Source organism: Rhinolophus sinicus, chromosome 1 (genome assembly GCF_057876585.1).
Source record: "Rhinolophus sinicus isolate RSI-liver-muscle chromosome 1, RSI-T2T, whole genome shotgun sequence".
NCBI lineage: Eukaryota > Metazoa > Chordata > Mammalia > Chiroptera > Rhinolophidae > Rhinolophus > Rhinolophus sinicus.
In genome coordinates, this window is record NC_142501.1 from 205,850,046 (window position 1) to 205,983,203 (window position 133,158).

Consider the following 133,158-nt stretch of genomic DNA (forward strand, 5'->3'; position numbering starts at 1 on the left):
AGAAATACAAAGAATCATCCAAGAATACTATGAAGGACTATATGCCACCAAATTCAATAACCTAGAAGAAATGGACAAATTCTTCTTAGAAACATATAGCCTTCCTAGGCTGAATTATGAAGAACTGGAAAATCTAAATAGACCAATAAACAGTAAGGAAATTGAATCAGTCATTCAAAACCTTCCAAAAAGCAAAAGTCCGGGACAAGATGGCTTCACTAGTGAATTCTACCAAACACTCAAAGAGGATCTAATACCGGTCCTACTCAAACTCTTCCAAAAAATTGAAGAAGAGACAATACTCCCTAACACATTTTACGAGGCCAACATTACCCTGATACCAAAACCTGGTAAGGATAACACACAAAAAAGAAAATTACAGATCAGTATCTCTGACAAATACAGATGCAAAAATCCTAAACAAAATTCTAGTAAATCGACTGCAACAATGCATTAAGAAGATTATATATCACGACCAAGTAAGGTTCATCCCACGGGCACAAGGATGGTTCAACATATGCAAATCAATCAATGTGATATACCACACAAACAAAATAAAGGACAAAAATCATATGATTATATCGGTTGATGCAGAAAAAGCATTTGACAAGATACAACATCCATTTATGATTAAAACACTTAATAAAATAGGTATAGAAGGAAAATACCTTAACATAATAAAGGCCATATATGACAAACCCTCAGCTAATATTATAATTAATGGTGAAAAACTGAAGCCCTTTGCTCTACTTTCAGGAACACAACAGGGCTGTCTCCTGTCACCTCTGCTTTTCAACATAGAATTGGAAGTCCTAGCCAGAGCAATCAGGCAAGAGAAAGAAATAGAAGGCATCCAAATTGGGAATGAAGAAGTTAAATTGTCACTTTTTGCAGATGACATGTTGCTATATACAGAAAACCCTAAAGATGTCACAAAAAAAACACTATTAGAAACAATAAACAAATACAGTAAAGTTGCCATCTACAAAATCAACGTACAAAAGTCCATTGCATTCCTATATACTAACAATGAAATCTCAGAAAAAGAAATTAAAAAAAATTCCTTTTGCAATCGTAAGAAAAAGAATAAAATATCTAGGACTAAACTTAACCAGATATGTGAAAGTTCTATATACTGAAAACTATAAGACATTTTTAAAAGAAATTGAAGAAGACACAAAGAAATGGAGAGACATTCTATGTTCATGGATTGGAAGAATCAACATAGTTAAAATGGCCATGTTACCCAAAGCGATATACAGATTTAATGCAATCCCCAACAAAATCCCAATGACATTTCTTAAAGAAATACAACAAAAAATCATCAGAGTTGTATGGAACCACAAAAAACCCCCAAATAGCCAAAGCAATTCTAAGAGAAAAGAATGATTGCTGGAGGTATCACACTCCCTGACTTCAGCTTGCACTACAGGGCAACAATAATCAAAACAGTATGGTTTTGGTATTGGCAGGAAAAAAAGACACACAGACCAATAGAATATAACTGAGAACCCAGAAATAAACCCACATAAATATGGACAGATAATTTTTGACAAAGGAGTCCAAAACACACAATGGAGAAAAGACAGCCTCTTCAATAAATGGTCCTGGGAGAATTGGAAAGCCATGTGCAAAAGAATGAAACTAGATTGCTATCTGTCATCTTGTACCAAGTTAACTCAAAATGGATCAAAGACCTAAACATAAGACCTGAAACAATAAACTGAATAGAAGAAAACATAGGTATTAAAATTATGGACCTTGAGTTCAAAGAGCATTTTATGAATTTGACTCCAAAGGCAAGGGAAGTAAAAGCTAAAATAAATGAATGGGACTATATCAAGCTTAAAAGCTTCTGCACAGCAAAAGAAACCATCGACAAAATAAAGAGACAAACAACCAAATGGGAGAAAATTTTTGCAAACAGTGCCAGATAAGGGGCTAATATCCAAAATATACAAGGAACTCATACAACTCAACAACAACAAAATACAATTCAAATAAAAAATGGGCAGAGGACTTGAAGAGACATTTCTCCAAAGAGGATATACAAATGGCCAATAGACATATGAAAAAATGCTCAACATTACTAATCATCAAAGAAATGCAAATAAAACCACAATGAGATATCACCTCACACCAGTTAGAATGGCTATTACCAACAAGACAAATAGTAACAAGTGTTGGAGAGACTGTGGAGAAAAAGGAACCCTCATACACTGTTGGTGGGAACACAGATTGTTGCAGCTGCGAAGGAAGGCAGTAGGGAGGTTCCTCAAAAAATTAAGAAAAGAATTACCATACGAGCCAGCAATCCCTCTCCTGGGTATCTACCCAAAAAAACTGAAAACATTTATCCATAGAAACATATGTGCTCCAATGTTCATTGCAGGTTTATTTATGGTGGCCAAGACATGGAAACACCCAAAGTATCCTTCGATAGATGAATGGGTAAAGAAGTTGTGGTATATATACACAATGGAATACTATTCTGCCATAAGAAAAGATGAAACAGTACCATTTGTGACAACGTGGGTAGATCTTGAGAGTATAATGCTAAGCGAAATAAGTCAGACAGAAAAAGTTGAGAACCATATGATTTCACTGATATGTGGTATATAAAACTAAAAACAACAAAAGAACAAGACAAACAAATGAAGAAACAAAAACTCATAGACACAGACAACAGTTTAGCGATGACCAGAGAGTATGGGGGGAGGGTGTTGGTAGATGAGGGTAAAGGGGATCAAATATATGGTGATGGAAGGAGAACTGACTCTGGGTGGTGAACACACAATGTGATATACAGATGATGTATTACAGAATTGTACACTTGAAACCTATGTAACTTTACTAACAATTGTCACCCCAATAAACTTTAATTAAAAAAAAAAAAGAAGCACTTGGAGGAAAATTTATACTACTAAAATATATGTATAAGAAAGGGAAATGGGCTGAAAAACCAGTGATCTGAGCTTCCATTTCAAGAAGCTGAATTTAAAAATCCAAATAAATTATAAGGCATTTCTATATCTCTAATAATAAAAGGAACAACAAAAAAGATAAAAATAAAAAGAGAAAATCAACAAAACTAAAGGTTGGTTCTTTGAGAGAGTAACAAAAGTGATAAACCTTGAGCAGGAATGACCAAGAAAAAAAGGGCAAATGAACAAACTGAACTGTCAGTATCAGGAACAACTACATATGGTAACTGCCTATTACATATGCAAGACACTGAACATGAGGAATAGAAGGAAGAGAAAGAGGAGGAAAAAAATGTATCCGTTTTGAAGCCATCCAAAAAATCACATTCCAGATTCTATTGTATTCAATTTAATCCAACATGCATTTATTGGAAGCGAACACAAGGCACTGACAGTTTGGTATTACAGGCCTAGAAAGAGAGAGCACATACACTTTGGAGTCAGACAGAGCTGAGTTCAAATTCAGCCTCACCTTGAACTAAATGTATGACCTTAGGTGAATTATATAACCTCTCTGAACTTCCACTTTCTCATCTAACAAATGAGAGATAATAATATCAACAACATAGAGTTGTTACAAAGGTTCTTAGAGGTAAAGTATCAAGTATATGGGTAGTTTATATCCTACAGAACATTTTCCCCAACATGACCCATAACCATGACATTACAGTTTATCTGTAGGAAAGGTTCAAAAATATATCCTGAGACAATGTCATTCATTTGCAAATGTAACGTTTTCTGAAAAGCTTGGACATCTACCTTTCTTTACCTTTCTTGCCTGTTCCAATAAGAGATTTTAGTGTGGTCATTCTTCGATAGAAAGAATGTTACCAACATATAAACTACATAAAAGCATCACATGAAAATGAAAATGAAATAATTTAATATAAAATTTTCTCTTTAATTTTATACAGCAATTTTTTCTTAAGTATTAGGAGATGAAAATAAAACATATGTAAATAACATGTTATTTTAAGACTTTGGGGGGGGGGGGGAAGAATTCCATCTCCAGTGTTGACATGATGACAGAGGAAAGGTACGTCAGGAAGTAGGCCTTCTACCAGCGTGTCTCCTGAGTCAGGCACAGTGATGTATATCAGAAGGGCTCCAAGCTCTGAAACTGCCGTGTCTATTGGCTCATATTAAAGAACTGCAGGATGAATGCTCAGGGTTTTTCACACACTGAAGAAACTTGATAGGCCTATGAGAAGAAAACAAAAATGATACCTTGAGGCAGAAAGTATATCTATGGTTCAAGACACGAGTGAGAGAAGACGCTTCATTAGCTACAAAAGCATGTGTGGATCACTAAGCATCCACACACGTTCTCTCCTACAGCGGCAACATAGAGAAAGGTCAAGTCCAGGAGTGAATGACTTAAAGTGGGGCCCCGTTTAGGTTCATTTCTCGTGTAAAGCCATAAAAATAAATACTGAGAAGGGATGTCTGATGATAATATGTGGAGATGAAAAGGAATGTCTGGCTCTAACATCGCACAGTTATGGACTATGAATGTCAGTTGATGATCAAGAAACAGCAGAAGCAGCAACCTGAAATGAGGGATCCCCGTATTTTCTTCAGAAGGCCAGGACCCTCTGGGTTAGGCTGGGGGCAGAAACAGAGATCACCATAGGTCACCATCCCAGTCCACCATCAAAGCCCAAGGGAAAATGCCTGTACATAGCAAGATGACCATTTCTTTCTCAAGAAGAAATCAATTACCTATAGTTATCGTGGCAGGTAAATTTAATATTCCTGTTGCTTAAAATCAATTTCAGATCATTGATGGAGGAACTTGAGCATGAGACACTGGGAAAGAAAGAAGAAAGTGTTAAAATAAGAAGATCACGCAAACATTTCTTGAGTTTCTTAGTTTCTTGTGTGCAAAGCCTTGAAATAAGAGGTGAAGCAGAGTCTCCACTAAGAGTTCACAGGTCAGCAGGGGAGCTGAAGGTGTAAACTAGGGAGACACCCATTGTGGTGATAAAATTGGGAGGTTGTTGGGTTGGGCTGAATGCAGAGTGAGGCCCCATTCATATCCTGAGCCAGTCTTTCTTTCCTCAATGCTTTCTTGTGACTGTAGATTCTTGGGTGGACAAAATAACTCTGAGAATATATGAGTACAAAGTAGTAGCATATACCTGCTATCTCCAATGTCATGCATCACCCAGGCTTGCAGTGTAGGAACCTTCTCTGGACGCAAATTATAGATTTCCACACGTCCAAAAGTGCTAAGGTAGAAGAGACAAAGAACATCATCAACCCCAAACTAAATCATTCAGGCACCCAGAGCTCAGAGCTGCTGTGAAAAGCCAGCAGGTGGGGTGCCATTGGTTAGAACCTACCCTTTTGAACTGACCCATGATTTTCATTAGAAATAGACACTTTTACTCTTTCAGTGTGACCATTGATACCTAAGATCCTCAAAATAAGATTCTTAATCTGTACATTGATGTTCATTCTTTAAGGACTTGCTATTCCAAGATCGGGTCTTAGACCAACATAATGACATCACCTGGGAGCTGTTAGCAGTGCAGCAGCTCAGGCCATGGCCACCTGCTGAACCAGAACCTGCAGCTGAGCAATGCCCAGGTGATCCACACTCTCAGGCAAGTTGGGACACTGCTCGGAAAGACACTGATGTCCTAAACTCTTCCCCATTACTCTCTGACAGCTGCCACTCCTACTGCAAGTAATTAGATCCCTAATATCAGAATATACAATTCTGGATTATTAGGACTTTACCCAAAAGGCCATGAGGTTGAGTCAGAAGACAAAAGAAAAAAACGCTTCTTCATAGAACTAAATATTCAAAAAGGAGAGAAGGAAATTTAATTTGGAGCACCTAGAGTGTCCAGGGCACATTACTATGTGCTCCCTTCTCTCAATCCAGACTTAGACCCAAAGAACAAAGAACTAAAAAGGTAACCCATGTGGTAAAAGCTGTAAGTATAGAAGGCAGTGAGAGAAGGAAGGCATTAGTGTGGCCAGATTGAGTGGTGTGGATTCAATGAGAGACTAAGATGAGCTCTGACAACAAAGTTCGCGAACTACTTGCAACGGTGTTGCTAAGCTTTTTTGATATCAGAGGGATTATTCATTATGAATTTGTACCAACTGGACAAACAGTTAACCAAGTTTACGATGTGGAAGTGTTGAAAAGGCTGCGTGAAAGAGTCAGACGACCTGAACTTTCTCCAACAATTCATGGCTCTTGCATCACGACAATGCACCAGCTCACATGGCTCTGTCTGTGAGGGAGATTTTAGACAGTATACAAAAAACTGTATTGGAACTGTCTCCTTACTCACCAGATCTGGCCCCAATGACTTCTTTCTTTTCCTAAAGATAGAGGAAATGTTGAAAAGAAGACATTTTGATGACATTTAGAACTTTAAGGGTAATAGCACAACAGTTCTGACGGCCATTCCAGAAAAAGAGTTCCAAAAATACTTTGAAAGTGGACTACGCACTGGCATCAGTGCATAGCTTCCCAAGGGGAGTACTTTGAAGGTGACCATAGTGATAGTAAGCAATGAGGTATGTAGCACTTTTTGTAGGATGAGTTCGTGAATTTAATTGTCAGGTCTCATATATAATATGTAACGACCCCTAAAATCCCGCTTTTACCCACGACACTAAGTTGCTGACAATGCCTGCAAAGAGATGATGAAAGTCAAGAGCACACAGCACAGTTCCTGATGTCCCCAGTGGTAGTTTCACTGCTGAGTTGGGACTCACAGGGGCATGGAGGACAGAGGAGGAAGGACAGATCTTCAAAGATGGCAGGATGTAGATAAGCAGCGGAGGGAGGAGGCAGGTCTGATGGGGGAACAGTGTGAACAGAGGCAGGAATTGGGCATGGTGGAGTGTACTGGGAGACAGAGCTGAGAAAATCCCACCAGGCTTTGAAAAGTCAAGAGGGGAGCTGGACACAGTGCAAGGACTGTTACCACCTTTAAGGATTTTACACAACAGAGAAACCAGTCTAAGGTGTTGACTTAGAAAGCCGAACCTCTCGATAGAATACAAAAATTTTACCTTTTCAGCCCAAAGCTTCGTACTGACTTTAAACATGAAAACTATATATTTCTATAGATGAAATATCTAATAGGAGGCTATGCTAACCCTTGCAAACAGAATGTAAAGAAAGAAGTACCTGTTTTTATTAAAGGCATTACTGATGGACCCATTGAGCACCACCTGGACCACACCGCAGGCATTTTCTGCAAACTTAAAAAAAAAAAAAAAGGCTTCAGCCTGCAAACTTAGTCACCACACCCCAGCCTATCCAACCCTACCAGCTCTCAGCATTAGCCTGCATGGTTCTAGCTCAGGAATGCCAGGTCTAGGTAATATTCATCCCAAACTATTGGAGGGATTATGTTTCACATGAGAGTTCTGGAAGCAGTCGCTTCAATCTGTGCTTAAACAATGAAGTTCAATGTCATTGTTGCTAAATTGGACATTCAGAAGTCAGAATTCCGAAGAGTAAGAGGAAGATGACTGGAGCAGGAAGATGAAAGTGCTTTCTTGGTGCCACGTACTGTAGACACTGCCGATTTCATTTAGGGAGCAGGGTAGCTGAGTCAGCGGTAAGGGAAATGAGGTCACCAACAAAGGGGAAACTGGGAGAGAAGGTGACACTGAGGCCTGCACAGGCACAAAGAGAAATGAGGAATGAATGAACATTATTTAGCAAAGAGCTTTTTTTCCTTATGCAACAAACATTCAGTTGGATTCCCTGCTAGGCACTGGGGGAAACCAAAGTGAGCAAAACAAAGCAATCGGCATGTTTCCTCCAGGAGGCCCATGGACTGGGACTAGCTCAGGTCCCTTCTCATGTTACCCAACTATCTCACACTGTGAAAAGCTCAGGTGGGCTTAGTGCTGGTGCTGAAAAGTCTGAGAGCTGTGAGCCCGTCCATCCTGCTTGTCACTCAGCCCTGGAGCCTCGAGGATAATGTATGGCACAGAGTGGGGGTTCGGTGAAAATCTGTGGAAGGAGGAAGAGAGGAAAGGGAAAGCAAGAAGTACAAACACTCTGTGATGAGATTAGGAAAGAAATACAAAAAGTATAAAGAGGGCAACAAAGCTAGGTCTTGAAGGATGAATAGGATTTCACCTGGTAAAGGCTGAGGCAGCTGTTGACAGAAAAGCAAGGGGTTTGGGAGAACAGAGGGGCTTGGGGGGAAAACTTCAGTGGATTCTGAAGTGGGGTAGATAAGATAGTTCATGGAGGACCACGAACGCTTGGCCAAGAAATCTGGCCTTTAGTCTGCAGGGGATAAACAGCACTGAACAATTTGAAGCAGAATTGTGAAAATCCAGTGCGGTTTCTGTCTCTCTACAGGGAGCGATGAGTAGAGGACAGAGGCCCAATAATTATCGGTTAAGTGCTAACTACAGGGAGCCAAGTACGGACCCTACAACACTATGTCATTCTCAAGAGGCCCAGCAAAGTAAGTATTGGGTCACATCACTTGGAAGCGAGGACGTGAAACCCCAAGCAACACTGCCTCTATTATCAGGAAAAGAAAGTGTCTAGTCTGATAAAAGAAGTCTGTGTACATGCATCCGAGAGTGAGTGATCAGCCTGTAACACGGAGATGCCGTCCCTGGGTCGCTCACGATGGTAGAGCGCCTGTGATCACTGTCGCCACTGAGCTCCTAGCTCCAAGGACAGTCTGGAGAACATATCAAATGAGACTTGGCTTTAAAAGATGTTAGCAATAGCATTGCCCTAAAACATATCACAGAGCATACAGTAAATAGAAACTTTTCTCAGAGAAAGCAAAGAAACAAACAGAAAAACTATACAGTGCCTCTGATTTTTCAAAGCACAGAGTAAGTTCTCAACAACTATTTGTGGAAGGAATGCGTTGTGAGTGAGTTGATGGGACAGTGCTTTCTGTTTAAACACTGCAATAACCCTGTGGGACAGACATTATTTTTATCCCCATTTGACATATGGGACCTGAGGGTCAGGCGCATGGTTCAAGAATCTGTCCAAGTTTAAACGATCTCCTAATGCAAACCCCTGGTTACCTCCTTGTCCATCCCAGGGTTTACCTGAATCTCCTTAGCAGGGATTGGGCTCTCCCTCATTACTAGACCATTGACTTGGAGGAGTCGCTTAACCTCTGAGTCTTTTTTTCCTCACTTGTTGTCACACAGCAGCCTAGCCGACTGCCCCCGTGTCTTTCCTTGAGGAAAGAAAAGTCTGTGAGACTGTGCCTTTTTGGGACTTTGCTTATCTCATTGTTTTACACCTTATGTCTCTCTGTTTGGTCCCCAAAAGATGGTTTGCAGCCAAAGACTGGTAAGATATCTCACGTGAGATACAACTTAAGCCAGGTGGAACCGAGTGGGGACCCCCAATGAGCTGCCTTAGAAGATCTGGGAAGGAGCCTTGTCTCCGCTTCCCCCCTGCCTGGGAAAAGCCATTGCTGACTCTGGCTTTCCTCTCTCACCTGATTGTGAGAGAATTCACGAGGGCAATAAAGATTAGCTCTCTCCACTTAACTCAGCGAAATGGTTACAACATGAGAGACTTGCCCCCCAGGGAGGTGCATGCCTCACCTAAGTCATCACAAGACTTTCTGCTCCAGCTGCTTGGGGACAAAAATAATTGGTTTGATTCACTTTTGTGACATGATGGATGAGTCTCACAGACCATGGAAAAGATAATGCTACTTCCTTGTATGATTATCAATAAAAGCCACCAGTTGGCCTGATTCGGGGCTTCAGTCTCTGGTGACTGCGAGACCCCCTGGCCTTCTGAGATTTAACTGCATTAAGTCTCTTTTTCTTTCTTTCTTAAAACCTAACCCAACGCCGCCCCTTCTCACACCCTCACTGCCCGTGTTGCACTGGACGCGACACTCACCTGTAATGTGGGGATTTGTGCCTTCTCGCACCACCTAGTTTGAGGACTAAATGGGATGATATATAGGTAGGCACCTGGCCCAGAACTTACTATAGATATGCACTTAAACATGAGTTCCCACATGCCTGAGCTCCTCAGATGTTTAAATTTAATTTTGGAGAACTAGAAGTAGTCTAGTTTTATTTTCACCCTCTTTTTCTTCCCTTCACTTCTTCCCTTTCCCTTTTTTCCTAGTCCACTTACAAAGAAGCAACTGACTAGAAAAGAAATATGCACAAAGGCAGCTTAGAATAAAGTGAGAAATAGAGGGGAGGGTGTGAAGGGAACAATGGAGTGTAATTCCCAGCCTGGATTCTGCATCTGGAGTCAAACACCTTGGGGTAAACTCCCAGATGTGTCACTTCCTGTGTACGTTTAGTAGATTGCTTATTTACCTGCACCTCTATTCTGTCATCTGTAAAGTGGGTGTGATACTCATGGTACCTACTTCATAGGGTTCTTGTGCGATTGTAAAGTTTTAATCCATGTAAAATCCTAAGGACAGTGCCTAGTACGAAGGAAGTGGTCTGTAAATGTAGATTGTTAAGACTGTTCCAGGAATCTGATATTGGCCAACACCTGGATCAGAGGATTAAACCAAGACAGATATTCCTGGCAGCCAAAGCCAAGACATGGATAAGAGCAGGGGTTCTTCAACTGGAGCCCATGGACCATCCAAAATGTCCTAAAATTACATGTGAAAAATCTGGCATGTGCTTACAATAATTTAGTCGGGAAAGATTTCAAAACTTTTGCTTCTAAAAGGATCTGTGATCCAAAAAATAATCGAAACCAACTGCTGATTGGATGACCTTTTAAGTTGTTTCGTCTCCAAAATTCTAGAATTTCACGTTCAGTACTTACCCTTTTAGACACGGTGTTCCAGAATACAAAAACTGTGTCGTTGCATTGTTCCCCCATCTTTGGACAAGAGCCATAGTTTATTTCTAAAAGGCATAGTTTATAAAAAATAATTAAAGTGGAAAAGTAAGGGTGTAATTAAGCTCTGCTCTTCCATAGCTATCAGATCAGAGTAGAGCCTTTTTCCAGTGGTATCACTGCCAAAATGGAGGATGGAAAATGGACACATCTCAATCCAATTTAACTAAGTGCCCCCCGAACCCCATCCAAGTCCTTACCTTACCCTCCAAATTCCAGACAGGAACACAGTCACCAGCTTTGAGTCATCCTTCTGGGAATTGCAGCAAAAGCTCCTCTGACAGGGACAAGCCCCTCATTATCCCCGTGTCCAGGAAAAATCAGAGGAAAACCTGGGCTCTCTGGGGCCAATCTCACCAACCACAACTCTGCTTCCTTCCAGCTCTCTCCCGTTGACAGCTTTCCCCTTCTCCTCCCTCAGTCCCCACACCCATAAGCTCAGTTGGCCTCTGAGTCTTTCTACACTTTCCCCATCAAGACAGGCTGTGAGTACAACAGGCATAGAGTACGAATACATAGTTTCTGTGTCACTTCTCCAAAGGATGTCTGCCTTAATGGACAGACAGTTTTGTAATTCATTTTTTGACCTATAATTGACAAATAAGATTGTAAGATATTTAAAGTATACAATGTGATGATTTTATATATATATATATATATATATATATATATATATATATATATATATATTTATACACACATTGTGAAAAGGCTTCCCCAAAAGGAGCTAATTAACACATTCATCGCCTTACATATTTATGTTTGTGTGTGTGTGTCTGTGAGAGAACATATAGGTTCCACTCTTTTAACAAATTTCAATTATACAATACCATGTTATCAACTATAATCACCGTGTCACATTAGATCCTGAGATCTTATCATATTATAACTGAAAATTATACCCTTTACCAACCTCTCCCTATTTACTCCACCCCCAGCCCCTGGCTATCACTTTTCTATACTGTTTCTATGAGTTTAACTGTTTTTTCAGATTCCTCATATAAGTGACACCATGCGGTGATTGTCTTTCTCTGGCTTATTTCACTTAGTATAATGCCCTGGAGATTATTCATCCATGTTGTTGAAAATGACAGAATTTCCTCTTTTAAGGAGGAATGATATTCCAGTGTGTGTGTGTGTGTGTGTGTGTGTGTCACATTTTCTTCCTCTGTTGCACTTGACTACACAAACGTTTGAACATTTGAGAGTCAGATCCTGGGGATAAAGAGATGAATTAGACAGAAGACCTGCCTTCAGAGACCTCATGATCTAACATAATCAAATAAATCACAGAAAGGTTAACGTGGGCTGTGGTGGTATGCAGCACCCTTAGGGAAGGCTGATGTTGAACTTGGTTTTGAAGGATGACTAGGAGTCTTGAGACAGACGAGATAGAAGAAGGTGCTCCATGCAGAGAGAACATGTGCAAAGGGAAAGAGCTGTGCGACCACGTCATGGATTTAGACTAGTACCACCTGGTCACAAGGAGAAGGAACAAGGAAGGGAGAGCTGGAAGATGAAAGGCAGAGGCCAGGCCACACTAAGGAATTTAGACTTCATCCTAGAGGCAAAAGAGAGCTTTTTAGGTTTTAGATGAGAGACAGAAGCTGTCCCACTGTGCTGCCCGAATGGTGGCTGACCTAAAGGTGGAAGGAGTGAGTGAGCAGTGAGACTTACAACAGACCCAGCAACAAAGAAGACGTATTCCTGGGCTGGACTCAGGCAGTGGTAAGAGGGATAGAAAAGAAAGGATGGAAACATGAGTTGATCTAAAGAATGCAGTTTTGCATCAGCGTGAGTTGTTTGAAGGGCATAGGTGGTGGGTACCTAGGGTTCCTCCTTCTGCATTGCCCTTTCAGGGTCCCTAGCAGAGATCAGGGCACTTTCACCCCACACGTCCCTGGATGATTCCAAATGGCCCAGATCCTCACCAGAAGTGTCAGCATCTCCGCACCACTTGAGACCGTCGGCTATGTAACCCAAGAGTGTGTTCTCCAGTGTGAACATCTCCTGCTGGACTCTTGTGTACTGATGCGCCAGCTCACTTGATTTGCTCCAAAAGAGGGTCTAAGAAAGAATAAACACAACCTACTACTGAGATCAATTTAGTTAAATAAAAAACAAAAACAAAAACAAAAACAAATTCACATCTTTTTAAAGGAAAAACAAACATAGAAACTATGAGAATACATCACATATGGTCAGGGTAAGTATTACTGAGTGCATCGCTGCTTTTTGTGTGTCAGTGAGAGAGTGTGTGTATGTGTGCGTGTGTCCATGTGTACGTTCCAGCGCGCATAGGTGTGTGTGTGTGTGTGTGTGTCCTAGGTCACAATGTAACATGAGCTTATTATTCTGGGTTGCAGTGAAAAATATCTGGGACCCACTGGTCAAAATCTTATACTAAACTTAGGATCAGAACATATCTAGAGGAGACATTGGGAAGTTATGGAATTCCTAAAGTTTTCTGCAAAACAATTTTCTCTATGTGCTATTGTAAGGGTGACACTGTATTTTCTGTTTTCAAGATATAATACACTAGTTTACTTTGAGTTAACAATGTAATTTAATTTAAAACTCTTTTTCCTTTTCTTTGCTTCCCTCCCCTCCTACGGGATTTAGTGACCCTGTTTTCTCATGGCCGCATGCATACCTCGTTAATCTATTTAACTTCCAGAACAAGGACTTGAAAGAAACTATTTCAGCCCTCAGACATCTGCTTCACAGCAACCAGGCTGAGATTCACTCTGACTACAGAGTCCGAGATGACTTTATCTTGGAACAAACTGGACTATGGGAAGCCATGTTTTTGTTTTTATTTGGACACCAGTGCCCAGGAATCACCTAACTCCCATTTCCTCAGCGCCCAGGAATCGCCTGTCTAACTCCCTCTTTCTTTTGTTGTGCTTCTTCCTGTGTTCCTATAAAACCTTCTGGCCAGTCTCAGAAGGGGGAAGGTGGTCTTTAAGATAATCTTCCCAGAATGCCACCATTTTGAATAAACCTACTTTTCTTTCCACCAACCTTGTTCCTCCATCATTGGCTGATGAGCAGCAAGCAGCAGAACCCGAGTTCAGTAACACTATTTTTGGGAGAAGTGCTCTTTGATTCTTAAAGAGGTCCATAGCCCTGCTTTCTTTCTCAAATCTCCCCTATCCAGCCCCCCCCACCCACATATAAAAAAAAAATTAAAAGGAAAAGAAAAGAACAATATGGTGAGTTTTTTCAGGGTCTCCTGTAAAAGTAGAAAAACTGAAATTTCAGAACACTCGTCTGCTCCATGGCTCTATTCATTCTGAATCACAGACCATGGAGGGTGGGGTTTGAAGCCTGGACCCTGGAATCACACTGTTTTATGAAGCCCAGCATCACTGCTTATTAGATGCCTGACCTGGGGAACCAAAGCATCACTAAGACTCACTTTCCCCATCTATAAAATGGTAACAAGAATCACTGTAAGGAGCTCCTAGGATGCTGAGGAGATTAAATGAGACAATGCAAATAAATGTTTAGTCCACTGTCAGGGGCATAGTCACTCATTCAGCAATGTCACCGGGTGTTTATTTAACGAGCACTTTTCTGTGTAGGGCCTTGTTCTTGGTGCGCCAAGCAGGAACTCAAAGTAGCTCCAGTTCTAATGATGGGATGAGAGGCTGTAATCTGGCTTAAAAGCTTCACAAAGATGAGTTGGGACACACTAAATATTCACCTTAAATGCTGACTTTAGAAAAGATGCACTCCATAACAGACTTTTTCCAGGACTCTTTGGCTCCAAATCTTGTGCCATGAACATTTGAACTAGTCACTTTCAGAACCATCAAACTTGAGCAATCCCTGGTCACCTAAACTCAGCAAGCCCTGGATTTTTCATTGGTGAAATGGGGATGCTGACACCCGACCTGTTTATTCCATAGGATGGCTTTGAAGACCTAATAGGATAAGGTCAAGAGAGTCCTTTGTAAGCAATAAGGCACTCTGTAATGCAAACTGGCTTCTTGGTGTTGTTGTGCTGTTGTGGTTGTTGTTACCGTCGTCATCACATCAGAGGTCAGGGGAGAGCTTTGGAAGTATATAAGGTGGGGTTATTTTTGTTTGGCTTGGATTGCGTTTCATGTTAGGGTTACTTTGCTGATTTTTAACTAAGTGTCCTTTCCTGTTACTGTGCCCCATTCTCTTTCCTGCGTCCCTTTTCCGGATGTCCTAATCCTAGTGACATCCTTGTCACCCAAGAATGCCACAAACTCCATCTCTATCAACACACTACATGTTAATGTCCAGAATTTTCCCTTTCCCTCATCCTGGTTAAAATTTGGTCCTGTGACCGCCTCCCTCTGGCTTTCAGGCTCCATTTGAAAATCAATAACTTGACCCAGTTACCTTGTTGCAAGGTACAGTTTGATGTGTCAACTCCAGCAGTGGTAGGTAGTCTTGTTCTGTACTGCTACAAGGGTCCTTGTAAAGGAATGCATCCATGAATGCTTTCCCTATCTTTCGGCAGTCTTTATGACTATGAGATAAAACATGAAAAATAAAATAAAACATGGATAATTATATTTCAAACATGTTTTTGAAGCATAATTACTTCCAAAAAAATCTCTTGTAGGAAGCATTTACTGAGTGCCAAGTAGTTTATGCACATCATCTCGTCCAAGTGCTACAACATTTTTATGGGTGAGCATTATACCCCCTGCCCTACAAGTTCCTTGCCCTCATGGAGCTTAGTCTCAGGTTAGAGAGTTGATAGTACACAAAAAAGCAAAACGGTTAACAAAGTAAGTACAGATGATTATAAGTATGCAGGAAATCAAAGGGGAGGGACGAAAGCAGAATACTGAAGCAATGATCTCTTTAAGGAGGCTGGTCAGGAGAGGTCTCCCTGACAGGGCATTTAAGCTGAGACTAAACAATGACAAGGATTGCATTCCAGACTGAGGGTACTGCAAGTGCAAAGGCCCTGAGGAAGGAAAGAACTTACTGATTTTGAGGGACTGAGAGAACAACAGCATAACAGCAGTGTATAGGAAGAAGTGGGAGCATGGTGAGAAATCAAGTCAGAAAAATAATCAAGAGGCACATCTCTTAGGCCTTTTGGACCAAAGAAAAGATTGCAAATTTTACTCTAATTACAGTGGGATGCCATTGGATGGCTTTAAGCATGGAAGTGGCCTCATCTGATTTTTGTTTTAGAAAAATCACTTTGGAAAACTCTGACCTGGCCCCAAAAAGGAGATAATTCTTTGAAATAGAAATTCCAACTCCAGGTCCCCTCCAAACAGCCCTTCCAGTGGGAAAGCAGGCAGGCCAGGAAGAACAGATGGTGCTGGGAAAGACAGCAGGTGGAACTTTCTCCGTGTATTTGTGTTAACAAATGCACATACACCATCATTTCCTCGGGTCAGAGAAGTGGGTTTCCACTGGGAGAGCTCAGTTATCAATATCAGTACAAGCTTCAGCCTTTGGAGCAGGATCCTAGGTACAGTGCCAGGTCGGACAGCTTGACCTGGAGACGTAAAGACAAGACCCCTATTTTCTATTCCCTTCTGAACCTGCTCTCCTGCAGAGTATAAGCAAAGTAGGTCATCCAGAGGGTCTCCTGCCTTCCCAACTCAGACTAGCCTGCCCCCATAAGCCAAGGAATCAGAGAGTATTAGCATGGCACAGGTCCTTCCACAGAAGATATCCTGCCCACCTGCTGTTTTAGGGACAGGAAATAGGGAAAAGCCCTTTTGGTTAGGGTCGGGATGAAGGCCCTTGAGGTGAGTTGCCTGTCTGAACTCTGGCTCTGTCCATTATGCTGTGTGTCCTTGGGAAAGTCACTCAACCTCTCTCTGCCTCTGTTTCCTCATCTGTAAAGTATCCCAATACAGATGTTCTGGGATTAAATATGAGAAATATTTTTGAAACATTGCTCAGTACAGAATAGAGGTTCAGTCAATATCAGCATTACATTTCCCACGTTTCTTTTTGTGTCCCTTGTTCAGACTTACTCAGCTATGAGCAATCATGCCCAGTGAGCAGAGGCAGGCGTGGCCCATGCCTCATGGGCTAACATGAGAACTCATGGGCTGACATGGGTTATCCTCACAGGGCCCTGAAGACAGTCAGATGTCCCATGCCTGGGGTGGTGAGAACACACTGATGCTCCATGTCAGATCTAGAGCACAAACCCAGGCTGGAGGGTGACACCCCAGCTTATCTCCTTGTACACAGGCAATCTGAGTTTCTCCTTGCTCTCTGTTTTGGATGGGCACACACGCTCACCTTAGTAAGAATCAGCCTAGAAAATATAACAGCTTTGATATAAAACAGCCACAAAACAAAATTTCAGATCATTCACTATAGCTTGGTGGGCTAGAGTAATAATAATTATAATAACAACAATAATAATATTAACAATAACAAGTAGCAGTTATTGAGGGCTTAATTTTTGCCTCACACACATGTCTCATTTAACCTCATAACACTTCTATACACAAGTACATCAGGATTTGATTTGCGCTAGTAAGACTTCAAATTGCAGTGACTTAAACTGGACAGAATTTAATTTCCCGCTTATACGTCACTCTGGAGGCCAGTATCTGGGACAGGTATGATTCCACATGTCAGAGACCCATATGCTCAGTCCAAAACGGCTGCTATAGTTCCAGCCATCATGACTACACTGCAAACTGCAGAAAAGATTAGGGAAAAGAAAAATGAAGAGGAAGAAGAAGAAAGAAGATAAGGAAAAAGAAGCAACAGCAAAGGGCTGCCTTTTAACTACAGGCACTAGAAGATGTTCTCACTATTTGCTCTTATCACATTTGCTAAAATGAAGTCACGTGGTCGCACTTAACTGCAAAGGAAGATGAGAAATGCAACTTCAGTCTTGATGGCATTGCACATACAAAATCATCACTGTTTTAATTCTAGAGAAGAGAGGGCCAGCCTGCAGGTAGCTGCCACCATTTTCTTGTATTACCAAAGAGGAGGAAACTTTAAGGCTATGCATTTTAGCAACGTGCATGAGGTCACCCAATCAGAGCACGCTAAAGCAGGACTGGATCCCAAATCTGTGTGAGCCTGAGGTCAGGCTTCCACCAGACAGCTACTAGACCAGCAATTCAACATCTGCAGCCTCGATTTCTTCATCTACAAAAGGGAGATAACAACACTTCACTCATGGCAGGTTTGGGATAATTCAATGAGGTAACATGACCTGTGCCTGGCTCCCGGACGGTTCTCTGCATGGACGCCCTTCCACTTCTCTAATCTGCACAGGACATTTCACCTGCACCCTGCCTGACTTCAAAATCTTCACTGTACCCTGTGCCAGGAAACCATTACCTACCTGGCTTTCTACAAACATTATATATAGATATAGATATCTATCTATCTATCTATCTATCTATCTATCTATCTATCTATCTATCTATATATATATTTAAAGAAAAAAAATTATTCCATTATATACTCTTGTGTCAGTCAAATTCATGGGGCACCATCATGGGACCTTCAGAGAAAAGGGTTTGGTGGAATTTACACTTTAAAGGTTCAGATTTTAATTCCATTTCTTTCATGCAGTGTTCATCTCAGGAAGTTCCGTCCCAGACTCCAGCTTCCTTACAAAATTCTTCTACTTCAGTCCTCAGCATGTTCTACGAGACATGAAGTGAACAAGGTGTGGAAGAGAGCCATCTCTCTGAGATGGAAGAACAAGAGAATTTTCCACAACAAAAGATCTGGCAGGAAAGAGAAACTAACGTGCACTGACACTGACCATAGACCAGATGCTTTCATGAGCATATTCTCATGTAACCACCAAAACTTGATCGAGTCTCATAGAGAACTCACATTATGTTTATGCTTTGTAGTTCAAGAAACATTACCTTAAGAGTTCTGGAATCCCAGGCTAAAAAGGTAACAGGGTCCTGCTTTAGAAGAAGCAGAGTTACAGAACATTAGAGTTGACACAGACTTTGGAAGAGTTTATAACTCAGCTGTCTTTCCTTTCTCTATTTTAGAGACCAGTGCCTCCTATGTACCCCACAAATAAGAGAACATGGGGAGGGGCAATGGGAAGTTTGGGGCAGTCTTCAAAAAGCTCTTTTTTATCCTTACAATCAAAAGTAAAAATTTCAGGCCAGCCCGGTGGCTCAGGCGGTTAGAGCTCCATGCTCCTAACTCTGAAGGCTGCCGGTTCGATTCCCACATGGGCCAGTGGGCTCCCAACCACAAGATTGCCGGTTCAATTCCTCGAGTCCCGCAAAAGATGGTGGGTAGCAACTCCTGCAACTAAAATATTGAACATGGCACCTTGAGCTGAGCTGCCGCTGAGCTCCCGGATGGCTCAGTTGGTTGGAGCACATCCTCTCAACCACAAGGTTGCCGGTTCGACTCCTGCAAGGGATGGTGGGCTGTGCCCCCTGCAACTAGAAATGGCAACTGGACCTGGAGCTGAGCTGCACCCTCCACAACTAAGACTGAAAGGACAATAACTTGAAGCTGAACGGCACCCTCCACAACTAAGATTGAAAGGACAACAACTTGACTTGGAAAAAAGTCCTGGAAGTACACACTGTTCCCCAATAAAGTCCTGCTCCCCTTCCCCAATAAAATCTTTAAAAAATAAAAAAGTAAACATTTCACCCTTTATATACATATATATACATATATATATATGTATATATATATATAAAGAAATTAGGATGATGGTGTAGAGAGATGTCTGTAGTACTCATTCATACATGTCATCATAGAAATGGGCCTCAACTTCACAAGTTTGGCTCTAAAAAGGAGAGCCCTTGATTTAGTTACTTGCAAATATTCATTTTTTTTGCCCCCCAGGTAGAGCACAGTTGCATCAAATCAAATGGTAGCCAAGCCAAAGCTGTTTTGAGTGTGTGGGGTGGTTTAGAGAAAACGCAGGGCTGCAGGACTTCCTGTGTCCAGCAGAGATGGACGCAGGGCTCTCTGAGTGAAGAAGCAGCATGGAAGAAGTTAAGACTTATTTCTGGAAGTTCAGTATATTCTTTCCCTTCAATGGTACCTCCATTCCAAAATTAGAGTCCTTAGTTGTACTGCTTCCAAGGGGACCTGCCACTTGGGACAAGAACATTGAAGAGATTGTTAGCCCAGGCCTATGCCCCAGAGCTCAGTCTATGCTGGTGGCCCCTCCTCATGGACCTCCTGAACCAGAAGGGCTCTTGGATGTCATCTGGTCCTGTGGTTCTCAGTTCTGCCACACTTGAGAATGACCTTGAGAGCTTGGAGAGATACAGTTAGAATGGGGACAGAGGAAAGACAGCAGAACCTGGAAATTTTCAAAAGGTTCCATGCCCACCTCCTCCCGGCCCCTGGACACCACCTTTCCACTTTCTGTCTCAATGAACTTGGCTATTGTAGGTACTTCAAGTCAGTGGAATCAAACAGTAGTTTTCTTTTTATGACTGGTTTATCTCATTTAGCATAAAGTCCTCTGGGTTCTTCCACGTTGTGGCAAGTGCCAGAATGTCCTTCCTTTTTAAGGCTGAATTACATTCCATTGTAGGTATCGACCACATTTGTTTATCCATTCATCCATCATGGATGCTTGGGTTGCTTCCCCTACCCATTCTTTCATTCCACATACACAAATTTACCCAGGGCCCACTATGAGCCTCACAACATGTACAAGTCAATATAGATAAATACATACTATTTCTATTCTGAAGGCACTCTTATCATGCTACAGAGGAGGAAGAGAACAAAATAATTACAATTAGAGCACGAGTGACTTGCCCAAGGCACTAAAACTTGAAAACACAATAAATAGGTGGACATTTTCTAATTTTCTACTATGGAGGATACAAACAGCATTAAAAACAAAACAAAACAAAACAAACAAAAAAAAAAACGTGACTAAATGTCAACCAGTATCCTCATTATGAAAATGATTTTTTTTCTGTTTTCTTCCCCCAGTTATTGTTGCACCTAAAATCTATCTATATGTATAACCACTGTAGGTTTCTATTTGACTACTTTGTGGTCTGCTCCCTTCAATGGGTTCCAGATTAGACATGTGCAGCCAGCAAGAAGGGGAGGCCTCATCCAAATAGAATATGAAGCAGACTTTGAATGATGTTTATACAGAGCTTGGAATAGCTTGGAGAATGTTTATTTTACATTAAGTGAGACAAGTAGATCAGAACTTATGAAAAAAAGAAAAACGATGAGCAACACTGGTAACAGGTTATCTCTGGGAAAAAGAATAAAGGGGAATTTCTACATTTGCGTTATATTTTTCTGTGTTATTGGTTTACAACAAATAAGCATTCACCTATTATCCAAGTAATCTAAAGAAAGGAAGAGGGGTAAAATTTTAAATTAAATATATAGTACGATCACAGACAATTTTTAAAATTGAACGAAAAAACCCACTGTAATCAAACCATGTTACAAAAATTGTTCTATCTGGCCGCTAGGAGTATAAGAATTGCTTTGTGAGTTTCTCTCCATTCATTTTGAATTTTTCTATAATAAGCATATAATACATTGGGACCATAACAAAACTTTTTTTTCCTTATTAAGTTGCTTGAGCAGTTAGACCAAATATTTGAGAATGTTGGAAGGAATGTTTTAGAACATGGAAGCACCTCAGGCCAAGACTCTTAGTTGCCACCTGTTATTTTTGTGTTGTCCCCCATGTGCCTTGGCTACAAGGTGTGTTATCTCACCCCTCATCCCGTTAAAGATAATAACCAGACAAGACCTGGGTTGGTGTCCCTGCCCCACTTCTCAAGATCTAATGATGTGAAATAAGGGGTGAGATGGGGGCTAGGGCTGCAGACTTCTTCCAGAGAAGCTTTCTCTCCATTTTGAAGACTTCCTTGATCCTTAAGCAAGATTGCATTGTCAAATCGCACTTCACAAATTATAGATCGTACCCAGAATCAAACGTTATGAAAAATGTCAAGGAGACAGGTAATTGAGAGTCTAAGACAAAGCCAGCAAAGGACAGCACATCCTGTGTAGCCCAGCCCCACCCCCACCCCGACTCCCACACCTGGGTCCTGCCTGCCTTCCTGCATGGGACACACTCTTTCTGGCCCAGAATAATAAGTAAGATTACTAAGTGAAGTTTTGTAGGGTTGCTCACACAGCTGGAAGGATTAGTATGATGAAATATCTCCATTTTCTTCCCTAGAGATCTTTACCGTTTACATGAGTTTCCAGGGACTCATGTTTCACACATTCTGAATTTATTTTCTGTATTAATCCTTTAACCAAGGATCTTCTGCTATGGATACTCAAGAGACAGATCATTTCATTCTAGCAAATATCATTAGTCAATCTGCGAGGAGGTCCATTTGACTGGGAGACTGGACCAGCTCACTTGCCTTCCTCTCTTTCCCCAGGATCACCCCTCTTACGAAATTAAATAAAGCCATTGCAGGCCAGCTGATTTTTGGCCCCTCCCCACTGGGACCTAGAGTGCACAGGTGGTAAGTGGAGGTGTTTGTGGTGATAAAGGGAAACACAGCCCCTGACACTCTGGAGCTGGCCTGCGCCTCACAGGGAGGCCCTAGAGTTCTTCTATTGAACAAAATTCAAGGACACCAGCATCAGGAAAAGCCACTGTGTGACCACAGTCCACCACGATGTGAACAGACTAAAACAATGTCCAAACCACGAAAAGAAATGACCAAACATCCTTGTACCATAGCCAATATGTGTCACTGTGACTTCTGTTCCAATTCTAGCTTCAGCTTTGCTTCATTCCTCCAGCCTAGTGGATGTGATTTGTTAAGATACCTTCTTATAGAGTTATCCCCATCCCCTCTGCTTCCTGGGAGCATCCACCCAAACCCAGCCTCCTTCAACCTTCCCCCAGGTCTCCTGCAAGGCTTTTCTAACATCCTTGAACTGAACGCTCCCCTGCCCCGATGGGTCTCCATAGTGAATGCCTCAACTTCGTACAAAGAGCCATATTTTGCAACTACATTGTGTTCCTGGTGGTCTTGCATTGAGGGGCATTGAGGGTAACTGGCAATCTTGGATGGAATAGTAAAGACTCAAAGGCCTGTGGATGTCAGCATGCCTTAATCAGTGTTTATGCTTGGCGGACGCTCCAGGAGCAGCTTCTGAAAGACTAGATTTGTGAACAAGAAAGTTTTCATGTTGAGCTGGAGTCTTGGTCTGATAGCAGCTTTCTGCTTGCAGTGTGGGCTGAGCGCAAATGTCAGGATTCAAGGTCAATGACATGTCCACCCACTTCCTACCAAAGACCCCAACGGTTCCCTATTCCCCATGAGTTATTCCCTCTTGCTCACTTCTCACCCCTTCTCCCTACCTCTGGCCTACCCAGGTAGGTTGTCTGCAGGGGCCAGAGGCAGGAAGCCGTAACAGGAGGAAGGGAGAGTGCTCGCCAACTGCAGAGATTGTGCTAAGCGCTTAACTTGCACAGATCCTTTTTAAATCCCACACTAGTCCTATGGGGAGGGCGCTATCATTACCCCTGTTTTACAGCTACTGGAGCTCACAATGTTTCCTGACTTGCTCAAAGCCAATTAGCAAGTGGCAGAGCAAGCTTACATTCCAAACTGTGCTCTTTCTACTAAACAACGCTGCCTCCCACGGGACATTTCAAATCATGGGCCATAGCCCCAGAACGACTTTGTTCCTAACAGAGAAATGAGGACCTCAGACCTCAGAGGGGCTGGCATTTCCCTAAGTCGCATGAGAAGCTGACGACCAGAGTAGGGCACAGTCATCCGCAGGGGACCGGATAGAGTCAGTGGGGTAAGAGATGATGGGACAGAAAGGGTTAAAGTCTTATGCTATAAAGTCTTAGGCTCAGGTGAAAAAGCAGATATATTTGGTGATTAAATGCATTTTGCGTGTCGTCAGCCTACTTCTGGGCTTACAACTATGCTGTCGCCTCTCTCTAAACCTCCAGCCTTCCCACAAGTAACGATATTTCAAACCCCCTCAGTAAAGCATCAGCAGCGTCATAATGCGTTGCTCTCCAGGGAAAGCAATCACACCCTGAATCCTCACTCCTAAAAGCACTTAGATCTGAAGAGGTAATTACACTCATTCTATGAATTTTCCTGCCGTTGAGTCCTGCAGGGCAGGTTGTGTTGTTTCAAAGAAAACAAACAGGTGAACTCAGTTATTCTATTTCTCAAATTTGAGGCTACTGGAGGAAGTATTGAAGGTGAAGACTGCCAACTTGTGGGAGAAGTGAGCTCTTGGTGACTTTCGCTGAGGCAGTTAGGATTTTCAAAGCAATCTTAAAATCACCAGTCTTCAGGCCAATGGGAAGCTTAGAAACCATAAATTCACTAATCTTGCAAATATTTATTGAGAATCTACTATGTGCTAGGTACATTTATGAACATACAGGATATACTAGTAAACAAAACAGACAAAGGTTCCTTTCCTTGTGGGAGTTTACATTCTATCAGAGCAAGACTGACAATAAACAATTGACATAATAAATAAGTTCTAGTGTATCCCAGAAATTGTTAAGTTCTATGGAAAAAAGATAAAAATAGAGTAGGATAAGGGCCAGGAGTGATAAACAAGGACGTGGCCGTATTCCGCATTAAACAAGATGGACAGTGCCTGACATTTGAGCAAAGAATTGAAGGAAGCGAGGGACTGAGTCAAAGAGACATCCAAGGGATCAGCATTCTGGGCAGAGGGAACAGCCACAAAGGCCCTAATGCCTGGTATGTTCATGAAACAGTGTGGCTGGAGCAGATGGAAAGGAGGCCAGAAGATAATGATGTCAGACTGCTCAGGGCTTCATACTCCACCGTTGTAAGGATTTTGCCTTTTACTCATGGCCACTGAGCTGCTATAGAGGATTTTGAGCACAGGAGGGATGCGCTGTTACTTAAGTTTCAAAGGATTTCTCTGGTTGCTTTGTAGAGTATAGTCTGAAAGAGGGAAAGGGCAGAAGCAGGCAGACCAGTCATCTGGGCAAGTGCTGATAGTGATTTGGAGCAGAATGGTAGCAGTGGAGATGGTGAGAAGTGACTGATTCTGGATTCACTGTAAATTTCCAAGTGGGTTGGATGTGGGGTTTTAGAGAAATAGGCCTCAATGATAATTCCAAGGTTTGGGGCCTGAGACACTGGAAGGATGGAGTTGTCATTAACTGGGGTGGAGAAGGCTTTGAGGGATGTGGCATCGATCAAGAGGTCGGTCTGGGGCGTATTGAGATCACAATGTCTATGAAACAGGCGAGTGAGTGCAGCTGTGGAATACACAGATGGGTATACTATCTGAAGTTCAGGAGAAATGAAGTCAGAGAGACTATCTGAGATCAGCATGCAAAGACAAAGAAGAGAAGATGACCGAGGACGGAGCCTTGAGTCACTCCGACATAAGAGGTCAGAGAAGAAACAGCAAAGGCTGGATAAGTGCAAGCAGGGACGTAGGACAAAAAGCAGAAGAGAGGGCTCTGCTGGAAGCCAAGTGAAGGAAGTATATTAACGCAGGAGGAAGTGATCAACTGTGTCAGATGCTCTCGATGGTCAAGGTCTGTTCAGACTGAGAACTGAGCATCTGAACTGTCACCAAGAAGTCATGTCAAGGCTTGTTTTCATTTCCAAACGCAACGGGGGAGCCAGGGTTGCCTATTTTTTGTTATTGATCCCTAGGTTTCTTTTTTCTTTTATCTCAGATAATGTATTTTGTGAATTTATTTGGGGAAAGATCTTGAGAAATATTGCCTATATTTAAACATACTGTAAATAGATCAAGAGAGAACTATCCCGGAGTGTATCCTTTCACGCCCTCATCTTTCACCCCCAGTTCAAGCTTGAGCTGAGCATGTCTTCTCTTAGCACATCAAGCAAGCCACTTCCCTAATAATTATCATTTAAACGAAAATTATCCGAAACTCTAAAGCAAAACAAATTAGGGAAAGAAATTTAATATTGAGGTTGAATTATTCTGTGAAAGTTACTTGTAACCCCTTACTTCTTGCACTCATTAGAATCTATTAATCATTATTAGAATAGCCAACTGTTATCAGCACGAATTTGCAAAGTATATTTATAATAAAATACAACTTTATGTGTTATATTTTCATTATTTTGTTCAATACATACAGAGTGCTTGCTATGTGCTGGGCAGAGTATAGGTATACTCAGAGGATGCAGCAATTCACAAGAAACACAGCCCCTGCCTTCCAAAGCTCTCAGTCCCTAGGGAATCAGTTCTTAACTAGGAGGTAACAATAAAGTGAACTAAGACCACATAGTTGCTAACAGAATGTTTCACATTGGGACCCACTCTTATTAAGGTTGGATTTTTTTAGAACTACATGTAAAAAAATTTTAATGCCTGTGACTTGATGATCATGTGATCCCTGGCCATCTCTGACCACTAATTGTTCTCTGCTTCCCACCAGCTATGTGACAAGTATATCATTCTATCCATTTCTCAAACATACAGAGCTTGTTTCTAAGATTTATGGATACAAATTCAACATTCAAAATTTAAAACATGCCTATATACCAGCAACAATTTAAAAATACTTTTCTTAATTTTTAAGAAATTTTATATATATATATATAGCCTACTTTGACATAATAGTAATAAAACTCTAGAAATTGCAAAATATTGAGCCATCAATTTAACAAAACATATGCAAGACTTGTACTCTAAAAGCAAAAGACTGCTGAGAGAAATTTTACATTACCTCAAGAAACAGAGAAGTATACCATATCATCAGTTGGAAGGTACAATATTAAGATGGTAAATACCACTAAGATGTGTCTATAGATCCAACAGATCACAAATCAAAATTTCAGCATGCTTTGTTAAAAGTATGACATGATTCTAAAATTTATGTGAAAATACAACTTAGCCAAAGCAACTAAAAGAGAACAAGCTGGAAGACTTACATCGTTTGACTTCAAGACTTACTAAAGAGCATCACTGATTTTGTCATGTGGTGGTGGTGAAAGAGTAGACATAAATTAAGGGAATCAAACAATGAGTTCAAAAAGAAATCCATGTTTATACGGTGTCATAGACTGAATGTCTGTGTCCCCCCAGAATTCATATGTTGAAACCTATTCCCCATTGTGATGGTATTAGGAGGTGGGGCTTTGGAGAAGTGATTAGGTCATAAGGATTCCCCTGACCTAATGGAGTTAGTGCTCCTATAAAACAGACCCCAGACAGAGGTCTCTCCTCCTGTTCCCTGTGTGAGGACACAGTGAGAGGATGGCCATCTATGAACCAGGAAGCAGACCCTCATCAGACACCGAATCTGCCAACATCTTAATCTTGGACTTCCCATCGACGAGAACTGCAAGAAATCAACGTCTGCTGTCTATGGCATGCTACTGTAGAAGCCTGAACAGACTAAGGCATATGGTCAATTTTTACCAAAGGTGTCGAAGCAATTTGTCAGGAAAGGAAAGTTCTTTCAGTAAAAAATGCTACAGCAAATACATTTTCATATGTGAAAAAAAAAAATCAACCTTAATTCACAACATTCATAAACATTAACCAGAAATGGATCAGAGACCTAGAGCACAAACTATATAAGCTGCTGAACCAAACCTAGGACCACGCCACTTCTAATGTATTTTTATGTGTGTCTATAAATATCTCTTGTTTTAAACCACTTTTACTTGAGTATTCTTTTATCTGCTGCCAAAAACATCCTAACTTGTACACCCAGTGTTATGTTATGGGCTGAATTGTATCCCCTGAAAACACATTAAAATCCCAACCCCAGTACCTCAGAATGTGACCTTATTTGGGATAAGATCTTTGCAGATGACCCAGTTAAGGTGAGGATAAGGGTGGGCTCTAATCTAATATGACTAGGGCTCGGGTACATATAAACAGGGAAATTTTGACACAGAGACAGACACTTGTAGAAGGAAGGCAAGGAATGCCGGAGGCTTCCAGGAGCTAGGAAAGAGGCATGGAACAGATTCTTCCTCACAGCCCTCAGAAAGAACCAATCCTCTGACACCTTGATTCCAGAGTTCTGCTCTCCAGAATTGTGAGACAATAAATTTCTACTTTTTCAGCTTTGTTATGGCAGCCGTAGCAAACTAATACACCCAGTAAACGTGCAGATAGCTTACTCCATGACTTTTAATTCTATCTTTAACTAAATACCTTAGAAAAGAAATCATATGCACAAGTAGACATACATGTTCCTCGCCTTGTTAATGCCAGCAAAGACTGAGAATAAGGGAATAGACTAATAAATGTAGGATGTGGTCATTCCATAGGATGCTACACAACAGTTAAAATTAATGCACTAGAGATTATATATCAACATGGATGAATCTCTAGAACAATGTAATTTAAATCACCAAACTATACTGGTAAGTGGCAAAAACAAAGTTTATTCCAAAGGGCAAAAACACAAAATGAAGACAAATTAAAATTAAACTGCATTAACATCCTCCCTATCAGATTGATAAAAATCAAAAAGTCAGAAAACCTGAAAAAATTGAAAACAACGTATGTTTTGAAGGTATTGGGAAATAGAAACTCTTGTTGCCTCAAGAGAATTTCCTCAGAAAGAGAAATTTGGCGATGTTTACAAAATTAAAAATGATATATCCTTTTCTTCATGATTCCCTTATAGGATTCTATCTAAATGTCCACCAATACAAATCTAGAATATGGTAAATCCATAAAATGGAATACTATGTAACTGTCAGAAGAACTACACTGATTAATCCCGATACATTGTTGGGGGGGGGGGAACATAGAAGAGAGGATCTATGTGGAAAAAATACATATGAATATATGCTTATATATTCAGAGAAAATTTCTAGAAAGATACAGAAGGACCAAATAGCATTATTTGCCTCTGAGAAAGAAGAAAAGGAAATTGGGAATAAAAGGTGTTATATTTTTTATTTTTTTCTGTAACATGTTATTTCTTGAAAAACTAGAAAAAGGATAGAAAGCAAATATAGCAAAACTGTATTATCTATTACCATTGCCTAATGAAAAAATAGATATTTGTAATATTATCCCATGGGCATTTCAGCATGTTTAACATTTTCATAACTGGACATTTTTAATTTTAAAAAGAAAAAATGAGAGGATATATTCACTGGGGAATAAGTAAAAAAAGGTCCCTTGACTGGAAAGAATGAGGACAACTAGACCTGGTGAAAACAAAAGTACAGTTCTCAGCTGGAAATGGACATGTTCATATCCTGGGGATCAAAAGCACCTTTCAAAAATTTTACTCAGAAGTATTAAAACATGACAGCAGGTTCCCAAAATGTGATCAATTGATCAACTGGTCTTTAAGCCTCAAACATTCCTTTGGAGTTTTAAATCTCTCTCAGTTTCAATTGCATCTTTTCAGTCTTTCTTTGCTCTTGAGGAATCCCCAAGGAAATTTAATTACTGCCAACACTGACACGACTTTAGATAAATTAATGCATAAATAAACTCTTACTCCTAGAAACCAAGATAATGAAGGAACGAATTTCATAATATTGAAACTATGAGGTGTCAAAGATAGAAATGACTTTATATATGCTTGATAATCATAACCAGAGAAAAGAAACATTTGGGCAATATCTAGGTAAATACAGATCACAGCCAAGTAAAATATGCCTTGGGGGAATTTCTAATGTCCCTTCAAAAGCTTTACTAACTGCTTCAAAATATCCAAACACCAAAGATGTGGTGCTTTCTACCATGTGGATGTATCATGTTTGATACATTCTATTAGGAAATGGAAAACTGAATTTAGCAATTTTTTTAAAGGTCAGATTATAGAAGAAATTTGAATTCTCTCTAGAAAACTATTTATACTGAGGCCAGCACTTTGAGTGGGTATATATCTTCCTTTTGTAGATCTCCTTATTTTATTTTTTAATTGTGACATTCCCCACTATTTAGAATTCCACTTTAGTGGTAAGTGATTTTGTATTCTTTTCTATGTTTCTGTGTTTTTTCCCAGTATTCTACATGGGCATGTTTTACTTTTATAATTAGAAAAAAATGGAAGTCATTGAGAGGAAAAAGAATGCTGTTCTCTTGCTCCATTTCTACTTCAAATTTATGTCCTCAGTTTTCACTTTTATTTTTATCTTCAAAAACAAGATTCTCATTATCCCTTGTTCCAGAGTGGATATTTACCAGTGATATTTTGTTGAAAAAGATAATCCCCTATTTGCCACTCAGATCAGCTACAAAAATTTGTGAATATAATCACTACTTCTTTTCCAATCCCTTAGTCTTTGAAACACACACACACACACACACACACACACAAAATCAATTCTAGATTTCATTTATTATTCAGTTTCCTGTTTTGTTCTCATCACCCTGTATCCATTCTTTCTACCATCCTTTATTTAAAGAAAACTTTATCTCGAAAAGTTCTGATGTTTCTAAAGAGTTCCTTTAATGTCAAGAAAAAAAAATTCCTGAGCACCTCTAAATTCACGTATTGTAAAAATCTCTTAACTGGCCCCTATTTAACTGACTTACTATATAAACCAACATTCCCAGTCTCTCGGTACGTTTGCCTGTCTTCTACATAATTAACAGGCTACTCTCTAGCAACCCAAGAAGTTTCGTTTCTGCTAACTTGGTTGTTATTTACCTATTTATAAATATGCTTATGCTTGTTTTTAAAATTATATAATTTAATTGTACAAAAATAAATTAGATAAGTGGAAAAAGAAAAACCAGTTTCACTAAGTTGAATGTCTTGTAAAATTGACCACAGGTGAGTTAGTTAAAAAGTGTTACTGAATCTGATATTGGTAAACCAATTGTGAAAGAGAATAGGAAATTGTAGAAATCTAGAGGTATTCTTTATTTAGATGACTCCTCAGCCAACTTTAAAGAAACTGCCTCTCAAACAAGCCCCGGTTTCTTCCATCTTGAACCCCTCCTTATCCAACCAGCCACTATCCCATTTCTGTTCTCCTTTCCAGCAAAACCCTTTGTACGAGTTGTCTATGTACACAGTCTCCAATTCCTCTTTTCCTATTTTTTTTTCCTTGAATCTATTTTGCACAGCCTTTCATTGCTACCCCTCCTCCCAGGCTTATGTTGTCAGAGACATCCATCCCTTGGTCAACTTTCAGTCTTCATCTTCCTTGACTAGTTGAAATCACTTGAAAGAGCTGATTATCCTTTTCCCTCTAAAACACCTTCCCTTGCATTTCTACACACTGTGGACTCCACGTTTTTGTCTCCAGCCCAGTTCTCTCCCTAGAACTCGAGACTCACATGACCCAACTTCCTGTTCAACATCCCCAACTGGCAGGCAGTGGACATTGCAAAACTGATACAAACGAAACCAAACTATTAATTTATTTCCCAACTTGCTTCACCCCGGTCTTTCCCTTGTTCATAAATGGCAATGCACTTTTCCAGTAGCTAACTGAGCCCCCAAACCTTGGAGTCATTGTTTCTTCTATTTCTTCCACATCCTATTTACAAGTCCAGAACAAATGATATGGGATCTAATTGCAAAGTGTATCCGGAACCCATCCACCTCTCAGCAGCACCATCATTATCCAAATCACAATCAGCTCTCATCTGAATTCCTACAAGAGCCTCTAAATCCCTCCCACACTTCTTTCCTTCCCCTATTTTTAAGAAAATCATGAAAAACTGAATACAGGGTGGATATTGGACAATATTAAAGGATTACTCTTAATTCTGTTAAGCATGATAATGGTATTTTAGCTATGTTTATAATCTTTTTGTTGTTGTTAGAGATATAAAGTATGTACAGACAAAATGATATGAAGTCTGAAATTTGCTTTAAAGTACTTTAAGAAAAAGTGAGGAGACATATGAAATAAGGATAGCAGAATGCTGGGTTATCGGTAAATTGGTAAATAGGTAAATGGGGATTGATTATTATTTTATATTTTAGTCTTACATGTTTTAAATTTTCCATAACAGAAAATTTTGACTTTTCTAGGTTTTGCTCTCCCTCTTCTTTCAGCTTTCAGTGAAGTCTTCCTTATTTTATTACGATACTTAAAACTGGAAACACTCTCCCCCACCAGCATTCTTGTCAGCACTTTCCACCAACTGCCAGACTACATTTTCCTGCTTCCTTTACTGCTGTGCCCCACCCCCAACTAGAATATCAGTTACACCTGAGCAAGAATTTAGTCTATATTGTTCACTACTGTATCCCCAAGATCTAGAAGAGTTTGTGGGACATGACAGGAGCTCGATAATAATTACTGAACAAATGGGTTCCACAAATATTTAAAACTTGGAAATAAGGTGAAAAAGTGGGCAGCACATCCTTTAATGGCATACTGGGGCATTATTGGACTAGTTTATCCAAGAATTAATTACTTAGTAGATTGTATCTTTCTTTGTCTTTGCTACTTACGGCAAACCTTAGTTGGATGGTAACTTGTAGATCTTGTCTGTTAGAGATACAAATAATTTCCGTCTGATAGAAAGACATCCCAAAATGTTGTGGCTTTTTATGGCCTTGTAAAACATTAGCCAGTTTTATCTTTAACCTATCAACATAATTCTAATATTCCTTTTTAAATACTTATAAATACTCAGCACCTCCAAATGTTCTTTGAACTGACTTTATCATTTATTGACTCATAAATCTTTGATGTGCTGATTCTGCATAAAAGTCACACTCTTAACTTTACCTGCAGAGATTTCTAATATTTCCCTGAGAACTAAGACAAAGCACTGAACTCTCGGAACCTTGCTTCCCTAAAAGGAGCCCAGTGACCCCGCAATGCAGCCTCCAAACTCACCACTGAGATGGACACAAAAAGTACCAGATGCCTCCCTCTGGAAATGCTAGGATGTTGGAATGGGTTGCCCCAGGCTTTAGGAGCTGCATAGAGCCTACTCTTTTGAAAGCCATATGATGCGATGACTCAGGCTGTGCAGTCAGTTAGAAAACCTGCCCTACCACTTACCAGCTCTGGACCTTGGGAAATCACTCCAAGCCTTAGTTCTCTCATCGGCCTAATGGGTCTGATGTGTACAAGGATAGAACGAGACGAGTTCCAATCCCCACTCTGCCATGAGCTAACGATAAGACTGACATCATGGACATATGGCTCATGTAGTCACACAGGCCCTGGGCTCAGACAGGTCTCGTGCTTGGCGTTTAATGCTCAACAGTTGCTGGTTGGAAATTCTTAGTAATTTTATCTTTGCTTTTGTGCTTTGTCAGAAATATCCAATGGGAGTGTGCACCAAGGGCTTGAAACCTTGGCTCACACATGGTCCCACTTTCCTGGGAAAGGTTCTTGGCCACCTAATGACATCTGCCACCCTCTGCCACCAGCAGGAGCCTGGGTGAAGGAGGGTCTGGGACAGGCACACGTTCCCCATGTGCCAAGCTGTGAGGTGCAGACCCAGGTGCCTGTCAGGGTCTGCTCTGTCCCTGTGACCGAGGGAACTCAACATTAAATAGGAAGTAAAAACACCTGGCAGGTGGAGCAAAAGACCTCAGAAGGAAGGGAAAGCATTCTCCTGCTTTTTGAACAGTGAGCTCTGCATTTTCCTTCTGCACGGGCCCCAGAGAATACCTCACCAGCTCTAATTAACTATAAATATAGCCAAGTCTTTAAACCTCTCTCAGCCTCCATTTTCCACCCATGTGGATCCTGAGACTTTCCTGACAGGAACTTGAAAAAGTTTAAAAATAACCAACTCTATAAAGTGCCTACACATTGTAGACAACCCACAACAATTTCTCCCTTCAAACTTTCTCAATGAACTTTGCCAGTATGTTTTCCAAGGGTTTTCTCCCAAAGAGGAAAGGAGGAAGCAGAGAAGCCACGAGTGCTCATTTTTGATAAAGAACAAAAGTTTTCTCAGGGGTCGGGGGAAACTCACCACTTCCTTCAGCTATTAATAATGATACCAGAGCAAGGAGTGGGGGCCAACTTCAGCAGGGAGCACCACTGACCTTTCTAGTAAAAACACCTGAAGCAAAACGCTAAGCCAAGGAGCACAGAAGCAGCATCTCTCCTGCTTTTCCTCTCATCTCCGCCATCGCTCATTCAGCCATTTAATGTGCTCCCTGCTGGGCCCTCCTACTAGCCCTCCATCTAAAAGATTCTATCCCCAGAGCTACATTCTCCCACATGTCCTGGTAGCACCCCAAGTCCCACAGGCCCCAAACTCAGTTGCTTTGCACATACATTCCACTCCACACTTCCTTCTACAGATAACTCGCGTAGGGCTGACTTCCCTGTTTGTAACCACAGCTGCACATCTTAGAGTCCTGTTTCACTTGCCCTGTTTCACCTTCCCCATTCAGTCAGGTGCATCTAAGACTCTGTGGACACAGGTCTCCGTCTTAGAATCCCAGAATGACAGGTGGGCTCGAAGGAAGGCAGGTGACCTGAGCATTGAGGATACATAGGTGAGCACAAGGCCTTGTGATGCGCTAATGAATTTCAGGGTCTAACTGGGAATTGACATCAAGGAGCTGGACATTCCATCTCTCAACACGGAAACAATGCTGGCATTCTGTCCTGTGCAAGTACAGTCATCCTCACGTCCTTCGTGTGCTGGGAAAGTCCAGGCTGTGAACGGGCCAACAAAGGTTCCAGTGGGCGACCTCCCTCCGGTGGGATCTTCCCAAGGTCCCACAACCTTTAAAGAGTTTTGGTCCATCAAGTCTCCGGTCTTCCCCCAACAATAGCATCTTATGTGTCTCCCGGGCTTCATGCAACAAGGTAACACACACTCTTCAGAAACAGACCTCTTGCTTGAAATTCTACTCTAAAAGGAAGAACCTCACATGCTTCTGCTTTCATAAAGTCCTTCCTGACTCTGCCCTAAGCTGGTGATGCTCATTTCTGAATCGCTGTGGCATTGTGCTGGCACTTGGCTCATAGCAGTTCACATATTTTCTGGTTTGAAAGGTACCTGAGTACATCTGACTCACCCTAGCAGAATCTAGCAAAGGGCTGACAGCACAGAAGCCCCACCTTCTCAGGACCCCCTTTCATCCATGTACAAACCTGTCACAGACCACGCTGTCCTGCAGTACTCTGCTTCCAGGCCAGTCCTCCCCCCACCTTCCCTGCAAGACCCTGGAGAGCAACACCTGTGTTTTCTTCCTCTCTGAACCCCCCATGACCAGCCCCAGCACCATGCACTCAATAGCTTTTCAGTAAGTGTTTGCTATTTTTTACATTTTGTACTAATAAATTGTATTGAGTTAGAAGTTAGTAAAATACTAAAGTCATGAAAATGAGAGGCACAGGGAAGTAAAAATGAGGAATTGGCCCGAATAAATCTTCTTATAAATTTTAAAGAGGAAATAGAAATGGAAGGAAGTTGTGAAATGAAGATAAAGCAATCAGAAAAGACAGTCAGTGTGGGCATAGAAATGATCATGAGAAGCAGGGTAAGAGGGATGAAATATTTTCTCGGATTAACACGTATGTTGGGACCAGCATGATGTGGATTTGAGTTCAACTGAGCAGGCATCTATTAAGACTACAATGTGATGAGCAATGTGTCAAACAAAAGGGGACACAGAGGCGAATAAATCAGTCCCTGTTCTCCAGGACCCTAGCTTGTCTTGGGGGAGGGATGCAGAGAGCTGTTGTAGAAGGGTCTGATCCCATCCCTGGACAGCCAGCAGCTGTCATGGATGCCTGCAATTCATGGGGAGGGCTGGTTTCCCTAAAGCTGAGAAGATTCGTGGAATGGAAGCCACACCATCTAGGTGCCTCCCTAACGGCCCACATTACACTGGGTGCTGGCTCTCCATTTCTTCCTGCAGACTCTGCCCCACCCTTCCACCTTCCCTGGGTCCTGACTAAGTCTCGGTTCTCTCCCACAGTATCAACATGTCCCATTGTCAGTACTAACAATTCGCTAACACTTTGGTGGGTCTTGGCCACATGTTTCTTGGGTTGCATATGCCCAGGGCCATCTTGGTCACAAGGAAGTTCCTGTGGGTGAACCTTGAGGTGGGATAGCCAGGTATGATCTGTTCAGGAATTTTCTCACTTAATGTTCCCGTTTCAATTCAAAAAAGACCCAGCTTGATAACCAGAGACAAGTTTCAATACTAAAAGGCTGGCAGACAGGAAGTTCTGTGGGATTAAGAGATTCTGGAAAAGGAAAACCAAGGAAAAAGAACAGGTAAAGAAGATAAAGTCCTACGACCGACAAAGAAATACCCAGAAGCTATTAACACAAAAGAACAAACAATCCATATGCCCAAAATAGAAACTGATGGTATTGCAAAATTCACTGAGGAGATATATTAATTCTGCCTTTGTTTATTTCTATTATTTACAATACACTAGCTTGTATACCATTCCTTGAACTCAACTAAATATTTCTGCTTATTATATTCCATGCACTATTTTAGGTCCTCAAGATATATCACGAGACAAAACATCCCTCGACTCAAGGAGCTTACATTCTAGGAGGCATATATTAGATTTTTTGTCACTGTTTAATCTGGTTAATAAAAGATAACAAAATAGAAAGAGCAATAGATGTTAACAGAAAAAAAAAGACAAGAAGGAAATGAAAATCAAAATATACATGAAGATATATGAAGGGTTAAAGCTGTCCACAAAATGTAGGTTGCTCCTTCCATTCGGGGGTGGTGCTTGTTTCCCTGCCTTTGGAATCTGGGCTGAACTGGTGACTGTTTTAACCAATGGAATGCGGTAGAAGTGATGCTGTGCCAGTTATGGGTCTAAACCTTTAAGAAGCCCTGCCAGGCTCCATGTTTAAGAGTCTGAGAACTCTGAGAAATGCAGCTACACAATGGAGACATCATGTGGAGAGGCCACAGTGGAAGGAGAGCCCCTGAGATGATACAAAGAGAAAGAGAGGTCCAACCACCCTGGCTGAGCCCAGGCACCATGGCCCCATCATGGATGTACAACAGTTTGGATATTCCAGCCAAGTCAGTCCCCCAGATGACCACAGCTGCAGCTCATATTGTGTGAAGCTGACCATCCAGCTGATCCCTATTAACACGTTGCGTACGGATCACGAGAATCTTCGTTTTTTTCTGAGCCATGTGTTAAGGACAGATAACGAGAATTCTCGTTTTTACTGTTGACTCTTTTTACTTTGCATATTTTATCGAATTATTTGTGTTTCGTTAATATCTAATGGGCCAATGTCGTTAATGAATAAAGTCTGCATCATATGTACACTTTTTAGAATTCGTATTATTTTTTTTTTCTAAAAAAATAGTGATTTTGAATAGGATACATTTTTTCACCCATGAGTCACTTCACATGTTACATTCACAACAGTGGATGTATGAATAAACAGAGTTTTCCAGAACTGTAGTGATTTGTTTATAACATTTGGAACCTTAGTATCCCTTAGGCGATTTTGAATTATGTTATTTTTGGAAAAACACCGAATTATTTTATTTAACTCTTCGGTGATACCTCATGAAATACATATTGTCCCACTGCACAAAGGAAGCTGCTTTCGGCAGTATCACACCAGGAGGGATTACTAACATCATAGGTGAGTAAATCCTAAAAAATTCCATAGAAAAATAATAAATGACATAGAAGTATTTACGCTTTAAAGAGAAGAGTGCATTTTAAAGTAGTTTCTTTTAAAAACCTGCCGGAACAGAGGGGTATGAGGGATTTAAACCCTGCTGTATGCAACATGTTAACCCACAGAATCATGACAGATAATAAATGGTTGCTGGTTTAAGTCACTACATTTCAGGGTAGCTAATAATGCAACAATGCAACCACAACAGGAAGTGGTAGCTGGAAGTGAGGTTCTGTGTTACAGAAACCTAAAAATGTACATGTTGGTTCATTTTATGTGTCAACTTCCTAGGTCATGGTACCCATGTGTTGGATATTTGGTCAAATGCATCTGGATATCGCTGTGAAGGTATTTTTTAGATGAGCGTCACATTTAAGTCAGTAGACTTTGACTAAAGCAGATTACTCTCCATAATGTGGATGGGCCTCATTCAGTCAGCTGGAGGCCAACATCCCCTGAAGAAAAAGGAATTCTGCAAGCAGACTGCCTTCAGACTTGAGCTGTAACATCAGCTTTTCCCTGGGTCTCCAGCCTGATTGCCTACCCTGCAGATTTTGGACTCATCAGCCTCCACAATCACGTGATCCAAGTGATCCAATTCCTTAAAATCTCTCTCTCTCTCTCTCTCTCTCTCTCTCTCTCTCTCTCTCTCTCTCTCTTTCATTCTCATTCTGGGCGACCCTACTACTACAATGTGGCATTAGCCCTGGAGAGCAGCCATAAGTAAGTAAGGTCTCAAGGACACTATTCATGAAGGCTGGATGGACAGAGAGGAAATTGTTATTGGAGGCTATGAAAAAGGTGACCCACATTATATAATGGTGGAAAGTTTAGTAATGTGTCACCTGCACTAATGGAGCTAACAGGAATATACCAAACAACTTATATATATGGCTAAAGGGATTTCCAGGCAGAATATTGGAAGTGCCAAGTCATTTGTTTTAGCTGTGTACCATAAGGTACAGAAAGAAGGGGGGAAAAAGAACTAGAAGAGGAAGAAAAAGAAGGAGAGCTGCTCATGTTTAAGAAGAATATTTAAGTCAGATATTTCCAAGTGAGGTATTGCTGGGTTTGAGAATAAAACTGTTTGTCATTCCCCATCTTTCCTGGTAAAAGAATGTCAAAGTAAGAAATGGCCTCAAGGTGATGATCACATCCAGGGTACTGACAATAAAACATGTTCACAGAGTCAAGATTTCAGGGGTGTGACTGTAAGGCACTAAGACATCACGGAGAAAGAGAGAGACCCAGTCTTTCCAGCATCCCAGGTGACACCAGCCTTTCCACTGACCCCTCCAAGCTGCCATTCATGTGACTGATATCAGACCTATTTTGGATATTCCAGCTTAATTGAGGGCCCAGATGATTTCAGCCCTAGTCATGATCACAAGAAGCAGAAGAACCGACTAGCTAAGCCCAATCAATCCACAGTCATGTATAACATTATAATAAAATGGTTTCCGTTTTGAGCCACTAAGTTTTGGGGTGGTTTATTATGTAGTACTGATAAGCAAAATGCCAATTACAGATCATTTGAAACTGAACAATAACAAGGAAAGAAGCCTACAATAATTCTATCATTAACCATGCAGTGCCATATTTTGCTATCTTTTTTCTTTACATTCAGTTTCACTATACATAGTTACAATTATTACATGCATAATTTTTATGCTGGTTTTCTTTTGCTTAGTATTACATATCACATTTTTATATTTTATTACCTATTTTAATAAAGACCTGCAGAGGTTAAAAGAATTGGGTCAAAACAGAAACACCAGGTTAAATAGTTGACATAAATTGCTGCTTTGACCCAATTAAAAGAACAAGGCAGGAGACACTAACCTGGCAACATATGTATGTGAGAAGAGGATCACAGGAACGATTTTAGAATTCATCAGAGGAAAGATTGTTGATGTTAAGAGGGTATGACTACAAGGAAAATAGCCAGTGTGCCAAACTTTCAACAACATAGAAAGAAGGAGGAAATTATTAATCAGTTATGACCTTGAGGTTAAAGTCCCTGGGGAGCCAACAGAAATTAGATACAAGGACGGCTGGCAGAGAGAAAGAAAACATTATATCACTATATATATAATGTACGTACAATATATAAATAACTACCATAAAAAGAAATAAACAAGCAACTCAGCAGAAGTTTGCAAGGATCTGAACAGAAAATTCACAGAACAAAATATAAATGACCAATAAATGTATAGAACATGCTAAGACTCACTAATAACCAGGGAACAATTAGGTGTTATTTTTTTCTCATAAACAGTTGATACTATTCAGCAATGAAGGGACTGTGGGAAAGCGTGCCCTCTGATAAATGGTGATGGGAGTATAAAATGCTACCGTTATTTTTGAAAGGAATTTAGAAATAGTTATCAAAATTTAAAATATGCATAATTCTCCCCTTGTTAAGGGACTAAATGATTTGATTTTTTTAAGTGCCTGGCACATACTAAGTACCATGTTAATTACTAGCCCATTTATATAAACTGTGCATGTGCATGTCAGAAATCTGGATGTTCAAAAAATATTAACAGAAGCTTTCCCCTGCTAATATTTTAAATGTGTACACGCACACATATGCATATGTTGAACATATGTATATATACATACGTATACAAACCTGTGTGTTTCCCGCTGAGAAGCCATCCTGACAACCATTAAAAAGCACGTGGTGTCTATGGTACATCCTACTTGCTGTATGGATGAGCTCATCTAACCAATAGGATGTGGTAATCCAACCATAGCGTGACCATACCAAACATGACTGAACAGCAAATATTTGAAACTGTTAAATTAAGGTGAAAATAAAAGATCACACTTATCCGTACTAATTCAGATGGAATATCCCTTGATTTAATTGGTACTAAGTGCAACAACTTGAAGGAACGCTACCACTTCTAGTTTACCTGTAAACTATCAAGTTAATTACTTGTAAACAAAACTTAAGGGACCCTGGCAATCTCTGGACTTGAGCGATTTGCCATGTAGACCTCTGGTATCTGCCTTAGAACCCAACTCTTTTTTTCGTTGTTTTCAAACTTTATTTATTTATTTATTTATTTTATAACCGCAAACTAATCAGAAACAGTCTCAGACATAGAGGAAAAACAGGGTTGCTAGACTGGAGGGGGGGTGAGGATAAGGGGGAAAGTGAGGGGATTAGATAGACCCCAATTCTTGAGCTCCGAGGCAACTAAAAGCTCGGTGACCAGGACTGCAGGGGTCATGGAGGCCGAGTTGTGCAACCTCCACCCACCGCAGGAAATCGCAGCTCCCCTGCCCCTTTAGGCAGCCTGAGAAGCAGCTTTTTACTTCCCAGCCTGTTCCACTTCGTGTACAACTTCAAAATGAGTTCTCCTGGTGAAATGAAACCCTGGGAATAGCACTGAAGAAAGCGGTTCAGTGTGGGGACAGATTAGTAACTAGCTGGGAGGGGGCTCGGGGAACCTTCTGGAAAGGTCCCATAGCCCGATGTGGGTGGTGTTTCCAGGGGGTGCCCAGATTCATCGAGCTGATGCACCTTACCAGATAAGCTGTATCTCAAGGTTTAAAGTTGTTATTGTTTTGTTTTGTCAGTGAGTTCCCTAGTCATTCGTGTCACACACGCAAGAGGACTCAGAGAGCTGTTTTCTATTAATGAATGAAACTCATTTCAGAGGTCTGGCCCTTCTGACACCATCCCGCCACCTCAGGCTCCGCAAGCCACTTCAGCCGGTGTTGTCCGTAACCCACAGGGCATTTTCGGGTTACACGCGGCGAAAGGAAACCCCATGCAAAGTAGAAAATGCCCCCAACACCTACCCCATCCCTCGCTGCCCCCCAACCGCCACTGCCAGATCCGCGCCTGCAGATGTTATAGGTCGCTGCAGCCAGGTGGTAAGCTTGGAGGTGGGCTGCGGCTCTGGGCTGCCCAGGTCAGCCCAAGGGCGGGCTTGCCGGAAGGGCGGGCAGCTCTGCCAAGTGTTCTCAGCTGGAGGGGCCAGGCCTGAGAGCAGCGCATTCTGCTCCGCACGCCCGGTGCCACTTCCAGGGGCTCCTGTGAGAGGCGCGTGGAATCTTAAGCCGGGGACTCCGACCTCAGCACTGTCCAGCGGGCTCTCATTTGACCCAGACAGAAGATGCTTTGTTTCAGGCAATCCACACAGCTCCTCCGCCTAGTGCCCTGCTATGCCCTGCTTTGCCCCCTGCCGCCCGCAGTAAGTACCGCACGATGCCCCAGCCGTGCACCAGAGGCGCCAACTCACCTCAGCTCAGGCCGCAGGACTTTAGTGTAGGTATAACATCGCCCCAGGACAATCTCGGGAAAATTCAGTGTGGTGCCATTCCCGTCCCACTCCTTGAGCTTGGGCACCAGGCGACCCCACAGGACACCCACCACCACTGCGATGGTCGCCAACACAACCAGGACACAGAGGATGGCGAGAAAGATCTTGGCTTTCTTGGAGAGGTTGCAGCATGGTTCCTCCTCAGACATGGGGCTGAATCTGTGGTTGGGCATGGGTTCCACTTCAGGATCAGTCCTGAGAAGTCGGAGGAGACGGTTTGAGGCTGGGCAGGAAGATTTGAGAGCTAACTGCTTAGGAAACTGCAACCTCCCCCTCGGTCTTCACTTGTCTTTTCATGGCTTCCTTCCCCACCCCACCCCCTCCTTCAAAGTTCCCTGGCTGGCTGGACCAATAAAGATTTAAAGGACTTAGCACAAACAGGACATATAACCCATTAAAGGACTCTCTGCTCATCACGCAGAACAGCTAAGAGACTCGTTCAAGGATTACTTGCAGGGCCCAGCTTAAGAGGCACAAGATCCAACACACCCAGAGGCCAACTCCAGACGAAACCAGAGCACTACTCGGTTTGACCTACAAGTGACACACCCAGAGGGAACTCTGCAGGCACAAGAGCCCATAGAGGCCAAACCACATTTAAGTGGTCAACCCTCACGCAGCAGTACACCCTGCGGTGGGCAGAGCCAAGTCTCACAACTAGTCAGCCTAGGAGTTAACCCCACCTACTCCAAGTGAAAAACAATTAAAGATCTTCTTTAACAATGTACACAACACAAGAGTCACCTTTGGAGCACACGCAGAGGAGAAGGACGAAGTAGTGCAAGTCAAATATAAAGGACACATACTACATAAGATAACCCAGCAAGAACTAAGAACTCTAGGGGAACTACCTAGTACATCGAAGCAAACACAGAGAGTCAGCCAGAATGGGGAAACAAAGAAACAAGTCCCAAATAAAAGAACAGAAGAAACCTCCAGAAATGGAACCAAATGAAACAGAGGTAACCAACCTATCAGAGACAGAGTTCAGAACACTGATGATAAGAATGTTTAAGTGCTTAGAGATGACACAAAGAAGGATGTGGAAATCATAATGAACTACCAGTTAGAACTAAAGAACACAATTACCGAAATAAAGAACTCACTTGAAGGAATTAACACCAGGTTAGATGAAGCAGAGGATCGAATCAGTGACTTAGAAGACCAGTTAGCAGGGATCACCCAAACAGAACAACAGAAAGAAAAAAGAATAAAAAACAATGAAGATGGTTTAAGAGACCTCTGGGATAACATCAAGCACAACAACATGTGCATCATAGGAATACCAGAAGGTGAAGAGAGGAAGCAAGGGATTGAGAACATATTTGAAGTAATAATGTCCAAAAACTTCCCTAACCTGATGAAGGAAACCAACATACAAGCCCAGGAAGTGCAGAGAGTTCCAACCAGGATAAACCCAAACAGGTCCACACCAAGACACATTATAGTTAAAATGGCAAAGGTTAAAGACAAAGAGAGAATCCTAAAAGCAGCAAGAGAAAGACAGAGGGTTACATACAAGGGAACTCCCATAAGACTATCAAATGACTTTTCTACAGAAACATTGAAGGCCAGGAAGGAGTGGCAGGAGATACTCAAAGTGATGGAAAACAAAGGCCTACAACCTAGATTGCTTTATCCAGCAAGGCTCTCATTTAAAGTTGATGGAGAGATAAAGAGCTTCCCAGAAAAGAAAAAGCTAAAGGAATTTATTACCACCATGCCAGCATTGCAAGAAATACTAAAAGGACTTCTGTAAATAGAAGAAAGATGAAAACAATCTAACTGCAAATTTAAAAATGGCAATAACTATGTACCTATCAATAACCACTTTAAATGTAAATGGATTAAATGCTCCAATCAAGAGACATGGGGTGGCTCAGTGGATAAGAAAGCAAGACCCTTGTATATGCTGTATACAAGAGACTCACCTCAGATCAAAAGACACACACAGGCTGAAACTGAAGGGTTGGAGTAAGATATTTCATGCAAATGGAAATGAGAAAAAACCTGGAGTTGCAATACTTATATCTGACAAAATAGACTTTAAAATGAAGAACATATTAAAAGACAAAGATGGGCACTATATAATAATAAAGGGATTGATCCAATAAGAGGACATAACCCTAGTAAACATCTATGCACCCAACGTAGGAGCACCTAAATATATAAAACAGATATTGACTGACATAAAGACAGAGATCAGCAGTAACACTATCATAGTAGGGGACTTCAACACACCTCTGACAACAAGGGACAGGTCTTCCAGACAGAAAATCAATATGGAAACAACAGCCTTAAATGATACATTGGACCACTTGGGTTTAATCGATATTTTCAGAGCATTTCACCCCAATGCTGCAAAATACACGTTCTTCTCAAGCGCACATGGAACATTTTCCAAGATAGACCATATGTTAGGCCACAAAACAAGTCTTGATAAATTTAAGAAAATTGAAATCATACCATTGTCTTCTCTGACCACAGTTCTATGAAATTAGAAATGAACTACAGGAAAAAAACTGGAAGACACACAAATTCATGGAGGCTGAATAACATGTTACTAAATAATGAATGGGTCAAGCAGGAGATCAAGGAAGAAATCAACAGATATCTCGAGACAAACGAAAATGAAAACATGACGACCCAAAAATCTATGGGATGCCGCGAAAGCAGTCCTAAGAGGGAAATTCATAGCATTGCAGGCCTACCTAAAGAAACAAGAAACATCACTAATCAACAGTTTATCTTTACACTTAAGGGATCTGGAAAAAGAACAGCAAAATAAGCCCAAAGGGAGTATAAGGAAGGAGATAATAAAGATCAGAGTGGAAATAAATGAAATAGAAACCAGAAAAACAATACAAAAGATCAATGAATCCAAGAGTTGGTTCTTAGAGAAGGTAAACAAAATTGACAAACCATTAGCCAGACTCATTAAAAAAGAGAGAGAGAGGACCCAAATTAATAGAATCAGAAATGAAAGAGGAGAAGTGACAACAGACACCGCAGAAATACAAAAAATTTTAAGAAATTGCTATGAGCAGCTATATGCCAACAAATTTGACAATCTGGAAGAAATGGACAATTTTCTAGAGGAGTACAACCTTCCAAGGCTAACTCAAGAAGAAACAGAAAACCTGAATAGACTGATCACCACCAGGGAAATTGAATCAGTAATCAACAATCTCCCAACAAACAAAAGCCCTGGACCAGATAGCTTTACAGGTGAATTTTACAAAACGTTCAAAAAAGAATTATCACCTATTCTCCTCAAGCTCTTCCAAAAAATCCAGGAGGGAAGACTCCCAAACACTTTTTAGAGAGCCTCTATCACCCTGATCCCAAAATCAGACAAAGACACCACAAAAAAGAAAACTACAGGCCGATATCACTAATGAACATAGATGCAAAAATCCTCAACAAAATATTAACGAACAGAATTCAGCAATACATTAAAAAGATCATAAACCATGATCAAGTGGGATTCATCCCTGGTATGCAAGGGTGGTTCAACATCCACAAATCAATTAATGTGATACACCACATTAATAAAATGAAAAATAAAAATCACATGATCATATCAATAGATGCAGAAAAAGCATTTGATAAAGTCCAGCAGCCATTTATGATAAAAACCCTTAAGAAAGTGGGAATAAAGGGATCATATTTCAACATAATAAAGGCCATATATGATAAACCCACAGCTAACATCATACTCAATGGGGAAAAGCTAAAACCATTCCCCTTAAGATCAGGAACAAGGCAAGGTTGCCCACTTTCTCCACTCCTATTCAACATATTTCTGGAAGTTCTAGCCACAGCAATCAGACAAGAAAAAGAAATAAAAGGCATCCAAATTGGTAAGGAGGAAGTAAAATTGTCATTATATGCAGATGATATGATACTATATATAGAGAACCCTAAAGACTCCACCAAGAAACTATTAGAGCTGATAGATGAATTTAGTAAAGTAGCAGGATACAAAATTAATATTCAGAAATCAGTTGCATTTGTATATACCAATAATAAAACATCAGAAGGAGAAATTAAAAAAGCAATCCCATTTACAATTGCTCCAAAGACTATAAAATACCTGGGAATAAATTTAACCAAAGAAGTAAAAGATCTGTACTCAGAAAATTATAAGACACTGAAGAAAGAAATGAAAGAAGATACAAATAGATGGGAACACATACCATGTTCATGGATAGGAAGAATTAATATAGTTAAACTATCCATACTGCCTAAGGCAATATACATATTCAACGCAATTCCTATCAAACTGCCAATGACGTTTTTCACAGAAATAGAACATATAATCCTAAAATTTATATGGGACCATAAAAGATCCCAGATAGCCTCAGCAATCTTGAGAAATAAGAACAAAGTGGGAGGTATAACAATACCTGACATCAAATTATACTACAAGGCTACAGTAATCAAAACAGCATTTTACTGGCATAAAAACAGAGACATAGATCAATGGAACAGAATAGAGAGTCCAGAAATAAATCCATGCCTATATGGCCATTTAATCTACGACAATGGAAGCAAGAATGTACGGTAGGGTAAAGACAGTCTATTCAATAAATGGTGCTGGGAAACTTGGACAGACACATGCAAAATAATGAAGCTGGACCACCTCCTTACACCATATACAAAAATAAATTCAAAATGGCTTAAAGATTTAAATGTAAGATCTGAATCCATAAAATTCCTAGAAGAAAATATAGGAAGAAACTTCACAGAGATTACCCGGAGTAAGATTTTTACTGATATATCCCCTCGCGCGAGGGAAGTAAGAGAAAAAATAAACATGTGGGATTACATCAAACTAAAAAGTTTTTTCACAGCAAAGGAAACCATCAATAAAACAAAAAGGGATCCTACTGAATGGGAAAAGATATTTGACAATGATATATCTGATAAGGGGTTAATATCACAAATTTATAAAAAACTCACTCAACTTAACTCCAAAAAAACAAACAACCCAATTAAAAAATGGGCAGAGGACATGAAGAGACATTTTTCTAAAAAGGACATACAGGTGGCAAACAGACATATGAAGAAATGCTCAACCTCACTAACCATCAGAGAAATGCAAATAAAAACCACAATGAGATACCACCTCACCCCAGTCAGGATGGCTATCATCAATAAATCAACAAACAACAAGTGCTGGCGGGGATGTGTAGAAAAGGGAACACTTGTGCACTGTTGGTGGGATTGCAGATTGGTGCAGCCACTATGGAAAACAGTATGGAGGTATCTCAAAAATCTGAAAATGGAACTACCGTGTGATCCAGCAATCCCACTCCTAGGTATCTATCCGGAGAAATCCAAAACTCCAATTCAAAAATCTTTATGCACTCCTATGTTTATTGCAGCGCTATACACAATAGCCAAGACCTGGAAACAACCGAAATGCCCATCAGTAGATGACTGGATTAAGAAACTAGTACATTTATATAATAGAGTATTACACAGCCATAAAGAAGAAAGAAATCTTATCATTTGCAACAACATGGATGGACTTAAAGAACATTATGCTAAGTGAAATAAGTCAGACAGAGAAAGACAAATGCCATATGATCTGACTTATATGAGGAATCTAAAGAAAAGAATAAGTGAATGAACTAATCAGAAACAGTTTTGGAGACATAGAGGAAAAGCTGAGGGTTGCTAGATGGGTCGGGGGATGGGGATAAGGGGGAAGGTGAGGGGATTAGAAAACAGTCGGTAACCACAAGATGGCCACGGGGTTTTAAAAATTAATTTGGGGAACGTAATCAATAATGTTGTAAAGATTTTGTAGGGTATCCGATGGATACATGTCTCGTTAGGGAGACCACCTCAGGGATGATGTAGATGCCTGATCACTGCAGTGTACACCTGAAGCTGAACAATAATGAATGCCAAATATAATTTTATATGTATATATACATATATATATGTATGTATATATATATATGTATGTATATACATACAGGAAGCAGAGTACAGTATTAGGAATAGAGACAGTGGAAATGTAATGGCTCTGGGCGATGTCAGAGGGATAGTGGATGGGGTGAGGGGGGTTCACACAGTATGAGGGATATACATGTTAAACGTCTAAGGATTAATATATCTTGTGCACCTGAAACTAATAAAAAAAAATAAAGATTTAAAGGACTTAAAAACTTCAACAACAGCAGAGAAGCAGCCACCTTAACCTTACTCTGCAGATGCCTCAATAACACACAGTATATCCTTGAACCTTTCTGCCTGCTCCCTTTGTCAGCTTTGCACTTAGCCACACTGCGGCCTGGAAAATAGAAAGGCTGGCTACCCGTCTTTGAACCTCTGTGCAAGAAATGCCTTTCACCTGCAAAGAAATGCTCTGCCTCTACTACTTAGTGTTGAAAAATGCCAGCTCAACCCCCTTTTAAGGCTCCACCTAGCCTTACCCCTTCTCTCAAGTGGCATCATGATTAAGTCTGGGTTCAAACCCAGCTCCACTACCCACTGGCTGGGCAACGTGACCTCTCTGTGCTTCAGATGTAAAGTGGGGACAATACTAGTACCCACTTCACTGGGTTGTTATGAGGATTAAGTGAATTCACCCTTATGACCTGTTTAGCAAAAAGCCTGAAACATGGTAAGCACTCGATAAATGTCAGCTATTCCTACCTGCTCTGTGAGCACGTGGAGTGGAAACAATTCTATAATCCACGGGTTGTGCTTAGAAAAGCATCTGCCATGCAGTAAGCACTCCAAGTGGTGGTTCAATACATAACTGAGTGGCTTTTCCCAGACATCCCTTGCCTCGCCTCTCTCAAGTTCTCTTAGCACTGGGAATCCCAGACATGGGGTGTGGGTAACAGCTCTGCCTCCTGACCTAGGGAAAGAGGTGAACGTGACTTTAGGGCTACCAAGGTTAGTATACATGCTGCTGGTGACATGTGGGCATTCTCTTTTGATTTCTTCTCAGTGAATGAGAAGGTCACCTACTGAGAGTGGGTGGGGTGCTGGGCGAGCTGCAGGACCCCGGGAGAGTGGAAGGCGTGGGAAATGAGAGAGGTTCCCAGGGTGTCATCAAGTGGTCAGGAAGGTGAAAAAAAGGCCAGTTAGTGAGGGTACGTTTTATCCAGCCACCTGCTTCTGCTTAGAGCAAACAGCAGAAGTAGGCAGAGTTGGATTTGATGGGGTTGGGGTTTGCCTGTGTGTCGGTTTGCCAGGGCTGCCATGATAAAGCAACAGAAACGATATTCTCACAGTCCTGGAGACTAGAAGTCTGAGATCCAGATGTCAGCGGGTTGATTTCCCGGCAGGCCCCTCTCTCCTCTGTTAATAGATAGCTGCCTTCTTGCTGTGTCCTTATGTGGACATTCCCTTGTGTGTCCACACATCTGTGTTGACATTTTCTCCTTTTATAATGATACCAGTTATATTGGATTAGGGCCCACCATAATGACCTCGTTGTAACTTGATTACCTCTTTAAAGTTCCCATCTCCAAATACAGTCACAATCTGTGGTCCTAGGGGTTAGGACTTCAGCATATGAACTTGGGGGTGGGGACACCATGCAGCCTATAACATCAGGGAAGAGAAAGGCAAGGAGATTGAAAGTGTAAGTAAAGATGGGATTTTAGTAATGGAACAGAGCACCTAAGTCTCACAGGGACTCCATGGCTGGGAGGTCATGAAGGGGACAAAAAGTTGATAGAGGAAGGGTTATCTCTACTTGTAAATTACTCCATCCAAAACTGAAATGTTCATCTTTCTCCTTCAAAGGAGATCTTTCTCTGGACTTTCAAATTGTAATAAAAAAATTCCCATCCTCCAGATGCCCAAGCTAGAAACTTCCAAGTCTTTGACGCTTCCTTCTCCCTCATCCCACACATCCACCCACAAGTTGGTTCCTTCTGCCTGAAAATCATTTATCAAATCTCCACTTCATGCATCTCCTCTGCCACCAGCTAGTTCAAGAGAAAGCCCACCCTCTTTCTCACCTCGGAAGAGCTTCCCATCCATTCTCCCCAAATCCTGTCTCCCCAACCTCTGCCATCCATTTTCTCCACCACAGCCAGGCTGGTGGCTTTCTTTTAAGCCACACTTTGTAGATATGTAACCTTTGAAACTTCACTCTGACTCCTCACACCTCCACTAGTTGTAGACACAGCAAGCGAGCATACAAGCCCCTAACTCCTCCTCCAGCCTCCACAGGCGCCTCTCTCCCCAGCCCCCAAGGCACTCAGTCCTGTGGGGCTTCTCTTGACCCCAACCAGACCAGCCTCTTCCCTGTCACCAGGCCATCCTGCCTCCCCGCTGTCCACCAACTCCTACTCATCTATTACATCCCCTACTCATTGACTGCTAGGTCACTTTCACTGCGACTTCCTCTGGAAGCTTTTCTCGACCCCATGCAGCTCCCAAAGTGGTTACGTCTCCAAGTTTGACACTTTCTAGCTTAATATCACAGATGCCAGTAGATCTCTTAGGACAATACAAATCTCAAAGGCTCTGGTCTGGACCACCCAGGCCAAAAACGCATCCCCTGAGAATTTCATTGAGGTTCCTTTCCCAACCAAACCAGGATTTGCTCAGGCCGAGGTTGGCAGAAAATGAAGTTATTCTCTTAGTACTCCAAGACTTGAGATTTGGGGCTCAAGTGCTGTTGAAGAAGTAAATGACTGAATGACCGGCCAGAGTCTTACTTCTGGCACCCACATTCCACACTTTCCAAACTGGATTTATAGGGCTGTTCTCACAATGCCAGATCTAAGCGAAATAATGAGGAAAATGGGATGAGAAATGGCTTTTCCTTGGGGTTCATTTCCTTGATCTCTGACTTGCTGTGTTCCCTGCCTTCTTCCACCCCTCTCATCCTCGGTCTGAACTTTATTTTGTATTGAAAAATGTGCAAAGCACAAAATCAGTTAATGTGTAACGAATCTTGCCACCTCTCCTTATTGAACTGAGCCATCTGATATTAATAGTTTTCTAGTGTGTCTAAAAAAACAATTAAGAACTGCCACAGACACAACCCCTTTAAAAAGGGTATTTGTTGTTTGAGAATAAATATATTAGGTTGGTGAAAAAGTAGTTGTGGTTTAAACGGTTAAAAATAATTGCAAAAACCGCAATAACCTTTGCACCAAGCTAATAATAAATATACATGGAGTAAAAGTCAAATAGAATAACCCGCTCATAGCAAGTTTGGCAAAGTTTATATATTGTTTATTTCATATATACATTTCAAATCACCCAGAACATCCCCACAATTCATGCCAAAATTTTCTAACCAGCTTTTCTTATAAGATGTTTACTTGATTCCCTAGGAGACTTATGTTATCCATTCCTATACTGCAACACAAAGAGGCTAAAGGTCAAATATCTCAGCTGGGGGGAGGAACACATACTTGAGTCTCTAGGAGGCAACTGTGCAATGTGTTCCCAAACTTACCAGAGCAGCTAAACACAAAACAAAAAACTCAAACGAAAGCCACAAGTGGAATTCACTGAAAGTAAGGTTACTGAATATCATTCACTGATTTTATTTTGTTTTTTAAAAAAATAAACTTAAGTTTTAGAGCAGTTTTAGGCTCATAGCAAAACTGAACAGAAAGTTGAGTTCTCACACCTCTTTCCCACACACATGCACCACCTCCCTCACTATCAGCTTCTCCACCAGAGTGGAGGGGCATGTGTTACAATCAATGAATGTGCATTGACACATCATCACCCAAAGTCCATACTTTCCCTCAGGGTCACCCTTGGCTTTGTACATTGTATGGGCTTTGACAAATGTAGAATGACATATCCCACCATCATAGTTTCATACAGAATAGTTGCACTGCTCTAAATATTCTTTGTGCTCTCTCATTTATCATTCCCGTGCCCCCAACTTCTGGCAACCACTGATCTTTTTACTCCCTACCCAAGTTTGGTTTTCCACAATGTCATATAGTTAGAATCATATAGCCCTTTCAGAGTGGCTTTTTTCACTTAGTAATATGCATTTAAGTTTTCTCCATATCTTTTCATGGCTTGATAGCTCATTTTAGCACTGAGTAATATTCTCTTGTCTAAATGTACCACCTTTTACTTATCCATTCACTTGCTGAAAGACATTTTGGACATTTTGTTTTGTTTTCTGAAACTAAATTTTTTTCAACCTGATAAATTTTAGTATTCTTACATTGCTAATTAATTAGTAGTCAAAGCAAAGTTCAAATTTATATTTTACAAAAATAACCCTTTTGCTCTACAAAAGTAACAGCTCTGCCAATAACTTTTCAAGTTACAATAGCAATATTGTGCTCATATGTAACACTGAAAATTAACAGAGCACAAAGAAGAAAATAAAATTACTTGTAACTTCATCACTCAAAAATAAATGTCATTAATAGTAATAATTGTATGTATAAATGATTTTCCAAGAATTTATTCCTAAGATTTTAATTATACATTATATGATAGATATTTTACCTGTCTTTAAATATCCTCCATAAATAATATTTTAATAATACATAATCTTCCATAGTATTGTTACTCCACAGTTATTTGGTCATTATTCTGATTTCAAATATTTCCTCCCTTATGATTTTCTTACAATAAATTTTTAGAATTTGAATGAAAAGATTTTTGATGTTAGAAGAAAAGGACAAAAATCAAAAGAAACTGGAAATTGAAACATATTCTAAAGCTGGCTGCAGACGTTTCTCTCTGTTACCCTCCATTTCTCTGCAGCATTAACCTCAACAATGTCTTGCCTACATCCCGCTTGTTTGTGGCCTAGATTGATATGTCCATTTAATCCTAGAAAATTGACACTGAGCAGCCAGAGGGTATGTTCCACAACACCAAAACCAATGATGACTTTGGTAAACAATCTGCAGAAGACATGGAAGAGGAACGAGGTTTTAAAAGATCTAGAAACACTGATGAGATGGTTGAATTACAAATTCGGCTTCAGAGCAAGAATGCTGGGGCAGTGACTGGAAAAGGAGGCAAGGATATCATGGCTTTGCCTACAGACTACAATGCCAGTGTTTCAGTCCCAGACAGCAGTGGACCAAGTGCCTATTGAGTATCAGTGCTGATATGGAAACAATTGGAGAAATTCTGGAGAAAATCATCCCTACCTTGGAAGAGGGCCTGCAGTTGCCATCACCCGCTGCTACCAGCCAGCTGCCACTCAAATGTGATGCTGTGGAAGGCTTAAATTACCAACACTATATAAAGGAAGTGTCGACTTTGAATGCCAGCTGAGACTGTTGATTCAACAGAGTCTGGCAGGAGGAATTATTGGGGTCAAAGGTGTTATAATCAAAGAACTTTGAGAGAACACTCAGACAACAATCAAGCTTTTCCTCATTCTACTGACAGAGTGGTTCTTACTGGAGGAAAACCTCATTGGATTGTAGAATGCATGAAGGTCATCCTTGATCTTGTATCAGAGTCTCCCATCAAAGGGCGTGCACAGCCTTACATTCCGAGAATGGAGGACCTATTATTGCTACACAAGAAGCTATTCCCAAGGATTAGGATGGATCTATTATTGGCAAATGTGGTCAGCGGATTAAACAGATTCATCATGAGTCAGGAGCTTCGATCAAAACTGATGAACCCTTAGAAGGATCCGAAGATCAGATCATTACCCTTACAGGACCACAGGACCAGACACAGAATGCACAGTGTTTGTTGCAGAACAGTGTGAAGCAGTATGCAGATATTGAAGGATTCTAATGCAAGATATTTTTTTTTTCTCCATTTTTATTGGGTGAAGCAGTACTCTGGAAAGTTTTTCTAAGTCTAGCAAACAACTGAAGGAGTCATACATCTTTTTTTTTTTTTTTTTTTTTTGTCTCCGCTTCTGTTAAAAAGCCGACATTTCTCTGCTTCCTAGGTGTTCTACATTTGAGGTGTAATGAAATCTTTGCTGTTCACTAGATGTAATCTTTTAGTTCCTTACAAATAGGCTGGGGTAGGAGGGTATGCAAAAACTGACATTGAAATTTTGAAACAGCAGCAGAGTGAGTGAATTTTAATTTTTTTCATTGTTGGTTAAAAAAGAAAATTCCCACTATGTAATTATTTGAACACTTTGCTTTGTGGTCACTGTAACATTTGGGGGTGGGGGAGACAGGGAGGAAAAGTAACAATAGTCCTTATGTCCCTGGTAACTATTCAGCTCACTATGCAGAATGCAATGCTCTTTTGTAAGAAACATTTTATGATTTTTAAGATAAATGTACTGAACCTGTCTTTGGTGGTCATTATCTTTAAAATGGCCATTTTTCAAATGGCCGAATTCCCCAACCCACACCAAATTAAACACTAAATTTGATTTTTCCATCTCCTCTGTTGGAATAAATAAATGTAGCTCTTGGACAGAGGCAAAATATCTTGGCAAATTCAGTTCTGGTGACTTCTTAATGGTTTGAAAGATCATTGCTTGTGAAAAAATTCCATCATATACATTGACGCTTATAATAAGCTGGGGATTTTTTTTGCAAATGCTTGCTCCTACTTTGCAACAGTTTTCTATGTTAATAATTGTGAAAAGAACCAAGGTGGGCAGTAGCACTATAAATTGTGTCATGGAATAAGTATATACCAGAAGCATAATGGCTACAAGTTTTATTAATCAGAATAATACTTGGTTATGGATGCAACTGATGCAAAATAAATTCTGATTATTTTTATCAGATAATTTCTCACCTATAGACTTAAACTATGAGCCTTTCTAGTGCCTACTAGTCAAGCTTTTTTAAAAAACAAAAGCTATGTTTATATATGTGTATATATATACGTATATATTCTTATTTTTCCATTGTATGCAAATTGAAAAGAAAAGATACACCATATCTTTGTTTTATGTTGGATAATGTAGGAAATGTTTGTGAACAATTAAAAAAAAAGATGATGAATTTCCTGTGGATGTTTTGTATAGCATCCTGACATTTGTATTAATAGTTAAAAGTTCACTTCCAAATAAAACTCCCATAATGCTGAAATTGATGTTTGCGCAATTTGAACAAGGGTTACTTGACACCTGTAAAATTGTTAAAATGCTCCTCTTGTAAGGAAATACAGTCATTCTAAATTATATATTCTAAAGCTATAGTCATTAAATTTCATGCAGAAAAAGAGCAGTTCAGCTCTCCATGTTACATTAGTTATGAAGTTACATTAGTTGATCATCAAGAATTTATAAGTTACTCTTTTCTTTTTAAAAATTGCATTTAGTCTGGAGATCGAAGATGGCAGAGTAGATAAATGCCTCATGCCGTAAACACATCAAAATTACAACTATAGTATAGAACAATCAACCTGGAGAACCATCTGAAGTCTAGCTGAATGGAAGTTTTATAATTAAAAGTATAAATAAGAAGCCAGTTGACTCTGGTAAAAGGGGCAGACACGAAATGGCCTTGTCCCACACTCACATGTGACAGCTTAATATACGGAGTATATATGGATACCACAGAAGGAGTGAGGGACCCCAGTCCCCCACACCAGGTTGCCCAGCCCAGAGTACTCTGCTGGGAAAAGGAACCCCACAACTTCTCACTGCGAAAAACAATAGGGATTCCCACCATCCAGGTGGGAGGGAAGGATGCAGAAAACCCAGACATGCCATTAAAGGGCCCACACAGCACTTACCCTGGACTCCGGCAGAGGGATGGTGTGGGGGCAGAGCCCCAGAAAGTAGTTTCCAGGCTCTCAGTCTCACATAGACAGGTGCTGGCTCAGGTAGTAAATGGCCATCAACTGTGATGGGATGGCCATCAGCTGTGGCTAGTTGGCCGTCAGCTGTAACCAGTGAGCCATTGGCCACTAATATAACTGCTGTGGCTACACTAGCAGAGAGAGAAAGATGGGGGCTAGCAAGAAGATGGCGGCTGGGCTGGCAAGCGTGGATGGCGGTTGCGGACAGTGTGGATCCAGCCTCCAGTGAGACTATAGTGGTATGACTCCCCTACCTATGGCTCCGTGGGTGTTCCTTTTTAGCCTCACCATGTCCTGCATTCTTGTATGGGGAGCAGGAGCAGAGACCCTGCCTGGCACCCTGCACGACAGATGGTGACTCTGGGCGTGTCAGAGACATATGAGGAGAGACTGAGTTATGGAACTTCAGGGCAAGGACTGGAGGGACAGTCCCCATTACCCTGAGTGGGGCCTTTCTCCCATTCAGCCAGCGGGTGGGCGCCATCTTTCCTGTGTTGAGCCCTCCCCCACAGGCCAAATCTGAATCTGATTGGCCTGGTGAGCTCACCAGCTCAAATCTGCGGACTCATTGAGACCCTGCCTCATCCAACTTGCATAGTGCAGGAGGCTTTATCAGTGGTTGAGGCTTCCGTGAGCCAGTAGGTGGCAGCAGGCCTCGGAGTGTCTGCTTTTTGTGGAGCTACCCCAAACCCTGTACTGGTGGCAGCAGTTCTCAATTTGCAGTGTGGCCTCTCCATTACATCTCCAGGTACAGCACAGGCAGCGACCAACTATGGCTCACTTTGTGCTTCCCTGCCGGTCACAGGCAGTGGCTAACCTGGGCCTGCACCACAGCCCCTCCCAAGAGGCCCCAGACCAATACTTGGAGGTTGGCTACAGACACAGCAGAGCACTGCCTAATTAGCCCCACAAGCAGCACACACAAAGTGCAGTGTCAACAGGCACCAGAGCCTGCTGCAGCGAATCCTGCTCCATGAGCTGTGGATGTGCCCAAACCCCACACCCAGTCAGCCTGAGGGTCAATACCACCTACGAACATGCCAACAGCAACCAAGTGTCAATTATAACAGGAGGGCATACATAACCCAGACAATGGACACTCCTGGAACACCCGGCTCAGGTGACCAGGGAGGCTGTGCCACTGAGCCCCACAGGACACCTACTATATAAGGCCACCCGGCAAGACTGGGAGACATAGCAGATCTACCTAATACATAGAAACAAACACAGAGAGGCAGCCAAAATGAGGAAACAAAGGAATATGTCCCAAATGAAAGAACAGGAGAAAACTCCAGAAAAAGAACTACATTAAATGGAGACAAGCAACCAACCAGATACAGAGCTCAAAACAATGGCTATCAGGATGCTCAAGGAACTTAGTGTGAACTTCGACAGAGAGAAAGCAAGCATAAAAACAGGCATAGAAACCGTAAAAAGAGAACCAGTCACAAGTGAAGAATACAAAAACTGAAATGAAGTATACCCCAGAAGAAATCACCAGCAGACCAGTTGAAGCAGAGGATTGAATCAGCTATTTGGAAGATAAGGTAGCAGAAAACACCCAATAGAAACAGCAGAAAGGAAAAAAGAATCCAAAAAAATTAGGAGAGTTTAAGAGACCTCTGGGACAACATCAAGCATAACAACATTCACACCATAGGGCTACCAGGAGGAGAAGAGAGAAAGCAAGGGATTGAGAATCTATTTGAAGAAATAAAGACTGAACACTTTTCTAACCTGACAAAGGAAATAGACATACAAGCCTAGAAAGCACAGAGAGACTTCTAAGAAACGAACCCAAACAGACCCCCACCAAGACACATTATAATTAAAATGGCAAATGTTAGAGTCAAAGAGAGAATGCTAAAAGCAGCTAGAGAAAAGTGGTTAGTTATCTAAAGGGAGCTCTCGTGACACTATCAGCTGATTTCTCAACAGAAATTTGCAGGCTAGAAGGGATTTGCACGAAATATTCAAAGTGATAAAAAGCAAGACCTACAACTAAGATTATCCTACCCAGCAAGTCTATCACTTAAAATCAAAGAACAGATAAAGAGCTTCCCAGACAAGAACAAGCTAAAGGAGTTCATCACCACCAAGCCAGTATTACAGAAACTATCAAGGGGACTTCTTTAAGATGGGGGTTAAAAAAAATATATAAAAAAATATAAATAATGAAATAGCAATAACTACATATCTATCAACAATTGCTTTCAATGTAAGTGGATTAAATGCTCCAATCAAAAACACAGGGTGGATGAATGGATAAGAAAACAAAACCTTCACATATGCTGCTTGCAAGAGACTCACTTCAGATTGAAAGACACACACAGGTTGAAAGTAAAGAGATGGAAAAAGTTATTTTGTGAAAATGGAAACAAACAAACAAACGAAAGCTGGGATAGCAGTACTTACACCAAACAAAATAAACTTTAAAACAAGACACAAAGAAGGATCCAGTATTTATCCAAAGAAACCCAAAACGCTATTTCCAGGGAGCATGTGCATCCATATGTTCACTGCAGCATTGTTTACAATGGCCAAGATGTGGGGACAACCTGGGTGTCTGTCGGTGGATGATGGATAAAGAGGAGGTGGTACATATATACAATGGAATATTGCTAGGCCATGGAAGGAAATGGGCTCTTGTTGTCTGCAGTGGCATGGATGGACCTGGAGGGTATTGTGCTGAGTGGAGTATGTCAGACAGAGAAAGACAGAAAGACAAACGCAATGTGATTTCACTTATATGTTCTTTATTTTTCTAAAGAACAAAATAAACAAAAAAGAAACAGACTCATAGATACAGAGAACATTTTGATGGTTGCCAGATGGGAGGGGGATTGGGGTGGTGGGTGAAAAAGGTGAAGGGGTTAAGAAGTAGAAATTGGTTGTTACACAGTAGCCGTGGGGATGTAGGGTATAGGATAAGGAATATAGTCAATAATATTGTAATAAGTACATATAGTGTCAGATGGGTACTAGATTTATCAGGGTGATAGATGGGAGGGGGTTGAAAAAAGGTGAAGGGATTAAGAAGTACAAATTTGTAGTTAAAATAATCCTACGGATGTAGAGTAAAGCACAGGGAATATGCTCAATAATATGGTAATAATTGTATAGTGCCAAGTGGGTACTAAACTAGTCAGGGGGATCACTTCTTAGATTATACAAATGTCTAACCATTATACTGTACACCTAAAATTAACATAAAGTGATATTGAATATCAACTGTCATTCAAAATTTTCAAAAAGGGGGAAGGTGATGGGGAAAAAGAGTTCCACTTTTCCAGGTATAAAACAAATAAGTCATGAGGATATAATGTACAGCAATAGAGAATATAGTCAATAATATTGTGATAGCATGGTATGGTGTCAGATCACTTAGGTATATAAATGTTGAATAATTATTGTTTTCCCTCTGAAATGAATATAATATTATATGCTTAATATATTTTAATAAAAGTTTTTTAAATATTGCATTTAGTGTATTGTTTTTTCCTGATCAAAAGTGTAATTCAGGTCTTTAGAAAAACATTTTGTAACTATATAAAATTACAAATATACAAAATTTACAAATTTGTACTTGTATTGATCCTTCCAATCACATATATACATACATACATGTATACGAGTAAGAGGTTGATGAGCAATCAGTAATTCAGTACTGATGTCACTTTTACGAAGGATATGGAGGATTTATTTATATATGTAGGTCAGAGTGGCCTTAGGGCTAAAGACGACCACATGGCTAATGGCAAAGGTACCCAAGTTGGAACTGCAGAGAGAGAAGAGGCAGGAACGGGGTGGCACGGTAATAAAGATTCAGACGTGGTGCAAGGAGAAAAGAGCACCCCCACCCCAGCCACTTCCAGGGCTCCCAGGGTCCTCCGAGGCACGGTGTAAAAACTATGGGATCAGTCTCCTATTAGTCTTCACTGGTTTTTGAACTTGAACACTCAAATGGTTTTCTTGGGAGAAGCCTCTTGCAAATTGATTTCTACTCTATCCGTTTCATCTTTGGGACAACTGTAAAGAACATTCTTTTCCTGGCACAGGCAGCCACTTCCAGGGGTATCCTGGTGAACAAGGAAGGTACATTTACAGAGTCCAGAAATCAGCAAGCAAGGGCAACATTAAGTCAGAAACTGTCCGGAGTGGGAAACAGCCAGGTCACCCAGTAGATTAGCAGACATTCTGCAAATAGAGTTCATTGAAACTTGGGGCAAGTCTGCATCTTGATCACAACTGGTCCCAAGCACCTTGCCTCATGTCCTGCCAAAATTAAGTCCCGTGAGGATGTGCTTAAGTGAAGGAGGAGCCAGTGAGATTCCGTGGACTGACCACAGTGACTTAGCTGCAAGGGCTCCTGAAAAAAAACTGAATTGCCCACCAGTGGCAGGCAGAAAGGAGCCAACCTTGGTTGAGTACTTGTTTACATACAAGGCAATATGCGTCATCAATGTTGTCATTTCTTTAGTTCTAACCACACGTTAGTGGGAGTAAGTTTATAATCCTTATTTGAGTAGCAAGGAAATTGAAGTTCAGAGAGGTTAGGTATTTCATTCAAGATCACAGAGTAACACTAAAATATGAACCCAGAAATGCCTAACTCTGAAATTTATGCATTTTCAACAAATCTCTGGGTTCAAAGAAAACTAGAAATCAACAGACATTTGAAAATTAAACAACACATTTCTAAATAACAAGTAAATTAGAAACTATTTTTAACTGAATGATAATGAAAAAGACAGATCAAAACGTAAGCGTCCCAGCTAAAGAAGCACTTGGAGGAAAATTTATACTACTAAAATATATGCATAAGAAAAGAAAATGGGCTGAAAAATCAGTGATCTGAGTTTCCATTTCAAGGTGCTGAATTTTAAAACCCAAAGAAATTATAAGGCGTTTCTATATATCTAATAATGAAAAGAACAAAAAAATAATAAAAATAAAAGAGAAAAACAAGAAAGCTGAAGGTTGGTTCTTTGAGAGAGTAGCAAAAGTGATAAACCTTGAGCAGGAATGACCAAGAAAAAAAGGACAAATGAACAAACTGAACTGTCAGTATCTAGAACCACTACATATGTTAACTGCCTATTAACATATGCAAGAAACTGAACATGAGGAATAGAAAGAAGAGAAAGAGGAGGAAAATAGTGTATCTGTTTGAAGCCATCCAAAAAATCACATTCCAGATTCTATTGTATTCAATTTAATCCAACATGCATTTATTGGAAGCAAAAACAAGGCACTGACAGTTTGGTATTACAGGCCTAGAAAGAGAGAGCACATATACTTTGGAGTCAGACAGAGCTGAGTTCAAATTCAGCCTCTACCTTGAACTAAATGTATGACCTTAGGCAAATTATATAACCTCTCTGAACTTCCATTTTCTCATCTAACAAATGAGAGATAATAATATAAATATCATAGAGTTGTTACAAAGGTTCTTAGAGGTAAAGTATCAAGTATATGGGTAGTTTATATCCTACAGAATATTTTCCCCAACATGACCCATAACCATGGTATTACTGTTTATCTGTAGGAAGGGTACAAAAATATATCCTGAGACAAGATCATTCATTTCCAAATGTAACGTTTTCTGAAAAGCTTGGACATCTACCTTTCTTTACCTTTCTTGCCTATTAAATAAGAGATTTTGGTGTGGTCACTCTTCGATAGAAAGAATGTTACCAACATATAAACTACATAATAGCATGACATGAAAATTAAAATGAAATAATTTAATACAAAATTTTCATTTTTATTTTATATAATTTTTCTTAAATGTTAGGACTTGAAAATAACACTATGTAAATAACGTAAGTTATTTTGAGACATTGGGGGGAAAGAATTCCATCTCCAGTGTTGACATGATGACCGAGAAAGGGGATGTCAGGAAGTAGGCCTTCCACCAGCGTGTCTCCTGAGTCAGGCACAGTGATGTATAACAGAAGGGCTCCAAGCTCTGAAACTGCCGTGTCTATTGGCTCATATTAAAGAACTGCAGGATGAATGCTCAGGGTTTTTCACACACTGAAGAAACTTGATAGGCCTATGAGAAGAAAACAAAAATGATACCTTGAGGCAGAAAGTATATCTATGGTTCCAGACATGAGTGAGAGAAGACGCTTCATTAGCTACAAAAGCATGTGTGGACCACTAAGCATCCACACACGTTCTCTCCTACAGCGGCAACATAGAGAAAGGTCAAGTCCAGGAGTGAATGACTTAAAGTGGGGCCCCGTTTAGGTTCATTTCCCGTGTAAAGCCATAAAAATAAATACTGAGAAGGGATGTCTGATGATAATATGTGGAGATGAAAAGGAATGTCTGGCTCTAACATGGCACAGTTATGGACTATGAATGTCAGTTGATGATCAAGAAACAGCAGAAGCAGCAACCTGAAATGAGGAATCCCCATATTTTCTTCAGAAGGCTAGGACCCTCTGGGTTAGGCTGGGGGAAGAAACAGAGATCACCATAGGTCACCATCCCAGTCCACCATTAAGGCCCAAGGGAAAACGCCAGTACATAGCAAGATGACCATTTCTTTCTCAAGAAGAAATCAATTACCTGTAGTTATCGTGGCAGGTAAATTTAATATTCCTGTTGCTTAAAATCAATTTCAGATCATTGATGGAGGAACTTGAGCATGAGACACTGGGAAAGAAAGAAGAAAGTGTTAAAATAAGAAGGTCGCGCAAACATTTCTTGAGTCTCTTAGTTTCTTCTAGGTAGCAGGTGTGCAAAGCCTTGAGATAAAAAGGTGAAGCAGAGTCTCCACTAAGAGTTCACAGGTCAGCAGCGGAGCCGAAGGTGTAAACTAGGGAGACACCCATTGTGGTGATAAAATTGGGAGGTTGTTGGGATGGGCTGAATGCAGAGTGAGGCCCCATTCATTTCCTGAGCCAGTCTTTCTTTCCTCAATGCTTTCTTGTGACTGTAGATTCTTGGGTGGACAAAATAACTCTGAGAATATATGAGTACAAAGTAGTAGCATATACCTGCTATCTCCAATGTCATGCATCACCCAGGCTTGCAGTGTAGGAACCTTCTCTGGACGCAAATTATAGATTTCCACACGTCCAAAAGTGCTAAGGTAGAAGAGACAAAGAACATCGTCAACCCCAAACTAAATCATTCAGGCACCCAGAGCTCAGAGCTGCTGTGAAAAGCCAGCAGGTGGGGTGCCATTGGTTAGAACCTACCCTTTTGAACTGACCCATGATTTTCATTAGAAATAGACACTTTTACTCTTTCAGTGTGACCATTGATACCTAAGATCCTCAAAATAAGATTCTTAATCTGTACATTGATGTTCATTCTTTAAGGACTTGCTATTCCAAGATCGGGTCTTAGACCAACATAATGACGTCACTTGGGAGCTGTTAGCAGTGCAGCAGCTCAGGCCATGGCCACCTGCTGAACCAGAACCTGCAGCTGAGCAATGCCCAGGTGATCCACACTCTCAGGCAAGTTGGGACATTGCTCGGAAAGACCCTGATGTCCTAAACTCTTCCCCATTACTCTCTGACAGCTGCCACTCCTACTGCAAGTAATTAGATCCCTAATATCAGAATATACAATTCTGGATTATTAGGACTTTACCCAAAAGGCCATGAGGTTGAGTCAGAAGACAAAAGAAAAAAACGCTTCTTCATAGAACTAAATATTCAAAAAGGAGAGAAGGAAATTTAATTTGGAGCACCTAGAGTGTCCAAGGCACATTACTATGTGCTCCCTTCTCTCAATCCAGCCTTATGCAGGGAAAACCCGGAGAACAAAGAACTAAAAAGGTAATCCATGTGGTAAAAGCTGTAAGTATAGAAGGCAGTGAGAGAAGGAAGGCATTATTGTGGCCAGATTAATGGTATGGATTAAATGAGAGAATAATAGCTGATACTTGGTGAGCACTTTCTGTCTGTCAGGAACAGAGCTCAGCATTTTCATACATTATCTCAGTCAATCTTCATATCACTATCATCTCTGCAGGTACCTACTACAGGGGCTCAAAGAGGTTACATGCCCTGCCTAAAGTCACGTTTGTAGTATGTAACGACCCCTAAAATCCCACTTTTACCCACGACACTAAGTTGCTGACAATGCCTGCAAAGAGATGACGACAGTCAAGAGCACACAGCACAGTTCCTGATGTCCCCAGTGGTGGTTTCACTGCTGAGTTGGGACTCACAGGGGCATGGAGGACAGAGGAGGAAGGACAGACCTTCAAAGATGGCAGGATGTAGATAAGCAGCGGAGGGAGGAGGCAGGTCTGATGGGGGAACAGTGTGAACAGAGGCAGGAATTGGGCATGGTGGAGTGTACTGGGAGACAGAGCTGAGAAAATCCCACCAGGCTTTGAAAAGTCAAGAGGGGAGCTGGACACAGTGCAAAGACTGTTACCACCTTTAAGGATTTTACACAACAGAGAAACCAGTCTAAGGCGTTGACTTAGAAACCCAAACCTTTCGATAGAATACACAAATTTTACCTTTTTTAGCACAAATCTTCAGTACTGACTTTAAACATGAAAAGTATATATTTCTATAGATGAAATATCAAATAGGAAGCTATGCTAACCCTTGCAAACAGAATGTAAAGAAAGAAGTACCTGTTTTTATTAAAGGAATTACTGATGGACCCATTGAGCACCACCTGGACCACACCGCAGGCATTTTCTGCAAACTTGAAAAAAAAAAAGGCCCACAATTCCTCAGCATGCAAACTTAATCGCCACACCCCAGCCTTTCCAATTCTACCAGCTCTCAGCGTTAGCCTGCATGGTTCTAGCTCAGGAATGCCAGGTCTAGGTAATATTCATCCCAAACTATCGGAGGGATTATGTTTCACATGAGAGTTCTGAAAGCAGTCGCTTCAATCTGTGCTTAAACAATGAAGTTCAATGTCATTGTTGCTAAATTGGACATTCAGAAGTCAGAATTCCGAAGAGTAAGAGGAAGATCACTGGAGCAGGAAGATGAAAGTGCTTTCTTGGTGCCATGTACTGTAGACACTGCTGATTTCATTTAGGGAGCAGGGTAGCTGAGTCAGCGGTAAGGGAAATGAGGTCACCAACAAAGGGGAAACTGGGAGAGAAGGTGACACTGAGGCCTGCACAGGCACAAAGAGAAATGAGGAATGAATGAATGAATGAATGAATGAACATTATTTAGCAAAGAGCTTTTTTTCCTTATGCAACAAACATTCAGTTGGATTCCCTGCTAGGCACTGGGGAAAACCAAAGTGAGCAAAACAAAGCAATCGGCATGTTTCCTCCAGGAGGCCCATGGACTGGGACTAGCTCAGGTCCCTTCTCATGTTACCCAACTATCTCACACTGTGAAAAGCTCAGGTGGGCTTAGTACTGGTGCTGAAAAGTCTGAGAGCTGTGAGCCCAGCCGTCCTGCTTGTCACTCAGCCCTGGAGCCTCGAGGCTAATGTATGGCCCAGAGTGGGGGTTCGGTGAAAATCTGTGGAAGGAGGAAGAGAGGAAAGGGAAAGCAAGAAGTCCAAATACTCAGTGATGAGATTAGGAAAGAAATACAAAAAGTATAAAGAGGGCAACAAAGCTAGGTCTTGAAGGATGAATAGGGTTTCACCTGGTAAAGGCTGAGGCAGCTGTTGACAGAAAAGCAAGGGGTTTGGGAGAACAGAGGGGCTTGGGGGGAAAACTTCAGTGGATTCTGAAGTGGGGTAGATAAGATAGTTCATGGAGGACCACGAAAGCTTGGCCAAGAAATCTGGCCTTTAGTCCGCAGGGGATAAACAGCACTGAACAATTTGAAGCGGAATTGTGAAAATCCAGTGCGGTTTCTGTCTCTCTACAGGGAGCGATGAGTAGAGGACAGAGGCCCAATAATTATCAGTCAAGTGCTAACTACAGGGAGCCAAGTACAGACCCTACAACACTATGTCATTCTCAAGAGGACCAGCAAAGTAAGTATTGGGTCACATCACTTGGAAGCGAGGACGTGAAACCCCAAGCAACACTGCCTCTATTATCAGGAAAAGAAAGTGTCTAGTCTGATCAAAGAAGGCTGTGTACATGCATCCGAGAGTGAGTGATCAGCCTGTAACACGGAGATGCCGTCCCTGGGTTGCTCACGATGGTAGAGCGCCTGTGATCACTGTCGCCACTGAGCTCCTAGCTCCAAGGGCAGTCTGGAGAACATATCAAATGTGACTTGGCTTTAAAAGATGTTAGCAATAGCATTGCCCTAAAACATATCACAGAGCATACAGTAAATAGAAACTTTTCTCAGAGAAAGCAAAGAAACAAACAGAAAAACTATACAGTGCCTCTGATTTTTCAAAGCACAGAGTAAGTTCTCAACAACTATTTGTGGAAGGAATGCGTTGTGAATGAGTTGATGGGACAGTGCTTTCTGTTTAAACACTGCAATAACCCTGTGGGACAGACATTATTTTTATCCCCATTTGACATATGGGACCTGAAGGTCAGGCACATGGTTCAAGAATCTGTCCAAGTGTAAACGATCTCCTAATGCAAACCCCTGGTTACCTCCTTGTCCATCCCAGGGTTTACCTGAATCTCCTTAGCATGGGTTGGGCTCTCCCTCATTACTAGACCATTGACTTGGAGGAGTCGCTTAAACTCTGAGTCTTTGTTTCTCACCTTTAATGTGGAGATGTGTACCTTCTCACACCACCTAGTTTGAGGACTAACTGAGGTGATATATAGGTAGGCACTTGGCCCAGAACTTACTATAGATATGCACTTAAACATGAGTTCCCACATGCCCTAACTCCTCAGATGTTTAAATTTAATTTTGGAGAACTAGAAGTAGTCTAGTTTTATTTTCTCCCTCTTTTTCTTCCCTTCACTTCTTCCCTTTCCCTTTTTTCCTAGTCCACTTACAAAGAAGCAACTTACTAGAAAAGAAATATGCACAAAGGCAGCTTTGAATAAAGTCAGAAATAGAGAGGAGGGTGTGAAGGGAACAATGGAGTGTAATTCCCAGCCTGGATTCTGCATCTGTAGTCAAACACCTTGGGGTAAACTCCCAGATGTGTCACTTCCTGTGTACGTTTAGTAGATTGCTTATTTACCTACACCTCTATTCTGTCATCTGTAAAGTGGGTGTGATACTCATGGTACCTACTTCATAGGGTTCTTGTGCGATTGTAAAGTTTTAATCCATGTAAAATCCTAAGGACAGTGCCTAGCACGAAGGAAGTGGTCTGTAAATGTAGATTGTTAAGACTGTTCCAGGAATCTGATATTGGCCAACACCTGGATCAGAGGATTAAACCAAGACAGATATTCCTGGCAGCCAAAGCCAAGACATGGATAAGAGCAGGGGTTCTACAACTGGAGCCCATGTGCCCTCCATGAATGTCTTCAAATTGTATGTAAAAAATCTTATGGCATGTGCTTTGAATCATTTTTCTCAGGAAAGATTCCTACACTTTTGCTCCTAAAAGGATCTGAGTTAAAAAAAAATTGTAAAACTAACCACTGACTGGATGATCTTTTGGTCTCCAAAATTCTAGAATTTCACTTTCGGTACTTACCCTTTTAGACACCGTGTTCCAGAATACAGAAAAAGTGTTGTTGATGCATTTCCCCCGCCAGGTTGGACAAGAGTCATAGTTTATTTCTAAAAGACATAGTTAATAGAAAAATAATTAAAGTGGAAAAGTAAGGGTGTAATTAAGCTCTGCTCTTCCATAGCTATCAGATCACAGTGGAGCCTTTTCCAGTGGTATCACTGCCAAAATGGAGGATGGAAAATGGACACATCTCAATCCAATTTAACTAAGTGCCCCCCGAATCCCATCCAAGTCCTTACCTTACCCTCCAAATTCCAGACAGGAACACAGTCACCAGCTTTGAGTCATCCTTCTGGGAATTGCAGCAAAAGCTCCTCTGACAGGGACAAGCCCCTCATTATCCCCGTGTCCAGGAAAAATCAGAGGAAAACCTGGGCTCTCTGGGGCCAATCTCACCAACCACAACTCTGCTTCCTGCCAGCTCTCTCCCGTTGACAGCTTTCCCCTTCTCCTCCCTCAGTCCCCACACCCATAAGCTCAGTTGGACTCTGAGTCTTTCTACACTTTCCCCATCAAGATAGGCTGTGAGTACAACAGGCATAGAGTACGAATACATAGTTTCTGTGTCACTTCTCCAAAGGATGTCTGCCTTAATGGACAGACAGTTTTGTAATTCATTTTTTGACCTATAATTGACAAATAAGATTGTAAGATATTTAAAGTATACAATGTGATGATTTGATATATCTATATATATCTATACATATCTATATCTATAGATATAGATATGTATAGATATATATACAGACATTGTGAAAAGGCTTCCCCAAAAGGAGCTAATTAACACATTCATCGCCTCACATATTTATGTTTGTGTGTGTGTGTCTGTGAGAGAACATATAGGTTCCACTCTTTTAACAAATTTCAATTATACAATACCATGTTATCAACTATAATCACCATGTCACATTAGATCCTGAGATCTTATCATATTATAACTGAAAATTATACCTTTTACCAACCTCTCCCTATTTACTCCACCCCCAGCCCCTGGCTATCACTTTTCTATACTGTTTCTATGAGTTTAACTGTTTTTTCAGATTCCTCATATAAGTGACACCATGCGGTGATTGTCTTTCTCTGGCTTATTTCACTTAGTATAATGCCCTGGAGATTATTCATCCATGTTGTTGAAAATGACAGAATTTCCTCTTTTAAGGAGAAATGATATTCCAGTGTGTGTGTGTGTGTGTGTGTGTGTGTGTGTGTGTGTGTGTCACATTTTCTTCCTCTGTTGCAGTTGACTACACAAACGTTTGAACGTTTGAGAGTTAGATCCTGGGGATAAAGAGATGAATTAGACAGAAGACCTGCCTTCAGAGACCTCATGATCTAACATAATCAAATAAATCACAGAAAGGTTAACGTGGGCTGTGGTGGTATGCAGCACCCTTAGGGAAGGCTGATGTTGAACTTGGTTTTGAAGGATGACTAGGAGTCTTGAGACAGACGAGATAGAAGAAGGTGCTCCATGCAGAGAGAACATGTGCAAAGGGAAAGGGCTGTGCGACCACGTCATGGATTTAGACTAGTACCACCTGGTCACAAGGAGAAGGAACAAGGAAGGGAGAGCTGGAAGATGAAAGGCAGAGGCCAGGCCACCTAAGGAATTTAGACTTCATCCTAGAGGCAAAAGAGAGCTTTCTAGATTTTAGATGAGAGACAGAAGCTGTCCCACTGTGCTGCCCGGATGGTGGCTGACCTAAAGGGGGAAGGAGTGAGTGAGCAGTAAGTCTTACAACAGACTAAGCAACAAAGAGGTCGTGTTCGTGGGCTGGACTCAGGCAGTGGTAAGAGGGATAGAAAAGAAAGGATGGAAACATGAGTTGATCTAAAGAATGCAGTTTTGCATCAGCGTGAGTTGTTTTGAAGGGCATAGGTGGTGGGTACCTAGGGTTCCTCCTTCTGCATTGCCCTTTCAGGGTCCCTAGCAGAGCTCAGGGCTCTTTCACCCCGACGTCCCTGGATGATTCCAAATGGCCCAGATCCTCACCAGAAGTGTCAGCATCTCCGCACCACTTGAGACCGTCGGCTATGTAACCCAAGAGTGTGTTCTCCAGTGTGAACATCTCCTGCTGGACTCTTGTGTACTGATGCGCCAGCTCACTTGATTTGCTCCAAAAGAGGGTCTAAGAAAGAATAAACACAACCTACTACTGAGATCAATTTAGTTAAATAAAAAAAAAAAAATCACATCTTTTTAAAGGAAAAACAAACATAGAAACTATGAGAATAAATCACATGTGGTCGGGGTAAGTATTACTGAGTGCATCGCTGCTTTCTGATGTCAGTGAGAGAGCGTGTGTATGTGTGCGTGTGTCCACGTGTACGTTCCAGCGCGCATAGGTGTGTGTGTGTGTGTGTGTGTGTGTGTGTGTGTGTGTCCTAGGTCACAATGTAACATGAGCTTATTATTCTGGGTTGCAGTAAAAAATAGCTGACAGCCACTGATCAAAATCTTATACTAAACATAGGATCAGAACATATCTGGAGGAGACATTGGGAAGTTATGGAATTCCTAAAATTTTCTGCAAAACAATTTTCTCTATGTGCTATTGTAAGGGTGACACTGTATTTTCAAGATTTAACACACTAGTTTACTTTGATTTAACAATGTAATTTAGTTTAAAACTCTTTTTCCTTTTCTTTGCTTCCCTCCCCTCCTACAGGATTTAGTGACCCTGTTTTCTCATGGCCGCATGCACACCTCGTTAATCTATTTAACCTTCAGAACACTGACTCCAAAGAAACTATTTCAGCCCTCAGGCATCTGCTTCACAGCAACCAGGCTGAGATTCACTCTGACTACAGAGTCTGAGATGACTTTATCTTGGAACAAACTGGACTACGGGAAGCCATTTTTTTGTTTTTATTTGGACATCAGTGCCCAGGAATCACCTAACTCCCATTTCCTCAGTGCTCAGGAATCGCCTGTTTAACTCCCTTTTTCTTTTGTTGTGCTTTTTCCTGTGTTCCTATAAAACCTTCTGGCCAGTCTCAGAAGGGGGAAGGTGGTCTTTGAGATAATCTTCCCAGAATGCCACCATTTTGAATAAACCTACTTTTCTTTTCACCAACCTTGTCCCTCAATCATTGGCTAATGAGCAGGAAGCAGCAGAACCCGAGTTCAGTAACACTATTTTTGGGAGAAGTGCTCTTTGATTCTTAAAGAGGTGCATATGCCCTGCTTTCTTTCTCAAATCTCCCGAATCCCCACAAAAAAAAAAAAAAAAGAAAATGAAAAGAACAAATATGGTGAGGTTTTTCAGGGTCCCTTGTAAAAATACAAAAACTCAAATTTCAGAACACTCGTCTGCTCCATGGCTCTATTCATTCTGAATCACAGACCATGGAGGGTGGGGTTTGAAGCCTGGACCCTGGAATCACACTGTTTTATGAAGCCCAGCATCACTGCTTATTAGATGCCTGACCTGGGGAACCAAAGCATCACTAAGACTCACTTTCCCCATCTGTAAAATGGTAACGAGAATCACTGTAAGGAGCTCCTAGGATGCTGAGGAGAGTAAATGAGACAATGCAAATAAATGCTTAGTCCCCTGTAAAGGGCACAGTCACTCATTCAGCAATGTCACCTGGTGTTTATTTAATGAGCACTTTTCTGTGTAGGGCCTTGTTCTTGGTGCGCCAAGCAGGAGCTCAAAGTAGCTCCAGCTCTAACGATGGGATGAAAGGCTGTAATCTGGCTTAAAAGCTTCACAAAGATGAGTTGGGACACACTAAATATTCACCTTAAATACTGACTTTAGAAAAGAACACTGCATAACAGACTTTTTCCAGGACTCTTTGGCTCCAAATCTTGTGCCGTTAACATTTGAACTAGTCACTTTCAGAACCATCAAACTTGAGCAATCACTGGTCACCTAAACTCAGCAAGCCCTGGATTTTTCATTGGTGAAATGGGGATGCTGACACCCAACCTGCTTATTCCACAGGATGGCTGTGAAGACCTAATAGGATAAGGTCGAGAGAGTCCTTTGTAAGCAATAAGGCACTCTGTAATGCTAATCATCATCATCAGAGGTCAGGGGAGAGCTTTGGAAGTATATAAGGTGGGGTTATTTTTGTTTGGCTTGGATTGCGTTTCATGTTAGGGTTACTTTGCTGATTTTTAACTGAGTGTCCTTTCTTCTTTATGTGATATCCTGGTCTCCCTAGAGCACCACAAAATCCATCGCCTCAACAAACTAGATGCTAATGTTCAGATTTTTCCTCATCCATAATCCCGGTCAAAATTTGGTCCTGTGACTGCCTCCCTCTGGCTTTCAGGCTCCATTTGAAAATCAATAACTTGATTCAGTTACCTTGTTGCAAGGTACAGTTTGATTTGTCAGCTCCAGCAGTGGTAGGTAGTCTTCTTCTGTACTGCTACAAGGGTCCTTGTAAAGGAATGCATCCATGAATGCTTTCCCTATCTTTCGGCAGTCTTTATGACTATGAGATAAAACATGAAAAATAAAATAAAACATGGATAATTAGATTTCAAACATATTTTTGAAGCATAATTCCTTCCAAAAAAAATCTCTCATAGGAAGCATTTACTGAGTGCCAAGTAGTTTACGCACATCATCTCGTCCAAGTGCTACAACATTTTTATGGGTGAGCATTACACCGCTTGCCCTACAAGTTCTTTGCCCTCATGGAGCTTACTGTCAGGTTAGAGAGTCGACAGTATACAAAAAAGCAAAAAGGTTAACAAAATAAGTACAGATGATTATAAGTATGCTGGAAATCAATGGGGAGGGACGAAAGCAGAATACTGAAGCAATGATCTCTTTAAGGAGGTTGGTCAGGAGAGGTCTCCCTGACAGGGCATTTAAGCTGAGACTAAACAATGACAAGGATTGCATTCCAGACTGAGGGTACTGCAAGTGCAAAGGCCCTGAGGAAGGAAAGAACTTACTGGTTTTGAGGGACTGAGGGAACAACAGCATAACAGCAGTGAAAAGGAAGAAATGGGAGCATGGTGAGAAATCAAGTCAGAAAAATAATCAAGAGGCACATCTCTTAGGCCTTTTGGACCAAAGAAAAGATTGCAAATTTTACTCTAATTACAGTGGGAAGCCATTGGATGGCTTTAAGCATGGAAGTGGCCTCATCTGATTTTCGTTTTAGACAAATCACTTTGGAAAACACTGACCTGGCCCCACAAGGGAGATAATTCTTTGAAATAGAAATTCCAACTCCAGGTCCCCTCCAAACAGCCCCTCCAGTGGGAGAGCAGGCAGGTCAGGAAGAATAGATGGGGAGGGTGCTGGAAAAGACAGCAGGTGGAACTTTCTTCGTGTGTTTGTGTTAACAAATGCACATATGCCATCATTTCCTCGGGTCAGAGAAGTGGGTTTCCACTGGGAGAGCTCAGTTATCAATATCAGTACAAGCTTCAGCCTTTGGAGCGGGATCCTAGGTACAGTGCCAGGTCTGGCAGCTTGACCTGGAGACGTAAAGAAAGACCCCTATTTTCTATTCCCTTCTGAACCTGCTCTCCTCCTGCAGAGTATAAGCAAAGTAGGTCATCCAGAGGGTCTCCCGCCTTCCCAGGTTTGGGATGATTTAATGAGGTAACATGACATGTGCCTGGCTCCCAGGACGGTTCTCTGCATGGACGCCCCTCCACTTCTCTAATCTGCACAGGACATTTCACCTGCACCCTGTCTGACTTCAAAAGCTTCACTCTACCCTGTGCCAGAAAACCGTTATCTACCTGGCTTTCTCCAAACATTATATATATATATATATATATATATATATATATATATATATATATATTTATATTTATATTTATATTTATATTTATATTTATATATATATATATATATATATATATATATATATATATATATATTTAAAGAAAAAAATTATTCCATTATATACTCTTGTGTCAGTCAAATTCATGGGACACCATCATGGGACCTTCAGAGAAAAGGGTTTGGTGGAATTTACACTTTAAGGGTTCAGATTTTAATTCCATGTCTTTCATGCAGTGTTCTTCTCAGGAAGTTCCGGTCCCAGACTCCAGCTTCCTTACAAAATTCTTCTACTTCAATCCTCAGCATGTTCTATGAGACATGAAGTGAACAAGGTGTGGAAGAGAGCTTTCTCTCTGAGATGGAAGAACAAGAGAATTTTCCACAACAAAAGATCTGGCAGGAAAGAGAAACTAACGTGCACTGACACTGACCATAGACCAGATGCTTTCATGAGCATATTCTCATGTAACCACCAAAACTTGATCGAGTCTCTTAGAGAACTCACATTATGTTTATGCTTCATAGTATATAGACCCTATTTCAAGAAACATTACCTTAAGATTTCTGGAATCCTGGGCTAAAAAGGTAACAGGGTCCTGCTTTAGAAGAAGCAGAGTTACAGAACATTAGAGTTGACACAGACTTTGGAAGAGTTTATAACTCAGCTGTCTTTCTTTTCTCTATTTTAGAGATCAGTGCCTCCTATGTACCCCACAAATAAGAGAACATGGGGAGGGGCAATGGGAAGTTTGGGGCAGTCTTCAAAAAGCTCTTTTTTATCCTTACAATCAAAAGTAAACATTTTCCTTTCATATATATATGTATATATAAGCATGGAAGTGGCCTCATCTGACTTTTGTTTTAGAAAAATCGCTTTGGGAAACACTCACCTGGCCCCAAAAGGGAGATAATTCTTTGAAATAGAATACATATTTATATATATATATATACATATGTATATATACATATATATATATATATATTCACACACACAAATACATATATGTATAAAGAAATTGGGATGACGGTGTACAGAGATGTCTGTAGTACTCATTCATACATGTCATCATAGAAATGGGCCTCAAATTCACAAGTTTGGCTCTGAAAAGGAGAGACCTTGATTTAGTTACTTGCAAATATTCATTTTTTTGTCCCCCTGGGTAGAGCACAGTTGCATCAAATCAAATGGTAGCCAAGCCAAAGCTGTTTTGAGTGTGTGGGGTGGTTTAGAGAAAATTGAGGGCTTCAGGACTTCCTGTGTCCAGCAGAGATGGACGCGGGGCTCTCTGAGTGAAGAAGCAGCATGGAAGAAGTTAAGACTTATTTCTGGAAGTTCAGTATATTCTTTCCTTTCAATGGTTCCTCCATTCCAAAATTAGAGTCCTTAGTTGTACTGCTTCCAAGGTGACCTGCCACTTGGGACAAGAACATTGAAGAGATTGTTAGCCCAGGCCTATGCCCCAGAGCTCAGTCTATGCTGGTGGCCCCTCCTCAGGGACCTCCTGAACCAGAAGGGCTCTTGGATGTTATCTGGTCCTGTGGTTCTCAGTTCTGCCACACTTGAGAATGACATTGAGAGCTTGGAAGAGATACAATGATTGACTCTAGAACAACCAAGTTAGAATGGGGACAGAGGAAAGTCAGCAGAACCTGGAATTTTTCAAAAGCTTCCATGCCCACCTCCTCCGAGCCCCTGGACACCACCTTTCCACTTTCTGTCTCAATGAAGTTGGCTATTGTAGGTACCTAAAGTAAATGGAATAATACAGCAGTTTTCTGTTTGTGATTGGCTTATGTCATTTAGCATAAAGTCCTCTTTGTTCTTCCATGTTGTGGCATGTGCCGGAATGTCCTTCCTTTTTAAGGCTAAATAACATTCCATTGTAGGTATCGACCACATTTGTTTATCCATTCATCCATCATGGACACTTGGGTTGCTTCCCCTACCCATTCTTTCATTCCACATACACATACTTACCCAGGGCCCACTATGAGCCTCACAACACATACAAGTCAATAAAGATAAATACATACTATTTCTATTCTGAAGGCACTCTTTTTATGGCACAGAGTAGGAAAAGAACAAAATAATTACAATTAGAGCACAAGTGACTTGCCCAAGGCACTAAAACTTGAAAACACAATAAAGAGGTGGACATTTTCTAATTTTCTACTATGGGGGATTGGAGGATAGAAACAGCATTTTGACTAAATGTTAATCAGTATCCTTATTTTGAAAATGATTTTTTTTCCTCCATCGGTTGTTGTTACATGTAAAATCTATGTATCTGTATAACCAATGTAGGTTTCTATTTGACTACTTTGTGGTCTGCTCCCTTCAGTGGGTTCCAGATTAGACATGTGCAGCCAGCAAGAAGGGGAGGCCTCCGCCCAGTGGAATATAAAGCAGCCTTTGAACGATGGAATATGAAGCAGCCTTTGGACAGAGCTTGGAATAGTTTGGAGAATGTTTATTTTACTTTAAGTGAGAAAATTAGACCTCAACTTATGAAGAATAGAAAAAGGATGAGCATCACACTAGTTAAGTGTGGTTATCTCTAGGAAAAAGAATAAAGAGGAATTTCTACATTTGCGCTATATTTTTCTGTATCGTTGGTTTACAACAAAAATGGATTCACATATTATCCAAGTAATCTAAAGAAAGGAAGAGGGGTAAATTTTTAAATTAAATGTATAGTATGATCACAATTTTTTAAAACTGAAGAAAAAAAAACCCCACTGTAATTCAAACCATGTTACAAAAATTGTTCTATCTGGCCGCTAGGAGTATAAGGATTGCTTTGTGAGCTTCTCTCCATTCATTTTGAATTTTTCTATAGTAAGCACATAATACAATGGGATCATGACAAAACTTTTGTTTTCTTATTAAGTAGCTTGAGCAATTAGACCAAATATTTGAGAATGTTGGAAGGAAGGTCTTAGAACATGGGAACAACTCAGGCCAAGACTCTTAGTTGCCACCCGTTATTTTTGTGTTGTCCCCCACGTGTCTTGGCTACAAGGTGTGTTATCTCACCCCTCATCCAGTTAAAGATAATAACCAGGCAAGACCTGGGTTGGTGTCCCTGCCCCACTTCTCAAGACCTAATGATGCGAAATAAGGGGTGAGATGGGGGCTAGGGCTGCAGACTTCTTCCAGTGAAGCTTTCTCTCCATTTTAGAGACTTCCTTGATCCCTAAGCAAGATTGCATTGTCAAATTGCACTTCACAAATTATAGATTGTACCCAGAATCAAATGTTATGAAAAATGTCAAGGAGACAGGTAATTGAGAGTCTAAGACAAAGCCAGGAAAGGACAGCACATCCTGTGTAGCCCAGCCCCACCCCACCCCAACCCCCACACCTGGGTCCTGCCTGCCTTCCTGCATGGGACACACTCTTCCTGGCCCAGAATAATAAGTAAGATTACTAAGTGAAGTTTTGTAGGGTTGCTCACACAGCTGGAAGGATTAGTATGATGAAATATCTCCATTTTCTTCCCTAGAGATCTTTACCGTTTACATGAGTTTCCAGGGACTCATGTTTCACACATTCTGAATTTATTTTCTGTATTAATCCTTTAACCAAGGATCTTCTGCTAAGGATACTCAAGAGACAGATCTTTTCTTTCTAGCAAATATCATTAGTCGATCTGCAAGGAGGTCCAGTTGACTAGGAGACTGGACCAGCTCACTTGCCTTCCTCTTTTTCCCCAAGATCACCCCTCTTCCCACATTAAATAAGGCCATCGCAGGCCAGCTGATTTTTTGCCCCCTCCCCACTGGGACCTAGAGTGCACAGGTGGTAAGTGGAGGTGTTTGTGGTGATAAAGGGAAACACAGCCCCTGACACTCTGGAGCTGGCCTGGCACTCGCAGGGAGGCCCTGGAGTTCTTCTATTGAACAAAATTCAAGGACACCAACATCAGGAAAAGCCACTGTGTGACCACAATCCACCACGATGTGAACAGACTAAAACAATGTCCAAACCACGAAAAGAAATGACCAAACATCCTTGTACCATACCCAATGTGTGTCACTGTGACTTCTGTACCAATTCCAGCTTCAGCTTTGCTTCATTCCTCCAGCCTAGTGGATGTGATTTGTTAAGATACCTTCTTGTAGAGTTATCTCCATCCCTTCTGCTTCCTGGGAGCATCCACCCAAACCCAGCCTCCTTCAACCTTCCCCCAGGTCTCCTGCAAGGCTTTTCTAACATCCTTGAACTGAACGCTCCCCTGCCCCGATGGGTCTCCATAGTAAATGCCTCAACTTCTTACAAAGAGCCATATTTTGCAACTACATTGTGTTCCTGGTGGTCTTGCATTGAGGGGCATTGAGGGTAACTGGCAATCTTGGATGGAATAGTAAAGACTCAAAGGCCTGTGGATGTCAGCATGCCTTAATCAGTGTTTATGCTTGGCGGACGCTCCAGGAGCAGCTTCTGAAAGACTAGATTTGTGAACAAGCAAGTTTTCATGATGAGCTGGAGTCTTGGTCTGATAGCAGCTTTCTGCTTGCAGTGTGGGCTGAGCGCAAATGTCAGGATTCAAGGTCAATGACATGTCCACCCACTTCCTACCAAAGACCCCAACGGTTCCCTATTCCCCATGAGTCATTCCCTCTTGCTCACTTCTCACCCCTTCTCCCTAACTCTGGCCTACCCAGGTAGGTTGTCTGCAGGGGCCAGAGGCAGGAAGCCCTAACAGGAGGAAGGGAGAGTGCTCGCCAAGTGCAGACTGTGCTCAGTGCTTAACTTGCACGGACCCTTTTTAAATCCCACACTAGTCCTATGGGGAGGGCGCTGTCATTACCCCTGTTTTACAGCTACTGGAGCTCACAATGTTTCCTGACTTGCTCAAAGCCAATTAGCAAGTGGCAGAGCAAGCTTACATTCCAAACTGTGCTCTTTCTACTAAACAACGCTGCCTCCCACAGGACATTTCAAATCATGGCCATAGCCCCAGAACGACTTTGTTCCTAACAGAGATATGAGGACCTCAGACCTCAGAGGGGCTGGCATTTCCCTAAGTCGCATGAGAAGCTGACGACCAGAATAGGGCACAGTTATCCCCAGGGGACCGGATAGAGTGAGTGGGGTAAGAGGCGATGGGACAGAAAGGGTTAAAGTCTTATGCTATAAAGTCTTAGGCTCAGGTGAAAAAGCAGATATACTTGGTGATTAAATGCATTTTGCATGTCGTCAGCCTACTTCTGGGCTTATGACTATGCTGTCGCCTCTCTCTAAACCTCCAGCCTTCCCACAAGCAATGATATTTCAAACCCCCTCAGTAAAGCATCAGCAGCGTCATAATGCGTTGCTCTCCAGGGAAAGCAATCACACCCTGAATCCTCACTCCTAAAAGCACTTAGATCTGAAGAGGTAATTACACTCATTCTATGAATTTTCCTGCCGTTGAGTCCTGCAGGGCAGGTTGTGTTGTTTCAAAGAAAACAAACAGGTGAACTCAGCTATTCTATTTCTCAAATTTGAGGCTACTGGAGGAAGTATTGAAGGTGAAGACTGCCAACTTGTGGGAGAAGTGAGCTCTTGGTGACTTTCGCTGAGGCAATTAGGATTTTCTAAGCAATCTTAAAATCACAAGACTCTTCAGGCCAATATGAAGCTTAGAAATCATGAATTCACTAATCTTGCAAATATTTATTGAGAATCTACTATGTGCTAGGTACATTTATGAACATATAGGATATACTAGTAAACAAAACAGACAAAGGTTCCTTTCCTTGTGGGAGTTTACATTCTATCAGAGCAGGACTGACAATAAACAATTGACATAATAAATAACCTCTAGTGTATCCCAGAAAACTTTAAATTCTATGGAAAAAAAGGTGAAAATAGAGTAGGATAAGGGCCAGGAGTGATAAACAAGGACGTGGCCGTATTCCGCATTAAACAAGATGGACAGTGCCTGACATTTGAGCAAAGAATTGAAGGAAGCGAGGGACTGAGTCAAAGAGACATCCAAGGGAACAGCATTCTGGGCAGAGGGAACAGCCACAAAGGCCCTAATGCCTGGTATGTTCATGAAACAGTGTGGCTGGAGCAGATGGAAAGGAGGCCAGAAGATAATGATGTCACTGCTCAGGGCTTCATACTCCACCGTTGTAAGGATTTTGCCTTTTACTCATGGCCACTGAGCAGCTATAGAGGATTTTGAGCACAGGAGGGATGCGCTGTTACTTAAGTTTCAAAGGATTTCTCTGGTTCGTTTGTAGAGTATAGTCTGAAAGAGGGAAAGGGCAGAAGCAGGCAGACCAGTCATCTGGGCAAGTGCTGATAGTGATTTGGAGCAGAATGGTAGCAGTGGAGATGGTGAGAAGTGACAGATTCTGGATTCACTGTAAATTTCCAAGTGGGTTGGGTGTGGGGTTTTAGAGAAATAGGCCTCAATGATAATTCCAAGGTTTGGGGCCTGAGACACTGGAAGGATGGAGTTGTCATTAACTGGGGTGGAGAAGGCTTTGAGGGATGTGGCATCGATCAAGAGGTCGGTCTGGGGCGTATTGAGATCACAATGTCTATGAAACAGGCGAGTGCAGCTGTGGAATACACAGATGGGTATACTATCTGAAGTTCAGGAGAAATGAAGTCAGAGAGACTATCTGAGATCAGCATGCAAAGACAAAGAAGAGAAGATGACCGAGGACTGAGCCTTGAGTAACTCCGACATAAGAGGTCAGAGAAGAAACAGCAAAGGCTGGATAAGTGCAAGCAGGGACGTAGGACAAAAAGCAGAAGAGAGGGCTCTGCTGGAAGCCAAGTGAAGGAAGTATATTAACGCAGGAGGAAGTGATCAACTGTGTCAGATGCTCTCGATGGTCAAGGTCTGTTCAGACTGAGAACTGAGCATCTGAACTGTCACCAAGAAGTCATGTCAAGGCTTGTTTTCATTTCCAAATGCAACGGGGGAGCCAGGGTTGCCTATTTTTTGTTATTGATCCCTAGGTTTCTTTTTTCTTTCATCTCAGATAATGTATTTTGTGAATTTATTTGGGGAAAGATCTTGAGAAATATTGCCTATATTTAAACATACTGTAAATAGATCAAGAGAGAACTATCCCAGAGTGTATCCTTTCACGCCCTCATCTTTCACCCCCAGTTCAAGCTTGAGCTGAGCATGTCTTCTCTTAGCACATCAAGCAAGCCACTTCTCTAATAATTATCATTGAAATGAAAATTATCCTGAAACTCTAAAGCAAAACAAATTAGGGAAAGAAATTTAATATTGAGGTTGAATTATTCTGTGAAAGTAACTTGTAACCCCTTACTTCTTGTACTCATTAGAATCTATTAATCATTATTAGAATAGCCAACTGTTATCAGCACAAATTTGTAAAGTATATTTATAATAAAATACAACTTTATGTATTATATTTTCATTATTTTGTTCAATACATACAGAGTGCTTGCTATGTGCCAGGCAGAGTATTAGGAATACTCAGAGGATGCAGCAATTTACAAGAAACACAGCCCCTGCCCTCCAAAGCTCTCAGTCCCTAGAGAATCAGTTCTTAACTAGGAGGTAACAATAAAGTGAACTAAGACCACATAGTTGCTAACAGAATGTTTCACATTGGGACCCACTCTTATTAAGGTTGGAGTTTCTAGAACTACATTTAAAAAAATTTTAATGCCTGTGACTTGATGATCATGTGATCCCTGGCCATCTCTGACCACTAATTGTTCTCTGCTTCCCACCAGCTATATGACAAATATATCATTCTATCCATTTCTCAAACACACAGAGCTTGTTTCTAAGACTTGTGGATACAATATCAACATTCAAAATTTAAAAATTCCTATACACCAGCAACAATTTAAAAATATTTTTTTCAATTTTTAAAGAAATTTTATATCTACATAGGCTACTTTGACATAATAGCAATAAAATTCTAGAAATGTAAAAATTGCAAAACATTGAGCCATCAATTTAACAAAGCATATGGAAGACTTGTACTCTAAAAGCAAAAGACTGCTGAGAGAAATTTTACATTACCTCAAGAAACAGAGAAGTATACCATATCGTCAGTTGGAAGGCACAATATTAAGATGGTAAATATCACTAAGATGTGTCTATAGATCCAACAGATCACAAATCAAAATTTCAGCATGCTTTGTTAAAAGTATGACATGATTCTAAAATTTATGTGAAAATGGAAACAACTTAGCCAAAGCAACTAAAAGAGAACAAGCTGGAAGACTTACATCATTTGACTTCAAGACTTACTAAAGAGCATCACTGATTTTGTCATGTGGTGGTGGTGAAAGAGTAGACATAGATTAAGGGAATCAAACAATGAGTTCAAAAAGAAATCCATGTTTATACGGTGTCATAGACTGAATGTCTGTGTCCCCCCAGAATTCATATGTTGAAACCTATTCCCCATTGTGATGGTATTAGGAGGTGGGGCTTTGGAGGAGTGATTAGGTCATAAGGATTCCCCTGACCTAATGGAGTTAGCACCCCTATAAAACAGAGTCCAGACAGAGGGAATATGAAGATGGCACCGTAGGTAAACAGTGTGCTTACCTTCTCTCACAACCACATCAAAATTAAAACTAAAGCACAGAACAACCATCATTGAGAATAGCCTAAAGTCTTGCTGAACCAAAGCCCTACAACTAAGGACATACAGAAGAAGCCACCTCAAGACTGGTAGGAGGGGTAGAGATGTGGAACGGGCTGGTCCCACACCTGGGTCCCACACCATTAAAGATCAGGAGGGATATTTCATCTGTGGAGGTCCCCCGCACTCTCCAGAGGAGCGAGAGGTCCCAGCCCCACCCAAGTCCAGGGCTCCAATGCCGGGGAGAGAAGTCCCAATAATTTCTGGTTGTGGAAACCAGCGGAGATTGTGACTGAGTGAGACAGAGGGTAGCTGCACTCCCAGGAGCCCCTCTTAAAAGGACTGCACGTGGACTTACTTTCCAATGGAATCTCTCGCTCTGAGCTCCCGTGCTGGAGCAGCAGCTGGAAAGGAGGCAGAGACATATAGTGGGGAACTGAGTTGTCTGGCTTGGGATGGGGAATGGAGAGGTGGCTTTCTCCTGGAGGAGCTGGCAGAGGCCACTGTTTCCTTACTGAACCCTCCCCCTTCCCTGTTTGTGGACACAAGTAGCAGTAATAATTGAGTCTCTGCCATTCATTTGTCACGCCCTAGCAATTCAAGTCCCTGCCCCTCCCAACTTTCGGCACACCCAAACCACTTCCAGTGGTTTCTTTGTACAAAGCACCTGCCTCAGCTGCAGACTTTCCTAGGGTCTCTCAAAGGTTCGTGGAACCCAGACAAACAGCATTTGGCTTGAGTGTGTCCTGTACCTCTGGCTGAGCAGCCCTAAGTTCGGCACAAGCGGCAGTCAGCCTTGTTTCTCGGCTTGGCCTCTCAAGGTGCATGCAAGCATGGCACAGGTGGTAACCATCTGTGGATTTCTTTGTGGCTCCTGCTGGGTGGTCTTGGGTGGAGCACAGACTGTGGCTGAACTTGACCTATAGCAGATCCCCTCCATGGTGGTCCTGGGGCTGGCACACTCAGTGCCCAATTTCTAAATGAGTTGGAGCATCACCTAGCTGCCTCCAAGTATGAACACACAAGGGGCAGATGGGGCAAGCACCAGAGTCCTGCTGAGGCAGATCCTGTTCTCTGCACAACAACTCTTCCACTATAGTCAAGGCCAGTCCTCACAACCAGTGACCAAGTGTCAGTCGCTCCCATTGACGAGCAATTATCAATCAAGGCTCAACTACAAGAGGAGGGCACACATAACCCACACAAGGACACACCTGGAGTGTGTGGCTCAGGTGGCCAGAAAGACTGCACACTGAGCCCCACAGCACACCTACTACATAAGGTCACTCTAGTAAGAACAGAAGACGCAGAAGCCCTACCTAATACATGAAACAAACACAGGGAGGCAGCCAAAATGGGGAGACAAAGAAACGTGTGTCAAATAAAAGAACAAAACAAAGCTCCACAAAAAGAACTAAACAAAATGGAGACAAGCTATCCAGCAGATGCAGAGTTCCAAACACTTACTATAAGGATGCATGAAGTTCTCAGGGAGAACTTCAACAAAGAGATAGGAAACATAAAAATAGAGATAGAAAACATAAAACAGAACCAGTCAGAAACAAGGAATACAATAACGGAAATGAACAATATATTACAGGGAATCAACAGTAGATTAGATGAAGCAGAGGATATATCCAGTGATGGAGAAAATAAGATAACAGACCTGAAACAATAAACTGCATAGAAGAAAGCATAGGTACTAAACTTATGGACCTTGGGTTCAAAGAGGATTTTATTAATTTGACTTCAAAAGCAAGGGAAGTAAAAGCTAAAATAAATGAATGGGACTATAACAAATTAAAAAGCTTCTACATAGCAAAAAAAAAAAAATTGACAAAATAAAGAGGTAACCAACTGAATGGGAGGAGATGTTTTGCAAATAACACCTCTGATAAGAGGCTAACATCCAAAATATGTAAGGAACTCATACAACTCAGCAACAAAAAAACAAACAATCCAATTAAAAAATGGGCAGAGGAACCGAATAGACATTTCTCTAAAGAGGACATACAAATGCCCACTGGACATGAAAAAAATGCTCAACATCACTAGTCATCAGAGAAATGCAAATAAAAACCAAAATGAGATATCACCTCACACCAGTCAGAATGGCTATGATCAACATGACAAATAATAACAAATGTTGGAGAGGCTGTGGAGAAAAAGGAACCAAACATACACTGTTGGTGGAAATACAGATTGGTACAGCTGCTATGGAAGGCAGTGTGGAGATTCCTCTAAAAATTAAAAACAGAATTATCATATGACCCAGCAATCCCTCTCCTGGGTATCTACCCCAAAAATCTGAAAACATTTATCTGTACAGATATATGTGCTCCGATGTTCATTGCAGCTTTATTTATGGTGACCAAGACATGGAAACAAACAAAGTGTCCTTCGATAGATAATTGGATAAAGAAGTTGTGGTATATATACACAATGGAATACTATTCTGCCATAAGAAAGGATGAAATAGTGCCATTTGCAACAACATGGATGGATCTTGAGATTATAATGCTAAATGAAATAAGTGAAACAGAAAAAGTCAAGAACCATTTAATTTCACTGATATGTGGTATATAAAACTAAAAACAACAAAAGAACAGGACAAACAAATGAAGAAACAACAACTCTTAGACACAGACAATAGTTTAGTGGTTACCAGAGAGTAGTGGGGAAATGGCATGGTAGATGATGGTAAAAGGGATCAAATATATGGTGATGGAAGGAAAACTGACGCTGGGTGGTAAACACACATGTGATAGATAGATGATGTATTACAGAATTGTCTACCTGAAACCTATGTAACTTTACTAACAATTGTCACCCAATAAGCTTTAATTTAAAAAAAAAGAAAAAGAAAAGAAGGTAGCAGAAAACACCCAACCTGAACAGCAAAATGAAAAAAGAATCCAAAAACCTAAGGAGAATTTAAGGAGCCTCTGGGACAACATCAAGCATACCAACATCCACATTATTGGGGTATCAGAAGGAGAAGAGAGAGATCAAAGAATTGAAAACCTATTTAAGAAATAATGACAGAAAACTTTCATAACTTGGAGAAGGAAGTAGATATACAAGCCCAGAAAGTACAGAGAGTCCCAAACAAGATGTCCAAAGAGGCCAACACCAAGAAACATCATAATTAAAATGCCAAAGGTTAAAAACAAAGAGAGAATCTTAAAAGCAGCAAGAGAAAAGCAGTTAGTTATATACAAGGGAGCCCCCGTAAGAATGTCAGCTGATTTGTCAACAGAAACTTTGCAAGCCAGAAAGAATTGGCAGGAAATATTCAAAGTGATGAAAAGTAAGGACCTACAACCAAGGTTACTCTACCCAGCAAAGCTATCATTTAGAATTGAAGGACAGATAAAGAGCTTCCCAGAAAGGAAAAGGAAAAGAAAGAAATGGAAAGTTCTTTCAGTAAAAAATCATACAGCAAATAGTTTTGCGTATGAAAAAATCAAATAAAATAAATACTTACTTCACAACAGTCATAAAAGTTAACTAGAAATGGATCAGATACCTAAAGCGCAAGTTATATAAGCTGCTGAACGAACCGTAGGACCACCACACTTCTGATGTCTTCTTATGTGTGTCTATAAAAATCTCTTGTTTTAAACCACTTTCACTTGAATAGTCTTTTACTTGCAGCCAAAAGTATCAAACTGGTACACCCAGTTCTATGGGTTGACTTGTATTCCCTGCAAATATGTTAAAATCCTAACCCCAGCGCCTCAAAATGTGACCTTATTTGGAATAATATCTTTGTAGATGATTCAGGTAAGATGAGGATAAAGATAGGCAAAAATGTACTGTCTATTACCATTATGTAATGAATAAATAGATATTTGTAATATTATCCCATGGGCATTTCAGCATGTTTAACATTTTCATAACTGAACATTTTTAATTTTAAAAAAGAACAAAATGAGAGGATATATTCACTGGGGAATAAGTAAAAAGAGGTCCCTTCAGTGGAAAAAATGAAAACAACTAGACCTGGTGAAAACAAAAGTACAGTTCTCAGCTGGAAATTGGTATGTTCATATTCTGGGGATCAAAAGTACCTTTCAAAAAATTTTACCTAGAAGTGTTAAAACATGAGAGTGAGTCCCAAAAATATGATTAATTCATCTTTGATCTAAGTCTCAAACATTCCTTTGGAGTTCTAAATCTCTCCCAGTTCCAACTGCATGTTTTTGATCTTTGCTCTTGAAAAATTCCCAAGGAAATTTAATTATTGCCAACATTGACACGGCTCTAGATAAGTTAATTCATAAATACTCTTACTCTTAGAAACCAAGAAAATGAAGGAACCAGTTTTGTTATGAATTTCACAATATTGAAAGTATGAGCTGTCAAAGACAGAAATGACTTTATATTTGCTTGATATTCATAATCAAAGAAAAGAAACATTTGAATAATATCAAGGTAAATACAGACCACAGCCAAATAAAATATGCATTGGGGGAATTTCTAATGTCCCTTCAAACCAAGCTTTACTAACTGCTTCAAAATACAAGTATCCAAAAACCAAAGATGTAGATAGCTTTCTATCATGTGGATGTATCATGTTGATACATGGTAGTAGGAAATGGAAAGTTGAATTTACCAACTTTTTTAAAGGTCAGATTATAGAAGAAACTTTAATTATGTCTATAAAAAATGTTTATGGTGAGGCCATAAGCAGGTATATACCGTGTTTTCCCAAATATAAGACCGAGCTGGACAATCAGCTCTAATGCATCTTTTGGAGCAAAAATTAATGTAAGACCCGGTCTTATATTGTATTATATTATATAAGACCTGGTATTATATTATATTATATTGTATTATATCATATTAATTTTTGCTCCAAAAGATGCATTAAAGCTGATTGTCCGGCTAGGTCTTATTTTCGGGGAAACACAGTATCTTCCTTTTGTGGGTCTCCTTGCTTTTTTTTTCATTGTAGCATTCCCCATTACTTAGAATTCCACTTTAGGGCTAAGCGATTTTCTATTCTTTTCTATATTTTTGTATTTTTTTCCAGTGTTCTACAATGAGCATGCTTTACTTTTATAATTAGAAAAAAAATAAGAGTCATTGAAAGGGAAAAGTATGTTATTCTCTTGCTCCATTTGTTCTTTAAATTTACGACGTCAGTTTTCACTTTCTTTTTTATATTCAAAAACAAGATTCTCATTATCCCCTTGTTCCAGAGTGGATATTTTCCAGTGATATTTTGTTGAAAAAGATAATCCTTTATTCCCCACTCAGATCAACTACAAAAAATTCATGAATATAATCACTCCTCCCCTTCCAAACTCTTTCTCTCTCTCTTTCTCTCCCTCCCTGTCTCTCTCTCAATTCTTGATTTCATCTATCATTTGGTTTCCTGTTTTGTTCTCAACATCCTGTATACATTCTTTCCACCATCCTTTATTTAAAGAAAACTTTGTCTTGGTAATTTTTTGACATTTCTAAGGGGTTCCTTTAATGGCAAAGAAAAATTCCTGAGCACCTCTAAATTCACATATTGCAAAAAATCTCCTAACTGGTCCCTATTTAACTGACTTACTGTATAAACCAACATTCCCAGTCTCTCGGTACATTTGCCTGTCTTCTACATAATTAACAGGCTACTTTCTAGCAACCCAAGAAGTTTCGTTTCTGCTAACTTGGTTGTTATTTACCTATTTATAAATATGCTTATGCTTGTTTTTAAAATTATATAATTTAATTGTACAAAAATAAATTAGATAAGTGGAAAAAGAAAAACCAGTTTCACTAAGTTGAATGTCTTGTAAAATTGACCACAGGCGAGTTACTTTAAAAGTGTTACTGAATCTGATATTGGTAAACCAATTGTGAAAGAGAATAGGAAATTGTAGAAATCTAGAGGTATTCTTTATTTAGATGACTCCTCAGCCAACTTTAAAGAAACTGCCTCTCAAACAAGCCCCGGTTTCTTCCATCTTGAACCCCTCCTTATCCAACCAGCCACTATCCCATTTCTGTTCTCCTTTCCAGCAAAACCCTTTGTACGAGTTGTCTATGTACACAGTCTCCAATTCCTCTTTTCCTATTTTTTTTTCTTGAATCTATTTTGCACAGCCTTTCATTGCTACCCCTCCTCCCAGGCTTATGTTGTCAGAGACATCCATCCCTTGGTCAACTTTCAGTCTTCATCTTCCTTGACTAGTTGAAATCACTTGAAAGAGCTGATTATCCTTTTCCCTCTAAAACACCTTCCCTTGCATTTCCACACACTGTGGACTCCACGTTTTTGTCTCCAGCACAGTTCTCTCTGTAGAACTCGAGACTCACATGACCCAACTTCCTGTTCAACATCCCCAACTGGCAGGCAGTGGACATTGCAAAACTGATACAAACGAAACCAAACTATTAATTTATTTCCCAACTTGCTTCACCCCGGTCTTTCCCTTGTTCATAAATGGCAATGCACTTTTCCAGTAGCTAACTGAGCCCCCAAACCTTGGAGTCATTGTTTCTTCTATTTCTTCCACATCCTATTTACAAGTCCATAGCAAATCATATGGGATCTAATTGCAAAATGTATCCAGAACCCATCCACCTCTCAGCAGCACCATCATTATCCAAATCACAATCAGCTCTCATCTGAATTCCTAAAAGAGCCTCTAAATCCCTCCCATACATCTTTCCTTGCCTCACTTTTTGAAAAAGTCATAGAAAATTGAACACAGTGTGGATATTGGACAATATTAAAGAATTAGTCTTAATTCTGTTAAGTATAATAATGGTATTCTAGCTATGTTTTATTAGTTAGTTAGTTAGTTAGTTAGTTAGTTAGTTAGTTAGTTAGTTAGTTAGTTTGGTTAGCGATATAGACTGAAGCATTTACAGACAAAATGATATGAAGTCTGGAATTTGCTTTAGTGTACTTTAAGAAAAAGTGAGGAGACATATGAAATAAGGATAGCAGAAGGCTGATAATTATTGAGGCTGGGTAACAGGTAAATGGGGACTGAAATGGGGATTGATTGGGTCTGTTATTATTATTTTCTTTAGTCTTATATATGTTTGAAATTTTCCATAACAGAAAGTTTCGACTTTTCTAGGTTTCGCTAAACACTCTCCCCCACCAGAATTCTTTTCAGCACTTTCTACCAGCTACCAGATTACATTTTCCTGCTTCCTTTACTGTCTGTTTTCCACCCCCAACTAGAATATCAGTTCCATGTGAGAAAAAATTGAGTCTGTTTTATTTACTACTGTATTCCCCAAATCTGGAAGAGTTTATGAAACATAATAGGTGCTCGATAATAATTACTAAATAAACATGTTCTAAAAAATATTTAAAACTTGGAAATAAGGCAAAAAAGTGGGCAGCATGTTCTTTCAGTAGCATATTGGGCATTTTTTTGACTGGCTTATCCAAGAATTAATTACCTATTAGATTTGTCTTTGCTACTTACGGCAAACCTTAAAAAGTTAGATGGTAATTTGTAGATCTTGTCTGTTAGAGATACAAATAATTTCTGTCTGACAGAGAGACATCACAGGGGCAGCTGGATGGCTCAGTTGGTTAAAGTGTGAGCTCTGAACAACAGGGTTCCTTGTTCGATTCCCACATGGGCCATTGAGCTGCGCCCTCCACAACTAGATTGAAAACAACAACTTGGAGCAGATTGGCCCTGGAGAAACACACTGTTCCCCAGTATTCCCCAATCAAAAAAATAAATAAATAAGAGAAAAAATAAACTTTGAAAACCAAAAAAAATCCAAGATCTCGTAACTAAAGTGGCATTCAAATATCTATTCCAGAGTTGAACTAGTTCTAACAAAAAAACAAAAAAACAAAAAAAAAGGAAAAAAAAAGAAAGACATCTCAAAAGGTTATGGCGTTTTACTGCCTTGTAAAACATTAACCAGTTTTATATTTAACCTATCAATATAATTCTAATATTTTTAAAAATACTTATAAATACTCAGTGCCTCCAAATTTTCTTTGATCTGACTTTATCATTTATTGACTCTTCATAAATCTTCAACGTGTTGATTCTGTAGGATATAAAAGTCATGCTCTTAAATTTTGAAACTTCTTCAACAAATGAATTCAAATTGTGATAAGCTGTGCAACTTTGGCTGTTACTCATGACTCTCTGCTATTGGAGTCTCTGACTGTGCCGTACACAGTTACACAACACACATCTGATCCCCATGAAACAAGACTGTTCTTCAAGCAGTGGAGGACACCAGGACTCCTGTACTATCTCCCGTCAAGTTTCTCCCAGCCAAGCATGCCCAGGCCCTTAAACTTCATCCAGCTTCTCATCCTGCTGCCCTCTACTTCAGGACCCATTCCTGACAAGTACACGAGGCTGAAACAACATCACAAATAGGTGTCATCTCTCAGAACAACCCCAACCAACTGGTAGCATCTACATGGTATGCTGTGTAGGGATTTGGAGGCTGGACACTGGTTCCCATACAGTGTTGTAATCAATTAGCAGGGCTCCCTCGGGCACAGGCTAAGAGGTACAGAGCGAGTACTGCATTCTTCCTCACTCAGCTCAAAGAGGTGATAGTTCAAGAGGTGAGTAAACCACAAAGGACATGTCCTGACAACCGGGGCAGGATGTGGCATTCTGCAGAGATTTCTAACATTTCCTTAAGTACTAAGACAAAGCACTGAACTCTCGGACCTTGCTTCCCTAAAGGGAGGAGCCCAGTGACCCCACAAGTGCAGACTCAAAACTCACCATTGAGATGGACACAAAAAGTACCAGATGCCTCCCTCCGGAAATGCTAGGATGTTGGAATGGGTTGACCCAGGCCTTAGTCGCTGCATAGAGCCTACTCTTTTGAAAGCCATATGATGCGATGACTCAGGCTGTGCAGTCAGTTAGAAAACCTGCCCTACAACTTAACCAGCTCTGGACCTTGGGAAATCACTCCAAGCCTTAGTTCTCTCATCGGACTAATGGGTCTGATGTGTACAAGGATAGAACGAGACGAGTTCCAATCCCCACTCGTGCTTGGCGTTTAATGCTCTACAGTTGCTGTTTGGAAATTCTTAGTAATTTTATCTTTGCTTTTGTGTTTTGTCAGAAATATCCAATGGGAGTGTGCACCAAGGGCTTGAAACCTTGGCTCACACATGGTCCCACTTTCCTGGGAAAGGTTCTTGGCCACCTAATGACATCTGCCACCCTCTGCCACCAGCAGGAGCCTGGGTGAAGGAGGGTCTGGGACAGGCACACGTTCCCCATGTGCCAAGCTGTGAGGTGCAGACCCAGGTGCCTGTCAGGGTCTGCTCTGTCCCTGTGACCAAGGGAACTCAACATTAAATAGGAAGTAAAAATACCTGGCAGGTGGAGCAAAAGACCTCAGAAGGAAGGGAAAACGTTTTCCTGCTTTTTGAACAGTGAGCCCTACATTTTCGTTCTGCACGGGCCCCAGAGAATACCTCACCAGCTCTAACTAACTGTAAATATAGCCAAGTCTTAAACCTCTCTCAGCCTCCATTTTCCCACCCATGTGGGTATGTCCTGAACTGCGGGGACAGAGCCCCAGAAAGCAGTTTCCAGGCTCTCGGCCTCACATAGACAGGTTCTGGCTCAGGTAGTAAATGGCCATCAATGTGATTGCATGGCCATCAGCTGTGGCTACTTGGCCGTCAGCTGTAACCAGTGAGCCATTGACCACTAATATAACTGCTGTGGCTACACTAGTAGGAAAAAATGGGGGCTGGCAAGAAGATGGTGGCTGAGCTAACAAGAGCGGATTGCAGAGAGGCAGATGCCGCCAGAAAGAATATAGTGATATGACTCCCCTACTTATGCTCCGTGGGTGTTCCTTTTTGGCCTCACCATACCCTGCATTCTCTGGTGGGGAGCTGGAGCAGAGACCCCGCCTGATACCCAGCACGACATGAACTTTACTGACAGGAACCTGACAAAGTTTAAAAATAACCAACTCTATAAAGTGCCTACACGTCGTAAACAACCCACAACCATTTTTCCTTCAAACTTTCTCAATGAACTTTGCCAGTATGTTTTCCAAGGGTTTTCTCCCAAAGAGGAAAGGAGGAAGCAGAGAAGCCACGAGTGCTCATTTTTCAAAAAGAACAAAGTTTTCTCAGGGGTCGGGGGAAAGTCACCACTTCCTTCACCTATTAATAATGATACCAGAGCAAGGAGTGGGGGCCAACTTCAGCAGGGAGCACCACTGACCTTTCTAGTAAAAACACTTGAAGCAAAACGCTAAGCCAAGGAGCACAGAAGCAGCAACTCTCCTGCTTTTCCTCTCATTTCCGCCATCGCTCATTCAGCAATTTAATGTGCTCCCTGCTGGGCCCTCCTACTAGCCCTCCATCTAAAAGATTCTATCCCCAGAGCTACATTCTCCCACATGTCCTGGTAGCACCCCAAGTCCCACAGGCCCCAAACTCAGTTGCTTTGCACATACATTCCACTCCACACTTCCTTCTACAGATAACTCAGCTGTAGGGCTGACTTCCCAGTTTGTAACCACAGCTGCACATCTTAGAGCCCTGTTTCACTTGCCCTGTTTCACCTTCCCCATTCAGTCAGGTGCATCTAAGACTCTGTGGACACAGGTCTCCGTCTTAGAATCCCAGAATGACAGGTGGGCTCGAAGGAAGGCAGGTGACCTGAGCATTGAGGATACATAGGTGAGCACAAGGCCTTGTGATGCGCTAATGAATTTCAGGGTCTAACTGGGAATTGACGTCAAGGAGCTGGACATTCCATCTCGCAACACGGAAACAATGCTGGCATTCTGTCCTGTGCAAGTACAGTCATCCTCACGTCCTTCGTGTGCTGGGAAAGTCCAGGCTGTGAACGGGCCAACAAAGGTTCCAGTGGGCGACCTCCCTCCGGTGGGATCTTCCCAAGGTCCCACAACCTTTAAAGAGTTTTGGTCCATCAAGTCTCCGGTCTTCCCCCAACAATAGCATCTTATGTGTCTCCCGGGCTTCATGCAACAAGGTAACACACACTCTTCAGAGACACACCTCTTGGTTGAAATTCTACTCTAAAAGGAAGAACCTCATACGCTACTGCTTTCATAAAGTCCTTCCTGACTCTGCCCTAAGCTGGTGATGCTCATTTCTGAATCACTGTGGCATTGTGCTGGCACTTGGCTCATAGCAGTTCACATATTTTCTGGTTTGATAGGTACCTGAGTACATCTTACTCACCCTAGCAGAATCTAGCAAAGGGCTGACAGCACAGAAGCCCCACCTTCTCAGGACCCCCTTTCATCCATGTACAAACGTGTCACAGACCACGCTGTCCTGCAGTACTCTGCTTCCAGGCCAGTCCTCCCCCCACCTTCCCTGCAAGACCCTGGAGAGCAACACCTGTGTTTTCTTCCTCTCTGAACCCCCCATGACCAGCACCATGCACTCAATAGCTTTTCAGTAAGTGTTTGCTATTTTTTACATTTTGTACTAATAAATTGTATTGAGTTAGAAGTTAGTAAAATGCTAAAGTCATGAAAATGAGAGGCACAGGGAAGTAAAAATGAAGAACTGGACTGAAGAAATCTTAGAAATTTTAAAGAGTAAAGAGAAAGGAAACGAAATTGTGAAACGAAGATAAAGGAATCAGAAAAGACAGTCAGTGTGGGCATAGAAATGATCATGAGAAGCAGGGTAAGATGGATGAAATATTTTCTCAGATTAAGTGTCTCAGTACACACGTATTTTGGAACCAGCATGAGGTGGACTTGAGTTCAACTGAGCAAGCATCTATTAAGACTACAATGTGATGAGCAATGTGCCAAACAAAAGGGGACACAGAGGTGAATAAATCAGTCCCTGTTCTCCAGGACCCTAGCTTGTCTTGGGGGAGGGATGTGGCGAGCTGTCGTAGAAGGGTCTGATCCCATCCCTGGACAGCCAGCAGCTGTCATGGATGCCTGCAGTTCATGGGGAGGGCTGGTTTCCCTAAAACTGAGAAGATTCGTGGAATGGAAGCCACACCATCTAGGTGCCTCCCTAACGGCCCACATTACACTGGGTGCTGGCTCTCCATTTCTTCCTGCAGACTCTGCCCCACCCTTCCACCTTCCCTGGGTCCTGACTAAGTCTCGGTTCTCTCCCACAGTATCAACATGCCCCATTGTCAGTGCTAACAATTCACTAACACTTTGGTGGGTCTTGGCCACATGTTTCTTGGGTTGCATATTCCCAGGGCCATCTTGGTCACAAGGAAGTTCCTGTGGGTGAACCTTGAGGTGGGATAGCCAGGTATGATCTGTTCAGGATTTTTCTGCATTTAATGTTCCTGTTTCAGTTCAAAATGGGCCGAGCTTGATAACCAGAGACAAGTTTCAATACTAAAAGACTGGCAGACAGGGAGTTCTATGGGATTAAGAGATTCTGGAAAAGGAAAACCAAGGAAAAGGAACATGTAAACAAGATTAAAGTCCTATGACCAAATGGCCAGAAGCTATTAACACAAAAGAAAAAAACAATCCAAATGCCCAAAATAGAATCTGATGGATTTGGGGAGTGATAGTATTGCAAAGTTCACTGAGGAGATATATTAATTCTGCCTTTGTTTATTTCTATTATTTACAATATACTATCTTGTATACCATTCCTTGAACTCAACTAAATGTTTCTGCTTATTATATTCCACGCACTATTTTAGTCCTCGAGATACATCACGAGACAAAACATCCCTAGACTCAAGGAGCTTATATTCTAGGAGGCATATCTTCGGTTTTTGTCATTTTTAAATCTAATTAATGAAAGGAAATAAAGTAGAAAGAGTAATCGATGTTTACAGGAAAAAAAAGACAAGAAGGAAATGAAAATCAAAATATACATGAAGATATATGAAGGGTTAAAGCTGTCCACAAAATGTAGGTTGCTCCTTCCATTCGGGGGTGGTGCTTGTTTCCCTGCCTTTGGAATCTGGGCTGAACTGGTGACTGTTTTAACCAATGGAATGCGGTAGAAGTGATGCTGTGCCAGTTATGAGTCTAAACCTTTAAGAAGCCCTGCTTGGCTCCATGTTTAAGAGTCTGGGAACCTTGAGAAATGCAGCTACACCATGGAGAGATCATGTGGAGAGGCCACAGTGGAAGGAGAGCCCCTGAGATGATACAGAGAAAGAGAGGTCTGACTACCCTGGCTGAGCCCAGGCGCCATGACCCCATCATGAAAGTACAACAGTTCGGTTGTTTCAGCCAAGTCAATCCCCCAGATGACCACAGCCGCAGCTCACATTGTGTGAAGCTGACCATCCAGCTGATCCCTATTAACCCACAGAATCATGACAGATAATAAATGGTTGCTGGTTTAAGTCACTACATTTCAGGGTAGCTAATAATGCAACAACACAACCACAATAGGAAGTGGTAGCTGGAAGTGAGGTCTGTGTTACACAAACCTAAAAATGTGCGTGTTGGTTCATTTTTGCATCAACTTCGCTAGGTTATGGTACCAATGTGTTGGATATTTGGTCAAATGCATCTGGATATCGCTGTGAAGGTGTTTTTTTTTTTTGATGAGAGTAATATTTAAGTCAGTAGACTTTGAGCTAAGCAGATTACTCTCCACAATGTGGATGGGCCTCATTCAATCAGCTGGAGGCCAACATCCCCTGAAGAAAAAGGAATTCTGCAAGCAGACTGCCTTCAGACTTGAGCTGTAACATCAGCTTTTCCCTGGTTCTCCAGCCTGATTGCCTACCCTGCAGATTTTGGACTCATCAGCCTCCACAATCACGTGATCCAATTCCTTAAAATCAATCTGTCTCTCATTCTCTCTCTCTCTCTCTCTCTCTCTCTCTCTCTCTCTCTCTCTCTCTCTCTCTCTCTCTCTCATTCTAGAGACTGCTACTACAATGTGGCATTAGGCCTGGGGAGAAAGCATAAGTAAGTAAGGTCTCCAGGACACTGTTCATGAAGGCTGGATGGACACAGAGGAAATTGTTATTGGAGGTTAGGAAAAAGGTGACCCATGTTACATAATGGTGGAAAGCTTAGTAACACTGTTACCTGCACTAACAGATCTAGAAATATACCAAACAACTTAAATTCAGCTAAGGGGATTTCCAGGCAGACTATTGGAAATGCCAAGTCATTTATTTTAGCTGTGTACAATAAGGTAGAAAAACAAAACAAAAAAATAAATAAATAAAAATAAAGAGAGAGAGAGAGAGGGAGGGAGGGAGAGAGAGAGAGAGAGAGAGAGAGAGAGAGAGAGAGAGAAAGAAAAAAGAACTGAAAAAAAAAAAAGAACTTTTCATGTTTAGTAGAATCAACACCAAATATTTCCAAGTGAAGTATTGCTGGGTTTGAGAATAAAACTGTTTGTCATTCCCCATCTTTCCTGGTAAAAGAATGTCAAAGTAAGAAATGGCCTCAAGGTGATGATCACATCCAGGGTACTGACAATAAAACATGATCACAGAGTCAAGATTTCAGGGGTGTGACTGTAAGGCACTAAGACATCATGGAGAAAGAGAGAGACCCAGCCTTTCCAGCATCCCAGGTGACACCAGCCTTTCCGCTGACCCCTCCAAGCTGCCATTCATGTGACTGATATCAGACCTATTTTGGATATTCCAGCTTAATTGAGGGCCCAGATGATTTCAGCCCTAGTCATGATCACAAGAAGCAGAAGAACCGACTAGCTAAGCCCAATCAATCCACAGCATGTATAACATTATAATAAAATGGTTTCTATTTTGAGCCACTAATTTTTGGGGTGGTTTATTATGTAGTACTGAGAAGCAAAATACCAATTATAGAATATTTGAAACTGAACAATAACAAGGAAAGAAATCTACAATAATTCTATTATTAACCTAACAGTACCATATTTTACTATCACTTTTCTTCACATTCAGTTTTACTGTACACAGTTACAATTATTATGTGCATAATTTTTATGCTGGGTTTGTTTTTACTTGTTATTACATAACATATCAAAATTTTATGTGTTAATCATAGTTTTAATAAAGACCTGCAGAGGTAAAAAGTTCTGGGTCAAAGTAGAAACACCAGGTTAAATAGTTGACATGAATTGCTGCTTTGACCCAATATAAAAGAACAAGGCAGGAGACAGTAACATGGCAAAAGATGGATGTGAGAAGAGGATCACAGGAACGATTTTAGAATTCATCAGAGGAAAGATTGTTGATGTTAAGAGGGTATGACTACAAGGAAAATAGCCAGTGTGCCAAACTTTCAACAACATAGAAAGAAGGAGGAAATTATTAATCAGTTATGACCTTGAGGTTAACGTCCCCAGGGAGCCAACAGAAATTAGATAGAGAGACGGCTGGCAAAGAGAAAGACTCACCATATATATAATGTATGTACAATATATAAAGAACTTCCATAAAATGAAATAAACAAGCAACTCAGCAGATGTTAGCAAGGAACTGCACAGGAAATTCACAGAACAAAATATAAATGACCAATAAATGTATAGAACATCCTAAGACTCACTAATAACCAGGAAACAATTAGGTGTTATTTTTCTCATAAAGAGTTGATACTATTCAGCAATGAAGGGACTGTGGGAAAGCGTGCCCTCTGATAAATGGTGATGGGAGTATAAAATGGTACAGTTATTTTGGAAGGAATTTAGAAATAGTTATCAAAATTTAAAATATGCATAATTCTCCCTTTGATCCAGCAATGCCACCAGTAGAAATCAATCCTACAGAAATACATGTGCAGTAAAATATCTGTACAAAGATGGTCATTGAGGCACGTCTGTCCCAAGTCGGAGGATAGCTTCAGGAGAGTGGGAACTTTGTCATCCCGCCTGTATTGTGGTAGCTAAATCACTGCCTGGGACATAGTAGATGCTCAGCAAATATTTGTTGAATAAAAGAATGGGATTTACCAGAGGGAGGGAAGACTCCCAAACACTTTTTACGAAGCCACTATCACCCTGATCCCAAAATCAGACAAAGACACCACAAAAAAAGAAAACTACAGGCCGATATTGCTAATGAACATAGATGCAAAAATCCTCAACAAAATACTAGCAAACAGAATTCAGCAATATATTAAAAAGATTATACACCATGATCAAGTGGGATTCATCCCTGGTATGCAAGGGTGGTTCAACATCCGCAAATCAATTAATGTGATACACCACATTTACAAAATGAAAAATAAAAATCATATGATCATATCAATTGACGCAGAAAAAGCATTTGATAAAATTCAGCAGCCATTCATGATAAAAACCCTTAAGAAAGTGGGAATAGAGGGATCATATCTCAACATAATAAAGGCCATATATGATAGACCCACAGCTAACATCATACTCAATGGGGAAAAACTAAAACCATTCCCCTTAAAATCAGGAACAAGGCAAGGCTGCCCACTTTCTCCACTTCTATTCAACATAATGCTGGAAGTTCTAGCCACAGCAATCAGACAAGAAAAAGAAATAAAAGGCATCCAAATCGGTAAAGAGTAAGTAAAACTGTCATTATATGCAGATGATATGATACTATATTTAGAGAACCCTAAAGACTCCACCAAGAAACTATTAGAGCTGATAGATGAATTTAGTAAAGTAGCAGGACACAAAATTAATATTCAGAAATCAGTTGCATTTGTATATACCAATAATAAAACATCAGAAGGAGAAATTAAAAAAGCAATTCCATTTCCAATTGCTCCAAAGACTATAAAATACCTGGGAATAAATTTAACCAAAGAAGTAAAAGATCTGTACTCAGAAAATTATAAGACACTGAAGAAAGAAATGAAAGAAGATACAAATAGATGGAAACACATACCATGTTCATGGATAGGATGAATTAATATAGTTAAAATGTCCATACTGCCTAAGGCAATATATATATATTCAACGCAATTCCTATCAAACTACCAACGACATTTTTCACAGAAATAGAACATATAATCCTAAAATTTATATGGGATAACAAAAGACCCCGGATATCTTCAACAATCTTGAGAAATAAGAACAAAGTGGGAGGTATAAAAATACCTGACTTCAAATTATACTACAAGGCTACAGTAATCAAAACAGCATGGTACTGGCATAAAAACAGACCCATAGATCAATGGAACAGAATAGAGAGTCCAGAAATAAATCCATGCCTATATGGCCATTTAATCTATGACAATGGAAGCAAGAATGTACAGTGGGGTAAAGACAGTCTATTCAATAAATGGTGCTGGGAAACTTGGACAGATACATGCAAAAAGATGAAGCTGGATCACCTCCTTACACCACATACAAAAATAAATTCAAAATGGCTTAAAGATTTAAATGTAAGATCTGAAACCATAAAATTCCTAGAAGAAAATATAGGAAGAAACTTCACAGACATTACCCGGAGTAAGATTTTTACTGATATATCCCCTCGCGCGAGGGAAGTAAGAGAAAAAATAAACATGTGGGATTACATCAAACTAAAAAGCTTTTTCACAGCAAAGGAAACCATCAATAAAACAAAAAGGGATCCTACTGATTGGGAAAAGATATTTGCCAATGATATATCTGATAAGGGGTTAATATCACAAATTTATAAAAAACTCACTCAACTCATCTCCAAAAAAACAAACAACCCAATTAAAAAATGGGCAGAGGACATGAAGAGACATTTTTCTAAAAAGGACACACAGATGGCAAACAGACATATGAAGAAATGTTCAACCTCACTAACCATTAGAGAAATGCAAATAAAAACCACAATGAGATACCACTTCACCCCAGTCAAAATGGCTATCATCAATAAATCAACAAACAACAAGTGCTGGCATGGATGCGGAGAAAAGGGAACGCTGGTGCACTGTTGGTGGGAATGCAGATTGGTGCAGCCACTATGGAAAACAGTTTGGAGGTATCTCAAAAATCTGAAAATGGAACTACCTTATGATCCAGCAATCCCACTCCTAGGTATCTATCCGGAGAAATCCAAAACTCCAATTCAAAAATCTTTATGCACTCCTATGTTTATTGCAGCGCTATACACAATAGCCAAGACCTGGAAACAACCGAAATGCCCATCAGTAGATGACTGGATTAAGAAACTGTGGTACATTTATACAATGGAGTATTACGCAGCGATAAAGAAGAAAGAAATCTTACCATTTGCAACAACATGGATGGACCTAGAGAACATTATGTTAAGTGAAATAAGTCAGAAAGAGAAAGACAAATACCATATGATCTCACTTATATGCGGAATCTAAAGAAAAGAATAAGTGAATGAACTAATCAGAGACAGTTTTGGAAACATGGAGGAAAAACAGAGGGTTGCTAGAGGGGCGGGGGGGTGGGGATAAGGGGAAGGTGAGAGGTTTTGGGAACGTATAGAGGGATAGTGGATGGGGGGAGTGGGGTTCACACAGTGTGAGGGATATAAATGATAAACGTCTAAGTTTTGCTTTGTCTTGTGCACCTGAAACTAAAAAACAACAACAACAACAACAACAACAAAAACTTAATGAAGTATGAGTATTTAATAACACGTTTTATCCATTAATGAGGGGTCAAATGTTACATGTTAAATTTCAACCCAATATCTGTATTTTCTCATAAAATAAAATAGAAATTTTGCTACTATAAAAAAATAAAAAAATAAATAAATCCATGTCCTCAGACCAAAAAAAAAAAAAAAAAGAATGGGATTTAAAATTTGGAAATTAATTTTCTGTCACTAAGAAATATTTATATCTACCCTATGGAACACTACGAGCTGTTAAAAAAAATGAGGTAACTCTATATGTACTGACATCGGAAAATCTCCAAGACCAAGCGTTAAGTTAAAAAAAGAGAATAATTGTGAAAAATTGAAAAAAAAAAAGTACCATAAATTCCACCATTAGAGGACTGATTTACTGGATTGCAATTTAAATATATCTAATCTAGGCATCCATTTTGATGTGATATTGTTATTATTGTGTTATTATGGGTGTTATTGTGGAAAGATGGCTGTGATATTGCACTTTCAAAAAATTATCATTTTCAGCACTTAGTATTATCAGGATTATTCCTCTTCATCCTGATAATCTCCCCATGTGACATTATCATACCATTTTACAGTTAAGAACCCTGCAGCACAGAGAAAGTAAGTAAGTTATACAAAGTTTCATTGTAACAGAATCAAGATTTAAACCCAAGCAGTGTGGTTCCAGAGTTTGTGCTTTAAACCACTCAAGGACAAAGGGACCGTATGTTCTGGTTTAAACTACTGACTCAGCATAATTATTAATGGCATCCTCTTTCTTTTCAAAAAGTCTCCTGACATGATCAATACATTTTAGATTCACTCTACCTACGTTTAAAACATGCACAGACAGTACAGTGTAGTGGCTGGTTCAGCAAGGTACTCAAACTCTCGACTTCAGTTTGCTCATATGGAAAATATGACAGCAATAATAAGTGCCTCATCTGGTTGTCAAGGGACTAAATGATTTGATTTTTTTAAGTGCCTGGCACATACTAAGTACCATGTTAATTACTAGCTCATTTATATAAACTGTGTGCATGTGCATGTCAGAAATCTGGATGTTTAAAAAATATTAACAGAAGCTTTCCCCTGCTAATATTTTAAATGTGTACACGCACACATATGCATATGTTGAACATATGTATATATACATACGTATACAAACCTGTGTGTTTCCCGCTGAGAAGCCATCCTGACAACCATTAAAAAGCACGTGGTATCTATGGTACATCCTGCTCGCTGTATGGATGAGCTTATCTAACCAATAGGATGTGGTAATCCAACCATAGTGTGACCATACCAAACATGACTGAACAGCAAATATTTGAAACTGTTAAATTAAGGTGAAAATAAAAGATCACATTTATCCCTAACAATTAAGATAGGATATCACTTGATGTAATTGATACTAAGTGCAACAACTGAAGGAACGCTACCACTTCTAGTTTACCTGCCAACTATCAAGTTAATTACTTGTAAACAAAACTTAAGGGACCCTGGCAATCTCTGGACTTGAGCGATTTGCCATGTAGACCTCTGGTATCTGCCTTAGAACCCAACTCTTTTTTTCGTTGTTTTCAAACTTTATTTATTTATTTATTTTATAACCGCAAACTAATCAGAAACAGTTTCAGACATAGAGGAAAAACTGAGGGTTGCTAGACTGGAGGGGGGTGAGAATAAAGGGGAAAGTGAGGGGATTAGATAGACCCCAACTCTTGAGCTCCGAGGCAACTAAAAGCTCGGTGACCAGGACTGCAGGGGTCATGGAGGCCGAGTTGTGCAACCTCCACCCACGCAGGAAATCACAGCTCCCCTGCCGCTTTAGGCAGCCTGAGAAGCAGCTTTTTACTTCCCAGCCTGTTCCACTTCGTGTACAACTTCAAAATGCGTTCTCCTGGTGAAATGAAACCCTGGGAATAGCACTGAAGAAAGCGGTTCACTGTGGGGACAGATTAGTCACTAGCTGGGAGGGGGCTCGGGGAACCTTCTGGAAAGGTCCCATAGCCCGATGTGGGTGGTGTTTCCAGGGGGTGCCCAGATTCATCGAGCTGATGCACCTTACCAGATAAGCTGTATCTCAAGGTTTAAAGTTGTTATTGTTTTGTTTTGTCAGTGAGTTCCCTAGTCATTCGTGTCACACACGCAAGAGGACTCAGAGAGCTGTTTGCTATTAATGAATGAAACTCATTTCAGAGGTCTGGCCCTTCTGACACCATCCCGCCACCTCAGGCTTCGCAAGCCACTTCAGCAGGTGTTGTCCGTAACCATCGGGGCATTTTTGGGTTACACGCGGCGAAAGGAAACCCCATGCAAAGTAGAAAATGCCCCCCAACACCTACCCCATCCCTCGCCCTCCACCTTATGGCCCTCACAGCCATACCGGACCCCCCCCCCCGCCCCCCCGAACCCAAACCCACAACCGGCTCCTGCAGTTGTTTTCGGGCTTTGTAGCGGGGGTGGTAAGCTTGGAGGTGGGCTGCGGCTCTGGGCTGCCCGGGTCGGGGCACGTTGCCCGAAGGGCTGACATCTCTGTCAAGTGTTCTCAGCTGAAGGGGCCGGGCCTGACAGCAGCGCATTCTGCTCCGCACGCCCGGTGCCACTTCCAGGGGCTCCTGTGAGAGGCGCGTGGAATCTTAAGCCGGGGACTCCGACCTCAGCACTGTCCAGCGGGCTCTCATTTGACCCAGACAGAAGATGCTTTGTTTCAGACAATCCACACAGCTCCTCCGCCTGCGGTGCCCTGCTGTGCCCTGCTTTGCCCCCTGCCGCCCGCAGTAAGTACCGCACGATGCCCCAGCCGCGCGCCAGAGGCGCCAACTCACCTCAGCTCAGGCCGCAGGATTTTAGTGTAGATGTAGCATCGCCCCAGGACAATCTCGGGAAAATTTGGAGTGGTGCCATTCCCGTCCCACTCCTTGGGCTTGGGCACCAGGCGACCCCACAGGACACCCACCACCACCGCGATGGTCGTCAGCACGAAGAGGACACAGAGAATGGCGAGAAAGATCTTGGCTTTCTTGGAGAGGTTGCAGCATGGTTCCTCCTCTGACACGGGGCTGAATCTGTGGTTGGGCATGGGGGCCACTTCAGGATCAGTCCTGCGAAGTCGGAGGAGACGGTTTGAGGCTGGGCAGGAAGATTGGAGACCTAACTGGTTAGGAAACTGCAACCTCCCCCTCGGTCTTTCACTTTTCTTTTCATGGCTTCCTTCCCCACCCCACCCCCTCCTTCAAAGTTCCCTGGCTGGCTGGACCAATAAAGATTTAAAGGACTTAAAAGAGTTCAACAACAGCAGGGAAGCACCACCTTAACCTTACTCTGCAGACGCCTCAATAACACACAGTATATCCTTGAACCTTTCCGCCTGCTCCCTTTGTCAGCTTTGCACTTAGCCACACTGCGGCCTGGAAAATAGAAAGGCTGGCTACCCGTCTTTGAACCTCTGTGCAAGAAATGCCTTTCACCTGCGAAGAAATGCTCTGCCTTTACTACTTAGCATTGAAAAATGCTAGCTCAACCCCCTTTTAAGGCTCCACCTAAGCCTTACCCCTTCTCTCAAGTGGCATCATGATTAAGTCTGGGTTCAAACCCAGCTCCACCACCCACTGGCTGGGCGATGTGGGTAAGGTACTTGACCTCTCTGTGCTTCAGATGTAAAGTGGGGACAATAGTAGTACTCACTTCACTGGGTTGTTATGAGGATTAAGTGAATTCACACTTATGACCTGTTTAGCAAAAAGCCTGAAACATGGTAAGCACTCAATAAATGTCAGCTATTCCTACCTGCTCTGTGAGCATGTGGAGAGGAAGCAATTCTATAATCCATGGGTTGTGCTTAGAAAAGCGTCTGCCATGCAGTAAGCACTCCAAGTGGTGGTTCAATACATAAGGGAGTGGCTTTTCCCAGACATCCCTTGCCTCGCCTCTCTCAAGTTCCCTTAGCACTGGGAATCCCAGTCATGGGGTGTGGGTAGGAGCTCTGCCTCCTGACCTAGGGAAAGGTGGTGCACATGGCTTTAGGGCTACCAAGGTTAGTATACATGCTGCTGGTGACATGTGGGCATTCTTTTTTGATTGCTTCTCAATGAATGAGAAGGTCACCTACTGAGAGTGGGTGGGGTGCTGGGCGAGCTGCAGGACCCCGGGAGAGTGGAAGGAGTGGGAAATGAGAGAGGTTCCCAGGGTGTCATCAAGTGGTCAGGAAGGTGAAAAAAGGGCCAGTCAGTGAGGGTACATTTTATCCAGCCACCTGCTTCTGCTTAGAGCAAACAGCAGAAGTAGGCAGAGTTGGATTTGATGGGGTTGGGGTTTGCCTGTGTGTCGGTTTGCCAGGGCTGCCATGATAAAGCAACAGAAACGATATTCTCACAGTCCTGGAGACTAGAAGTCTGAGATCCAGATGTCAGCGGGTTGATTTCCCGGCAGGCCCCTCTCTCCTCTGTTAATAGATAGCTGCCTTCTTGCTGTGTCCTTATGTGGACATTCCCTTGTGTGTCCACACATCTGTGTTGACATTTTCTCCTTTTATAATGATACCAGTTATATTGGATTAGGGCCCACCATAATGACCTCGTTGTAACTTGATTACCTCTTTAAAGTTCCCATCTCCAAATACAGTCACAATCTGTGGTCCTAGGGGTTAGGACTTCAGCATATGAACTTGGGGGTGGGGACACCATGCAGCCTATAACATCAGGGAAGAGAAAGGCAAGGAGATTGAAAGTGTAAGTAAAGATGGGATTTTAGTAATGGAACAGAGCACCTAAGTCTCAAAGGGACTCCATGGCTGGGAGGTCATGAAGGGGACAAAAAGTTGATAGAGGAAGGGTTATCTCTACTTGTAAATTACTCCATCCAAAACTGAAATGTTCATCTTTCTCCTTCAAAGGAGATCTTTCTCTGGACTTTCAAATTGTAATAAAAAATTCCCATCCTCCAGATGCCCAAGCTAAAAACTTCCAAGTCTTTGACGCTTCCTTCTCCCTCATCCCACACATCCACCCACAAGTTGGTTCCTTCTGCCTGAAAATCATTTATCAAATCTCCACTTCATGCATCTCCTCTGCCACCAGCTAGTTCAAGAGAAAGCCCACCCTCTTTCTCACCTCGGAAGAGCTTCCCATCCATTCTCCCCAAATCCTGTCTCCCCAACCTCTGCCATCCATTTTCTCCACCACAGCCAGGCTGGTGGCTTTCTTTTAAGCCACACTTTGTAGATATGTAACCTTTGAAACTTCACTCTGACTCCTCACACCTCCACTAGTTGTAGACACAGCAAGCGAGCATACAAGCCCCCTAACTCCTCCTCCAGCCTCCACAGGCGCCTCTCTCCCCAGCCCCCAAGGCACTCAGTCCTGTGGGGCTTCTCTTGACCCCAACCAGACCAACCTCTTCCCTGTCACCAGGCCATCCTGCCTCCCCGCTGTCCACCAACTCCTACTCATCTATTACATCCCCTACTCATTGACTGCTAGGTCACTTTCACTGCGACTTCCTCTGGAAGCTTTTCTCGACCCCATGCAGCTCCCAAAGTGGTTACGTCTCCAAGTTTGACACTTTCTAGCTTAATATCACAGATGCCAGTAGATCTCTCAGGACAATACAAATGAAATAATAAGGAAAATGGGATGAGAAATGGCTTTTCCCTGGGGTTCATTTCCCTGATCTCTGACCTTGCTGTGTTCCTTGCCCTCTTCTACCCCTCTCGTCCTTGGCCTGAACTTTATTTTTTGTTGAATAATGTGCAAGGTAAAAAATGATTAATGTGTAACGGCTCTGCCACCTCTCCTTATTGAACTGAGCCATCTGATAGTAATCGTTCTCTAGTGGGTCTAACAAAACATTTAAGAACTGCCACAAATACCACCCCTTTAAAACGGTAATTGTTGTTTGATAATAAATATATTAGGTTGGTGCAAAAGTAATTGTGGTTTAAAAGGTTAAAAATAACTGCAAAACCCTCAATTACCTTTGCACCAACCTAATAATAAATACGCATGGAGTAAAAATCAAATAGAACAAAGTGAATATGTAGAACATCATTCTTCCTCCTGCCTTGCACCAAATATTAATGAACAGGCAGCATATCTCTCTGTTTATATGTACATATAAACAGGCAGCATATGTCCCTGTTTATATGTACATATATACAGGATTTGTTTTGTCTTAATTTCGGGTTACAAATCGGCAGTGACTTGGGGGCACTTCAGCGTTTAGTCTGTCCTCCTCTTTGGTATAACAAAGACCTGAGAAAATAAAATCTCAAAGGACCTTTGCTCTGCGGAAGTCACTTGATTAATGAACCCTTTCACTTTGTGTTCTATCTTTCTACAAGGTGTTCAGAGCCACAGATGTCAAGCATATATGTACATATAAACAGAGAGATAAGCCTTCATAGTCTCATAAAAATTGTAGCATATTGCATATTCTGTTGTGTACTTTGCTTTCTTCAGATAGTGATATACTTTGAAGAAGTTTTTATTAGCACGTGTTGCTCAATCTAATTCTTTTAGATGACCCTGGTATTCCATTGTATATGTACCATGATTGATTTAACCAGACCCAAATTGATGAGCACTTAGGTTTTCCACTCCTTTGGAACCATGTTAAATAGTGGAATAAATATTGTTGTGTCAGCATATTTTTTTCACATGCCCAAGTACATACACCTTAACATTTAAAATTTTGCAAGATACAGACAACCAAAGAGGTTGCACCAATTGACACATCCACATATTTATACTTTTGGATTTGTTCTGTCTTAATTTCAGGTTACAAATCGGCAGTGACTTGGGGGCACTTCAGCTTTTAGTCTGTCCTCCTCTTTGGTATAACAAAGACCTGAGAAAATAAAATCTCAAAGGACCATTTGCTTTGCGAAAGTCACTTGGTTAGTGAACCCTTTCACTTTGTGTTCTATCTTTCTACAAGGTGTTCAGAGCCACAGATGTCAAGCATCCTGGTATGCCCTTGGGGAAGAAGATTGCAAGTACACAGAAAAGTAACCACCCTTCCTGCACGCCCTCTGGTTGTGGCACGATTTGGTGGGAAAGTTACATTTTTTAATTTATTTCTGGTCTGTCAAATAGATACGGTATAATGTTTCCTCAACAGGTTAAAGTGGAGATTAATTTTGGGATAATATACCCACCTAGGATAGGATAGGTACTCAACAAATGGTAATACTGTTATTGAAGACATCTTTGCACATAGTTACGACGCACTGAACCTCAAAAAAATGGCATATTTGGGCATTCATTCATTTAACACATATTAAGGACGCACCACATGCCAGGTACCATGGTAGCTGCTGAGGACACAAAATTAAACTGGCCTCGAGAAAGCCCTGTGTAGAGCAGTTAAGAATGTGGGCTTTCTCGTGAAGTAGACGTGAGAGGGCTCTGCCACTTGGGCAAGGAATAAAACTCTGATTGAAAGTTCCTTTTCTGTAGAGTAGGCTTAAAAATATCTGTGGGCATCGCTGAGTTATTTTGAGGATTGAATCAAGTAACGTATATAAAGAACTTAGTTGAGTTCTGACCCCTAGCTGGTATTCAAGAAACAAGCACTAATATTGGGGTGGCTGCATATGGACAGGAGAGATCGCAGTACGTCAGAGTGGATTTCAGGAGGTGACACTAGATATGGCTGCTGATGGAAACACAAAGCTTGGGAAAAGGGGGGAAAGACATTTAAACAGAACTGTAGGGAGATTTTAGGATGGATGGCGCACTAGAGTAGTGACTTCCATGACTTCCTCCCAGCCACACAGCCAGTTAGTAGAAATACAGGTCCAAAATGCGAATTTCAAGCTCTCTTCTTTTCTTCGTCAACTTCATTAGTCATTTTTAAATCATTCAAGTAATACAGTCACATTTTAAAAATTGGATATAGAGCAAGAGAGCAAAATGTCCCCACCTTCCAAAACCCTTAGGACACCCATATGTGCTGGCCCAGAGTTGGCACTCAAACTGTCCTTGCAGAGGATTTATTGTCCAAAGTGGCACCTTCTGGAAACATGTTCTTGGGCTCATATGAGCCAAGGGCAGCCGTGAGGCTCTGAGCATCACTGGGAAGGTGGGGGCGGACCTGTTTGCGTAGGAACATGTCTTGTTTCCCAATATGTTTATATCTCCTCACATAAGACTACTGTCACCAGAAGAAGGGTGAATAGATGTTGAATATCAAAAACAGCAGGAAAACACACTCACTGATGTCAAACACATCACAGCCAGCGATCTGGTGTCTCTAGCCGTCTTGTGGGAAGGAAAGGATTTCTCCTCATACATCCTGAAACCGAGCAGGGCCAAGTCGTGTATTCATTCTTTGCTCTGTATTTTCACTGAAACAAGAATGAATAGGACCTGGCAGAATGCCTCGAAGTGTGTTTAATTCAAAGAAGCTGCCTGTTGTTCCTTGTTGTACATTGCTTGCTTGTTAATTCAGTCTGGGTAGAGACCCAAGTGCATGAGAACTTCTCAACCACTTCTTCATTTATGGCTAACCTCAGCCTAACAGATCTGGGGACTTCGCAGCATTCCCCACCCTTAACCCCCTTCACCTAGCTACTACTTGCTCTTCCTGAACTTTTATAAGGCTTCACGTCTGGATTGCAAGCTCCTATCATGGGCTCTGATATGCACCCTATGCTTCCTGATATTATGGGGAACAGTTTCTTCATGCCCCTGAACCCCACACTAGGCTGTAAAAGGACAGTGAAACAGTCTTTTTCTCATGTGTGATCCTAATGACTAGCAAGTCCCTGGTACCTTCTAGGCAAACTATTGACGCATATCATACTTTACCGCAAGTCTTTTTCTTTCATTTATTTAATCATCCATTCAGGCATGAAATAGTTACTGAGCACCTACTATGCTTCATGAACTCTTTTAGGTACTGGATACACAGCTGATAAAAAGAAATTCAGTACTTATAGAGCATATATTCTAATGGCAGGCAGACATATAACAGACAAGATAAAAAAGTAAAGCACAACATATATGAGGTGACGATGAAATCTAAGAAACAAAATAAGCAGGAAAGGAGATAAAGACTGGGAAGAAGATGGCAACATTGGGATGAGGTCTCACTGACAAGGTGGCATTTGAGTAAGGATCTGGAGAAGGTGAGGTAGCCACGTGACATCTGCAGAAAAAGGGTTTCAGCAGAGGGAAGAAAACAGTAAGTGCTGAGCATCTGGTGTGTGGAAGAAGAGCGGAGGCCGGGTAAGAAGTGCCTGGTGCACAGGAGCGATGAGGAGGAAGTAGGAGAAGAGGCCAGAGGTGTAACTGCATGTGTTGGGGGCAGGGGATAGACGAGCACTTGGTGCAAAAGAGTGACATTTCTCCACTTTGTTTTATCAGGTTCACTCTGGCTGCTTGTTGAGAATAAACTGCAGTGAGTGGAGGGCAGGGGCAGGGAAACCATATAGGAGGCTACGGTGCCACAATCCAGACAAAGGATGATGGTACCAAGAACCTACTTGGCATCAGCAGATGTTGGTTGAATTCTGGATACATTTTTATATCCCTCTGACCCTTTTTTAAAAATTATAGCTGTTATTTGATGTTATTTTATATTAGTTTCAGGTGTATGGTGTAGTGGTTAGACATTGATATAATTTATGAAGTGATCCCCGTGACATTTTGAAGGCGGAACTGACAGAATTTGTTTATGCGATAAAGAGACAGAGAGAGGTCACAGACTGCCCAAGGATTTTGGCCTGAGGAACAGGAAGGATGGAGTGTCATTAACTGAGTGGAGGGAGACTATGAAAGGAGAAGTCCTCTGGGGCAGGTTAAATTTGCGATGCTCATTACATACCCAAGTGAAAATGTGGATGAGATAAACATGGTGCCAGGCTTTACAAATATTAACTCCTGAAATCCCCATAAGTACCCTATTCTTGGCCCTATTTTATAGGCGACATTGAGATCCAGAGAAGATGAGTGACTTACTCAAGGTCATCTAGCTACAGTGTTTCCCCAAGAATAAGATTAGCGGGACCATCAGCTCTAACGCATCTTTTGGAGCAAAAATGAATATAAGACCTGGCATTATATTATATTATATTATATTATATTATATTATATTATATTATATTATATTATATTATATTACATTATATTATACAGATCCGGTCTTATGTTAAAATAAGACCGGGTCTTATATTCATTTTTGCTCCAAAAGACGCATTAAAGTTGATGGTCCGGCTAGGTCTTATTTTCAGGGAAACATGTCGTAGGTGGTAGAACTGAGGAACTGGGATTCAAACCCAAGCAATGGGATCCAGAATACCTGCTCTTCTAAATTACCCTGGCTCTTGGCTGAGCAAACACACTCACTCCACCAAATTTCAGTCACTTAGGGAAATCCTTGCCATTAGCTCTGTGCCAATCACTGTGGCTCAGGGCTGGCTTGCTCTGATTAGATTAGGTCTCAGTCTCCTGCTGCCTAAACCAGGGGCTGGAGCCCACAGGGGTTGAGGGTGCAAAGGGGGAAGTTTTCCAAAGGAAAATCAGGTTATTGTCCCCAGAAGAAGGATGCTGAATTTCAAAAACCACAGAAAAGCACCCTCATTGACATCAAATTTAACCCGCTCATAGCAAGTTTGGCAAAGTTTATATATTGTTTATTTCATATATACATTTCAAATCACCCAGAACATCCCCACAATTCATGCCAAAATTTTCTAACCAGCTTTTCTTGTAAGATGTTTACTTGATTCCCTAGGAGACTTATGCTATCCATTCCTATACTCCAACACAAAGAGGCTAAAGGTCAAATATCTCAGCTGGGGGGAGGAACACATACTTGAGTCTCTAGGAGACAACTGTGCAATGTGTTCCCAAACTTATCAGAGTAGCTAAACACAAAACAAAAAACTCAAACGAAAGCCACAAGTGGAATTCATTGAAAGTAAGGTTACTGAATATCATTCACTGATTTTATTTTGTTTGTAAACTTAAGTTTTAGAGCAGTTTTAGGCTCATAGCAAAACTGAACAGAAAGTTGAGTTCTCACACCTCTTTCCCACACACATGCACCACCTCCCTCACTATCAGCTTCTCCATCATAGTGGAGGGGCATGTGTTACAATTAATGAATGTGCATTGACACATCATCACCCAAAGTCCATACTTTCCCTCAGGGTCACCCTTGGCTTTGTACATCTATGGTGTTTGACACATGTGTAATGACATATCCCACCATCATAGTTTCATACAGAATAGTTTCACCGCCCCAAATATCTTATGTGGGCCCCCTATTCATCACTCCTTTCACCCTAACTTCTGGCAACCACTGAGCTTTTCGCTCCGTACCCAGTTTTGGTTTTACCGAATGTCATATAGTTAGAATTATACAAGGTCTGACAATTAAGTTTGTGAACTTTTTGCAATGATGTTACTAACATTTTTTTGATAGCAGAGGGATTATTCATTATGAAATTGTACCAACTGGACAAACATTTAACCAAGTTTACTATTTGGAAATGCTGAAAACGCTGCGTGAAAATTTTAGAAGACCTGAACTTTTTGCCAACAATTCATAGCTCTAACAATACACCAGCTCACATGGCACTGTCTGTGAGGGAGTTTTCTGGCAGTCAACAAATAACTGTATTGGAACACCCTCCCTACTCACCTAATCTGGCTCCAATGACTTTTCTTTATCCGAAGATAAAGGAAATATTGAAAGGAAGACATTTGGATGACCTTTAGGAGATCAAGGGTAATACAACAGCAGCTCTGATGGCCATTCTAGAAAAAGAGTTCCAGAATTGCTTTAAAAGGTGGAGTAGGCGCTAATATCGGTGCATTGCTTCCCAAGGGGAGTACTTTGAAAGCGACCGTAGTGATATTCAGCATTGAGATATGTAGCATTTGTTCTAGGATGAGTTCACTAACTTAATTGCCTGACTTTGTATAGTATGTACACTTTTCAGAGTGGCTTCTTTCACTTAGTAATATGCATTTACATTTCCTTCATGTCTTTTCATGGCTTGATGGCTCATTTTATCACTGAATAATATTCTATGTCTAAATGTACCAGAGTTTATTCATCTAGTCACTTGCTGAAGGATATTTTGGTTATACGTTTTGTTTTCCGAAACTAATTTTTTTTCAGCCCAATACGTTTTAGAATTCTGCATACTTTGCTAATTAATTAGTAGTCAAAACAAAGTTTCAAATTTATATTTTACAAAAATAACCCTTTTGCAAAGTAACAGCTCTACCAATAAATTTTCAAGTTACATTAGCAATATTCTGCTCATGTGTAATTTTGAAAATTAAGAGAGTACAAAAAATAAAATTACTCATAACTTCATCACTCAGAAATAAATGTCATTAATAGTAATAATTATATGTATGTATGATTTTCCCAGAATTTATAGCCCAAGATTTTAATTTTACATTATATGATAGATATTTTACCTGTCTTTAAATATCCTTCATAATAGTATTTCTAATAATACACAATCCTCCATAGTATTGTCATTCAACAGTTATTTGATCATTATTCTGATTTCTAATATTTTCTCCCTTATGATTTTCTTACGATAAATTTCTAGAATTTGAATGAAAATATTATTATTGATGTCAGAAGAAAAAAGACAAAAATCAAAAGAAACTGGAAATTAAAACATATTCCCAAGCTGTCAGCAAATGCCATTGCCCTCTGTTTCTTTGCGGCATCAACCTTAATGACATCTTGCCTGCATCCTCCTTGTTTGCGGCCTAGATTTGTGTGTTTATTTAATCCAAGAAAATTGAAATCGAGCAGCCAGAGGGTATGTTCCACAACACCAAAACCAATGATGACTTTGGTAAACATCCTGCAGAAGACATGGAAGAGGAACAAGCTTTTAAAAGATCTAGAAACACTGATGAGATGGTTGAATTACAAATTCGGCTTCAGAGCAAGAATGCTGGGGCAGTGACTGGAAAAGGAGGCAAGGATATCATGGCTTTGCATACAGACTACAATGCCAGTGTTTCAGTCCCAGACAGCAGTGGACCAAGTGCCTATTGAGTATCAGTGCTGATATGGAAACAATTGGAGAAATTCTGGAGAAAATCATCCCTACCTTGGAAGAGGGCCTGCAGTTGCCATCACCCGCTGCTACCAGCCAGCTGCCACTCAAATGTGATGCTGTGGAAGGCTTAAATTACCAACACTATATAAAGGAAGTGTCGACTTTGAATGCCAGCTGAGACTGTTGATTCAACAGAGTCTGGCAGGAGGAATTATTGGGGTCAAAGGTGCTATAATCAAAGAACTTTGAGAGAACACTCAGACAACAATCAAGCTTTTCCTCATTCCACTGACAGAGTGGTTCTTACTGGAGGAAAACCTCATTGGATTGTAGAATGCATGAAGGTCATCCTTGATCTTGTATCAGAGTCTCCCATCAAAGGGCATGCACAGCCTCACAATCCCAGATTGGAGGACCTATTATTGCTACACAAGAAGCTATTCCCAAAGATTAGGATGGATCTATTATTGGCAAATGTGGTCAGTGGATTAAACAAATTCATCATGAGTCAGGAGGAGCTTCGATCAAAACTGATGAACCCTTAGAAGGATCCGAAGATCAGATCATTACCCTTACAGGACCACAGGACCAGACACAGAATGTACAGTGTTTGTTGCAGAACAGTGTGAAGCAGTATGCAGATATTGAAGGATTTTAATGCAAGATATTTTTTTTTTCTTTTTTATAGTGTGAAGCAGTATTCTGGAAAGTTTTTCTACCTCTAGTGAAGAACTGAAGGAGTCATGCATCTTTTTTTTTTTTTTTTTTTTTTTTTTTTTTTTTATCTGCTTCTATTTAAAAAGCCAACATTCCTCTGCTTCCTATGTGTTCTGCATTTGAGGTGTAGTGAAACCTTTGCTGTTCACCAGATGTAATCTTTCAGTTCCTTACAAACAGGCTGGGGAAGAGAGTGGGGGGTGTGCAAAAACTAACACTGAAATTTTGAAACAGCAGCAGAGTGAGTGAATTTTATTTTTGCTCATTGTTGATTAAAAAGGAAAATTCCTCTGTGTAATTATTGTGAACACTTCGCTTTGTGGTCACTATAACATTTGGGGATAGGGAAATGGAGGAAAAGTAACAATAGTCCTTATGTCCCTGGCAACTATTCGGAGCAGTGTGCAGAATACAATGCTCTTTTGTATGAAATGTTTTATGATTTATAAAATAAATTTACTGAACCTATTTTTTGTGGTCATATTCTTAAAGACGTTCAGTTCTCAAATGGCCGAATTCCCCAACCCACCTCCAAACTAAACATTGAATTTGATATTTCCAGCTTCTCTCTTGGAATAAATAAATGCAGCTCTTCGACAGAGGCAAAATATCTTGCCAAATTCAGTTCTGGTGATTTCTTAATGGTTTGAAAGATCATTGCTTGTGAAAAAAATTTCATCATATACATTTGCATGTATAATAAGCTGGGGATTTTTTTTGCAAATGCTTGCTCCTACTTTGCAACAATTTTCTATGTTAATAATTGTGATAAGAACCAAGGTAGGCAGCAGTACTACAAATTATGTAATGGTATATGCCAGAAGCCTAATGGCAACAATTTTTATTAACAGAATAATACTTGATTATGGAAGCAACTGATGCTAAATAAATTCTGATTGTTTTTATTAGATAACTTCTCACCTATAGACTTAAACTATGATCCTGCCTACTGCCTATTAGATAAACTTTGTAAAAAAAAATATGTATATGTATATATATATATTTTTTCTTATTTTCCCACTGTATACAAATTGAAAGAAAAAGATGAACCATATCTTTGTTTTATGTTGGATAATGCAGGAAATGTTTGTGAACAATTAAAAAAAAAAAGGTGAAAATTTTCCTGTGGATGTTTTATGTAGTATCCTGACATTTGTATTGATAGTTAGAAGTTCACCTCCAAATAAAACTCCCATAATGCTAGAATTGAGGTTTGCCCAATTTGAACAAAAGTTACCTAGCACCTGTAAAATTGTTAAAGTGTTCCTCTTGTAAGGAAATACAGTAATTCTAAATTATTTAAAAAAATGTATATTTTAAAGCTATAATAATTAAAATTCATGCAGAAAGAAAAGCAGCTCAGCTCTCCAAGTTACATTAGTTATGAATAACATCATCAAGAATCTAGGAGTTATTCACCTTTCTTTTCAAAAATTGCATTTAGTCTGGAGATCCAAGGTGGTGGAGTAGACAAATGCAGTGCTTGCCTCATCCCGTAAACACATCAGAATTACAACTGTATTATTGAACAATCAACCTGGAGAACCATCAGAAGTCTAGATGAACAGAAGTTTTATAATTAAGGATATAAAGAAAAAGCCAGGTCAAAACTGGTAAAAGGGGCAGAGACGTGAAATGGGCTGGTCCCACATTTACATGTGCTGATTGAAAATCTGGAGAGATATCTTGGCCACAGAGGTTCCCCACAAAGGAGCAAGGGATTCCAGGGCCCCACACCAGGTTCCCCAGCCTGCAGTACTGTGCTGGGAAGAGGAGCACCCATAACTTCTCACTGTGAAAAACAATAGGGATCCCGACGATCCGGGTGGGAGGAAGGCTGCAGGAAACCCAGACATCCTATTAAAGGGCCCGTGCAGGTACTCACCCTGGGCTCCAGCAGAGGGACAGTGAATCTGCAGGTGTCAGAGACATATGAGGAGAGACTGAATTGAACTTCAGGACAAGGACTGCAGGGACAGTCCACATTTTCCCTGTGTGGGGTCTTTCTCCTGTGCAGCTGGCAAATGGGCGCCATCTTTCCTGTGTTGAGCCCTCCCCCACAGGCCAAATCTGAATCTGATTGGTCTGGTGAGCTTCTCTGCTCAACCCTGCTGACTCATCGAGACCCTGCCTCATCCAACCTGCATACTGCAGGAGGCTTTATCAGCAGCTGAACTTTACGGGAGACACCAGATGGCAGCAGGCCTTGGAGTGCCCTGGTTTTTTGTGGAGCTACCCCCAAACCAGCCATTTTCAGTCTGTAGCATGGCCTCTCCAGTGCATCTCCAGGTACAGCATAGGCAGTGACCAAGTATGGCTTGCTTTGTACTTCCCTGCCAGTCACAGGCAGTGGCTGACCTGGGCTTGCACTGGAGCCCCTCCCAAGAGGCCCCAGAACCAATACTTGGAGGTTGGCTACAGACACAGCAGAGCACTGCCTAATTAGCTCCACAAGTAGCACACACAAAGTATGGTCTCAACAGGCCCCAGAGCCTGCTGTGGCGAATTCTGCTCCATAAACTGTGGATGTGGCCAAACCCTACAGCCAGTCAGTTTGAGGGTCAATACTACCTACTGACACGCTAACAGCAATCAAGGCTCAACTATAACAGGAGGGCACATACAACCCACACAAGTGACACTCTTGGAGCATCCGACTTAGGGAGACTGTGCCACTGGGTCCCACAGGACACCTACTACATTAAGCCACCCAGCAAGACTGAGAGACATAGCAGCCTTACCTAATACATAGAAGCAAACACAGAGAGGCAGCCAAAATGAGGAAACAAAGAAATATATCCCAAACGAAAGAACAGGAGAAAACTCCAGAAAAAGAACTAAACGAAATGGAGACAAACAACCTACCAGACACAGAGTTCAAAACAATGGCTATAAGGATGCTCAAGAAACTTAGTGAAAACTTTCACAGAGAGATAGTAAGCATAAAAACAGACATAGAAACCATAAAAAGAAACCAGTTACAAGTGAAGAATACAAAAACTGAAATGAACTATACACTAGAAGAAATTACCAGCAGATTAGATGAAGCAGAGGATTGAATTAGCAATTTGGAAGACAAGGTAGCAGAAAACACCCAATCAAAACAGCAAAAAGAAAAAAAAGAATCCAAAAAAAAAAAAAGGAGAGTTTAAGAGATCTCTGGGACAACATCAAGCATAACAACATTCGCACCATAGGGGTACCAGAAGGAGAAGAAAGAAAGCAAAGGATTGAGAATCTATATGAAGAAATAAAGACTGAAAACTTTCCTAACCTGGCAAAGTAAATAGACATACAAGCCCAGGAAGTGCAGAGAGACCCCCCAGAAATGAACCCAAACAGGCCCACACCAAGATGCATTACAATTAAAATAACAAAGGTTAAAGACAGAGAGAAACCTAAAAGCAGCAAAGAAAAGTGGTTAGTTATCTACAAGGGAGCTCCCTTAGGGCTATCAGCTGATTTCTCAACAGAAAGGATTTACACGAAATATTCAAAGTGATGAAAAGCAAGGACCTACAACCAAGGTTACTCTACAGAGAAAGTCTATCATTTAAAACTGAAGGACAGATAAAGAGCTTCCCAGATGAGAATAAGCTAAAGGAGTTCATCACCACTACATGTCTATCAACAATTGCTTTCCATGTCAGTGGATTAAATGCTCCAATCAAAAACACAGGGTGGATGAATGGATAAGAAAACAAAACCTTTATAGTATATGCTGCTTATAAGAGACTCACTTTAGACCAAAACACACACACACACACACACACACACACACACACACACACACACACACAGAAAGTAAAGGAATGGAAAAAGTTATTTCATGAAAATTGAAACAAACAAAAGCTGGGGCAGCACTACTCATACCAGACAAAATAGACTTTAAAACAAAGGCTACAACAAGAGACGAAGAAGGACCAAGTAATTCTACTTCCTGGTATTTATCCAAAGAAACCCAAAATGCTACTTTGAGGAGACATGTGCATCCATACGTTCATTGCAGCTTTGTTTACAATGGCCAAGATATTGAGGTAGCCTGTGTGTCCGTTGATGGAAGAATGGATAAAGAGTAGGTGGTACATATATACAATGAAATATTGCTCGGCCATGGAAGGGAATGGGTTCTTGCCATCTGTGGCAGCATAAATGGACCTGGAGGGTGTTATGCTGAGTGGGGTATATCAGAGAGAGAAAGACATATGCAATGTGATTTCACTTATATGTGGAATCTAAAGAACAAAATAAACAAACAAAATAGAAACAGACTCATAGATACACAGAACATTTTGATGGTTGCCAGATGGATGGGGATTGGGGTGGTGGTTGAAAAGGGGAAGAGATTAACAAGTACAAATTGGTTGTTATAAGGTAGTCATGGGGATGTAGGGTATAGCATGAGGAATATAGTCAATAACATTTTAATAACTATGTATGGTGTCAGATGGGTACTAGATTTATCAGGGTGGTAGATGGGAGGGGGGTTAAAAAAAGGTGAAGCGATTAAGAAGTACAAATTAGTAGTTACAAAATTGTCTTGTGGATGTAAAGTAAAGCATAAAGAATATAGTTAATAATGGGGTAATAACTCTGTATAGTGCCAGGTGGGTACTAAAGTAGTCAGGGGATCACTTCTAAGTTATGTAAATGTCCAACCATTATGCCGTATATCCGAAATTAATACAAAATGATATGAAATATCAACTATAATTGAAAATTTTAAAAAGGTGGGGAAGGTGAAGGGGAATAAGAGGTCCAAATTTCTAGGTATAAAACAAATAAGTCATGAGGATATAATGTACAGCATAGAAAATATAGTCAATAATATTGTAATAGCATGGTATGGTGTCAGATGGTTGCTGGATTTATCAAGGTGATCACTTCTTTAGGTAAATAAATGTTGAATAATTATTGTGTACACCTGAAATGAATACAATATTGTACGCTAACTATATTTTTAATAAAAATCTTTTCAAAATATTGCATTTAGTACATTGTTTTTGCTGATCAAAAGTGTAACACATGTCTTTTGCAATATAGCTTGAAAATATATAAAATCACAAATGTACAAAATTTACAAATTTGTACTTATATTGATCCTTCCAATCATATATATATATACATACAACATATATATATCCACATATGTATGTGCATATATATTTGTGTGTGTATATATATATATATATATATATATATATATATATACACATATACATATATACATATATACATACATGCATAGTTTAGAATTTTGTTCTTAAAACCATCCACAAAAATGAAAATGGCCTATAAGAACCAAAGCAATGTCACAGAAGTTCACTTATTCATTCATATACACATTCCAAAAACTGCATTGAGCCTGCATCCAGCTGTGGACTAGATTCCAGGACTACAAAAGACTTTCAAGACAAGGAGTCTGCCTTGTACAGGTCTATAGTCTATACTGTAGAACGAATTCTTATTAATGAAGGATAATTGATTGTTATGCACGCCATGATACAAGCTCATGGGCAGCAGTGCTGTGGCAGGAGTGAGGGAACAGTGAGAACAAGAACTAGAACTTCACTCAGGTCCTCCTTCATCAATTTTTTTCTCATGCTTTACATACAGTCCTAAAGCATAGTTTTCCAGATACCAAGCTATAAACATCCCAGAAGGTAAGAATAAAACAACTGCTTTCTGTTTTGTTTTTTTTAGCATTTTAATATGTACATGTATTATCCTATGTAGTGTTAGCTCATTTACTTTTCACATTCAGTTAATTGTTTTTCATTTCAAAGTGAGAGTGTGGCACACAAGACACCACAAAAAAGACTTTTTTCTCAGAATTACATAAGCCGGAGTAGAATTTCAAAATCTCATTTTTAATAAGCATTAATTACCAATAAAAGAAAGAAAGAGGGAGAGAACTGTATGCCATATGTAATATTTAAACAAAAAATATTTTTATGAATGTTTACATATATAAGAAAAAATTATGTATTCACCAAAAAGCTATATTCATTTATTCAATTTGTTTAATTAACATTTATGTTGAGTTCACCATATGCTAGCATGTATCAGCAGTGAATAAACCAGATGAAAATTGTGCCCTCAGCCACTTTGGAAAACAGTCTGGTACTTCTTCAAAATGTTAAACAGAGTTAATATACAACTAGAAATTCCAGTTGTATGCATTTACCCAAGAGAGATGAAAACATACATCTACACAAAATGTACACGAATGTTCATAGCAACATTATCATAACCAAAACATGGAAGCAACCCAAATGTCCATCAATGGATGGATAGATAAACAAATTGTGGTTTATCCACACAGTAGAATATTACTCAGCCATAAAAAAGAATGAAGTACTAACACTTGTTAGAACATGAATGAACCCTGACAACATTATGCTAGGTGAAGGAAGCTGGTCACAAAAGACCATGTATTGTATAATTTCATTTATATGACATGTCCAGAATAGGCAAATCCATAGAGACAGAAAGCAGATTACTGGTTGCCTAGGTCTGTATATGGGGGCAATGAGGAGTGACTACCAGTGGGTATGAGGTTTCTTTTTGGGTTGATAAAAATGTTCTAAACTTGGATTATGTGGTGGTTGCAAAACTGTGAGTGTACTAAAAACCATTGAATTGTATTCTTACAAAGGATGAATGTCATGGTATGTGAATTATATAGACGTATGTGATGTATGTATACGTATAAATGTATGGTATGTGAATTTATGGTATGTGTATTATATAGATTTAAAGAACAAACCCCTGAGCTCCTGGAGTTTACATTCTCTAGCGCAATCCCCTTCCATTTCTCCTGGATCTGATATGAAGACAGCACAGTTCAGATTTGTTGCCACTGGGGAAATGCTAGGGGAGGAAAAAGAAAAGGAAAAGAGATGTATTTAGGGTTTATTAATTTATGGTGCTATCGAACCAAATAGTGACTTTTTTGGCTCTGTACTCCATAACTCCTCCTGGCCCCAGAAACAGAGAAAATTGTTTCCATGGGCAGTTTCCATGGGCAAAACTGTTCATATGCTGCTTCTTATTACTTAGGAGGAGGAGGGAAAGAGGAGGAAAGAAGGGAAAGGGAGGGAAAGAAAAAAATGGGGAGGAAGAAAAGGAAAGGGAGGAGAAGTAAAGGAAGATGCAAAGGAAGGAGGAAAAGGAGGAAATGAAGAGGAAACATTAATTGAGCATGTACTATATGTCAACCACTATACTGGCCTCTCTACATATCATGTTATTAAGTCCTCTAAATAACCCCATAAGATAGGTACTGTTACCATACCCATTTTACAGATTTGGAAACTGAAAGTGGTAAGCATCAAATTTTCAAATTTTCAGAGGTAGCATTGATGGGGATTCTATGGATTGTATCTTGGACTGCACGTCCATGGTGCAGGCTTCAGTTACTTTGTCCAGAGATCTAGGCAGTAGGCTCTCTACAGGACCAGTGGAATAATTTGGATATAATTTCTAGCTGTTTCCTAATTCCTTAGCCCTCCAGAGATTCTGGACCTTCCTAATACCCTGTGCTACTGGGAGACAGTTCTGTTGTACATAACTAAGAACATTGACTGTGGGAAAGAGAGGTCAAGTAACTTAACTGAAGATCCACAGATAATATGTATTGCAAATGGGATTTTGACTCCTGTCCACCTAATTCCAGGCATTGACTCTTAGTCACAATATCCTCCAAAAGGCATTGAGCTATGAAGGCTGTAGCTCCATGATGCCACCCGCAGTGAAAAGCGCACCAAGCATACAAGTTGTGATGAGCACAGGTGAGAAGCATTTTGTTCTGTTTCATTATGGGAATATAGAGGTATTGATACCACATACTTTATACATACTAAAACTTCATTAATTGATGTTAAACTATTAATCAAAATGCTGATGTTATTAGATTTTTAAAAATTAAACATGTACTCTCTAATGAATTATCTGTAAATGATTCTCTGTACTATAAATGGGAAGGAGTGGGCAAGAGAGGGTGGAATTGGGGAGGAGATGTGTTCTTTCATGAGATGCACCATTTACACCAGTCCTAGAGGTATGTGTTTGTCCTCTTATAGATAGGAAGAGCGACATCTTAATCAGCCAAAGTCACAAAACAAAGGCATAGTGGAACTGGTGCTTGACCTTGGGCTCAGAAAGATACACTGAAGACTAAACATTGTGGAAAGAGATCTGGCCAGCCACCATACAGTACACAGAAACACTTTGAAAATCACTCCAAAGCTCACCCTCCAAGGCCACCAGCAGGAATAATAGCTCTCCACAGCCTAACACACCTGTAGGATGCTACAATAGCCCAAGTTCATGGTGATGGCCTGACTCATCCAGAAAAGATACACATTCTGTTTAGGGTGCCATCCTCACAAGGCCAGGTAACATGTAACACACTCTCAGTCAAAATATTTTTCAGTCTTTCTTAACCTATCAACACATTCTCACCACATTTCCACACAGCTCAAGAAAACGGTTGAATGTGTCACTTTCTGGGTATGGCTTGTATAGCAAAATATAAATTCAATACACATTTTGCTGGTAAAATAACGGAATGATTTATTTTTAAGGTTGACAGTCCCATCATTGCTTTTAGTGACAACCTCTGTTGAGACTCTTCAGCTGTATTATGGCTGAGTCACTCTGATAGTGGAGTACCCCCACAATGCCATTTGTGGCTCTGCATCTGACAGGGCTCTCTCGCTAAGGCTTCCTCTAGCAGAGAGGGACGCTATTAATAAATACACTGGAACAAAAGACACTAATTGGCACTATCATGGGCTAACCTGTGTATGACACACGACCAATCTCCACCACAGATATGATGATGACCGTCTAATTCTCCTCTGTTTTCCAGAACGCTTTTGTTATCTGACAATCTCTCCCACAAATGGACAAGCCCAATTCCATCATCCCAAACTTATCTGAACCCCAGAGGCAGACACAGCTTTGATGAAAGCTGGAATACATGTAATCTGACATTTTAGAAGAGTACAGTGTCGTATATTTTGGATATGACATTTATATCAGAGACAGAGGTGGAGGATAACCCATGGCTGAATGCAACTCTAACAGGATAGCACTTTACCTTCTTAGTGATTTGTATTTGGTTTACATCCTCAACCAGAGTTTGGGGACATTAATATGCTGTGGCCAAAAGGTTCTTTCCAAGGGGCCTTTAAAAACTTTCCATTTCATTCATAGAAAAGTCTGTAAAATGGCCTATAAGACCCAAACTGATCTGGCTTATTCCCTTTCCTCACAGTGACCCTGCCATCCTGGCCTCCGTTTCTCCACATGTGGTCACCACAGGACCTTTGCTTCTGCTTCTGCTTCTCCTTCTGCCTGACATGTTCTTTCCAGATATCAACTTGGCTGTATTCCTCCACAACTTGAAATCTTTGTTCAAACGTCATCTTCTCAGTGAAGCCTTTCCAGACCTCCCTATTTTAAACCATAGCCCTCGGCCCAGCACTTTCTAGATCCCTTCCCTGCTATACTTTTCTCTATAGCATGTATCACTTCCTAAAACACAGTTTCTTTCTTCATATAAATGATTCATTGTTTGCCTTCTCACCTACTAGACTGTGCATTCCCACAAGGCATGGATTTTTTTTCTAATCCCTGAAATAATCCCAGCACTTGAAACAGTGCTTGGAATCCACAGATACACGATAATATTTGTTGAATGAATACATGATTGACGTACAAATCTGATCAGACTCCTCCCATATCAAAGTTTTTCAATCTGCAATAGTTCCTCATTGCTCCAAGGAAAAAATTAAAGCTCCTTAGCAGATTTAAAACAGGCAGCAATTCACTTTCTGTTCTTACACAAACTACCTTCCCCCACCGCCACATTGTCATGAGTTTTTATAAGAGGGGAAAAATAAGAAATGATGGATTTTAGGTATTGTGAAGAGAAAATAGAGACAAGGACCATAGCGTAATACGACTAAGGAAAGAGTGAGTATCATGTACATGTGTTATTTATTCTGTCCAGCTTTCCTCGCTTCCTGGACCAACATGAGCTTATTTTTAAGGAATTGCTTCTCTTCTTCTTAATGGAAAAAAGAAATTGGCTGAATGAGTGAGGGAAAGCATCACAGTTGGAAATAAAAGGAGTTAAGGGAGTAATTTCAGGAAAGAAAGAGACAGTCATCTGGGTCTTAGAGAGAAGGAAAGAGAGTACTTCCAAACGTTACTGGTGTCAGAGAAAACCAGAATCAGACAGAAATTAAAGTGGTGACAGCAAAGTTTATGCTGGAACTATTACAATGGGGAGAGATCGCAGGGTAGAACTGAGCTTTAATCCAAATAGAACATGAACAGGTGGGGATTTACTGCCCAGGAACAGGGTGGAGGTCAGTGTCCAGGAATTATTATCCTTCCTGGGGGCAGCCCTCAACCAGTGACTGACAAGAATGAAGGATAAAGGCCTCAGCTCATATGGGCCTTGCATGAGATGATTCTGAGGCATGCTCTACCCTGTCAGCATAAAACTCCCTTCCCGATTAAGTTCTAGTTTTCCTCAGTGACAATTTGCCAGGCAGCTACCCATTATTACCTTCTTCTCAATGCCCCCTGTAATGCAGGTGCTCAGCTCCCGGCAGGTGAACGCAGGATAAGGTGAGGCCAAAAAAGAACAACAACGGAACCATGGGTAGAGGTTCATACCACTATATTCTCGGTGGCAGCTGGTGGAGACACAAGAAGCAAACATCTGCCTGCACCCCAGCAAGGGGTCTTCCTGCACCACAGCCTCCATGGCGCCCAGTGGAGACACAGGAAGTAGGATCACAAGATCCTCAAGATGCGCCGCATCCTCAAGATGCGCCGCATCCTCAAGATGCGCCGCATCCTCAAGATGCGCCGCATCCTCAAGATGCGCCGCATCCTCAAGATGCGCCGCATCCTCAAGATGCGCCGCATCCTCAAGATGCGCCGCATCCTCAAGATGCGCCGCATCCTCAAGATGCGCCGCATCCTCAAGATGCGCCGCATCCTCAAGATGCGCCGCAACAGCTGCAACACCTGTGCTTGCTAACGCAGCCACGGCAGTTCTATAGCACACTGAGTGCTAGTGGCTGAGGGCCAACTGGTTGCAGCTGATGGTCAACTGGTTACCTAAGTGCTTACAGAGGGATGCGTCCTGTGCGTGTGTGGGCTACATAACCCAGTCAGCACCTTTCCAGGTGAGGCCAGGAGCCTGGAAACTGCTCTCTGGGACTCCGTCCCAACACCCCCTCTCCTGGCACGCCTTGGCATTACAATCACTAAGACTCACGTGAGGGGGCACTGTGATGGGCAAAGGGGAAAGGGATGCATTGAGCTACAGGCTATCTGAGCAACTGAGAGATGTAGGTAAAATGGAAAATTATGAGGAATGTGGAGTTGGTTGTTGCTTTCCATTACCATCAAAGTGCTAAAGAAAAAAATATCGGAATCAGGGCTGCCATCTTGGGCATGGTGTGAAGCTGAAGATTTCTATGGTGTATTTAAGGGGACCTGCACCTCCTACAGCCACAGGGACAACTGCTGAACGTTATTAGAGCCCAGCATGGCCATGCTGAGCAGAGAAGAGTGACAAGAAGTCTGAATTCCCAGCCTGGCAGGTATCCTTCTCTGATGGGTAAAGAGTAGGACCCCGAGACACAAGGTGAGGACGTGTTTGTATATGTAATGGAAAATTTTAAATCCCCAGATTCCCACAAATGCTCCCAGTTGGTAGGAGTGACTTTTTGCCCTTATGGAGGACAGCAGCTCCCTTTGCCAGGAGACCTGCACAGGCCTCACATTCAAGGTGGTGCTGTCCTCTTCAGATCCCGCCTCTCTTAGTTACTTCTAGATTGGTATCTAAGTTCAAGTATTGGAACCATGCATCTGGGAAATATTTTCCCTCACCCAGAAAAGAAATTATTAACCAAAAGAATTGCAGCATCTGCCTAGTATTTATGCCAGGAACTGAGAAGACATGCCTGAGAATGGGGCTGAAACTAGAGACAGTGGTATGGAACACATAAGGCTGGATACGAAAAAAGGGGCTCTGGTCCTGTTCCCTGCATAAGAATGCAGGACATGGTGAGGCCAAAAAGGAACACCCAAGGAGCCATAGGTGGGGGAGTCATACCACTATAGTCTCTCTGGCAGCTGGGTGGGAGACACAGGAAGCAGGAGCCACAGGATGTGCAATCCGCCATCCGCTCTCTGCCAACCAACCACCAACCAACCAACCTTCTGGCATAGCCATGGCAGTTATATTAGTGGCTAATGACTAACTGGTTACAGCTGATGGCCATCTGATTACAGTTGATGACCATCTACTATGTGAGCCAGCACATTTCCACGTGAGGCCGAGAGCCTGGAAACTGCTCTCTGGGATTCTCTCCCCACAGGTGTCAATAAGGGGACACTCCCATGACTCAAAGTTTAACAACCTGGCAAGGACACTTAGAGTCAGTCCTGATAACACTGTTGGGATGGTTCATTGACACCTGGAGAAAAGATAGCCTGAAATAAAAAAGCTAAGATTTATTTACTACTCCACTTTGGCACAGTAGTAAGAAATGGGTTAAAGACGCAGAGAAATGGGCATGCTGGAAAGAAAGTGATAACCACATCAGCTGGCTGTGTTCCCCAGGAGGGTCCACAGATGCTATTCATTAACGCAGTCAATTCAGGACTGAAGTTGGGGGGAGCCAATGATCGGTGGCATGCCACGACATTCTCCTACTCCCCCCACCCCCAGCCCCCACACACAATAAACAAATAAAGAGCATGTTATTATGTCCTGCACTTCCTACTGCTATGAAACAAGCATGGCTCTTAGAAAGTTTTGTTGGATTTTGAAGAGGGCACAAACCACACTGGAGAATATGGCTCTGATCCGTTAATGAACTGTAACTTTTATTTAATTGTGTAAGATTTCAGAGAGATAGAGGAGGTTAGAGTGTGCTTCTTGCACCAGCTGTATCTCAAGTCCCTTTAATTCAAAATATGCTGAAGTGGCATATTTGGGGTGTGGGAACAGAGCCAGGAGTGCAGTTTCCAGGCTCTCGGCCTCACATAGAAAGATGCTGCTGCAGGTAGTAAATGGCCATCAACTGTGATTGGATGGCATCAGCTGTGGCTAGTTGGCCGTCAACTGTAACCAGTGAGCGATTGGCCACTAATATAACTGCCATGGCTACGCTAGCAGAAAATGGGGGCTAGCAAGAAGATGGTGGCTGAGCTAGCAAGAGCGGATTGCAGCTAGCGAGTGAGGTTGGTTGGCAGAGAGAAGTGGACAGCAGGTTGCAGAAAGTGTGGCTCCTGCTTCCTGTGTCTCCAACCCAGCCACCAGCAAGACTATAGTGGTACGACTGCCCTATCTATGGCTCCGTGGGTGTTCCTTTTTGGCCTCACCATGTTCTGCGTTCTTATGTGGGGAGTGGGACTAGAGACCCCGCATGACACCCTGCATGACAGGAGTGTTCCCCTTCAGGACACTGCAGAGAGGCCCTGGATCTCATTGACGTTTCAGCCGTATGACCCAGAAGAAACCATGGTTCTAGCAGAAGAGTCAGCTGCATAATTTGTGGAACCTACCGCAAAATATTCAAAAAGCAGGAAAAGAAAGTGCAGCTAGCTATTAAAATATAAAGCTTTTTATCTTTAAAAATATTTTATTACTTATGAAATGTGACAATGAGTAATAACACAAACTTACAAATTGCAATAATATATTTTGATATAATTTTACATACTTTGTGTAATACAATATATAATACTTATTTTTATACAATACAATAAATTGTAATATTTTAATGTGATATCTAGATTGACCATAAGATTTTTCTGCTCACCTTTCTGCAAATTCATTTGTTAGGCGATCAAAATTCATAATTTTAGCAACTTCATTTTCAATCAATATAATTTGAATTTGTCAGTCATTCTTGGCAAATTCAAGACTGCAAATAATTTTTGATACTTTTAAGTTTGGGGGATTTTCTGCTGACATAACTTTTACTAGAACTGTGAAATATATTTTATACGCTTTGACAATGACATAAATGTGATAAATTATTTCATAATAAAATTAAGGTATATCTAGAACTGATGACTTGCAGAACAATTTCAGTAAAAAGATTTCACTCTTCATACAAGAGAAGTCTGCTGCACAGTAATCTCGTAACCTTCACTAGAAAGTACAGTAATGGGACATAGCATTTAGATAATTATCAAACAACTCTAGGAGTAGTAGCAACGACACCAGCAAGTAACCCACACAGGGCTCACTGACTGCATGACTGGCCCTGTTCTGGCTTCTTTATGCACATGCACTCACTTCTTTATTAAATGCAAGTTCAGTGTTGATTCCTTCACGTGTCAAGTGCTCACTGGGTCGTGGTTGATTAGGGTGAAGCACTGTGACAGATGCAAAGACTAATGGATAATGTCACTGTTCTCAAGAGAGACATAAAAGTAAACGTATCTGAAACTGGAACAGAGTGAGGATTCAAGGAGGAAATGAGTACAAGCGCCAAATATTGAGGCTTATGGTAAGAATGGGGAACTGAGAGTAGGCACCTGGAGAGGAGGCACCAGGATCTCTGGGGACATGAAGCTAAGATGGTAGTTTAGGGGCAAAGAGAACCATCTTGAATGCTAGATTTAAAAATATGGATTTTATTTTGCACTGATGATTTTGAACTGGGGGTGGTGGTGGGGTTTGCAGTCAGGACCTTAGCTTAGGAAGATTGCTTGGACGGCGTCGTAGAAGTTAGGCTAGAGGGGAAACGGACCAGAAGCAGGAGACCAGTTAGGAGGCAACTCTATGTTTGAAGTCAGCATTTAATGTATAAAAAGGCTAGAACCTGGATTTTACTGATTCTGCTCCAGAGTGCATTCCTGATGTCAAATGTAGGCTCGTGAATTTAAAAATATGAATATGTGCTCAAATACACATGTAGAATGATAGAGGGTATGTATTGCCTTCTTCCTAGTTTTTCTGTATTATTTAAAGTTTTTCAAGTGAGTAGGTGCTATTATTTTTATATTCAGAAAAAAGTGAAGTAATTTTTATGTTTAAAAAAAATAAAGAATTTTCTTTTCCATAGAGCTCAAAGTGGCAACATCTAATTAAGTCCCAGGCCACTGTGCTGTGAGTGCCTGTGTTTATCGACTGGTTACCTGGCAACCCAAAGGCAACAAACAGGGTATTCTCCAGCCCTAGCATAACAGATGCCCTTGGCTGGGACTTCTGTGGGATCAGACTGAGGAGCTTGCTGCCCTGAGACAAACTGCAAACTGGAAGTCAGTTCGAGCCTTTTCTCTTCCTTTCTACCTATTCCAGGGTCTCATACCACTTGTCCTGCTCCCTCCTTGCTTTTCTCATTCACATATCACACGTTTCAAGCATTTTATTGAAATACGGCATAAATACAGAATGTATGACACATGATGCTTTTAATCTGTCATATCTCGGACTTTCTCCAACAAAAGTTACACTAAAAGAAAACTAAAGAATCACCCACCCTGTGCTTTCTTCTCTGAAGCTGAGTTCACTCACATATCCATTCTCTCATTAAAACCACATGTGGAATGTCCACCTTCTCCAGACATGGCCAGGCTAAGAGGGCAAAGATGGGTAAGTCTTTACAGAAGCCACAGTCCCAAATGATGATAAGACAGTGGAGATGGACCATGTTAGGGAAATGCACAGGTGGCTGGGGTAGCAAAGGAGCAAAGAACAGGTAAGGATTTTGTAGGGAAAGGTCCCAGAGGATTCAGTGAGGGTGTGATATGTAACGTGTGCCTTAAAGTATGCCAAATGGATATCAGAACACGAAAGGAAGTCAATGCAGAGAGACCAACATGTTCAAGACACCAATGACAGAGAAAGTAGGTCATGTCTGGGTTATGGCAAGATATTAGATTAGGGCAAAAGTCATTGCGTTTTTTGCAATTTTTTTAAACTTTTTAAACCGCAATGACTTTTGCACCAACCTAATACTTGGTTTGATGGCTCCCAGCTGGATCCAGCTTCTCTAAGAAGGTGACCCCATTCTCACAATTCACACCAGTGGCTACACCAATGAACATTCTACCACCTTCCAGGTCTTCTTGGATTTTGTTCCTCTACAGTCTTTCTTTTCATTTATTTAACCCATTCTGAGCTTAACCTAGTTCCCAACCCCACCTATCCCCTGTGTAGGCAGTGTCCTACTGTCCCCTGGCCAAAATGCAGAGACCTGGCTGAGCCCACTCATCTCTTCCCTTGTCTTTGGCTGTGGAGGGCTTCACTTAGAACTGGAAGTTTATCAGTCAGGACTCTCAGTTGCAAACAAAGGGAGGAATCCACTATTCTATCAGGTAGCTGATGTCTGCAGGGCATGGAAGCTGGAGGCATGACAAGTAGCGTCAGGAGGCAACGCTAACTGGCATTCATATCCTGGGTAAGGACATGTTAGGAGGTCTCAGAAGGTATAACACATTAGATCCAGGAAAGTTGTGGAGCAAGTATAGGATCTAAAGAAAAGGTCAACAATATAGAACAATCATTTATTCACCAAATATTTATCGAGCATCTTTTATGTGCCAAGCGCTGGGCCAAGGGCTGAAGATGCAACAACAAGCAGAGTTAGTTCCACCCCTGCTGCAGCTGCTGTTGGTACCCATCACAGGTCTGGCCAGTTGCTAAGGCTAGTGGCTTTTCCGATGAGGCCATTGGGTGTCTGCTGTGATTGGTCAGGCCTGTGCCACAGTGATGTTTAAGTATTTTTAATGCCATGTCTGGTCCCTGGCCTTGTTTTTAGATATAGATATTAATTAATATTCACATTAACAAATGTATAATTACAAACTACAATAAGGAAAAGAACTTCAAACCGGATGTAGACTGGGAGCAGTGGTCAGGGGAAACTTGGTGGAAGAAGAGACTCTTGAGCTGAGAATTCAGTGATGGGCAGGAGATTTGATAACTGGCAAAGACATAAAGGGTGGAGCAGGTTAGAATATTCTGAGCCCATAGAGAGAGTGAGGCGATTCTGTGGACAGAGTTTGGTTGAATCCCATAAGATGAAGGGGTGGCGTGGAGAACTGATAAGATGTGGAGTTCTGAGTTGGTTTGGGCATCAGTAGTCTGAATGTTTGTGCCCCCTGCAAAATTCATACCTTGGAATCCTAAGGCCTGATGTGATGGTGATGGCAGGTGAGGCCTTTGCGAGGTGCATAAGCCATGTAGGTGGAGCCCTCATGAATATGACTCATAAAAGAGAGTCCAGAGAGATCCCTAGCCCCTTCCACCATGTGAGAGCACAGCAAGAAGGTGTTGGTTGAAGAACCAGGAAGAGGACCTTCACTAGAATTGAACCATGCTGCTGTCTTGATCTTGAACTTCCCAGCCTCCAGAACTGTGAGAAATAGATTTCTGCTTTCTGTAAGGTACCCAGTCTGCGGTATTTTCTTAGAGCTGCCCAAATGGACTAAGATCATGCCCTTTTTGGGGAACATCAAGGGGATTTGTGGGCTTACTATAAAAGGTGCTTTACACCCAGCACTGTGGGTTAGACAGAATGTGCACAGCAAGGAGACATGGTCCATTGGAAGTTGACAAGCTCAGAGACTGCCGGTCCCTCTAGCTCTGCCCACACTAGTAAAAGCTGCCCTTTCACGTGGGGATGACCCCCTTCATCAATGCAAAGCCCCAAAATGTAGAGATATGGCTGAGCTGAGTCATCTCTTCCCTTCATCTTTGCCTGGGGAGGACTTCAAGTAGAATTGGAAGTTTATTAGTCAGGACTCAGTTGCAAACAGCAGAATCCATTGCAGTCCGCTTAAGCAGAAGACTCTCATAGAGTCTCCAGGAGAGCCAGGACATGAAGCTTCAAGATTGTGCAACCTCGGACCATGCTCAAATTACAACGTCCGACCGCTCAGCAGAGACCCTGAGCCCACCTCTGGGCACAGTCACCTCATCCTGCACCACCCATGACATCCAACGACCCTGCCACTGCTGCTTTTTCCCCTCTGGCCAGGCTAAAGCCTGGGCTGTATCTCCATCTTCATCTTTCTCCTGCAAAGAGAAGTCTTGCGCACGCGCACCTTGCTGATTGAGCTTGGATCACAAGTCTGCATACTGGCTTCAAAAGCAACTGGAAAAGCACGCTGCTAGCTTCCTTCTTAGGAAGGTAAACTTAGAAAGTAAGAAATTCCCCAGTCATGTGAAATGTGCCCAAGAGGAGCCAACGGGGGTGTCTTCATCTCCCATGAAGCATTAGGTCTGTAGTTAAGTCTGTATTGTTTTCTAAGACTGGGAACAGTAGGGCCTCCCAGCATCCTGTTTCTTCAATATTAAACAGGGCCATCTAAGACAGAATAAAACCCCCTTTGTCTTGGAATGCTTTCCTTCCACTCAGGACCAGCTACATAATTTTCAAGGCCCAGTAAGAAATGAAAATGCTGAGCACTTTGTTCAAAACTTCAGAATTTAAAGACAGACAGAAGAACATTAGACCAAGCTGGGCCCTCTGAGGATAGGTTCTTGGGTGGCTGCAGAGATCACACACTTATAAAGCCTCTGCTTCCTCTTCCCTCTGGTTGACCAGTGGGATTTATGTTGTTTGGACTCTTGTCTAATCTACTCTTGCTAGACATGGTAGAAAGAGATGGGAATTCAAGTGATAGCCTTGATAATAAGATCTGGTAAGGTCTAGATACATCTGGAAACCTATTAGAGCTCGTTGAAACTCCTATCACCTGTTACCTACACAAAGAAGAAATGATGGAACACCAAGGCTTAATTGAGAACAAAAGTTGCTTTGGCAATCTTGTTTATACTGCCTCTCCTTATAATGCCCTACTGTTTGCTGTTTCTCATGGCGTATGGGTTGCTATGGTGAGTGAACTGGGACAGGATTGTGAAATGTGACAGAGGTCTTTCTCTCTTTCTCTCTCTCTCTCTCTCTCTCTCTCTCTCTCTCTCTCTCTCTCTCTCTTTCTTCCTTTCGTTCTTTCTTCCTTTCTTTCCCTTCTTATATAAACCTTGGTCAAACGTATCCTTCGAAGCAAAGGTAAGACACCCATAGGCTGATATTGCCTGCCAAAAGATACACATGTCCAACATTTTTATAAAAAGAACATCCCAAGATTCAACCATCCATACTAAGGCTTCCTGAAAGTTCTATGGGGGCTTCAGCTACCAAAAGAGAAAGCTTGGCACTGGTTACACTCCAAACTCATCTGAACACCTGAAAGGATTCCAGTTGCTCCTGTCACTGTAAGTCTAATTCCCACCCACAGTGGTGAGGTGGTTTGAGTAAAGGTATGACAATGTCAGCCCTTGGAAGGTGAGATAGAAGCATGTTACCCTGTCAGGTGTCCTTAAATGTGCTGAGGAAAGGAGAAAGGATGCAAGTACAGACAAGAGGAAAGTCCAGCTTGGGCACAAGAGAGACTATTTCTTGTGTCAATGAACCAGGGAGAAGCCAAAACATAAATGGTATGTGGATAGCAGAGTTGGAAATCTAAGATTGAGAAAATGGAAAGAGGGAGGAGGGAGTGAGTTCAGGTGGTTTGGGAACATAACC

At 41.1% G+C, this 133,158-nt stretch overlaps 2 protein-coding genes, 1 long non-coding RNA gene and 1 pseudogene across 3 annotated transcripts; 2 read left to right on the top strand and 2 right to left on the bottom strand.

Moving 5' to 3' along the window:
- Positions 1 to 3,954: 3,954 nt before the first annotated feature.
- LOC148759330 (ADP-ribosyl cyclase/cyclic ADP-ribose hydrolase 1-like) lies at positions 3,955 to 41,975 on the bottom strand. Its single transcript, XM_088792774.1, has 8 exons — positions 41,619 to 41,975; positions 15,229 to 15,358; positions 12,783 to 12,918; positions 10,777 to 10,859; positions 7,144 to 7,217; positions 5,126 to 5,215; positions 4,707 to 4,793; positions 3,955 to 4,185 (listed from the first exon to the last, which is right to left on the bottom strand). The coding sequence occupies exons 1-8, from the start codon at positions 41,870 to 41,872 to the stop codon at positions 4,122 to 4,124; spliced, it is 918 nt and encodes a 305-aa protein (XP_088648900.1). The 5' UTR covers positions 41,873 to 41,975; the 3' UTR covers positions 3,955 to 4,121.
- Positions 41,976 to 50,104: 8,129 nt separating this feature from the next.
- LOC148759331 (heterogeneous nuclear ribonucleoprotein K pseudogene) lies at positions 50,105 to 53,319 on the top strand (annotated as a pseudogene).
- Positions 53,320 to 61,144: 7,825 nt separating this feature from the next.
- LOC109435264 (ADP-ribosyl cyclase/cyclic ADP-ribose hydrolase 1) lies at positions 61,145 to 113,020 on the bottom strand. Its single transcript, XM_074321644.2, has 9 exons — positions 112,907 to 113,020; positions 102,642 to 102,917; positions 71,321 to 71,450; positions 68,992 to 69,127; positions 66,960 to 67,045; positions 64,036 to 64,109; positions 62,429 to 62,518; positions 61,998 to 62,084; positions 61,145 to 61,476 (listed from the first exon to the last, which is right to left on the bottom strand). The coding sequence occupies exons 1-9, from the start codon at positions 112,930 to 112,932 to the stop codon at positions 61,413 to 61,415; spliced, it is 969 nt and encodes a 322-aa protein (XP_074177745.2). The 5' UTR covers positions 112,933 to 113,020; the 3' UTR covers positions 61,145 to 61,412.
- LOC141569237 (uncharacterized) lies at positions 102,243 to 114,696 on the top strand. Its single transcript, XR_012492731.2, has 3 exons — positions 102,243 to 102,593; positions 106,750 to 106,862; positions 112,391 to 114,696. It is a non-coding gene; the product is annotated as an uncharacterized LOC141569237 (long non-coding RNA).
- Positions 114,697 to 133,158: the final 18,462 nt, after the last annotated feature.

Coding starts and splice junctions, on each gene's coding strand:
- LOC148759330 (XM_088792774.1), bottom strand. CDS start 41,872: ATGCCCAACCACAGATTCAGCCCCATGTCTGAGGAGGAACCATGCTGC. Junction 15,359..41,618: donor GTCCTGCGGCCTGAGCTGAG/GTGAGTTGGCGC, acceptor TTTATCTCATAG/TCATAAAGACTGCCGAAAGA. Junction 5,216..7,143: donor AATGCCTTTAATAAAAACAG/GTACTTCTTTCT, acceptor CTTCTACCTTAG/CACTTTTGGACGTGTGGAAA.
- LOC109435264 (XM_074321644.2), bottom strand. CDS start 112,932: ATGGCAACTGCAGGCCCTCTTCCAAG. Junction 71,451..102,641: donor ATCCTGCGGCCTGAGCTGAG/GTGAGTTGGCGC, acceptor TTTATCTCATAG/TCATAAAGACTGCCGAAAGA. Junction 67,046..68,991: donor CGGAGATGCTGACACTTCTG/GTGAGGATCTGG, acceptor TATGTCTTTTAG/AAATAAACTATGACTCTTGT.